The 140,843-nt window shown below is 42.3% G+C and overlaps 5 protein-coding genes across 8 annotated transcripts; 3 read left to right on the top strand and 2 right to left on the bottom strand.

The window, feature by feature from the left end:
• Positions 1–946: 946 nt before the first annotated feature.
• Positions 947–5,707, bottom strand: LOC310987085 (beta-1,3-galactosyltransferase 5-like; the record flags this gene model as incomplete). The annotated part of the gene is made up of 3 exons (XM_083973255.1): positions 947–2,789; positions 4,159–4,451; positions 5,600–5,707. The coding sequence occupies 3 exons, from the start codon at positions 5,705–5,707 to the stop codon at positions 1,628–1,630; spliced, it is 1,563 nt and encodes a 520-aa protein (XP_083829381.1). The 3' UTR covers positions 947–1,627.
• A 17,400-nt stretch (positions 5,708–23,107) lies between these two features.
• On the bottom strand, positions 23,108–51,784 carry LOC310995250 (zinc finger protein GLIS2-like). Its single transcript, XM_083984250.1, has 7 exons — positions 51,284–51,784; positions 34,602–34,790; positions 32,800–32,993; positions 29,666–29,851; positions 28,899–29,032; positions 27,263–27,381; positions 23,108–24,370 (listed from the first exon to the last, which is right to left on the bottom strand). The coding sequence occupies exons 2-7, from the start codon at positions 34,765–34,767 to the stop codon at positions 23,691–23,693; spliced, it is 1,479 nt and encodes a 492-aa protein (XP_083840376.1). The 5' UTR covers positions 34,768–34,790; positions 51,284–51,784; the 3' UTR covers positions 23,108–23,690.
• A 10,187-nt stretch (positions 51,785–61,971) lies between these two features.
• akap8l (A kinase (PRKA) anchor protein 8-like) lies at positions 61,972–71,731 on the top strand. Its single transcript, XM_083998520.1, has 13 exons — positions 61,972–62,122; positions 63,300–63,341; positions 63,648–63,900; positions 65,857–66,487; positions 67,067–67,184; positions 67,267–67,316; positions 67,503–67,533; positions 67,646–67,757; positions 68,054–68,195; positions 68,774–68,879; positions 68,985–69,115; positions 69,347–69,442; positions 70,305–71,731. Exons 1-13 carry the CDS (start codon positions 62,098–62,100, stop codon positions 70,815–70,817), a joined length of 2,250 nt encoding a protein of 749 aa, XP_083854646.1. The 5' UTR covers positions 61,972–62,097; the 3' UTR covers positions 70,818–71,731.
• A 1,158-nt stretch (positions 71,732–72,889) lies between these two features.
• On the top strand, positions 72,890–103,304 carry LOC310995207 (bromodomain-containing protein 4-like). 4 transcript variants are annotated; one of them, XM_083984187.1, is made up of 22 exons: positions 72,890–72,965; positions 74,928–75,119; positions 77,989–78,226; positions 79,160–79,252; positions 79,820–79,957; positions 80,135–80,267; positions 82,179–82,630; positions 82,721–83,113; positions 84,017–84,145; positions 85,283–85,504; positions 85,715–85,980; positions 86,897–86,997; positions 87,898–88,155; positions 89,150–89,248; positions 90,877–91,314; positions 93,524–94,258; positions 95,237–95,337; positions 95,441–95,561; positions 96,201–96,334; positions 96,462–96,667; positions 98,606–98,858; positions 100,483–103,304. In XM_083984187.1, exons 3-22 carry the CDS (start codon positions 78,098–78,100, stop codon positions 100,549–100,551), a joined length of 4,470 nt encoding a protein of 1,489 aa, XP_083840313.1. In that variant the 5' UTR covers positions 72,890–72,965; positions 74,928–75,119; positions 77,989–78,097; the 3' UTR covers positions 100,552–103,304. The 4 variants fall into 4 exon arrangements, with proteins under 4 accessions (XP_083840313.1, XP_083840312.1, XP_083840311.1 ...); XM_083984186.1 differs by having other exon boundaries at positions 96,201–96,340; XM_083984185.1 differs by having other exon boundaries at positions 86,897–87,036.
• Positions 103,305–116,831: 13,527 nt separating this feature from the next.
• On the top strand, positions 116,832–133,140 carry lpar2b (lysophosphatidic acid receptor 2b; the record flags this gene model as incomplete). The annotated part of the gene is made up of 4 exons (XM_083973135.1): positions 116,832–117,311; positions 126,588–127,058; positions 128,808–129,302; positions 132,818–133,140. The coding sequence occupies exons 2-4, from the start codon at positions 126,803–126,805 to the stop codon at positions 133,138–133,140; spliced, it is 1,074 nt and encodes a 357-aa protein (XP_083829261.1). The 5' UTR covers positions 116,832–117,311; positions 126,588–126,802.
• Between the last annotated feature and the right edge of the window lie 7,703 nt (positions 133,141–140,843).

Below are 140,843 nucleotides of genomic sequence, written 5' to 3'. Positions count from 1 at the left end.
TGGTTAACCTAGAATTAACTTTCCCTTGAAAATGTCACAATTGCGAATATGACCCCCAAAAAAAACAGAAGCACTGACAGGAATTTAGAGATACAGTATCAACACAACCACAAACCTTCCCAGGAGAGGAAGGCGATCTGGTTTTGTTTGTTCCTTTCCCATCATGCAGCTAAACAGAAGTGAGTATCTGGTCAAAACACAGTACGAGATCCTATCTCCTTACCAAGACAGTGAAGTTTTCTTCAACAGCTTTCTATAATGCATTGCCTGGTTCCTCATTGAGAAAGTAGATCACATGACGCACCTTCCTGTCAGTTTAACGTTTTGACAGTTTTTTGTTTTTTTTGCAGGAAATTTCATTTGTAGACTGTGTCAACAAGTTAATGTATTGTGTATAGTATACACAGGGCAGTGTCATCAGGGTGCTCTAACCTCTACAGAGTGAAACCAGTGACGAGTCGACCACAAGCAGATTTAACCAAGAATAGATGCATGATTCGAGTTTTTATACTAAATATAGTGACATCCCCTTGAAAGAGTCGATTTCAGCCTCATCTATCCAGGCCATGAAAGATCCCAAATTTATTCTGTGCAGAAAATGTAATTTCTTAAAATGATATGAGGCTTTAGTGTTAGAGTTACAGTCTCTGCAGTGTGAAATTCCTTCTGCGTGTGTGTGTCTTTCCTGAGCTGTAGCAAAGGGAAGTCTACACAACCAAAGGAAATTGCAAATCATAACCTGTGATAACAAACTTGGCTGCATGGTTTTTTTGGGGGGGGGTTTGTGCAGAGGAAACATCAGAGCACGTTTACAGTTTTGATCAGGAGTCTCATATGTGGTCAACGTTCAGGATCACGCTGTGCTGCAAACTGTTCAAACTGCAGACAAGACAATAAACTTAAATGAAGTAACAGTGGCTACGAATATTAAGTCTTCAATAGTTTGGCTTCTTTTATTATTTATAAATTCTTTAAATAAAAAAAATTGACATCTTCAAAATATACAGGAAAATAATATATTTTACATGTTCTTCCAGTGGTCAGTGACTTCTTACAGCCTTATACTTACAGTAAAACAGAGAGAGCCTTAGAAATATTATTGTAAACACAGCTGAATATAACATATCTCCATAAAATCTATCGAGCAAACGCACTGAAAGCTTTCCACAGTTATGAAGCCGTTTCTCTTTAGTTTAAACCTGCATTTGTTACACCGGCTTCAACTGCTCTTTGCCCTCTTTGTTTATTGCTTATCAAGGTTTTCTATTGCACAGCTCACACACATGTACAATGTGATGCAGAACCCAACTCTTAATTGATCTTTTAATTTCACTCACTCATATTTTCACTTTTGCTAAAAAAAAAAAAAAGAGAGAGAAAAAGCCAAAAAAAACAAAACAAAAAAAACATTTCCTTCATATTTTTTTCTTTGTTGCCAACCATGTTGGACTTTTAAATAACAACCAATTCAGAAAGTAGTGTGGTGAAGTTGTTCATAAATCTCTGAAATGGAAAACCATAAACAAATATATTAGAAATATTTATCCTATAAAAATAAGTTAACTTCCCGACGCCCCCGTCACCCAGACCCTTCCACCCTTGTGTGTGTTTTGTCACAGTCATTGCGCTAACAAGGCGCTCCAGGCTTCTTCAAGTCTGTCCAATAGTTTATCAGCTCCTGAGCAGAGCCCAGGATGTAGGTGATGATTTTGGAGTATTCGCAGCGATTGTATTTGGTGTTATAAGCTTTGAACTGCCACGGATCGGGCGGCGACGTCGGCGCCAGTCCGAGCTTTTTCATGCACATGCCGATATAAGCGTCCTCTATGTTGAAAGGTTTGATTGTTTTGGAGATTTCCACGTATTTCGCCGGCAGATCGTTGGAGAAGACGTAGCCCATGCCCAGGGTGTAGGTCGGGTAGCGGGGGTCCGGGTACAGATCCTCGCTCACGTACCACTTGGAGTCCTTGGAACGCACCACCGGCCGGTTCCACATCAGCATCCCCGTCAGGTACTTCTCCTTGGGCACGCCCGGCTTCTTCAGCATGATCACCAGGTTGTCCACGTTCAAGAACATGTCCGAGTCGATCTTCATGGCGTAGGCGGCCGCCGGGCAGCGCGTGGCCAGCCAGTCCATGATCACCATGGTTTTGATGGTCAGGTTGAGGTAGGTGTCCATGAAGTCGCTCTGGACCAGGTCGTGGTGCTGCAGATCCTCCTGCTGGAGCTTCTCCTGCTGCTCCTTGCTGTCTTCTCCTCCTCCTCGGAGGCCCAGCATGAACAGGGTGAGCACCGCCTCGCCCTGAACCTCGCTGCCGTTCCCCCACGTCTGCCGGATGGCGTCCCGGGCCGCCACGTCGTGCGGCGCCACGGGAACCATCAGGACCAGGAAAGGCTTGGTGGTTTTGCACGCCTCTGGCTTATCCACGATGAAGCGGTAGTTGCGTGCGTAGGCTTGGTGGTACTGACCCTCGGTGGTGGCCGGAGGAGGGTCTGCCACAGACGTTTCCGCCGGTGAAGTTTTGGCCGCTGACGTGAGGACGGGCCGCTGCTGCGTGGTGAAGTCGATTCCTCGCAGCTGGACTCTGTGTTTCGGGTGGACTTGGTAGGCGGGAGGTTGATAACGACGACTGTTGGAGCTGCGCAGCGGGAGGACGTCCTCCCACGACAGGGAGCTGTTGGACACGGCGTAACACAGGGCGCAGAGTCCCAGACAAAACAAGAAGATGACCTTGGTCCAGTACTGGAACAAAATCTTCCTCTGGAGGTAAAAGCTGTCGGCGATTTGCCTAAAAAACAAAACAAAAAGAAGATAGATGAGTTTATACTGTATATATCTCTTTAATTTTGTCAGCCAAGTAGACATCTGCACCATAAAGATACTGTTATCATGACACGGCACTTTTTATATGAATGTTCTGTTGAAGTCATAAGTATGTGATATCTGAAAGAACACACACACACACACACCATCAAGTGCCAAAAAGTGTGCACCAAACTGACCTTTTAGTGAGTTCATACCTTTAAGTGTGTGTGTGTGTGTGTGTGTGTGTGTGTGTGTGTGTGTGTGTGTGTGTGTGTGTGTGTGTGTGTGTGTTTCATTTACAAAAAGCGTCAAAAAAAAAAAAAATGAAAATGAAAATGAGCTGCTGCTGTGAGGCTGTGGAGGAAAAAACTTGTCACCAGCAACAGTTGCACTTTAGTAAAAGCAGCACAACAGGAAACATGAGTCTGAAACAGTGACACAGACGCGCTTTATCTCAATCTATGTGTTGCACAAATGCTGCACGTGCCGTTGCTTGATTTGATCATGAACTTGCGTCTCGCTGATATCTCTTCTTTAACAGACTGGTGGTGACACATTTGACACATTTTTGCACCACCAAAAAACCCTGTCCTGAAGTAGATCTGTTCAGATGGAAACGCTGACCTTCTGTTAATTAACTTTTTGGGAGCATTTACCAGTGTGCAAACATTTTTTTCCTCTTGTGGACTATCCATATATTAAAAAAACGCCACTTCCTCTCTAGTTGTTGTTGTTTTTCTTGCAATGCAAAGCTGTTACTTGACTTTTCACATCAAAATTTGAGTATCAGTTCCCTCATTGTGGGTCTGATTAACACAGGCCCAGATGTAAGCAACAGCGGACCATGGCTTATCCATGATACAGGACAGGTCAGGTGATCAGGCTATTCTATATTTTGGATCACCATCACCAAGTCAGAGAGCATCTTAAAGAATAAACGATGGGAAACAGTGCCTTAAAGTGTGAATGAAGACACTTGTCAATTGTTTCACTTCCTACTTCCTACTACTAATGTAGAAGCAGCCATAAAGAGCTCATGCAGCAGTGACTGTTAATTTGTGTCATAAACAAACGTGTGAATCTCAGCTCCAACATAACTGAAACAGGATTACGTATTGTATCTGCACTGAAAAAAAGACATTTAATCTGAATTTGTTGTAGCTCTGCAGAAAAACTCTCCTGATCCCACTCAAAGGAAAACTATAGACAACAAGAATAGGCTATACTGTATTTTGAATTTTAAACGAGGAGAGGACCACGACGTCTCTGCCTGGCTGCACCTGCAGCAAAAAAAAAAAAACACAAAAAAAACAACAACAAAAACTTTAAACCGCACACAGCGCCGAGCTTACTGATGTGAGAAGGAGAAGAGCCTGAGGAGGCGACGTGACACCGGCCGAGCCGCGTGCAGCACGGACAGGAGGAAGCCCAGAGACAGAGAGAGCACGAACGACCGACGCCGCCCGAGCCCCTGGACCCGGGCAGGAGGATGGAGAGGAGGGGGAGAGGGAGGAGGAGAAGGAGGAGACGCCATGAGTGGAGAAGTGGAGTTCTTGGTCGTGGAGTTCACAGAGCTGACAGAAGTTTCCGGTACATCCTCACTCTCCTCAGGGTGCCGCGCGGGGGGCACGCGGGTTTGTCTACTCTGCACGAGCTCAAAGAGCCAACCGCACGCGGAAGGGTGCGTTGGTTTTGAGTTACAGCGAGTGTCGAGGGGGCGCGGCAATTAAGGCTCATTTAAAAAAAAAAAAAGATTAAAGTATGATGATGATTTTAATTATAGGGGATTAAATGGCCTAATCTGGTTCTTCTTTACGAGTTTAAGTTTGCATCACTTGATTAATTCCTCTCTTAAAAAAAAAAAAAAGCATTAGTTTGTTTGCTTCTTTAACATTGTTTTTGTATTCAGTTGCAACACTTTTTACGTTTTTCTCAATTACTCAGAGACTGTTTGGACTAACACTCACCAAACTTTTACATATTAAACTTACATGTCTGCTAATTATACCATTTAAAGATCATATGACATATCCAATCACAATGTCTTATGGAAGAATTCAGATGTTGCAACTGACAGTTGGGGACAGTTGCAACATATTCAACACAATTTCACTGTTTAACTTTTTCTTGTTCATACAAAAGGCCAGGACAGTATGACAAAAAATACTGCTCATGAAAAAAGCTACTTTCATACCTATAAAACAACTTTGTGTCAATACAAGCAGCAGGAGCAGAAGCTGATATGTCTTCTCTATTCTGGGTCTAACGTGTGCGTGTGCAGTGTGAGTGTCATCACTCTAGCATGTTTCTGATTGGAGAAATAAGACTTGTTGCAACCGTCCCATGTTGCAACCGTCCCCAGTCGCCCCTATACTACACCATAAACTTCTTTAAAAGGGCTCTGGCCTGACTCCCATCATGTTGCTGTGCCTAGTTTTACAGCGGTTTACAGTTTGGTTCAAGGAAACACAGTTGATTTCCTCCTTCATGAGGACCGTATAGTGGGAGTGGGGGGTGGTGGGGGGGGGGGGGGGGGGGGGTTATACAGTGGCCTCCTCAGCATAATTTAGATCAGATATGGCCTTATGTCACAGACATGCAGGTTTCTAACCCCAGAGATTGCAGCGAGAACCACAGACCCGCTGTTCCTCTGTTGACGTGTTTATTAAGATGGTTGAGAAGATTCTAAAGAAAAAATGCAGTGGTTTTAATTTGGACGATTAAATCTTTTGCCTGTGTAAAAACTACTCAATCAAAGAAGTTTTGTTGATGGAGTACGGTACTTTTCTTTACTTTTCCATCCCTCTGTGGATTGTTTTCCCTCTGGTCTGTCTCTTTATCCCTGTGCGAGGAAGCCGATGGAAGGGTGTGGTCATCCCAGCTCATCCCCCACCGATCCATGTCGCCGCACACAGCTGAGTCTGATCATCAGCCCACAAGAGTAAATAAACTCTCACCAAACTCATCTCTGCATCTTTCGTCACATTGTTGTGTCACTTTGTGGTTAAAAAAGAAACAACACAAACAAACAACTGCCCTTCATTTTTTTTCTCACACGTCCTCTCTGGGTGATTTCCTTTAATGGTTTGGCTTGATTTCCTTGCGATTTCACTGGTCTGTCTCCATTCTGGGACAAAACACATCCTGCCAACTTTCCTCCAGTTCAGACTCAGCTCTGCCCCTTCACCCCAACCCTCCAGTAAACTGCCTTTAAAGGAATAGTTCACCAAAACATGAAATTCAGTCATTAGTGACTCACCCTCATGCTGATGAATACTTCTGAGTAGTTTTTTATTCCTCAAAGTGCTTCTGGAGACCCGGGAGGCCGGGTTCGTAGTCCAACAAAGTCCTTATATGAGAGTCAATAGGGCCCGACACAAAAACCGTTTTGTATTCCTCCTTACTGCTCGTCCGCTGCAATCCAAGTGTCCTGAAGGGACATAGTCCAGAGTTTACTCGAAACAACGTTTATTTTTAGGACATCATTTAGGACATTTTTACAGCCTAAACAGCCCTGTATTGAATTTGTTGTAAAAATGTCCTAAATTACGTTGTTTCAAGTAAACTCTGGACTATATCCCTTCAGGACACTTGGATTGCAGTGGACGAGCAGTATGGAGGAAGATTAAATGGTTTTTGTGTATAGTTTTATGGACATTTTTGTGTCTGTCCCTATTAATCTCATATAAAGTTTCCATTGGACTACGAACCCCCCTCCTTGGTCTCCAGATGCACTTTGGGGAATAAGAAACTACTCCAGAGTATTCATCAGCATGGAGGTGAGTCACTAATGGCTGAATTTCGTTTTTTGGTAAACTATTCCTTTAACCTTCCACCTGCCTATAGATGACTGTGAATCACACTGTCCACTTGTGTCAAGTTAGCATTCGGATCAACAGATCAACTTCACGCAAGAGGCTGTTGCTGTTCAAACCAAGGAACATGATAAATATTATACGGGTCTGGTCCGGGCTATTTTTGGCAAATTTAGGCAATTCTGAGCAACAAATAGGAAGATAGATTGGCAAGCAGTAGTTCTACAGTGGCTTCACAAATTGAGAAGTGGTTTCAAATTGAGATTTGAAACCACTGTAAAAAAAATAATAATAATAATTTTTGGAGGTAAAATTCTGATTTTTTTTTTGTACTTTTGTTTCACAAAGACTATCCAGTATATTGATGTACTATCATTATCACCCTTGCTGGGGCTTGAACCCACATAATCTTACACTAACCAGCTCGTGTGTGTGTGTGTCCGGACCGTAATAAGCGAACGAGGCAGATTTTTAAAAAAGTTTTGTGCATCTAAAACCTTCTGTCCTGGGACAAAAAAGTATCATGGGAAGAGGCATTCTCAAAATAACTTGAACATACAGTATGTGGTAATTAGAGGGCCAGGGAGCGCATGCAGACCTACGCCGTGCAGAGCCAAACAGCGTACACTAAACTTATAAGAGAAAAAAGAGACCATCTGGATTTGCATACAACATTGGATTTGCTTGTTCTCCGGCCCAAGGCCCCATCTTTTCCACCACCTTTAACAAACACGATCAATGATTTACCCATGTGAATTTTTAACTCTGGGTCCCATGGGAACGTGGAAAACCATGGTGATAGGTACCAGCTCTGCAGGGGAGTGAGTGACATGATCCAAATCTTTAGTTTCTCTTTTGCAAAGAAAGTACACAGCTGTTCCCATTAGAGTTAAATCATCAGTCATACAACTATTTGTTTCCTGGGATAAATCTTATTTAACGTGTTGTTGACGTCCACCATGTTGTTGAAGAGCAGAGATTTCTTTGTTTTCTTAACCTCTTCAACTCTGAATACCTGCAGATAAAATCAAGCTGGTTTCTCAGGTTCAGGCTGACTCAGATACATTCATATACCTTCAAGAAGTCCTCACTTGATCCACCAATACAACATCTATCTTTTCCCCTAAACGACTACAGTATCTAATTGAGTTGACAAAAAAAAACCTCCTGAACTCTCTCAGGTGCGAGGTTCTCGATCTGGACTTGTAACATCAACCCATTTTTTCTTGAAATTTAATTTAACAGCAGCACTGACTTATCTCTTAATGCTTAATGCCAATATTTTCTTTCTCTCTGTTAAGATACAGACAAAAGTTTATGGCACATTTAAAACAAAATGACAGTAAACTGATACTGATTATTTTCAATATATCTGATTCTTTCTTAAATTGGTGCTATTTCCCCTCAAGGGTCCTTTCTGAGATTTGAACCATCTTGACCCACTGGTAACTTTTTTTTTTTAAAACTCTTCCGTAGACACCAGTTCAAATACTTTCTGTCATAAAGTCGTTACTCATGTCCTCACACAGTAATAGGCCTATGTGTTCCCCTGTGGTCTAATGGAGTCAAGTTTCAGTCCCCTGCTATCATCACTATCACCATATATCACACCTTCTGCACACTGATGCGTTGGTATTTGATTGATTGATTGATTCATTGATTCATTCATTTATTGATTCATTCATTGATTCATTGATTGCCTTTATTGTCATTGAAAGAATTCAACTAAATTTACGTTGCTGCCCCACTGTGGTACTAATACAACTTATATAAGACAAGATAAATATAAAACGTGAAACTCATAAAAACATCACATGAGAACAAGGTAAGTGTAAAAAAAAAACATATAAAACATAAGCATTTGTATTTAAGTAAAGGATTTGAATTGTTGCTCCACCCTATAGATAAATGGAGGTGAAACCTGAGTGATTGGTCGGGCAACAAAGTGTCACACAAAGTATTTTCAAAGCAACTTTAGAAATCACTGCTATTTGTGCGTCCGTGCGTAAAATACGCACCAGAAGAAACGCGATGTAAAACGACCCCCCCTCTGTCTCTCTCTTTCCTGGTTGTTGGGGTTGGTAGGTAGACTACTTCTCTTTGTTGATGCGGAACAATAGCGCCTATCTCCTTTTTTAATTATCTGTCACCTGCATCCATCCGCACACAACCCACCTGTTGTTGCCCTACGGGTATAAAGCAGTCCGGCAAAGTAAATCCATAATGAGCACTTATTTTGGAGTTTCCATGAGTAGTTTGTGCGTCAGAACATGAATGTATAAATGAAATAAAATAAATAAACTAATAATAAAAAATATAGTATATAGATAAAAACTTCATGCGCTTTTTGAAAAGAGTATGGTGGTTTTAAATTCTTACCTTTTCTGCCCATTTACTTCTAAAGGATTGAGATCCCCCATGATGAGTGCAGCGAGTCTTCCTTACGTCCTTATTTCCGTGTTTCCTTCCTATTCTATGGATTTTTACATCTGTACAGTCATTAAAGCTCAGAGCGTCCACTTGCCACCGAGTCCTAACAAAGTATAACTAAGCGCACAACTCCCATGCGTGTCGAATAAGACATCCCAGGATGATGACGGTAAAATATTCTCTGGAAGCGCGAGGGAGGGAGGGAGAGAGGGAGGGAGGGAAGCAGGAAGAGAGAGAGAGAGACAGAGAGAAGAGAGAGAGAGGGGAAGAAGGGTGGGACACGGTGACATCTGAAGCTCTCCCACCTTTGTAGACAAAACTTGCGGAACAAGGTTCTCGTCATTTCTCTAGTGTTCACCTGGTTAGAGACACACACGCGCACGCACGCACACGCACGCACAGACGCACAAATCGAAAGCCTGGTTTGGAAATGTCCTTTAATCAAAACCAGCTCATTCTGCGGCTGAAGAATTATCTGAAAATGTATTACATGGGGTCATGAGAGATTTTTGTGTGTGTGTGTGTGTGTGTGTGTGTGTGTGTGTGTGTGTGTGTGTGTGTGTTAGGAGGGGACTTTACCACAGTAATTATGAAAAAGGGAAGGGAGGCATTCCTGTTGATGTGTCAGTGTACCAAAGTAAGACGTCAAGAGGCAAACAGAGCAACTATTGTTACAGACCCAGGTCGATGCAGCAGAAAGTTTGTCTTTTAAGTCATTTATTTAAAAAAAAAATTGATTAATGTTGTTTGACTGTCCAGTCCAAAGAAGACGACTCTGCATGCTGTCATCCAATGATTCACAGCTCTGCAGCTGCTGTCAGGGGCTGGATGGATCTCATTTAACGCAACAAAACAGAAATTATGAATCAGTTCTTAAAAGATACTAACCAAGCCTATTTTCTAGGCCTTCTCTCGAAAATTGCATATCCATTATAAAATGAGTATATCTCTGCAACCACAAGGTCTATTTGAATACTTTTGGTGTCATAGTAAAAGGAAAAAAAAAGAGAAATTTCTGAGATGTGTAAATTTCAGTATATGTGTTACTGGAGAAGCGTAAATGAAGATGGCACACAGAAAAAATAAAATAAAATAAATATTCGCCCCCCCCCAAAAAAAAAAAAAAAATCATATTTTGGATGAGTGTCCTTCAGAATGATGCTACAAAGCTCAAAACCTCCATCAAATGATTGTACAATGTATGAACATTGTCTCTGCAGTGGTTGATTCTGATAAAGTGAAGCAGTACAAAATTATTGAGATTTTACTACAAAATATTCAGGCGAGCTTTCCAAAATGTCCAGCTTGGAACCACCTGCCACTATAAACCATTGTTTAATCTTTATTTTCACACAATTTGCATAAAAGAATCAACCGGGACTAAATAGCAACTCCTTTCTAGGCCCTCTGTGTTGCTCTGCATAGATCTGCACTGAGAGCAGTTTATTTGGGTGCAGTTACGCCTGGCTCTATCTCTGCAGCGGATTGGTTGATTCGAGTGATTGACAGCTCATTCGAACCGTTAGAGCCAATAGAATGAGGCTATACCCACGTTGATGTGATTGACAGCACTGGCAGCCAATCAGAATCAGCAGAATCCTAAAATGTGTGACGTGCAGGCTGTTGTGTGTGCTCGTAAAGGTTCCCTGCTCCTAAAGGAAGCCCGTCCGGACCGATTTAGATGTAACACCGGTCAAAGTTCAAACTGAAATATTGTGGATTTACCCGGCGTAAAACAAACTTTTCAAGGCAAAACAGCAAAGGTAAGAGGAAATGTACAACCATGTTTTGGCCAAGCAGTGTCTGTTTGCTCGACTTTTCTGGTTGTTGTCTTCTCTCTCTGCCGTGCTTCTGTGTAGCAGCGGGTGCTACATGTATGTATCTTCCAATCTTTGTAGCCCTTTCATATGAGCCGTAGCTGATGTGCTTTGCATAATGTACAGTAGTATACGAGCCAGAAGGGTGACTGGGTCCACACAGAGGTGCTTCATGAAGTTTGATGTTTAGTTGTTTGAGTAGTGTTTGGGCTGTGTTTGGGTCATATAAACATGTTTTTTACACGTTGTAGCCCAGCTTCTGCTGTTTAATTTGACATATAATATGACTATATTCTTTCATAATTAGTGCTGTAGAGGCTCTGTGGTTGTTCTGTATGTCTGCCAGTCCCCCAAATGGAGGACTTTGGGGTATTAAAAGAGATCTCATTTAAGATCTCTAATAAAATAAGATGCATCTGAATAGTCAAGAGTGTGTGAAACGAGTGACGTATAAGACGTTCCAGTAAAGCAGAACAGGTTAAGGACTAAGAAATGACATGAGCATGAATAAATACATAAATAACAGTTGGCCGCAAAAGGAAATTAATGCATTCCCCCAAAAAGCTCAACTGCTCCTTTAACAGTAACTGTACAACATGGATGAGATGTTAACGCACAGTCTCATAGGAAAGGTAAAGAAGGATGCCGACTGAAATCTCTACCAGATTTTATTTTATTTTATTTATTTTGTTTACCAAATACCTGTATAATTAATGAGTCTAAACTAAAAATTATTAAAACCTGTCAGCACCTTGATGTTATTCTTCCCTGAACTTCAGCCTCTTGGACGTAAATGTTGCTGACTGACTGACTGATAAAGTTGCTCCATTCGTCACTCAGCTCAATGTTGTGTTGTTAAAAAAAAGAAAGCATCTGCAGTGTCAAGTTTGTTGACTTAGTTGGCAAACAACAGTTTTCTTTAGAAGGAGGAAGTGGTTTGACAAGTGAACGTTGAGCTTGTTTTATTACATCAGGTCTTTTTTATTTGGGCCCATCAAATATTAATAGTACAACATTGCCCAAAGCAATAGCAAAGACTACAAAGTTTGATGCACTGGCTAAAAAAAGGCGGTGACCAACAACAACAGCATTGCTCCCACTGAAACCGAATGTAATTTCAGTGCGAGTTTTCTTTTTTACTGCTAGGTAATCGGCGTTTACATGTAATTTACATATTAGTTCACGCAAACACTCTCCATCCATCTGATAGTGTCCATCAAATTCTTAAACTCAGTGTGGCCCCTGAGCCCCCAAAAATATTTTGCCCCCCCCTGGCCTGGGTTAGAGCGGAAATTGAACTGCATTTAAAAAAATATAGCACACGTGATCGCAGAGAGCAGGAAAAAGAGAAACAGACAAGTGACCGACACTGAATGCAAATGGTCTGGGACACAGTCCAGTTGATGCTGTCATGCTGAAACAGGGAAGCTTCCTTGTAAACACCACATGAACACACCCATCCAACAGAACTGGGGCCCGTTGTTCGAAAGTAGAATAAAGATATCCAGGATAAGTGGAAAAGCCAGGTTGGACAAAGTCTCATGAGTCCATCCTGGTTTAGTTGGTTGTTGGAATGCCGAGCCAGGCTGAGGAGGAGCAGCTTTGTCAAGCCAGGCGTAACTAATTCTCTCATCAGTAGACCACAGAGATTGATCACAGATTCACTGATGAGAGGACAGGTGTGGCTACTTTCCTCCAATCAACAGCGGAGCTTAATGCTGATGTCAGGGGACACACCTCTCTTAAAAAAAAAAAAAAAAAGCACCGCTGCTGTCGTAAAGCTCAGAGAGAGCGCAGCGGACAACTGCGGACTGATTTAATAATCCAAAATTATAATCACAACTCAAGTTCCTTTCACAAATCAACAGTTGTGCACTTTGCCTTAATGATGAGCAGTGGAAGTTGATTCATTGCACAAATCTGAAGTAAAGTTTACAGCACATGGCCAAATGTGCAACAGGTGAAAATTAATTAAATATTAGAACATTATGCTGTTTGGTTCTTCAATAAATTGCCGATAACAATGATGACGAGGTCTATAAATTATTTGGAAGGTGCTCACACTCACTCAATTTTATTCTTATTTTCTTACCTCAACCAATATTTAGGCCAATATAATTGTAACATATTTTATGAAAATAATTTTGAAGGCCTAATTATGAAAAAAAAAAAAGCCTAATAAATATTGTAAATGTTTCATGTTTTTTGATTATTGTTAATGCATTTTATTTGTTTATAATTCAGGCCAATATGTACATAAGAACATGTATGAAACACGTTGATTTCTGATCAGAGTGACTGCTGACTTGACAGATAAAGACAACAGAATCAACTTAGCCTGGCTGTTAGCCTGGTCTGGAGCAGGCTAGCTGCAGAGAATAAATCACCATAGTAACTTGACCAGGATAAAGGTATCCAGCTTTCGAACAACCGACTTGAGGCTAAATTAGGCCAGGATAACCAACATATCCCGGCTTAATCCCTTATCCAGGTTTCGAACAACAGGCCCCTGGTGCTTTATTCCAGAAATATGACGACGGGCAACTCCTTGATATGAGCTTTACCCAGTTTGAGATTTGAATGGGTATCAGGCTACAGCTGATACAGAGAACAGCTGAGCAGCTCTTGTGTTTAACGTCAGTGAACTTCATTTAAAGTCTAATTGTAGCCTGTATAGGTGCTGAAACTGCGGTCTGAGAGGTTAATTGCACACGGTTGTAACCCAGGGAGTCACACTGGTGTTGAGCTTTGAACTGCTTTAAATGATGAGTCGGAAACAAACCAAGTCATAATGTCATAATTTCACACTGTTGTGAAAACGGTGAGTTGTTTTATGAAGCTGCTCTGAGTTCAAAGTCCTGGGATTTAATGTGTGGCCATAACATCATAACACATCTCTGTATTTTATAACATAGATTAGACATTGAACAAGCCTTTTTAGAAACAGGATGTAACCTTTCATCTTAAAGTGGCAACTGTGTCTGGGATCGCTTCATTTGTGGTGTGTCAGTCCAACCACATCAGTCTGAGTGTCAGCACGCATGGAGGTTTCCTGCAGGAATGGAGAAATTATAATAATAATAATAATTCTTATATATAATTTCTATATAACAGTAAGCAAAACAAAACACCATACATATGAGCGACAGTCAAAGTAACAATAAAATACACTGCCAGTCCCAAAAAAAAGTCACACACTCTAATATTTCATTGGACTGCTTTTTGCTTTGATTACCGCACGCATTTGCAGTGGCATCGTTTCAGTAAGCTTTTGCAATGTCATAACATTTATTTCCGCCCATAGTAGCATTCATTTTTCCAAGATTCTCAGTGGGATTAAGGTCTGGTCACATTGGACCACATCTCTTCCTTGAAGATGATGGTTCCCCACTATCCTTCCAGTTTGTAATAATGTGTTGGACAGTTCTTAAACCAATGTTAGTAGTCTCAGCAATCTCCTTAGATGTTTTATTTGCTTGATGCCGATAATCTGACCCTTCTGAAGCAGATTAATATCTTCTCCACGACCACAGGATGTGTCTTCTGACATGGTTGTTTAAGAAATGAGACTGCATCAGTTAGGGTTAAATAAGTTGTTGCCAGCTGAAACATAATCATCCATGCAGTAATTATCCAATGAGAGGCTCTTACCTATTAGTTTATATAGTTCAATCCAAGTGGTGAATTTTTTTTTTTGGACAGGCAGTGTATCTCGCTATTCAAATGCAATCCGAAGATGTCCAAGGGTCAGGGGTCAGGGTTAGTTCAAGGACCTTAGGGACCGACTGGTGGTTTAAGGGCTGAAGAAGGCCAGAGATGCAATATGGGGGGTGCTGCCGGATGCAGGGCGCTGAAAGTGGTTATCAGGATGTTGAATTGGTGTCTGAAGGCTGCAGGGAGCGCAGGATGGGAGCGATGTGGCAGGACTTCCGTGACCGTGTAACAGCCTGGCAGCCGAGTGGCGGCCCAGAGATGGTTTATTAAGACAGGTGACTTACAATAAAGTGTTGTGGTCGTTGTAATCTTAATTGCAATTTGGATTTGGATTTTATTATCTTATATGATTCTCAAGAAGCAATGTTTAAATTGAGTTCCCTTTAGTGTGGAGCACTTTGAGTTCCCATGTGCCACAGTGTGCTGCTGTGAATGGGACGGTCAATAGGACGCACACATCCTGCTGAAGAGAAATGAGGCTTTCACTTCTTCGCTGACACTGAGCCAACAAAAGCATGTGAATGTGCAGGTCACAACTTGTCCACCAGAGCATTTTGGAGTTGTTGGATTGTGTATTTGATGAGTTTGATGAGGGAAACCAAGAAATCCCATGAGCCTCCGTAGCGTAGCTCTGAGCAGCTCGCGGCTCTGCTCCGTCGTTCTAAAAATAGCTTGCACTGACAAATAAAGGTAACAAACCTACTGCTATGACTATAGGGATTATGGCATTGAACCAATTTGCCAAAATGTTGAACTATCCCTTGGGAGGTACTTTTGCACACCCCAGGCCGGTGTAATAACCCTGCACCTATGACTTCAGCCAACCACACTTGATCACATATGCGTTCACACATTTAGACAAACAGTGTCGCTTGAGACGCAACAAACTCTCAGATCTCAACACTATTTTTTTTACATCAACATCTTGTGAGAAAATACAGACATATTGGAAATATTGAATAAAATGGTGATCAAAAGAAGAAGAAAAAAATCAACAAATCAAAAAATTAACATCTTTTCCACGACGACAGGAAGTGTCTTCTGACATGGTTGTTTATGAAATGAGTTAGGGTTAAATAAGTTGTTGCCAGCTGAAACATAATCATCCATGCAGTAATTATCCAATGGGAGGCTCTTACCTATTAGCTTATATAGTTCAATCCAAGTGGTGACTTTTTGTTTTTTGGACAGGCAGTGTATCTCGCTATTCAAATGCAATCCGAAACAGGTGGGGTTTGTAGGGTTGCAGATGTCCAAGGGTCAGGGGTCAGGGTTAGTTCAAGGACCTTAGGGACCAACTGGTGGTTTAAGGGCTGAAGAAGGCCAGAGATGCAATATGGGGGGTGCTGCCGGATGCAGGGCGCTGAAAGTGGTTATCAGGATGTTGAATTGGTGTCTGAAGGCTGCAGGGAGCGCAGGATGGGAGAGATGTGGCAGGACTTCCATGACGGTGTTAACAGCCTGGCAGCCGAGCGGCGGCCCAGAGATGGTTTATGGGTGACTTACAATAAAGTGTTGTAATCTTAATTGCAATTTGGATTTGGATTTTATGATCTTATATGATTCTCAGGAAGCAATGTTTAAATTGAGTTCCCTTTAGTGTGGAGCACTTTGAGTTCCCATGTGCCTCAGTGTGCTGCTGTGAATGGGACGGTCAATAGGACGCACACATCCTGCTGAAGAGAAATTAGGCTTTCACTTCTTCCGGCTATCGCTGACACTGAGCCAACAAAAGAGGGAGAAGTTACAAAAGAGTGTATGCATGCGTGTGTGTGTCTTCCATTTAGCCGAGTTACTGCGTCAGACTTTCAGGTATTAGTCAGAGGCTTTGGTTACTCAATGGTTAGTTGCTGACGTCAGTGTGAACAGCTGTTTTACCAGCGTCCTCGCCATGAGTCGTGACAACATGCTGTCCACAGCAGCCCAAGAAGCCCAGTCGTATGTTTAACAGCTTTTTACTGAATGTTTACGACAGTTAAACATTGACCCACACGCTGAAACACCGTCGGCCGGGAAGTTAAAGCTGGTGCATGAGGAAGGATGCGCCCACTTGACGTGTTCGTTACACCTCAGAAATGTACACAGGGGTGCATTTACAAAAGGACCTGTAAGAAGATTTTTAATGGTGAAAGCCAGTTTACATGATGGTGACTTTAAAGGTATAGTTCAACATTTTGGCAAATTGGTCCATTGCCATAATCCCTATAGTCATAGCAGTAGGTTCGTTACCTTTAATTGTCGGTGCAAGCTGTTTTTAGAACGGCGGAGCAGAGCCGTGAGCTGCTCAGAGCTACGCTACGGAGGCTAATGGGATTTCTTGGTTTCCCTCATCAAACTCATCAAATACACAATCCAACAACTCCAAAACGCTCTGGTGGACAAATTATGACCTGCACATTCACCACGCTATGAGATAATAACAGAACGTTACGAGACAGAGTTGTTTTAGAGGTAAATTCATTAAAAACTGATGATACACGTTCCCATCAGGCACAGAAAACAACTCTGTTATTCTGTTATTATCTCATAGTGTGGTGAATGTGCAGGTCACAACTTGTCCACCAGAGCGTTTTGGAGTTGTTGGATTGTGTATTTGATGAGTTTGATGAGGGAAACCAAGAAATCCCATTAGCCTCCGTAGCGTAGCTCTGAGCAGCTCGCGGCTCTGCTCCGCTGTTCTAAAAATAGCTTGCACCGACAAATAAAGGTAACGGACCTACTGCTATGACTATAGGGATTATGGCAATGGGCCAATTTGCCAAAATGTTGAACTATGCCTTGGGAGGTACTTTCGCACACCACAGGCCGGTGTAATAACCCTGCACCTCTGGCTTCACACTTGATCACAAATGCATTCACATATTTACACAAACAGTGTCACACAACAAACTCTCAGATCTCAACGCTATTTTTTTTTACATCAACAACTTGTGAGAAAATACAGACATATTGGAAATATTGAATAAAATGATGATCAAAAGAATAAGAAAAAAATCTTAGACCTGCCTTATCTTATCAGATTCACACAGTTTATGTGTTCTTCCCATGTCCAACGTCACTGAAAACCAAGTTAATCTGTTAATAATCTGTTTTAGGTGATGTGGCTCCACTTCCCCTCCCACACGGCCTCTGTTGTGAAAGGAGCCAGGTTACCGTAACTGCACGTGATAAAGCTGTCCAACTGATAAGACTACCCAGACCTAGCACGTTCAGTATTCTCTTTGTCACACCAGAAAAGATGTTCTTTAACTCACTGACCGGAAACGGTATCAAATGAATAGTTAAAATATGTTTAATCAGCTCCTTGCCCAGATTTTAGTGTTGATAACATTGTTAGTCCTCTTAATTGATACACAACTGAATCAACGGTCAAAATGCAATTTGACATAGTTCAAAAAAAGTTCATTCTTTGAAGTTATATATAGCCATGGTAAACACAGTGGACAATTAAACCAAATGAAAAGAAAAATCAATCATGGCCCATAACGTCACTCTGAATGCCATTCCAGTAAAAGCACGCTACAGTAGCAGGGAGGGACCTGTCTCTCTGTCACTCGCTCACTCGCTTTGGTTTACTGCATGTGATGTAATTCAATAACTGTCATATAATTGCAATTGTTCAACAAAAGTATCTGCTTGTGTAACCATCTGAAAAACTCGGTTGCACAAGTGTCAAAAGTGGGAGAGACGAAGAGTTCATTTGCAAAAGCAGATAACTCTGTTTAAAAAAAATTAAATAAAATAACATTTTTAATTACACCAGGTTATATCAGTCAAACCAAAGTTGAGTGGCTGACCAAGGAGATGAGGAAAAAAATAAAGCTTTATTGAAAACAACACTATTATAAAGAATAATTCAAAAGCATCAGCTCATTTTTTTCAAAATGGCACTTTGCAAATGAACTCTTCTGTTCTTCTGTTAAAACCATGTTTTATTTCAATTAAATACACTATAGATTTGATATAAAATAAATTATCTTTTCTTTTTAGCTGAGGGATAATGTAAATATCAAGCCACATGATTATTATGAGTACTGGCACTGAATAGAGTAATGGTCTTGAAAATGGTCTTGCATTGGTCTTGACTCGGTCTCGACCCCTCAAAGTCTGGGTCTTGTCTTGGTCTTGGTTTGCTCTGGTCTTGGTCTTGACTCGGCCTCGGTTTAGGTGGTCTTCACTACAACACTAGTGACTGCACATTTTGTAGAGCTGACTGAATGTTTAGTGAGAATTACTATATTCTATAGTGGACTCATAGCATCCCACAATGCAGTGCGAAAAGTAGTGTACAACTGATGGTCACTAAGCAAGTTATATATACCATAACGCATAATCTGCAATGTTCTAAATATGCAACAGTAAAAATGCAATTAACTGTGCGGCAGAGTAATGTCTGAAAGTGTTTTTTTCATTTTACCAGTGAGGTTCCTACAGTACACAGTCCTCTATGTAGATTGTAGATTGAAAATGTAGTTTTACAGGAAGAGAAAATACCGTACATAGTTTAGTATTTGGTAGATAGTATTTGGTTTAAATCGAGAGAGATATGAACAGTTTACATGAGGACATGATTAAAGCTGAAGAAATTACATTTTTTTATGGCTGTGGTGGTGAAAAATGTTCTGCTGCATCTTTGGCTAACGTAGCTTTGCCAAGTTCAATCTGAGCTTTCAAAACATGGCCGACAGTGAAGGAGTCATATATATATATATATATATATATATATATATATATATATATATATATATCATATTTTTCAAAATAAAATAAAATTCACTCTGCTGACTTTAACTTCTGCTTCAAACTGAGGGAATGTAGTGGATTCAAAAATACATAATTTTTCTTTGAGTAAAAGTCACAATTCACACAAAAAACAAAGTACAGATACTTGAAAAATACAAATAAAATACGTATATTATTCAAGTAAAAGTACTTATATTACAGCAGCTGTTGACTGACCCCCAATTCCAATCCGCCCCCTAAAGACTCAAGCCCTGAACCCTCACTGACTAAAGTGACGTCAGCTCTAAGTGACAGAGTGTGAGAGTCTGTGAGGGTCCAGATGCTGTAAACATGAATGGAACAGCACTTACACACTCTCACGACACGTTACCTTGACAACAACATGTTGTTGACTCCGGTCTTGGACCGATAATTTACCGTACTTTCAACGCGCACAAGGTGTGTGAGGGGGACGGACTCAAAACAAAATGTTCCCGGATCAGATCTGATCAAATCATCATCAATAATCACAAACTGCACGTTAATACTGACAGTAAACTTCTTCTTTTTTTTTTTTCTTTCTTTCTTTTGGTTGTTGCTCTTGTCCATTAACAATAAAGAGAGCGGCGGAGCTCTCTCTGTCCACGTGTGTTAATTTACTTCTTTTTTTTTTTTAACACTTGCGTTCCGACGGCATCCCATGTGTTTGACTTCACAACGCTATGAACTGTGGGTAATTTGCCTACCCAAAGTCAGCATCGGTGCTGACTTACGGTAAGGGGGCAGTAAGGGCTCATTCACTGACTCACTGACTTGATGATCTGACAACGGAACAGCCCTCACACACTCACGGACTTCCCGTGAACACGCCTCTAAGTCAGTGAGTCCGTGAGGGGTCGGATTGGAATTGGGCCTGAATCTTTTCAGCGTGGGGTCATAGATTTTATCTGTACATAGAAGAAGGCGAGGTTTCCTCTTGTTTCCATGTCATTGTGCTCACATTACACCTGTGACCTGCCTCCTATTTTTCTATTTTTTTTTTGTATCTATTTTTCCGTCTCTCTCTTTTTCTTTTTTTTTTGCTTTATTTTCAGTTTTCAGTCCAAAGCGATGAAAAAGACACAAACACACAAACACAACACGAGTTGGAGAAGGTAGATTTTTCTTTACATCTGTTTGTGTTTATTGACGTGGAGTCATTGTCATAGTCATCAACACTCGGCGGCATCCTTAGAAATTGTTGCAGTGGCCCTGATGTACAAATCACATCTGTTGTCAAGTTATTAAAATTCAGTTTTTTTTTCTAAAATGTAATGAAAAGTACATTTATACACTTTACATTTGTGTAAATATCTTTTTTTTTATATACTGTGTGATATATTTCAGTTGAAACACAAGGCACTTGGACACCTTTGAAATACTGATTAGGATTAAAAAAAAAAAAATCAATGTGCAAACAAGAGTAGCTACAAGATACAACAACACAGATACAGGCCACATGTGGCCATCGTCAAACCGTTACCCTCCGAAAATACTTGAGACTATTTGAAATTGTCGCTTGGCTTCTTCTCGTGTACCTTTATGTGTTTTAACATTCATCTAAAGCAAATGTGTACCCATTATTGCCCAATACACACCCTTGTCTATAGATCGCTCCTGGTTGAACGTGTTCCTCAGTCGGTCTTGTTTAAAAAGCAGGGCTGATCCTGTTCAGATCATTGTCTGATAAGCTGAGAAAGAAACTAGCGAAGATAAATTGCAAGCAAACGGAATTAAACTCAAACCTACATTCAGTTACGTCAACACGTCTTGAAAAAGATCACGTGGTCGTACAGGTAGCTCTGTGTGGATCGTTAAGTCTTTCGTCACACATCGTAGTGCTGTTAGTGTGATTGTCCCAAATCAAACTCTGTCTGCGTCACACAATGCCTCGGAGATCAAGACAAAGCCGCGCGCTGAGGTTCCCCCTCTAAGCCCAATGAGTCAGAGATAACCACGACTGAAAGGGTTTGATTTTCCTGCAATGGGCGTTATTAATCTGTTTGCTGTGGGATTGTAAATGACAGTCGGGTAAGGAGTCAGTATGTTTACATATTGCACACGTAAGTAAGCTGAGAAAAGTCAAACACAGTAAAACTTTGATCTCAGATTTCAACGAGCTGGTTTCCAAGGAACAGCGAATCCATTCTGTAAATGTTATCTTCTCTCACACACACAAACACCTTGTAAACAATAAGATTTAAACAACCTATAAAATGTTGGTGTAGGTATCAAATTTTCAAAAAGCTAGCGCTCTTATTTTGAAATTGAACTCCATAATTGCACAAATTCCTTATTTCATCTGAAATACATGAATGGAAGTAACATAAGTCGACTGTAATGAAGTCTATGACACATGCTCTTTTTTTTTTTTTACATTAAATTATTGTGTATGGACTCAGTTTCCTATCGCGCCCCGTTATCCTGCTTCTGTGTGTTTTTTTCTCTTGGAGAACACAACACTGGTGTGTGTGTGTGTGTGTGTGTGTGGGTCAGCAGTGAGTGGGGGTTGTCAAACTTGTCAACTGCAACGTTACTAGTGCACCTGCTCTGTTCTCATGACCTGGTTTTAGTTCGTCTAATCCAGGCGACTGTCCGCTAAGATGAAAGGGAAGATGTTGGGGAAATGGAGGAATATTAAAGGATCATGTCACCCTAAATCACATTACTCATACGTTCTCACTAGTGCGGCGTAAAAAAAAAAACTGTGTGGGAAGACGTTGTTTTGTTTTGTTTTTGTCTTGTGTTGTTGAGATATTTGCCTCTGGAGCATCTGCCACCACCACCACCACCCTGATCTGCTGCAGTTGAATGCAATTTGAGTGCAAAGGGTGGAAACACGGAGCTTGGATCTGAATGCTAACATCAGCATGCTGCCAAGATGACAATCAGTACGTTTACATGCACACAGACTTCTGTCCTTGTCCCAGTTTACACGCAACTGAGAAAATCGAATAACTGACGGGAACGTGTCCTCCTCCTCAACACCAGGTGGCGATATGCGTCGTTTCAGCTGGGTTAATACGGCGCCTTTTCTGGTTGACCTATTAGCCAGACGGCAGACCGGCATTTTCGAACAACAGCAAGATGGTTAATCGTACAGCTTTGTTCATCTCGTACGTAATGTGCGTGTTACTTATTGTGCAGATAAGTTGCACGCTATCCCGCACCGTAACGCTACAACAATAGCTTATGCGAGCGGCTTTCTTGGATGTTTTTGTTCCGGGGTCTTACGACAGTGCGGGGGGTGTGGAGCATGCGCACATGCGTTGTCCAGTTAAACTCCGACTAAGGCGTATACATGCCGGAGAAAGTTGACTTCCAATCGCATTATCTGGGTGTCTTAATCGGAGTTGGAGAACGGACTAACGCGTTTACATGCACTCAGTTGTCCAGTTGTAGTCGGATTAAACGGACACCGAGGAGTTTGCTTGTGGTTATAAAAGAGTCTCATATTAATGTGGATGAATCTACGTTACCCATTTGTTAATGGGTCCATTTTCGATAAATATATAGTTTTGTCTTTATAGTTGTTTTGATATTATTATTTAGTGGTCGACTCGCCCAGCATTTCCTGGTTTCGGTTTCGTGGACGCTGCCCGGCGGCTCATGGGAATAACGCCGAAACCGGATCGCTAGTTGGCATCGTTTATGGTCGGAACTACGACGGTATCTGATCGTCTTCGAACCTCCGACTTTCATTCTTGATCAATGAAAACATTCTTGGCAAATGTTTTCGCTTTCGTCTTGCATCTTGCGCCGGTCCAAGAATTTCACCGTGCGCGCGGAGGCTCATGGGAAATGTAGTGTGAAAACACTTTGCTTTCCAAAACTCCTCGTTGTCCCTTTAAGGCAATAATTCGGTTTTCTCAAGTGTCATGTAAACGTACTGAATGTTTACGTCTTTGGTCTTCATTTAGCATGCAAACACCGGGACAGAAGAAACCTGATCGTAGCAGTGAATTAAAAGTCAACAGATCAATATTCTCTGTGGATCCTGTCGGACTGGACTAAATTTCATGGTGATGCATCTGAAAGAGGGAATTGACACACTGAGAAAGATATCTCAATCTCTACCTCTGTGGTTTTAGTAGTTCAGGTGGGGTGAGGCGGCTCCAGGGTTTTGTGCACTCAACACAAAGGCTTCTCCACTTTACAGTTTTTTTTTTCTGAAATGCTTTTTTTTATGGCTCTGCAGGCGACGGGGACCTTTGACTTCTCACATGCACACAAACACACTCTCTCTGCTCTACGTTTCAAACACATACACCCCGACATGCACACAAACACAGACACAGAAAACCACAAACAAACACACACTCCCTGCTTGGTTTAGAGTGCATGCCCCTAGCTGACGACAGCTGGTTTGAGGAGCAGCGCCCTCGGGGGGACCACCACCCAGGACAGAGGGTCGCCGCGCCTCGGCCCCACCCCCGCAGACAGGTTCAGCACCTCCCCCTCCTCTCCTTCCTCCTCCTCCTCTAACTCGCCCTCCGTCTCCTTCCCGGGCATCCGGCCCAGAGCCCCCAGAGCCCCCAGCCCCAGCATCGACGCGGCCGAGAGTCCGAAGTGCAACAGGTGGGAGTCCGAGAGGCCGAGCGCGCCCATGCCGCCGCCCGCTCCCACGGAGAAGAGCGGCGCCCCGTGGTGGCTCAGGGCTCGGCCGTGGCAGAACGCAGAGAGGGGCAAAGAGGTCCCGAGACCCCCGAGGAGAGCCGCGGCCGCCCCGGGGATGATGATGTGGGCTCCGCCGACGGAGGGCAGCTCGGCGGCGCTCTGGTGACCCGGCAGGCCGAGCCCCGAGCCCAGCCGGCCCGGAGCGCCGCCCTGCTCCTGGGCGACGAAGTGGCCGTGGGCCTTGATGTGCTTGCGTAGCGAGCTGGGGTCCGTGTAGCGCTTCAGGCAGCCCGCCATCTTGCAGTAGTACGGCTTGTCCACGTAGTGGGTGCGGGTGTGTTTGAAGCGGTCGCTGGAGTTGGAGTAACGTTTGCTGCAGCCTTCGTAAGGGCAGATGTAGGGTTTCTCACCTGCAGGAGAGAGAGGAGAGAGAAACAGAGAGAGGACGTGACATGGTTGAAGTATTAAAGGGATAGGTCAACATTTTCGAGGCAAATGCAGACACTGCTTGCTGAAAAACTGGCGGTTTTGCATGAATTTACCTCTAAAACAACTCTGTCTCGTAACGTTCTGTTATTATCTCATAGCGTGGTGAATGTGCAGGTCACAACTTGTCCACCAGAGCATTTTGGAGTTGTTGGATTGTGTATTTGATGAGTTTGATGAGAGAAACCAAGAAATCCCATTAGCCTCCGTAGCGTAGCTCTGAGCAGCTCGCAGCTCTGCTCCGCCGTTCTAAAAATAGCTTGCACTGACAATTAAAGGTGACAAACCTACTGCTATGACTGGGCCAATTTGCCAAAATGTTGAACTATCCCTTTAATTGTTGGTGCAAGCTATTTTTATATTCACCACGCTATGAGATAACACGTCTTATCTCACATCTCATAAACATTTTTGAAATCCTAGAGAGCATGAGTCCTGTTACTCATTTATCCAATCAAATCCAATCCACTTTATTTATAAAGCACATTTTCAAAACAGGTCCAAAAATGGTAAGAAAACATACTGAGGATTAAAAATAAAGATAACATAATAATAATTTTAAAAGGATAAAATAACAATAAAAAAGGAATAAAATAAGAGCCATTAAAAGTAAACAGATTTTTAAAAAAAATACAATAAAATGATAATAAAAAGACAAACAATAACAGAGATCACACAACTCTCATTAAAAAAGAGTTCAAAGTCAAGGAATAAAATTAATAGTTAATCCATCCTGTGTCACTGCTCCAAAACAACTGGATCGTACACTTCCCATGGTCCTCTGCTTTGGGGCCACCGTACATGACGGTTATATTACAAGCACAAAGTCATCCTGCTGATAAAGATCACGATTTATGATCAAAAAAGACAGCTGCTGGTAAATGGGGCAACGAGATGACAATGAAAAGATAAGAAACAAACCAAAAGAAAAGACCAAAAGCAGCAAAAGGGAGGATTTTGAACTTCCTTTTAAATTCGGTTATCTGAGAGAAGGACAACAGAGGTTTCCCCTTTGCAGAAAAAAACTAACATACAAACAAAAAAAACCCTTATCAGCATGTGAAGGCGTAACATGTACCAGCACGACTTTAAACTACAAAATCACTGTGGAACGTGAGTTTGCTCAGTGTGTGGAAACTTCTTCCCACCAACTGGTCTTACACAACTTCTACAGAGTTCCCTCATTGTCTCGGGCTCACCCACCCAACTGAGTCATTTATTTGCCTTATAAGTGCGTAAACACACTGATGATCTGCTAGATAAGCTTTCACGAGGACGAGATCCTGTTCATGTTGCAACTCGGTGCCTTTTTACTTTTTATGGCACCAATAACTCCCTGCCTGCCCATTGGTCAGTGAAGACGCAATGTAGGGCAGAGATGGTAAGGACACATCTGTTTGTCCGTAAAACGACGTGTTGTGTAATGATTAATCCGTTATAAAGGAACCTGTTCCACTGCTCATCTCAGTTTTTCCTCCGCTGTCTCCATCTCCTCCCCTGCAGATATCGTGTCCCGCTCTACATTTCAACCCGTTGTTGTACAAACATACGTGTTTGCCTTCATTTGACAGTGACTGGTCGTGGTGGTTAAGAACAGGACATGATGCGCACAATTGCAGTCATGCAATAAAAAAAAAAAAAAGTTGTGGTGTGAGATCCTTGCACCTGCACCGTCCAATCTATCCAAACTAAAACATGTGAAATAACTTCAACACAAAACTACTGCAGCAAACCAGAGTGACAGTTCATGATAATATGCACTCTACATCTCAACACAAAGATGTTTTTTCAGGATGTTCTCAATTTATTTCATTATTATTATCATTATTAACATTAATCAATTTTTTCCTTCGCTGTAAAGGTCTATCATTATTATCAATACTGATTTTGTGGATCAAGATTGTGGTGAGCTCTGGGCTTTTCTGCTGCATCTTACTCATATAGTGTTTATTTGCAGAAATAAAGAAATATAAAGTCAATTCTAATGATATACTGTGTGTTTTTAGAGCTCAAAAACAGCATTGTTGCAGTGCTATTTTGACTTCCATTCAGTTTCAGTTGCCTACCACCTTTTTTTTTTCAGTTTTACAAAACCACAGTTTAACGACCACAGTTATCATGTTTCCTGTTATGTTCATCTAGAAGCCTAACAGTCCATATCGCTCATTCTCAATCCAGGTGATAGGAGGAAGAGACCTGGCTGGCTGCTTGGCCATAAATCTTTTTTTATTTTTTTATTTTACATACAGTATTTACTCTCGGTCTGGTTTTATTTACACTGTCCCTTGACCTTTTAACGCTGCACTGAGAGTGAACGATGAAATCACCGTAATAAAGTGCTAAAGTTAGATCATTCTGGCTGTCCCAAACACAGAAACACTGTCAGTTCCTCCAACACTTGAACTCACCACAGTACAAAGAAAACACAGGTCAGCCCTGCAGCGGCCTTTCTACACCCTATAGAGTGAGGAATTGTGTCATGGGACATGGGAATTAAAGACAAAACACAGTATCACACACTGTGTCGGTGTCAGGTTTTCCTTTGTATGGTTTCACTTAATGTCAAACTATGACTCCTAAAAAAAAAAAGGAAGGTCCATTGCTGGCACAAGAAAAGAAAAAAAAGATGTCATTGTGGAACTTTTTTGTTTTCAGGAAGTTTTACTCGAGGAGAAGCAAATCAAGGTTCAGGGCTAATATTCAGTCAGTGAGAACTGAAACCTGGTTTAATTGTGTGCGTCATGTGGGTCATGAGTATCAACTATCAGAGGTCACTCGACAGTTTCCTGGTTGGACTTTCATCGCCGTGAACTCACCCGTGTGTGAGCGAGTGTGGATCTTCAGGTTCTCCAGACGTGAGAAGCTCTTGTTGCAGGTGGGACAGTGGTGCGGCTTCTCGTTGGTGTGAGTGCGGATGTGGATCAGCATTTTGTATCTGTGAGACAAATCAACACACAATCAAAAAAAAGAAGAAGAAACGAACCCAAGTTGTCCCTGTTCTCACAGTTTTCAGTAATAGACATGATGCTATCTTTAAGTCTGGTTCTTCATGCCTTTGCCAATCATATGTCCTTAAAGGGATAGTTCAACATTTTGGCATAATCCCTATAGTTTTAGCAGTAGGTTTGTTACCTTTAATTGTCGGTGCAAGCTATTTTTAGAACGGTGGAGCAGAGCCGTGAGCTGCTCAGAGCTACGCTACGGAGGCTGATGGGATTTCTTGGTTTCCCTCATCAAACTCATCAAATACACAATCCAACAACTCCACAACGCTCTGGTGGACAAGTTGTGACCTGCACATTCACCACTCTATGAGATAATAACAGAACGCTATTGGACAGAGTTGTTATCGAGGGTTAGGGTTAGGGTCCGACTCGTAACGTTCTGTTATTATCATAGCATAATGAATGTGCAGGTCACAACTTGTCCACCAGCGCATTTTAGAGTTGTACAATTGTGTATTTGATGAGTTTGCAGCAAATATCAGACCTTTAACTTGCCTTGAAACCCATCTACAGATCACAAAATTTAAATTTAACCTCCCTTACAACCTCCTGACCAACTGGTGGGTCTGTCTATCACAGGATTTAGAGGGATCTGGAGGGATATAATATTCATAATTAATGTTTAAGTTTCTGTTAGTTCAGAATAAAACCTGTATATTGACTCAGGGAGCATGTCCTCCTCCACAAAGCTCACCATTGTTGCACCATCATGTTTCCACTGTAGCCCTGTATGTATAAACCAAACAAACCTACCTAAAGGCCATTGTATGGTCTCCTACAGTAAACTGCACATGCTTGGGAGAGGGGAGGGGTAGGCAGGTGTTCATTTGTTTGCAATATGCACTGCCACCACTAGATGTCGCTATTCCTGCACAGAGACTAAACAGTTCAGGGGGCCTTTGAGCAGAAAGTACATCAGACTATAAATGACATAGTCAGTCATCAGTCAAATTCAAGACATTTATTTCCCTTTTAATATAACTAGTAAAAATGATAAGCAAAATGTACAGTTATACCACATTGCAAGTGTGAAGTAAGATAATCTGAAGGACCTCAGAGCAGCTGGATGGGAAATATAACAAGAACATTTCAATGTTATGGATTTATTTTTGTTTACAAAACATTAATGGACTTCCAGAGAGGTATTCAATTCATTTTTAAATGTGAGCAAAGTAAGAAAAAAAACTCTGGTTAAACAGAAGGATGTTCCTGCTGTTCTACCTTATATGTGATTAGATGTTTGTGTTTTGACACTTTATGACCTGACACCAGATCTCCATACCTCTGAATAACTGTGTCTTTAATGTACCCAACTAGAAAGCATCAATGCAAACTTTGATTTAAAATCTTATTTTAATCTTATTGTATATACTATATTTATGTGTCTGTGGAGGTTGGAGTGTATAACTATTAGTAGTAGTTTCAGTTTCAATAGCGCTCAACACACCTGGCATTGAAGCCCCTTCCGTTGCGAGCGCAGCCCTCCCAGTGGCAGCAGTACCCAGAATCCTTTTCAGGTTTGACGTGGAAGTCGTTGATGTGATCCACCAGGTCCTGCAGCGAGTCGAACAGCAGGTGGCACTGCAGGACAGTGGAGGGGAGAGAAATTATCCAACACACACTAACTACAGTAACATCAAGTACACACATTTCTTACTGTAATATACAGTGAATGAAAACCTTGAGTTTCTTTATACTAAGGTTTTTTTTTTTTTTTTTTTTAAGTTTTACAACAAGTTTCAACATCTAATTTATCTTTAGTTTACAAAATCTCCTACAGTCATGAAAAATGACTTTGCAAGCTCCAAAAGACATGAAAAACCTACATGATACAAAAAGACACATGACTGTTTGCTATTTTCTTGACAGACATATGACTCAAATTATTAATAAAGTCTGATTATTGTTTTTAAACAATAACTTCAGCTCCAGTTTCTGGATCTTTAAACCTTCAGTGTTTGTGCTCAGCTCCCTCTCTCTTGTGTTGAGATCTCACCGACACCATCTGGGAGTCAGAGCTGTGTTCAAACCCTGCATAATATTCCTATGACAGACAGACATAGTGTGGGGGCTGGTGGTACAGTGGGTCATCCACTGAACAGAGGGTCAGCGGTTCAATTCCCAGCTCGTCCCGTCCACATGTTGAAGTGTCCTTGGGAAAAGAACACGTAAGCCTGTGTGGAATATTGATTACAGAGCATTGATTCTATTCACCTTCATCCATCTGCAGGCCAGCTGCCCGTCCAGTGAGGGCTCCGGCGAGAGCTGCTTCTCTCTGCTCTGGCCGATGAACATGGAGGAGGGGAAGCTGTAGCCCCTCGGCGGGCTCCCGATCGGCAGGTAGAACGGATAACCGTGCGGCGAAGCTCCGCCCTCCATACCTGGATGACGAGCCGCTTCCTGAAAAACAGGAGGAAGGAAACGGTGTCTCACAGCAGCCGAGAAATCAGCATCAGCACCGTATCAGTCAGACTGAATGTGGGGTAAAGAAGCACTGATACCAACGTCAAGTTAATGATATTGAGGATTTCCACCAAATTTATGGAAAAATTATGGAAAACCACTTAAAATCTTCTCAAACTCAACTTTTTAGATTCAGCAATAAAGAAATACTTGTTATTTTAGCCCAGAATCACCAAATCATTGTGGTGATTCTGTGTTCTTGCATTGTGTAGAGATTTGTTTCCTTCCTTCCTACTTTTTGATTTTTTTTAGCTATTTTTTTAAACCTACAATACACTGTTGATCAATGCATCTAATGTTAAGTTATCAGCCGCTGTAAATATGTAACTTATAGACTGTCGTTCTGGAAGAAAACAACCATGTCGGTCGTTTGTGCAGCAGGTTGTTATGTTATGGCCCTTCATTACATTTTGTTGCAAGGTGACACCTAGTGGTTGTTGTGCTTTTGACAGGAGCAGAGGTAGAAGTGCAGGGACAAATGGATGGATGGATTTTATGTCAGTAAAACACTGGACTTTGACACAGGAGACAAATACGTGCACATAGCATGTTTGTCCCACGCCGCATTTTGATTAGCTCTAGGTTTGTTTGTTTGCTTTTTGAAATTAGCTCCAGTTTTCAAAAGACAGTGACGTCATCATGTCAATCAATCAGCGCATGCATGCATACAGTTGAAGCACAGGTGAAGCCTCTTCGTTGGTGCCTCCTTGCTGTTTTTGGAAACCCGACAAATCTTAAATGACGGAGGCTACAACAGAGTTAAATTGATGCTACAGCTACATCGAAGAATGGGAACATAGTGAGAGCTAGGTGAAACCACAGGAAGAATACTCATAGATTTAAAAAAAAAAAAAAAAAGAGTTTGTTGTCATCTCTCCTGGGAGTATAACCTTAAACCTAGATCGACAATCTATCACCATTTTCGACTACCTCTCAACATTGGTAATGGTTGTCCCACATTGTGCCACATTTGTCAAATGGCATCAATAACAACCATAAAGATTGTCAAATCATAAGTGATTATTTTAACTGAAATCAACTGAGGCTCATGATGCTGTAGTAAAAGAAAACAGTTGTTTGGGTTAGACTATGTTAATAACTACATGAGTCATTGATAAGATATCATTCTTGAAATAAAGCATCAACAGTCCCAAGTCTGACTAACAGGAAGTTTTCCCCCTTTTTTCCCCCCGGAGACATGGAAAGAGAGAGAGATACGTCTGCATTACGCTGGTGATGACGATACATTAAGACGACATTTGTCCGAAGCACAAAGAGCCAGCCTCACCTACAGAGGCCTTGAAGCTCGTCAGACTCTATCAGTGGAGACAGACCCAAATCTCTTGTCTCTGAAACCTTGCCCTAGTTTGTTAATAGAAAGACACAAGGGCACAATGTGTCATGTGTTAGACCTTTTAAACAATTTGCTCAACTTGTTTTCAGTGTCTGGAAGTTTATTGGATAATATCTACTGCTACTATCCTTATTAACGGCCCATATAATCTATAACGACAGTTTTCAAGTATTGTTTTTTTTTTTTTTAGATTCAGTTAAAACTTGATTTTCGACTGCAGGAGAAGCTCTAACATTTCCAACACTGGCAGAGCAGATGTTAAAGTCGCAGGGCTGTTAAGTTCATTAGCTCTTAGCAGTAAAAATAGATTTTAACGTAAAAGTTGGAGGCTCCACCCTGACCAGAGAAGCGAGGGAGTGGGTCTTTTATTGAACCCTGTAGTGGTATCATATTGTATTAGACCTTTTGGATCTGATTAATATTGTTAAAAAACTGTTTAAATCCTGCAGAGCTATGAGCTAAACAACTGCTCTCTGTGGCTGGTCTGTATCTATTGATCAAATGGTGTTAAGGTGTTTTAAAAACGGGTGGAGACGGCGCTGTGTTTAAAATTAGACGGGGGAAATTCACACTGGTCCGGGCTAAGTGAGTTAATGTGGACAAGCAGCTGCTGCTACGGTATCAAAGACATCTTTGAGGAAGCCACTGAGTACATCTAAGGGGCATAATGACTGCTTCTCACAGTCCACCTTTAATGTATAAGACAATTTTAACTCTCTGGGTTAGAAGACGAGTCTGGGCCAAGAGGAAAGATTTTGATGCTCGTAACAAAGAGGCGTCTGTGTTTGATGTTTTACCATTCAATTAGGGCTCCGATTTGATTTAGACAGAGTCACTGGACTGGCTGTGTGCTGTGTGCAAACGTTGCACCAACAAATTAGATTCACTCCCAGCATCCCAATTCAATTAAACTCTGTTGAAGAAGAGTGGAGCACATTCAGTCACAATCAGTCCCTGACTGGATTATTCTGAGAGGGCCGCGGTCATGCCTGAACACAAGATTAACTGATTAGGTGAAGACGCGCACCTGTAGGCTACAGAGCCGCTTAACTGTGTGTCTCTGTGAAACGGCAGGTTTTGGGGTCTTACGATCATGTTTAACTCGAGTGAAACACACACTGGCTGTGTCTTTGTAATGAAGATAAAATAAGAAGGTTGTAAAGCGCAACCGTCGCAATGTACCCGCGGGAAATGTGATTAGGTTTCTATCTTTTTTTTTTGGTGAGTTGATGTGTGTTGTTGAAGTTGGGGACAGGACAGTGGCACGTCCCAACAAGTTGTCATGCATTACTGAAAATATGTTCATTTGCATTCTTGCTGAGAGTTTCATGAAAATATCAATACAACCACCGTCTGTCGTGTGAATAAGAAGCAATGGGATTCGTTTTGCTACGCTAAGCTAAGCTAAGCTAAGTTGTGCTAACTGGCCGATGGCTCCAGTTTTATAAATTATCTGTGACACATGTTTGACACGTTGAAGCACAAGAGTGTCGACGCCACGTCACTGTGCAAACGCTTTGGACCTACTCACCCGAGAGAATAGATGTGGCTGCGGGCTGCTGCTGCTGTGAGTGGACTCCAGGGGTGAGGAAGGGGAGGGGGAGGAGGGGGAGGAAGGCGATGGGGAGAGGGACGAGGCGTGGCGGGAGGATGGTGACAGGCTGAGGTCCATGGCTGGAGGAGTGAAGCAGGACCCGGGTCGTTCTTGAGGGGAGGACAGGGAATCTGTGGTGGAGGTTAAGAACAGAGTTACAGATACTGCAGTTTGTGTTGTTTTTACCTGAGTTATCTTAAAAACTTGGATGTCACATATTGTACTAAGTGAAATTTCCCATATATTTATAGATTATACGGCAGCTCTGGGTTCTATATATTAAAACTGTGATAGTATCAAAGCCTCAGTCCACAGAGAAATGCAAACAGCCTGCATTCAGAAACTGAGCTTTAAAGAGGAACTACGTAAGTCTGGTCACTTTTTTCACTGTTTTGCTAACCCTCCTCCTGGCCATGTGCATTTGTTTACAACAAAGCCTGCGATAAATCAATCAATAGAGCGGTAGATAACGTTATATATTATATGCGACGTGTACATTTGTGTAGCCTTATCTGTCATAAACAAGAGATTACGGCTTAGGGGGAACGTTTATGTCGCGGTGCCGCAGAGACAAGCTTGCAAAGTTGTTTTTCAGCCAAGAGACACAATAAGTGACACGCACATGGAAGGCAGAGAGCCTGCATTGTCCCTCGTAACAAGTTTAGCCATTTATTAAACCATCACAATTACTCCAAAGCTGTTTAATTGAGGTAAAAAATTTAGCATAGTTAAACTACAAATCCTGCATAGTTCCTCTTTAAAACACACCACAGTCAGGACTTCTGCAACTTTGTGATGTCACAACGATGCAGTCACTACCCACACTCAGCCACTCCCCCAAGCCCCACCCCCCAGACCCCCCCATAGCATGTTGCAGGATTTGGTTTCACTCTTAAGTGTTTTCTTAAAAATCTGCATAATTTAATTTTTTTCTGCCAATCAGAAGACAGACTCAGCCCTTCCTCTCTTCTGATTGGCTGACACTGACCTGTCGTTACTAGTTACTAGAGCTCCAGGGAGAAGCCTGAGAAACTACATGGAGAGGGTTTTTTTGGCTCCACCAATTTATCTTTGTATGGATCAACACTTTAAATAAACCACAGGGAAAAATGTAAAATGGGACCTTTAACCAACATTTTGTGGCTACGAGTGTTGGAGTATCGATTAATATTGATCAATATTGCTTCACATGAACACTGGTACAGCCCATGTTGCTGTTGGTGATGTTGGTGACCCTGAACCTCTATCAGGGAACATCAGTTCCAGTAAACAAAGGCAGAGAAGATCACAGGAGGTGCTCAAATGAGAGGGTGAAACCTTATTATCAAACGGCAAGAAAACACTTAGACTACAAAGCCACGCTGCACAATGTCAGGTATTTCAAGTATGGGTTGGTTAAACGGTCCCTTCGGACTGTCACGGAGGCCGTGCTGTGGTTTTTTTCTTTGAGGTCACGTCATGTCAGTGTCACACTCCTCTTGTTATGAGCCACACTCTCAAATCTGAGGACAATGTATGTCTATTTGAGGACACAAGAGAGGACCATTCATTGGATTTACAATATTAAATTACTGGGAAAGTGAGAACAGATAATCTGCTTATCATGCTATTGCATTATCACAGTGACGGTCTGCGCTTCAACATGACATTAGCAGAGGCATGTGCTTGTATATAAGAAGGTGGTGGTGTGTGTGAGGGGGGGGGGTAAGTTAAGTTAGAGAGCTTGCCAAGAATTTTACCTGGGGAGGAGGGTGGTGAAGGGAAAGTTGTACATAGCAGGCGTGGTCGTGTGGCGCTGAGTGGGGCGCAGATGGAGGAAGGACACGCCCTCTTCCCTAACCTCACTGGACCGTTTGTCCGTCCAGAGGGAAGCTTCAAGTCCAGCGGCTCGTCCAACGACAGCATGGCTGCTGGGTACTGCTGCCCACCTGAAGAGAGAGAGAAGCCAGGTTAATAAACTAAACATCCTTTTGCAAGTCTATATTATAAGTTACAGAAGTATTCAAAGCGTTATGAGCTCTTTTCTCGTCTTTCGAAACTTTGGCACAAAATACTTTCTTCTTCTTTTGCAGGCCATGTAACTTTAAGTTTTTCTTTTCATTTTCCACCTTTTGTTTGGATTGGATTCACGCTTAAACCAGTATTAATTTAGCTCTTGCACAACAGTGTAGGAACACACAACAGATACATTTTCACCATATAAAGCTGAGGGGTGAAAACTTGTGAACAAACTGCCGCCCATTCACAAATCTACCAGACACAAAGCAACATTAATAATTAATTTCATAATCATTCTTCATTCTCTTTTCCACTCTTGAATTTAATATCTATCTCTGTGGCTGCTGGTCGCTCACTTTGTCTCCATTATCTGAAGATAAAGGGACAATTATCCCGTTATCTCGAGAGAACAAAGCTGTGTTATCATGAGATAACGAGGTAAAATGTTTTCTTGATGCAAAAAGATAAGAAAATATTTGCTATTACAGCCTCTCTCAGCTTCTATGCTCCTCTGAATATCAATGCATTCGTCTTGCAGAGTGATTGTGTTTTGGAGGCATCTGATGCAATGGTGTGCAGGTTTTTAGGAGTTTGCATGCACCTTTTTTTTCTTTATGCTTCCCTAACACACTCTAGCTCTCTTTCTCTCCATGACAGAGATCCACAGGTGTTAACCGCTGGAGGAAGTGCCCTCTCCCCTCCTGCACTCACAGTGGACTGAGACAAGACACACGTCTGTGACCTGGCGACCAAAGCAACCGCACCAACAAGTCTCTCACAGTGAGACATTGACCAGTCAGGTAAACAAAGTGGTTTTTTACATCAAACTGCCACTGACATCAGTGCAAAGCAGCGGGAGGATCTGAGGTGATGGCAACTGAAAGAGTGAGCGAGTGTGTGAGGAAACACCACATTAAAATGTTGTCCATAAAAATGTCTGCTTTGCACTTTATAGACAGCTCGACTGTGATTTCAGTTGTCTGCTTTTCTGAAGATCAGTTTTGAATTATTGCAAAAATTGTTCCAGCAACATCAGTCACAGTTACAGTGGGATCTTTAGAGACACTGTAAAAGCACTAAAATCCTGTATTGTGGCTCCCAGTGAGTCAACTGTAGCAGGGAAACAGCCAGCGCAGTTTCAGCAGTAAACAAAACATAAATCAGTTAGAGTGGAGTGGCTGTTTAACATCAGTTTAAAGTGGACAGACTCTGATTCCCTTGAACCAGCGCATTTAGACCGATACAGCTCCCCAGTGTTTGGATTTAAACACTGTTAATGCTTTTTAATTTTAGCTGTGTTAAACTGACCTCTGAGTATTCTCCACTCAGTTATGACATGTTGTTGTTTACCACAATTAGATTCAATCCCAGCATTACACATAACTGTACTGCTATTAAATAGGAACTCAAATAACCACATAACCACAAGTCAAGATAATGATTGATGAAGCTCTACGTGATTACAATACTAACCACTTGCATAATAATAACATTATTATGCAAAAGTCCAAAATAATTGCCTATAAATACTGCGCTCCATTATCAAATTAAAATGAAATGAATTGCATTAATCCCATGTCTGTATACCAACCCACACCAAATGTGTCTTTATCACAATCCAACCTGAATTAATCATTCTCTACAGTATCTTAAACGTTTCTTCAAGGATTCTTGCTCATTACATGCTAAACTGGTGGTTTTTACCGACAACACTGTGAAATAATATGACACATCAATGAGTATGGTATTGCTATTTAAGTACTCAAAGTAAACTAAAATTTAACATGTACTGTAACTTTAATTTAAAGAATGTAAGTCACAGAGGGAAAATCCCAGGTGTAAATAATAAAAAATCCTTGACGGCTGAATTTTTTTAGTTTAGCTTCAGTTGCAGGGTCCTGGCATCGATCACGCTGGCTCCCTGTCACTAGGACCTTGAATGCAGCAGAGCGATCCTTCATATTATTAGTAACACATGTGCTTTTCCTGCTACGAAGAGTCAAAATGTCTGCTTTGACAAAGGCCTATCATGATGTATCAAATAATGGATCAGTAGCTGAGCTACTGAGCAGGGAATGGACAGATGAAAAAAGGAGATATGACCAAAGATCTGTTAACTTGTGCACGTGACCGGTGATGTGATGAACTTTCCTTAGTCTGTGCATTTTTACATTCATTCACAACTCTACACAAAGGCTCAGTAGTGTGTTTGCTTTCTGTTGACAATATAAGTTTACTCCTGTTTTGATTAAACCGTAGTTAAGTGTTAGTCCAGGTCAAAGTTTCGTTGTTTCTGTGTTCGTGACGGAGAAACCTCCTGGAAACATTATGATGTGGGTTTGTTATTGTGATCCTCTACATTTCTGTGGTTTGCCTTCACTGACGGGCTAAAGGCTTTTTTTTTTTTTGCAGTAGTTTTCCACCCGTGGCGGTATGATACACTGGATGAAGCATGAGACAAAAAGCTACTCTGGTCCATGACTCAACTCGTAAGGTCCTGTTAGACCAAGTGACTCAAGATCCAGATATCTGCTTCAAAGGAAAATTAAAGAAAAAATCTCACAGGAGGAAACCAAAAGGCGGAAAACTCTGCAGTGAAATGGACCAAACCTGCAGGGAAATGCTTGACAGCTGCTGGGAAAGTTGACACAGCACACGCACGTGTTTTTCAGTAACACCCTGCGTCGCACTCACACTGCGAGAGAAAGTTTTACACCTGAGAGCTGCCCAGGACATCTTCAGTCATCTGTTTGTTTTAAGAACATCTCTGCTAATATGCACGTCAGTTTACCATCATTACTCACTGACTTGATCTAAATCTAGATACTCAAAATAGCAGAAGCTACCAATAGATGATAGACTGACACAGCTGATAGGTTGATGTTGCAAGGTTGGTTTTCAGCCATGAGACGCCAGGTGGAAGGCAGAGAGCCTCCATTCTCACTCGTACAAGTCACAAGTCATGTAGTTAACTATCACAATTACTCTAGGTGAGCTTTTTAATTAAGGTAAAAATGTAGCATAGCCATGGGAAAAATCCTGCTTAGTTCCTCTTTAAATAGTTTGTCCGTCAGAAAGTGATCACAAGTTTATATTTCAGCTATAAAATGTTTTAATTTGTGCAGATCTTAGTCATAAGTGTTTAATTACCTAATTCAAAATATCCTTCAGGCCAACAATGAGAACCTGTGATGCTGAGTCTACTGCCAAAGAAATAGTGTGACAATCCTGGAAATGAGAAGAGTGATAATACGAGGAAATCACTTAGCATCTTATAATATTTAGCAACTTAACCTCTTGTGTACACTTGTTCATTTGTGAGTTTTAGAAATGCTGCAATCGTCTTTTAAAAATCTGGATGGCCGGTTGTTTCCCACAACTTCAAGTCGTTACATAACGATAAGGGTAAGCTAATATACGCTAGCTAGAAAGAAGCTTATATAAGCTAAGTCATTCGTCTTCTGCGTCCTGCCACAAACTGAGGGTGGCATCAATTTTATCACCTAACACTCGCCGAGCAAATAAACATATTTTTCAAATTACCAAACTGTCCAAGTATTCGTTTTACTGAAGTCTGGAAAAAATCAGCTTTACAGACTTTTAATTTGAAACCTTACACTCACGGCACACAGGCATGTTTTCAGGTGTCTGTTTTTCTAGACAGCACTTACACTGTATATTTAGCCGGGGTTTGCCTCCAGTGGACCTCCTAAACGGCGCCAGACGTGGGCTGCAAGTAGATTTGTGACACAACTGCAAAACCTCCATTGGGTGTCTCGCTATATGGCTCTTTAATGATGGCTGGCAGCGAGAGCGTTCTTGATTTACTTTCACCGACTGGATTCAAACCGGCAACTTTCCAGCTACATGTACACCTCTTTAACTTCTAAACTTGCTGTCACCACAAATTCTTCCACAATCACCGACAGGATCCCCCGACATAATATGAGGCAGAGGCTAAACCACAATGAAGTCAGTGTTTAGGTCCTCCTGCCGGCCTGCCAGCTACCTCACCACACTGGTTTCACATTCCACAGCAACCTCGCCGACTTCTCTCGCACATATACACGCACACGTATACACATGCACATACACACTCTTGCTATTTGGAGGTATTGTGAAGGCACGCACATACAGGACCATATGTATCCGGGCACGCATGCAGACTGAAGTCACACCAGACATGCGCTACAATCATAACCACACGTGAGCCCCCACTCTCTGCTTTCCTCTCTTACTCCCCCCACCCTCCACCTCCAGCAGCTCCTCCCTCTCTTTTCCCTCAATGACCTGCGTGTGGGCAGCATGCCCGGACCCTCTTATGGATCCCCTTCTGCCTAGCAAAACACATACTCTGACTGACTGTTCACACACTTTGCACACAGTCGCATATAGTGACACACACACTTTTTGTCTGCAAACCCTCAAATTGCACTCGCTAGCCCGCAACAATAACTACCTCAATTAAACACCTGGACCCGTTAACCCAAACCTGAGTCTTAAACATCCTTATGTCCTTTGAAATACTGAAGACCAGACAAAACGTCCTCGCCATCCACACCGTCCTCACTACGTCAGTACAAACTATAAGTCCCCATAAAGATAGCAAAACAAGAACACAAACAAAAACACAGGCTGCAGTAAGCACGTGCATGCGCATGTACAGTATATCTTTAAAGATACATGCACACACACACTTATGCACACAAATACAGACCAGTTTACACTTTAAACAACAACACAGTTCACACACATACTCTACAGACACTGCTCCCATGTCCTCACACAGCAGCAGCAGCAGCAGCAGCAGCAGTCCACATGCATACAGACACATTCATGCACTGAGGTATGTACAGTATACACACCCAATATCCAAATGCATACCAAACCACACTTATAAAGAATTAGCCTTTCTCATACAAACACACTAAAACATTTTTCACACAATTATCTATGAAACTGAACAGACACACACACACACAAAGTGGCCATCCCTGGGGTGTAATGTAAATACACTAACACACACATACACACAAGAGTTTTTCCTCCTCTCACAGGAAACCTTTGCTTCCACGGCGCCCTGGTCTGGCCTCTTCCTCCCTGTTTTTTTTTTCTTTTTCTTTTTTTTTTTTACTCCTGTCTCTCTTTACTTCCCTCCCTCTCACTCCTTCCTGTGGTTTTCCTCTCCCAGTCCTCCAGCAGAGCATACCTCTCCCGTTCTCCTCCCCTCTCCTCGGCCCTCTGCACCTCCCACTCCTTTTTCTTCTCTCTCATTTTTTATTCTCCAGTGCATTTTTGAACTCCCTTTTCCATTTTTCTTGTCCACTTCTTGCCATTCTGTCATAGGAGAGCTGTTCAAAAGAAGAAGGAGCAGACGTGGACGTCTGTGCTGTGACGCATACGGTCACATTTCCTCCACATTCTGTTGTTTTTCTTCTAAATGTAGAAAACATCTGATACATTAAAGAAAGAGTTAAAGCATTTAAAAAAGTTGGACCAAAATGTAAAGTTCCTCAAATCTAGAAAAGGATTTGACAAGGAAAAGTTGATTTTAAAAGTCGGTATTTCAGGGGATTTCAGTGTTTGATGTGCAGGCAGAGAAACTTCTGGAATAAGGGAGGAGCGACACAAGACAGTCCATCACTCCAGGAATGATGCCAGTCCTTGTTTTTTTTTTCTTTTTTGTGTGTGTTTTTTTTTAGGGGTTACATCCTTTGATCTTTCCATGCGACGTCCTTATAAGGCATTATGCAACGCTGCTGCAACAGCAACGATGGCAGGAGACTTTGTTTTTGTGACTGGGAGGCACAGACGCAGGAGGAGAGAGAGACTGTGACTGTGAAGGGCTGTGATGTGCATTCATGGGAAATGTCTGCAATTGGCTGAAAGTGGACACCTGCTGGAACAGCCGTGGACAAAAACAAAGGGTGGTTTTTGCGCTGAGATCAGAAAAAAGAGGGGGCTCTGAGGACACGGACATCATGGAGAAAACAGCGGGGGGTTCCTCTCACCGCACAGTCTGCGGTGAAATGGAGACGTCAAGAAAAACTCAAGAGGCAAAAAGTTTGTTATTGTAAAGTGGAAAACAAACAAGAGTTCGACTTTTCTCATTGAAATCCAATATATTTTTCCAAATGGCACAATACTGTATGTTTCTGATTGTTTTTACGAACCCCAGCCTATGAACGTCATCCAAAACGCTAATGGCCGTCTCATGTTTCAAACTCCCAAGTCCCAAAAAACACAAGCACTGCCACTGCACTTAGGTGGTTTCTGCCGCCACGGCAGCAAAAAGGAAATTTACTGTCAGTGTTCACAACTTGTGAATGTGTTGAACCACTGTTTTATGTGATGTCAGCTGTGATTCACTGCACGTTCTCAACGCCAGCAGTCGGGGAGAGCGGCTTTTCCTCAGGACGGGGAAAAGAAAAAGTGGCATCAAACAGGCGGCGACGACGGGTAACAGCAGGGAGGGAGGCTGTGGGAGTCAGATATGGGCGCCCACCTTTTCCTCTCCACACACTTTTCCCATTATTTTTCCTCAGTATTATTCCCTCCTCTCTCTCTCTCTCTCTCTGTCTCTCTGTCTGTCTCACTCTCTCTCTTTCTTTCTCTCTCTCTCTCTCTTGCATCTCGGCAGCGCTAAGTGATGCAACTCTGCAGAGCCAGTCTGCAATCGCCACCAGTAGAGTCTGTACTGTCTCTCGCACTGACACTGGCGTCTTCACCACTTAGGAGGGGAGTGGTGGCGGCTGTCAAGGGAGGAGGAGGAGGGGGAGGAGGAGTGGGGGGAGGAATCACTCAAAACAGGGATTATTCAGTTCTTCACTTAAAAAAAAGTAAAAGTAAAAAAGCTCTTTCCAGACTCTGCATCACTAAACTCAATTTGAATCACCACCAGCGACAGTTTAACAAAGTTTCTTTTAAATGGAGGATCAGCTTCATCGGAAATGGACCGGAGATGCTAAATTTTCTGAAATTAAACTCAACTCAAAGAAATAATAGGTGACAGAAAACTTGATCCACACGATATCAAGTGTCAGTGTTCAATTAGCTTGAGCTCTATGACAAAATGTGAGTAAGTGAACACATCTCACATCCTTCTTCACAGAAATCAACAGGAAACAAAACAAAATCCCGATGTGAATGCACCAAGACAAACATGAGTCCAGATTATTTTACAGCCTATATGCATAAAACCTCTTGGAGCTGAGGCAAACCCTCTCAAATCAACCTGAGCTCCAGCCACTGTGTAAAAAAAAGTCCAAACACCACAATTTCTACAAGAGGACTGACAAAACTCCCACAATTCATTAATAAAAACAAATGACAAATGTCCCTTAAAGTTCTTTTCATATAGTTACACATCTGAAATGTCTTTATGGCTGAATACAACTTGATTAGAGTGCATTATGAAATATTTCTCTTCTGCTTACAAATGCTAAATAGTTGGACTTCGGTGAAACATGGCAAATAAATCTTTTAGTGCTAAAACGAGAACTGAAATTATAAACAGGGAGAGTAATTCAGAAATTGGAATTAATGTTTTATTTATTTTGTAAGTGACACTGTTTAAATCTGCATAATATGTTCACACTGAATGAAAATGAGTGTCATTTTTTTCTACCCTGGCTCCATTAGACCAGAATGCATTGCAGCGTTGACACATGTTGCATTCCCCAGTAAGAGGCAGAGCTCCATTTTTCTTGACTGTTGTATTTCCTGTCCACAGCTACAGAGTGGAACAAGTTCAGACACAATCTCCAGAGTCGTTGAACACACCATGTTGGAAAATGTGGAAACTCTTAATAGTTCGCGGTGCAGGAGGCAAGGTCGGCAGAAAAAACTGTGAAACATTTCTTAAGTAGTGGTCACTCCACTGCAATTAAGTCAGTGCATGCAGATGTTGGAAAGAGACAGTGAGGATAATAGAAGGAAGTCAAGAGGAGTTCATTCTTGGACAAACAAGGGGGGACAGAAGACAAATATCTGGAGTCAGATGGGAGCTGGACGAATGGAAAGGAGATCATCTGGGCCTGTAATAAAGGATAAACCCTCCTCATCCCACTTCATCCCTCTGAAGCTCAGAGATGAACTTAACCATGTATAGTCATAACATATAAACTTCAAGATGATGGCGAGGTTTGTGTGAGGACCATGTTCCTCCCCGGGCCAAGATGGCGGCTCCTAAACAACTTTTTCTTTTCGGAATAAGAGCAAATTCTACGTATTTACATTTTTATATTATATATGAATAACAAAGGATCAAATGTGGGAAAAGGGTTGATAGAGTCGTGTTGAGCAGTTTAACATCTTGAATCATGGACGGTGTTGTAGGTTTGTGTTGTTTGTGGGGGTGCGTTCATCACCGCTCATATTGGTTGAATCCTCGATTTTCAAGCTGTTGTTGTTTGAGCGATTGAATTGAGACGTGTGTGTGTGTCTCGTTCTCTCCCACTGCGACTTTCTATCCCCCCCTTGGTCTTTTCTTCTTTCTTTTTCACTTGCATAATACTAGATCTCCCACACTCCTCTTTTGTCTTTCTCCCCTTATACCTTCTCTTCACTCATAAACCCCACCACCACCACCACCACCACTACCCCCACCCATAATCCCTTGCACCACCTCCATCCAACCGTTTGGCAGCGAGACAAAGTCAACACAGAAACCTCTTCACTTCTCTTCTCTGCTTTCCCTCCCTGTAATTCCTCACCATCAGCCAACGGAGCAACAGAAACCCCCCCCTTACCCCCCACCCCCTCCGTGATCCTTTCATCCGCCGCCGCCCTCTGAGGACTGAAGGGAAAGAGAAGGACTAAAGATGGAGAGGAGGATGAGGGAGAGGTCCAGGGTCTGTCCATTTAAAAAAGAACGAGCGCAGATATTCTGGGTTATGTTGAAAGTATGAAGATGGAGTGGAAGAAAGAGGGAGGATGGGAGGGTGGGAGGGGAACATGAGGAAATGAAAGACAGAAAAAGGAAAAGAGGGGAGCTGGTGAAGAGATACAGAAAGACCGAGGGAGGAGAAAAAAAAAGTGTTTTTAACCTTCGATGACAGACGAGGCCAAGATTAGCCCCAAAAAACTATCAAACTCTTCTCCTCTCTCACTCATTTTCCTTCTCCCTCTCTCTCTCTCTTTCTGTTTTGTCTTTCTCCTTCTTTACGTCTTTCTTTTTCCTTTTACTTTCTTTCTCTGCATCCCTCCTTCATTCCCTCAGCTCTGTCATCCAGACCTAAAACACACAAACACATGCGCCTCACATTCCTACGTGCAGAGCAGATTCACCCAATTTGTTTCCACTGTGTGTGTGCATGCATGTGTGTGTGTGTGTGAGTGTGTGTGTGTGTGAGAGTGTGTGTGTGTGCGTGTGCCAAGTCAGTAAATAATAACCAATCCCAGCTGTACTGTATAGGCCGTTCCTCTCGTTCTCAGTGGGGAAACAAAGAGGGAGAGAAAGGGAAAAGAGCTCCATCAAATAACAGAGTAATGAGCCGGAAAAAAGTCAGCAGAGAGTTAAGCAGGAAGAATCAATGACGTTTTAATGCTAACAGGCATTATGAGCCCTGTACCACTGCTATTCAATGGTCTCTGTGTATAGGAGCTACCAAAAAAAAAAAAAAAAAAAATCCAATTTGTACTCGTTTCTGCTGCGGTTTCAGGGTCAAACCACCTTAAAGCTTTTCCATCCTGCCAGCGATCGCTGGTGAGGGCGTGGACAAGCTGCAGCACAGGTAAATAAACTAAACGCTGCCGTTTCCTTCACAAGTCTTCAAATAACAATGAATCACTCTAGTTGGTTACTCTGCCGACCTGGCGATTTCATCCTGATTTTTTGCGGATTTGCGTGAAGTGGTGCAGCCGTGTGCGTGCGTGGGGCTGAATCTCAACAAGAAAATAAATTATAGATTTTCCACCTGAAGGGTAAAAGACAGAGCCGATAAGAAGAAGAGGATTATAGGAGTCAAGAGTGAACAGCACAGTTTTACGAAGCAGGAGAGACACACGGACAGAAAGGGAGAAGGTTTAAACTGCTGGAAAATGAACTTGAATGCATCATTTACGATAATATTAAAGGGATAGTTCAACATTTTGGCAAATTGGCCCATTGCCATAATCCCCTTAGCAGTAGGTTTGTTACCTTTAATTGTCGGTGCAAGATGTTTTTAGAACGGTGGAGCAGAGCCGTGAGCTGCTCAGAGCTACGCTACGGAGGCTAATGGGATTTCTTGGTTTCCCTCATCAAACTCATCAAATACACAATCCAACAACTCCAAAACGCTCTGGTGGACAAGTTGTGACCTGCACATTCACCACGCTATGAGGTTACGAGACAGAGTTGTTTTAGAGGCAAATTCATGCAAAACAGCTGAACTGGTTCCCGTTGGGGGCAGTTTTTCGCGAAGCAGTCTCTGCATTTGCCTTGAAAACAAAACATTTAGAGACTGCTGAGATGTGCAGGTCACAACTTGTCCACAAGAGCGTTTTGGAGTTGTTGGATTGTGAATTTGATGAATTTGATGAGGGAAACCAAGAAATCCCATGAGCCTCCGTAGCGTAGCTCTGAGCAGCTCGCGGCTCTGCTCCGCCATTCTAAAAATATCTTGCACCGACAATTAAAGGTAACGAACCTACTGCTATGACTATAGGGATTATGGCAATGGGCCAATTTGCCAAAATGTTGAACTATCCCTTTAAGATATCCTAATACTGCCCATTTCTACCCAGAGAAACAACACCAGCTTTGACCTTGACCATTTCACAACCGTCTGCCTGCATGACAACAGTGTTTCCCAAAACCATGTGGCTGATGTTACAAAGGGAAACATTTCAAAAACGTGGGCAGTGGGGGATATTTAAAAAAAAAACTCAACCATGGTCATCCAGTGTAAGTCAGGGTTTTCCAGAGTTGCCTAATATTGACTTTATTGTCTGCAATGATGTTGCAATCAAACTCAACAGGCTGCCACGCCAACAACCTACCAGCACCACCTACAGTCCTATTATTACTGTCACCATCTTACACAGCCATTATTCACATTAATACAGTTGTTTATGCCAATGAATCTCCCATTTCTGTCCATTATGTCATTAAATAGCGCTGAAAAAATGCAACGGGAGATGATATATGTGCTTCATTGACCAAGCAAAGCTGTTAGAAATACACCGATTCAAGTTTCTGGAGCGATGAAGCAGGTTTCATGATCTGATTAATTGATTATTTATGATTACATTTGATCCATCAGCTGCAGCTATAACGGAGCTAAAAAACCCATCACCAGAGCTCACACTCTGTCCATTGTACGCTCCACGTTTCTGATCCTACGCCCGTCTGCCGTGCCACTTGATCCCTCTTTACAATCATTATTCCCAACTTTGCCAAGACATTTTTTTTTTCTTTGCTTCCCGATTCGCTCCCTCTCTCCCTCTCCCTCTCTCTTTCTCTCCCTGTGTGTGTGTGTGTGTGTCAGGCCTTTTTTCATTTGCCTCTTTCCTTAAACGTAGACCAGAAAGAAAGACAAGAAAGAGAGGGGGAGAAAGAGAGAGAGAGGGAGAGAGGCAGCGAGTGTGGGAGGGAGAGGAGAGGAGAATAAGAAGGGGGGAGAGAAAGGGGGTGAGTGGAAGGGGGGAGTGATGGAGGGAGGGAGGGAGGGAGGGAGGGGGGGTGCCGGGGTGGGGTTTGCGGAATTTGATCTATGTTTGGTTTGGAAGTGAAGGCCCCGGCGCTGGGCTCTCAGGAGGATAACGGAAAAGAGAGGGAGAAGAAAGGGAGGTTTATGGATGTGTGTGTGTGTATGTGTGTGTGTGTGTGTGTGTGTGTGTGTGTGTGTGTGTGTACCCTCACAGGTGGTCGGCACATACTGATGGGGAGGTGGGGGGGGGCTTTTTGTGTGTGTGTGTATGCATGTCTGTGTATTTACTGAACTGTGTCGGCATGTTGGCGAAGTCAATGCTATCTGTGCTCAAAGCATGTGTGTGTGTGTGTGTGTGTGTGTGTGTGTGTGTGTGTGTGTGTGTGTGCGTCCACTCGTCTGTTTATTTGCAGATGTTGGCACAGATGCATGTGAGCTTTTGGCATGTAGCAACCAGAGGAGGAGGAGAAGGAGAAGGAGGAGGAGGAAGACAGAGAGAGGAGGTGAATAAGACATTCCTCAGATGGAAGAGGAGGAGGAAGAGGAGGAGGAGGGGGGAGGAGGGGGGGGAGATGCAGGGAGCCAGTGGTTAGTTAGTGGTTAGAGACTAAGAGGAGAAAAATGAATGTCTGGTCCAGGGCTGGGCCCAAAAACGATACCACAGCCAGCCAACGAGCCAGAGGAGAGAGGGAGAGAGGGAGAGAGGGAGAGAGGGAGAGAGGGGAGAGGAGAAGAGAAGAGAAGAGAGGAAAGGGGAGGAGAGGAGAGGAGAGGAGAGGAGAGGAGAGGAGAGGAGAGGAGAGGAGAGGAGAGGAGAGGAGAGGAGAGGAGAGGAGAGGAGAAAAAAAAATGGAAGTCCAAAGAAGTTCTGTGGAAGAGGAGAACCAGGGTAGGCCTCCTCCTCCTCCTCCTCCTCCTCCTCCCATATGAGGCCTGCTAACTCTAACTCCTGCCTGTGCCGCAGGGGAGAGAAGAGGGGGAGTGGAGCTTTTATAGCTGGGCTGAACCCGCTGAACCCATCATGTACAAACAGCAGGGAGAGCAGGGAGACAACAGAGGGCCGAGCCCAGCGGCCACACGGGGGGCAGAGGCAGCAGCACCGGGGGGGAGGAGGGGGGGGGAGGAGGGCAAGGGTCATCACAGGTCTCCCTCCTCAGATGGACACCAGCTCTTTCTTTCTTTCTTTCTTTCTTTCTTTCTTTCTTTCTTTCTTTCTTTCTTTCTTTCTTTCTTTCTTTCTTTCTTCCTTTCTTTCTTTCTTTCTCTATGTGTATGTGTGCATGTATGCATACTGTATGTGTTGCATGGTATGTTTGTGTACATGTGTGCACGCAATTATGTACTTGGATGTTTTTTTATTTGAAGAATTAGTTTTTTAGAAAACAAACACAAAGTGGAATAAAGTTGTGTTTGAAAAATCAAAATCTTTCTTTCTTTCTTCCTTTCTTTCCTTCCATATCTTCTCACTTATCACCCCTTCTTGATACCTCACCTTCTCTTTTGCCACTTCTTCTTTCTTCTCCCACTTCACTCAGTTTCTTATTTCACTCCACTTTGTCCTCCTCTACTTCATCTTTCCCTCTTTCTTTCACATTATTCCTACTTTCTTTCTTTCTTTCTTTCTTTCTTTCTTTCTTTCTTTCCACATCTTGTCACTTATCATCTCTTCTTCTTTCTGTGGATACCTCACCTTCTCTTTTCCCACTTCTTCTTTCTTCTCCCACTTCACCCATTTCTTTATTTCACTCGACTTTGTGTCCTCCTCTTCTTCACCTTTCCCTCTTTCTTTCACAATATTCTTTCTTTCTTTCTTTCTTTCTTTCTTTCTTTCTTTCTTTCTTTCCATATCTTGTCACTTATCATCTCTTCTTCTTTCTGTGGATACCTCACCTTCTCTTTTGCCACTAATTTTCCTCTCCCACTTTTTTACTGTAAGTCACTCCACTTTGTGTCCTCCTCTTCTTCACCTTTCCCTCTTTCTTTCACAATATTCTTTCTTTCTTTCTTTCTTTCTTTCTTTCTTTCTTTCTTTCCATATCTTGTCACTTATCATCTCTTCTTCTTTCTGCGGATACCTCACCTTCTCTTTTGCCACTTCTTCTTTCCTCTCCCACTTTCTTAAGTCACTCCACTTTGTGTCCTCCTCTTCTTCACCTTTCCCTCTTTCCATCACAATATTCCTACTTTCTTTCTTTTTTCCTTCACATTTCTATTTTCTTCTGATATTATTCTCCCTCTTTACATGATCTTTGCTTTTCTCTTTCTTCCCATGACCTCTTCTTTCTTCTATTGTTTACTGCCTTTGCTTTTTTTCTCTCTCTTAACTTATTTTTCTTAACTCCTCCACTTTGTTTTTCTTTTTTTCATCTTGCGCTTGTTCATGTATTTACAGTAGAAACCACAATCTGGAGCTGTTTGTCATCATGAACCTCTCAGCCACCAGGTCAACACTCATTTTTCTTCTTTCGTCCACCCTTTACTTTCTTTTTTACTTTGTTTTACGGCCACATCGTCTTCACTCCTTTCTTCCTTATACTTTAACACATGTCTTTTCATTCCTTCACTTTATTCCGTCTCTCATTTCTATCGTTCTTCGTTCCTTTCCTCCCTTCTTTCCACGTGCACACTATTTTAACACTCGCGCACGCACACACACTTGCACTTACAGTATGCCATATGTATGAGCAGCCTCCCACCCTGCAGCAGACAGTGTGGGTGGAAGGGGGCTGCAGAGCAGACGCGCCCAACAACAACAGGAAAGGAGTTTGCTTGGCTCTGGGCCTTTTCTAAAATCCATCCATGAGCGTCTGTCCAACCTTTAGAGAACAGCATGATGCAACGAGCCTGCAACCTGCAGCACATCACCGTCATCGCATTAAAAACCTCACATTCTCAAAATCTCCCTCGCCCTTGACCACCACCGTCGTGCATCACAGTTTAATCAGCGAGGAGTTTCGACGGTGCTATAGTGCGCTCATGGGGTGACTCCCCAAAAACCTGCCCTGCCTCCTGGGACCTCGTGGAGTTACAACAGTTTAGTAAGTGAAGGCATGAAAATCAGTGCAGCTGGAGTCAGGAAGCTGCTCTAATGCAGAGGCGTATCATCATCCTATAGGGAGGATGAGAAGTCGTGATTGGTGTCATGGAGGTGGAGGAGCTCTGGGATGCGATGGCCCAGACTATTAGGAGGAAATCGGGGGAAACAAAGGGTCTTGTCTCCACCCTTCTCATCTTGGTTGGTCCATGTGGTCAGAAGGACCTTGTCCCACTCAAATGTCCAACTATGGATCAGAGCAACATCACAAACTAATCCCTATAACAAAATAAATAGCTATCCCAATTTCAGAACTGAACAACATCTGAAACCCTGTCTCCACACACCTTTATCATTTTGGGGTTTGCCTCGCACCATTTTGTTTTAAAACCAACAATCCCAACAAAAACTTAACCCAGAAACTGTCCAGGTGCACTAACTTCAGCAAGATTTTAAATTTCCTCTCATTTTTACCATTTCTTACTATTATTTTTCTACTAGCTAATTGACTACGATGCCATACATCAATGTACCATTATTCCTATTGGGCTCTATTTGTTTGCATCTCCTCTCTCTCTCTGTAACAACAGGCCTTTCTAGTTTACCTGAAGCATACAAAAAACCCATCTGACAGACAGATATCTGAGCTTAACGTAGAAGTTTGTGAAGAAGAAGCTGTACATCAGTCAAAATTAACAAGATGATTTTTACCAAGCATAAATATATTTAAAGAGAATAATCGAGGGGCCCAGGATGGAGCCCTGAGGAACTCCACACCTGAGGTGAGCTGGAGGAAGAGGAGAAAAGAACGAGGGCTGCAAATGATTGTTTTCTTTTTCTTTCTTCTTTTATCAATTAAAAAGTTTTCAGTTCCTCATTTGATTCTTTTGGCCATAAAATGTCACAGAATAAATTCTCCAAAATCCAAGGTGACATCTTCGAAACATCAAATCCAAATCTATTTAAACAGATTTTTTGTTTACTCTAGTAGTAGCTGCTGCACATTATCTTTCTTTTAATCTAATGACAATAATACCTCACTTATTATAGTTGAAACAACACAAATCAAATGAGAATTATACAATACTATTATTAGGAAAAATACACTTTCCTTACATCATCATCATCATCATCATCCAGGTCATAAAAGCCATTGAAAATCCAGTGTGTTCAGCAGTCTATATACCTCAACATTACCAAGGCCTTGTACCAGAAAACCAGAGAGACGCTACTCTTTTGAGTACTCGGTTTTTGCAATTCCCATAACAGATACATAATGGGGCAATACCAATAGGGAGTATCAGAGGACCGAGGAGAGACCATTGCAAACTCTATATGCAGACACTTTAAATAGTTTAGATTGTTTAAATAATGCAATTTACACTTCCTTCAAATACCTGCCATTGACACTGGGATATGTTCAATACTTTAGTATAGCCGTTGTCAAGCATTAATAAAGATCCAGTCCAGTATAAACCAGCTGTTGTATGGGCCTGTTTTAAAAAGCCTGGCATCTTTTAACCCCCACTTTTGCATTAATTTGATAAAGTCAGAGTGTGTAATTGGGTTTTTACTGTATATAGGATGAAGGTTAAAGTCATTAACTCCCCAAAATGATATCTGAGCTGGTCTAGTTATGTCATAGCTACCAGGTATAAGAAAACATCACACACACACCTGAACACCACACACACATTATGAGTTAGTTAGTGTAATGAGTAGCAATAGAGGAACATGATGGATGATCAGTATTTACCTCACAACAGCCTGTAGACAGTCAATCAGCCTCCTCTGCTTCCTGTAGCCTGAAGATGCTCGCAAGCCTCCAATAGACACGACTGAGGACACAGTTCAACAAAAATCAAGCGAGTTGGTCCGATGTTTCCTGAACCATCTTCGATAACATAATCAGTAAACACGGGTTGATTTTTAAAAAAAAGAAATAAAAAATAAAACTAGTCGGTGTTTTGAAAAGCGAATCCTCCCACTGGGGATCGTTCAAGAGGAAAAAGTTGCTGCCTGTTGCGAAAGGTCAGTTTTTTTAAGACGTGCAATCAAAAAAAAACCTTGTCCTGTTTAGAGTTTTCTCTCAAAAATTTTTTTTTTTTTTTTTAGACAGGCGTAAGCTACAAAAAAGGAAAACCGACTGACGAGGTTTGGGTTAGAAGGTCACACGTGGAGGATGTATGGCTGCGATGTGAGTGTCAAACCCGCCGCGTAAAGGTGTGGAGCTTCTCCTGGAGGCGCATCGCTCGGTTGCGACGCTGGTCAACTGAGCTCCAGCAGCGACGGAGAGAGGGAAGAGGCTGTCTGAGAGGGAGAGAGAGAGAGGGGTGGAGAGACACTGGGAAAGAGAGGGGGGAGGTGGAGAGACCCAGGGAGAGTGCAGCAAAAGGGAGAGAGAGAGAGAGAGAGAGCTAGTGCCAGAATAGAGATCCAACCTCCAGCTGTTGACTCTCACGACAGTCTGAACCTTTCCTGCTGCATGCGTGGTGCACTGCGAGTTTAAAGAGAAGCTGTTGGTTCACATTTTCCTCAAGTTTTACTTTGACACATCCACTGAAGTTTAGTTACTGTGATAAAAAAAAGCCTCCTTTTATTCATTTTTTAAAAGCTCTACTGAAGGGTTATAGTTATAGTTATAGGCTACCTGCTATAACACAGTTAGAGCCGCTGATAAATCTTAAGCAGGTGAAGATTACTTTAGGACAGACTTGATAAAAGTTCTCTGAGGGAGCCACACAGGTGTTTTCACTTCTCCCATGGATGATTAGCCAACAGGTGAAGGTCTGATGGAGCAATGCTGGGGATTATGTAAGGTGGACAATGGGCTTTAACAAATAAAAGTATAAATCTATAAGTTAAAGCTGAAAAGTCATATTATCAGTGACATGTGCCAAAAATATCAAAAGTAAAGTTACTTGTTGATAAATTATCTATTACTAGATTGTGAATGTGTAACTATTTAGTTAAGTTTAGTTTAGTTTCTTTCTTTCTTTCTTTCTTTCTTTCTTTGTGTGAAAGGTGTTTAGCTCTTCAATTGTTTTTTAAGCCATTTAGAAAGTTTAAAGAGTAAATCTCTCCTTGGTGGAGTTGCAACTCATGTGACAGTTTAATGCAGGGGTGTCAAACGTGCGGCCCGTGTGCCAGAACTGGCGCGCCAGTCAGAGGGTCGAATCAACCCCTGGGATGAATTTGCGAAGTGTGAAAACTACATAGAAGACAGAAGAGGCATAATATTGTTGAAATTGCACAATTTTCTCTCATGAAATTTCAGGACTCATAATGTTTTGTAATAGTAGGATAGTTCACTAACTCTAAACATCCTAATAAATGTATTTCTTTGCACTCGATACAACAAACAAAGCAAAGTTTAGAGTTCTCAATATTTATAGGTGATGATGCCGTTATTTTACTCGTCCGGCCCATTTGAGATCAAATTGCGCCGCTGTATATGTGGCCCCTGAACCAAAATGAGTTTGACCCCCGGTTTAATGGACTAAATAAATTCAAACGATTCCCACTTACAGCCACTAGAGGGAGGTAATGAGCATCATCAGACAGCAGCAGAGCCCAGTGTAAGAGGTTTAGGACCATCACTTGTACACTATAGCGTGTGTATAGTGAAACATTGTAAGAACATATATACATTATAGCCCAAAGATTAATTTGTTGTTTTGCTTTTTTAATTACTTTATTTATCATCATTATACAATTTCACACGTGTACTGTTCTGTGTCTTCCTCTATTGATTTGTCTGTTTACTCTGCAGGTCCTGGGCCTGAGTCCTGTACCTGCAGCACAGAGACAGTCAGAACAGCAGAGGACAGGTTGTGATGGCTGTTTTTTGTTATTATTATTATTAATCACCCCTCTTAACAATGTTCCCTTTTGTCAAATTAATGTGTCCCTCACATAGATATTCTTTCATGCATGTATGAGATAGATGAAGATAGACCTTTGAACTGATATAATTTTGTGTATCTATCTGTTAACTCTCTGACTTAGACTGTATTTGTTCAGATAGATTATCATAACAGTTTTTTGAAGGCAATATGAGGTCTTCTCTTCTGCCTCCAAGTGGCCAGAAAAAGCAACACAGCTTGTAATAAACGTCATATAAATCCGCCTCCATCGCTGTTTTGAATTTAAGTGAGTTATTCAATCTGAGCAAAAAAAAGAGGTCACAATGCAAGTCAAGAAGGTAATAATGAAGCCCCGCCCACCCATCCAGCATCCACCAAGCCAAAAAAAAAAAAAGATAATTAGTTTGCCAAACTCAACAGCACGGACACACACAGAAAAGAAAATCCATCTAAATGACAAACAGATCTTGCGGATGAGCAATAAAATCATTTGCCTGGTGGAGGAAAAGGCCTGTTTACGACTGCACAGAGAGTCGGCACTGCTCTCCAGGATGTGGGGCGGACATGTTTCCTTGACAAGGATAATGAGAAGATTTCATGACCATAATTGCAGAGGATTCACCACAAGATGCAAAACCCCTGGTATACGCTTGACAAAAACTGAAAGGCCAGCAGAATACAAACATACAAAGACAAACCAGTGGAGCTGTACATGTATGGACCATGAGATATGTTCTTGTTTCTCTATTTTTTTTTTAAATAAATACATTTGAGGTTGTTTTCCTCTTCTCATCATCTTGTTTGTTCCATCGTTTTAAAGGTTTCATATAAATCTTAAAGGATACATTATTATAATATGATTACTATGGTGGTTGCACAGGCCATAAAGTGTAAAGGTCACAGTGTCACCTTATCATAGTAACTGTGAGTAACTCAAAACTGAACTCGGTAGCCTACATATTTGAAGGAAATTAACTTTGCTGATATCCATCCACCCACATACACTGTGAGTGCTAACTATTGCACCACACCACAATGATGTGTGTGTTCAGTGGATGTAAAATAGCTGCAAACAGTTGCAAGGAAGCGAAAGATATCTATCTATATCTATATATTTATGGCTGTGATGATGACACAAGGAGATCAAGTACGAGCATCTTTTCTTAGAACTGTAGCCATGGTATTATAATGCTGATTGTATTGGCTGCTCATATAGGCTGTGTTATACATATTCAATTCAACATTTATTGGCATATACATTAAAGGTGCAGTGTACAGCTAATGCAATGAATTGCATTCAGCCCTCAGTTATAATAAATAAGTATGAGAAAAATTCCATAACACAAAAATTAACAAATAAATAAGTAAAATAAGAAAAACTTTGCAATAAAAATATCTCCATAGTAGTAAAATCCATACATACATTCATATACACAGCCACTAAGTGCGACTGTTCAATAATATGACAGTCTGCGGATGAAAACTGTTGTAATTTATACACTTTCAAGGTTTTTAAATAGTGGGTTTAGTTGGGTTTACAGTTTCAGTTAAGTGTATCCTCTAACCTGTGTTGTTTATAGGTTAATGGTTTTCTGACTTTTTTATTTATTTATTTTAAAATCTATGTTTTTTTTTTCTTTTGCTGTTAAAATTCAGCTTTTTGGTGAAAATATTTCAAGTATTCTTGCTCTGTCTGGTTGATTTAACCAACATCACTGAGATGCTGTGGTCTGAGAACCAACAGGACGTTAAACAGATCAGTGAGATGTCCTTCACTGACCACAAACCAACGGGTGATAACACTTTGCTATACATATCTGCTCTGTTTTCACACGTTTCACACTTGTGCAGGAAACAACAAAGAGCAAAAACAATTAATAAAATAAATGAAATGCAATCAAAAAGCAAGTGCCAGTCGGTGGTGTCTCAGTGCAGGAGCAATGATTCTCGATTCTCGATCATTAGTTTATCACTGGAGGAGGAAGGAAATGATGTCACAGCTGCATGTTGAAATGTATGTTTCCCCACCCCTGCTCTATTCTGTCCATCAACTTATCGAGTTCTTTCAAGAGTCCGACTGGTGAGTTACATTTTTTGCTGTTGGTTATTATGCAGCTCTTCTGATTCATCAATTACAAATCCTGATATTAAATCAATTTTCTGATTAAAAACTGAAAGACTCCAGCCATGCTGTGGACACAAGCTGGATGTGTGTTCATGGGTTTCATCCTGTGCATCTCAGGTACGATTGTTAATCGTTTATTCATTGTAATACACTGTAATGTAATATGTATTATAGATTAGGTACAGTATGCTGTGTAATTATTAACTGTGCTAATGCAATAAACTTTTTAAAATGTCACATCATCATATAACTGTGATAAGTTAACAGTCAGTCTGTCCAGATGTTTGCTAATAAAATCTTCTATTCAAGAGGTTCAGGGCCAAAAAGAAAGCATCTGTGCTTTAAGAGGCTCAACGTTGCATCTGAACTGCTCGGCTGAACATCTCACCTCCAGCACAAAGTGGTTCACTGGGTACTTGAACCACTCTGAGTTAGTCCTGAACGAGCTGGCTGCAGATGGAAGAGTAATGTACAACATGACTGGAGAGGAAAATACAGCACTAACAGTCAAAGAGCTGAGAGAAAGTGATGCAAAGTCATACAGCTGTGGAGAAAACGCTGAACGTTCAGAGCTCTGGAAACAAAGGACTGAGCTCCATGTCGCAGGTAGAGTACAGCTGGTGTTATTTATCACTTTACAACTGCTACATCAAGTTTTAATTTTATTAATCATGGTTTCAGACCTGCAGGTGAAGGTGATTCCTACCACAGAGGAAAACAAAGTGACACTGATGTGTAGCACCAGCTGTCCTCTGACTGAAAACCCTGTAACCTACATCTGGTACAAGAACAGAGAGTATCTCTATAGCGACTGGTCTCCCTGGTACCAAGAGCTGGTCAGCAGTGATGACACAGTCAGATACTCCTGTGCTGTCAAAGGCTACGAGGATCTCAGAGCCCCTGAAGTTTCAGTGGGTGGGTGATACTAAAAACGTCAACTCAACAACATGCAAATCTCTGTTTAATATATTCATCAATTGTCATTTCTGCTTAATTAGACAACGTCACATCGACCTGCTTCAGTGTGACCTATGCTAAAGGAAAGATGTGTTCTTATCAGCATCAATCGGAGGATGAGCCCTGCTCCATCACATATCCCACAGGTTTCAGCCTCACCAAACCTACAGACAACCAATATACTGTAGCCAACACTGATAATGACAAAACTTGTGTTTTTTTTTTGTTTTTTTTCCATGTCTCAACAGAATTACAGGTTAAAAAGACTGCGGTGAAGAGCTATCTCAAAATGACCTGTGACAGCAGCTGTACTGAACTTCACCCTCAGACCTCCTATGTGTGGTACTGGGACAAGAAGTTATACAATGACTGTGAGAGTCAACACCTAACAGTGATGGAGTCCACTTTTGAGATTGTGTCTTGTGCTCTCAAAGGCCACGATGATCTGTACTCTGACAGCTTCTGTGAGTATGAAGAACCAACTTATCCAATTTATGAGCCTTTTTTAAGTATATTTTTTGGTCTTTTTGCCTTTATTTGACATTAGATACAGTTGACAGAGACGGTGATCATCTAATCGATTGCCGACTGTGCCGATCGGTGTCAATCCCCCAGTCTCTCTCTCCACTATCCTATCAATTACAGGCAAAAATGCCCCAAAAATATCTTAAACACTTGCTTTATACTTTTAAAAGAAGGAATGGTTCTTTTAAGTTTTACGTTGTGGAGTGGCCAGGTTTAATAGTGGTTGTGAATGTGCATGTGAAAAACTTTTAGTCTATAGCCTAATCATTTTTTTCAAATCATTTTATGATTTATAAGTTACACTCATGTATGCACACTCATAGTAGTACTTCTAGTGTCAGAGCAAGTTTAATGATTGATTTATTGATTTAGAAAATAGGCCTTGTATAAAGAAGACGGGACTGCTTCAATCAAACTGTCGATAAAAGTCTTTCATCTCTTCTCCAGGCCCTCAGGACAGGTGGTGTACGGTCAGTAATTATATCAGCAGAAGAATCTGTGTCCTGGAAGGACTCTCTGTGAACATTTCAAGTAAATACATTGAATACGAGACAGGTTATGGCAAATTGTGGTATAAATCAACAAGAACCAATGAGAAGAATTTGCTAAGTGAGCTGAAGGAAGATGGTCATGTGGAGTTTGATAACAGCATGAAAAATATCCACACGTTGAGAATCAACAACGTGGAGAGGAACGATTCTGGGCTCTATGTGTTCAAAGTCAAAGATCTTCTGGGCGATTGGAAAAAGTCTGAACGGTCTGGAGTGACTTTGGTGGTCACAGGTAATACTTCATTTTTAAAAAAATTATAACATCACATCTGTAATTCTGTTATTGCTTAACCATGGTCCAGCAGCAGTTTGAAGTTTACACTCAATAATACATAGTAACTACACAACTGAAGTTGGTGTCCTTTTTCTACATCTCGTCCTCGCCTACTTTAAGTCTTGAATCATACAGGTTATGTTCACTTTCAAATATTTTAAAAGGATAGTTCAACATTTTGGCAAATTGGCCCATTGCCATAATCCCTATAGTTTTAGGAGTAGGTTTGTTACCTTTAATTGTCGGTGCAAGCTATTTTTAGAACAGCGGAGCAGAGCCGCGAGCTGCTCAGAGCTACGCTACGGAGACTAATGGGATTTCTTGGTTTCCCTCATCAAACTCATCAAATACACAATCCAACAACTCCAAAACGCTCTGGTGGACAAGTTGTGACCTGCACATTCACCACGCTGTGAGATAATAACAGAACGTTACGAGACTGAGTTGTTTTAGAGGCAAATGTAGAGACTGCTTGCTGAAAAACTGTACCTGAAGGGAACACGCATCAGCGGTTTTACATGAATTTACCTCTAAAACAACTCTGTCTCGTAACGTTCTGTTATTATCTTATAGCGTGATGAATGTGCAGGTCACAACTTATCCACCAGAGCGTTTTGGAGTTGTTGGATTGTGTATTTGATGAGTTTGATGAGGGAAACCAAGAAATCCCATGAGCCTCCGTAGCGTAGCTCTGAGCAGCTCGCGGCTCTGCTCCGCCGTTCTAAAAATAGCTTGCACCGACAATTAAAGGACAAAACCTACTGCTGTGACTATAGGGATTATGGCAATGGGCCAATTTGACAAAATGTTGAACTATCTACATTTTTTTAACTGATAAACTATTTGAGCAAGAAATCAGGTCGACACAAGTACACAATCTGATCCATGGTCCAGTTTTTCATCTAGCCAGTTTTTTTGTTGTTGTTTTATTAAATTTGTATGTTATATATGTCATCTGAGATAAATGTTATGCACAAAAGTGTTCACACAGTATCTCTTTTATGTAATTTAGTGACCCATCTAATCATCTTTCAGGCCTGAAAGTGACAATGATTCCCTCTGCGGTGGTGACAGAGGGCCAGAGAGTCACACTGACCTGCACCACCAGCTGCCCTCTCCCCGAGGACACGGCCTACACTTGGTACCTGAACGGTCAACGCCTGGGGAACCAAAGCAAACACCTGCTTCTGGAGCCGGTCGGCAGTGAGCATGCAGGAAATTACTCCTGTGCTGTCGTCGCTGCCCACAACATCAGCTCATCCGATGAGGCCCTCATCGTCAACCGTGAGCATGACTCTCAGTACTTTCACAGACATAAATTATAGGCGACATCATTCACTCAACATCAGAACATTTTTAAAAACATTTAAAAACAACCAGTTGACCAAAGTGCTGTACATGATCAATCAACAGTTCAAACACCCAAATCAACATTCATGCTTCAACTCCACACATACACTAATGAAATGTCCAGATTCAACCCGAGTTAAAGCGATAGTTCAAAATTTTTCGACAAATTCGCCTATCACCATAATCCCTATAGTCATAGCAGTAGGTTCATTACCTTTAATTATTGGTGCATGTTGTTTTGAGATCGGCGGGGCAGAGACGTGAGCTGCTCAGTGAACATAATGGAAGTGAGCGGTACAGGTCCCCTGACCCTCATCAAACTCATCAAATACACAATCCAACAACTCCAAAACGCTCTGGTGGACAAGTTGTGACCTGCACATTCACCACGCTATGAAATAATAATGTAACATTACGACACATGAAGCAAATATTCAGAACTACTGTACTTGCGCTGTTGAAATCACGCAGCAGCCGTGTCTGAAATGTAGTTCCAGCTGCATTTGCCTCCAAAACAACTCCGCCTCGTAATGTTACATTATTATCTCATAGCATGGTGAATGTGCAGGTCACAACTTGTCCACCAGAGCGTTGTGGAGTTGTTGGATTGTGTATTTGATGAGTTTGATGAGGGACAGGGGACCTGTACCGTTCACCTCCATTGTGTTCGCTGAGCAGCTCATGTCTCTGCCCCGCTGATCTCAAAACAACATGCACCGATAATTAATAATGAACCTACTTCTATGACTATAGGGATTATGGCAGAGATGAATTTGCCAAAATGTTGAACTATCCCTTCAAAGGTCAAGGAGAAGAGGTGTGTCTTTAGCAATGACTTGAACTGTTGGATGTTTTCATCAGTTTTTATGAAGGAAGGAAGTTTGCTCCAGAGCCTGGGTGCAGCCACCGCGAAGCCTCAGTTGCCTTTACATTTGAATTTGAATCTTGGATTATCCAGAAGAAGCTGGTTAGAAGACCTTGTCATTCTGACTGGGTCTTGAAGGCTTAAAAGGTTACATAAATATGGTGGCACTAGTCCAGTTAAAATCTTAAAAACAAACAATGAAATCGGGAGGCCAAAACTACTGTTAGGTGATCACAGCTTCTCTTAAAAGGCATGTAAACCCAGATATGGTTCAGAAAAGGGACACAACATACAATTATATGTCTTACTTGTTAATGTATATGAAATAAACCTACAACTATCTCTCTCCAGCCCGTGAGATATCGGTGAAAGTACTGAATGTGATAAAACTGATTCTAATATCAGTCGTCGTGCCTGCTGTGTTTGTGCTCTACATTTGGACGAGGTAAAAAAAGAAAAGAAAAAGAAAATCTTCTTGTTGACTAAATAAGTCTGTTTTTAACATTAATAATCTGAAAAAAAAAAAAAAAACAGGAAGAAAACTCGTGCCTTCAATGCTGGAGGAAGTGGCAAATCACAAACTGGACAGGTGAGAGCAAAACATGAGCCCTAGTATACTGTACATCCATGTGTGTGTGTGTGTGTGTATGTGTGTGTTGTCTCCCAAGTCACCTGCTGTCTCTGTCCTTTGGTAGAACCCGGTGTACGAGAGCATCCCACTCGGGCCCATTAGTCCTGCAGCACCAATGGACGCAGCAGCGCAGTCGGACGGCACTATCGAACACAGGGGATATACTACTGTATACTATATTTAGTTTCCTTAGCAACCACTTTGGGTCCGGAGGCGAGCCTCTTATCTCCAGCTGATTCAAAGAGCTCGTGATGATAAAGTCCTTTTGCATGTCAATATCAGACATGCTTGTTAACTTCCTGTGGAACGAGCAGTGAAATGTATGACACTGCTGCCATAATTTACTTTTCTTTTTCCCTTCTGCTTCTGCTTTTTTGTTGTTGTTGTTTTTTTTCAAAATATTACTTATTTACTATGATGTTTATAACAGACAACACTGTCTGGTGACAACTGCTAGGCAGCAGTATCTTTGATGTTAGAGATGGTTGTGATGTTAAAGATTTTTATTTTATTTTATTTTTTTAATAAAACTTAGTTTGAACCTAATATATTGCTGTGGGCTTATGGCAGTATCATTGCAAGTATTCAACATTGCGCTGTTTGAATAAAGTGTTCCTCCACATTCATGTTTTGATTGAGACTTTTAATTTTGAAATTATGCTCTTTTATATATTATATTATATTATATTGTGGAGGAGGAGGAAGTGGGGGTCTTTGATGTTAGAGATGGGGACATTTTTTCTAAATAAAACTTGGTTTTAACCTAATATGAGGCTGCGGACATATATAAATATAAAATGTTTATAGGGCATATTGATTTGTCGGGTCCATGCCTATGTTCCCACAGCCTTAAGTTCCCACAGCCCTATGTTCCCACAGTTCTAAGATTTTTCTCAAAATTAGGCCCTATGTTCCCACTGGACTCTCTCTACCTATCTGGACTCTATCTATATGGCCTGTCTAGCCTCTACTGGCTCTTTTTACTAAACTTAACCAACTCTTTTCTTCATTGCCTAAACCCAACCAATGGTGGGACCAAAGGGCTGTGGGAACATAGGGCCTAATTTTCAGTGACAACAAAAGTTAGAAATGTGGGAACATAAGGCTATGGGAACATAGGAATGACCCCGATTTTTGTCATTTCATTCAAATTTCAAGATAATGTCTTTGGGTCTTGGACTGTCCAGTTTTATTGTAGATACATTTTTCCATCGCTCTGGTTCTCTTGTAACAATATTATACGTCACCAAGTACGTATGACGTAGCGAGGCCTTTGCGTCGGTCGGTACGTAAGGTCGCAGTTCTTCGGAGGAGCGTCACTGCACTGGCGGTGGCTCGACTCTCCACTGCTGTTCCAACCACGACCGGAGCTGCTGCAGCCTGAGTGTGTGTCGCATTGTGTGTGTGAACAGCTCGCTGAATAATCATGGACGGCCGAAGCTACGGTTCTGGTGAGCACACGACCGGTTACTACACACCGCACTGCTGGTGTGATAACGACTAATCTCCGGTGCCGACAGCGTTGCTGTGACGACCGTTACTAATGGATTTTTTTTTTTTCGGTTAGCCCCATTATCATTGTGTTAGCTACTAGCATCTGCTCGCCGGCAGCACCAGTGAGTCAACCTATAGCCTTGTGTTGCAGAAACAAAGAAGCGTTGGCTAAGCGATAAGAAATAACAACAGCCTGCTGTTGTATTATTTTCTAAAATGACTTTAAATGAGAGGAAACGGAAAAGAAAAAAAAATAGGCCCGACGAAACACAGCTAGCTGTTAGCCACTTCGACAACAGAGAGGGGTTGTGCGGCCCGGCCCATTGTTGGGTTGATGTAAGGGCGTGTTAGTTAGGTGCTTGGTGATAACATAAGCAGGGTAATTCTGTTAAAATGAAGGCTAAGTGGGATATTTAAGAAAAGGGGGAAAAAAAACTTCCTAAGGCTTGTTATTAAAATGGCCGCCTCATCAGAAATGCCCTCAAAGCTTGATCTATTTTTACATTAACTTACACAAATACTGCTGTGGCAAATCAACGATTTGTTGCAAACCAAGAAAACGGACTGAAATTAGATGAATTGTTTATTCATAGAAACAAATAACAGGGCTCCAGACTAACTTTTTTTTTGTTTTACCAGGAGCACAGTGGCCCCTAACTTAAAATTTTGGGAGTGCAAGCAGAACATTTATGGCCGCATGCTGTAGATGGATTTGCAAAGCAAATATTTAGGCTACATTTCCTTCTCATTTATGATCCTCACATACATTGGCCTGACACCTGTTAAGAGAGATTACAGATTTTTTGAGTCGCCCCTTACACGTTTCACCAAAAAACGGCAAATTTTCTGGTTGCACATGCGTAAAAGTAGAGTAGAGTAAACTTGCATCTCAAATTTTAGGGGCAAAATGCCTCCATTTAGGGGCAAGTCTGGAGCTCTGAATGACTTGTGGTTGATGAATCCTGGGAAATTTGCATTGTAATTTATCAGATCGACAATTCAGTTCTTGGATTTGCCGAAAATAATTTATATAACTGAGTTAGTGACCAAATGTCTTCTTTATAAGTTAAGTTTTCAGTATATCATACACTAATTCACATTTTGCTAATTCAAACCCATTATCCTCTTTTCTAGGTTACTCCAGTTGGGGAGGTGGAGGCGGGTCAGGCAGCAGAGGTAAGGGAACGAGTGGAACATAAATAGACACTCAACACTTGAGCTGTGGCCAATATGATGTTTTTTTTGTTATCTTAGAGCTAGAATATTGAGAAAACCATGCAATTATGTGTAACTGCTATTGGTATTGCAACTGTAATGTCTAGGAAAGGGGGGGGGGGGGGGGGGGGGGGGTCATTTGTTTAGTAGCATCTGCACATGTCATATCCATCAGTTGAATCCTAAGTAAATCACAGCTGAGCTATAATTATGGTAAGGGAGGTGATGGCGGTCACATTACTGTATTTTTAATCTTGACTATTTCAGGTTCTGGTGGCTTCGACCTGTATGGGGGAGGTTATAAGGACTCCATGTCTGGGCTCGGGGGCTATGGAGGTGGTGGAGGAGGAGGAGGAGGAGGTGGGGGCGGGGGTGGCGGCCACATGAAGAGAGGTCTCTCGGGCGCATCCCTGCTCTCATCCTCAAGCAACCATGCAGATGCAGTGATTGCCAAGATCAACCAGCGCCTGGACATGCTCACTCAGTTGGAGGGGGGGTTGAAAGGTTCCCGGGGGGACAGGTAAAACACTTTCTCTTCGTATTGATCCATACCATCTCCATCTGTTAGACACTACTACCACACATCCATGCCAGCAGTCGTATTGTATAAGCTCCGCCACAAGTGCCTCTCATTGCTTGAAGTTAAATGACATAACACATGTCATAATGTGGCATCTTGTTGGTTGAAAACGTTGTTTCTGAATGTTACTTCATGCCTGGACAGTATCCAACCAGTTACATGTTGCTTGCATTTAGATCCATTTGATAGGAGTTCTCAGCAAATACCTTGATTCACATTTTGCTGTGATGCAAAAGATGATTAGGCCTTCTGATGCTATTGATCGTTTGATTCTATTACTAGTGGTGTGCATCTTCACTGGCCTCAAGATTCGATTGTTTGATGCATCACATCTTCAATTTTCTATGTTGCCACACATGGCTTTTTCATTATTTAACATAAATAACATACTTTTTATTTATTTACATAAAATAAGATATACATTTTCATTTAAATGCATTTCCACAATACAACAGAGTCTGAACACACAAAGAAAAAGAAAAGGCCTAGCCTACTTAAAAGTGCAAGTGTTAATTTCTCAAAGACAAAACGTAAACCTAAGCATTGTGCCTTAAAATGAAATAAATCACTGTCTCTGTTTGTGAACAACATCATCAAACTTGAATGAATTATTTGAATTTAAAATCGATTATGTGACACAACTGCATCTATTCAGAATCTCGATGCATCTTTGAAACGATTATTTTCGGCGCCCCCTAGTCTTGTCCTAGTTTGGTTCCTGTGGTAGAGCAGAGTTCTGTAAAATCTATGGGGAAAAAAACAAAACAAAGACCCATCAATGTGGTTGGAAAGTTTGTTGTTATAGTTTCAGAGTGGTGAGGCTGTCCTGTAAATCTGGGTAGGTTTTTTTTAGGTTTTTACTCACATTTCACACTCATAGTCTTGGTGAAACTCTTGGTGTATGCCTCAGTTCCTGTTTGGGATGAAAAGGGTGTGAGTTGCTCACCGCCTGCATTTGAATGCCTCAGCATCTGAGGAGGCTTTGTTTTGCTCCCCATTTGCTGTGTCGTCGTTGTTTGTCTTGTTTGCTGGGAAAGAAATGTTGTGACCCCTCTAAACCGTTAGCTGTTGTGAACATGCATGGCCTCTCATCGGAGGCGCAGTTACAGACCCACTTTTTCCGATTTTTCTGCCAGCGCAGACATCCTTGCACATGAAGCCAGTCCATCTCTACGTAGCACTCCTTCAACATTGCTTTTGTCTTGACTTTGTGTTTGTGTCCATACACTCTGTTTCTCTCATCCTCCACGTGACCTAACCCTCTGCTCTGGCTTTAGGTTGCACTAGAGTGATGAGTTTTCAGAAATTAGCTTGATATTACCCCGTCAAGCTGAAGTATGTATTGAAGGTTGCCTGCTGTATTTAAAAAAATAAATAAATAAATAAAAAAAAATCGTTAATCCTGGGGAAAAAGCCTTTTTCAGTTTATAGTTCCCTCCCCCCTCCCTGTGTAATCACTATAAACCAGTCACTTTCCAGGATGTTGCACTTGTCTCAGGGCATTGCTGGTTCTGACGGACCACGTTCGTGCCTATTCAAGGATTCAGTGCCGATCCTTTCAACAAGGAATTGGGTTAAAGAAACTGCATTTCCCTAATCTGCAGGATACTCCCAACAGAAAAAGTGGTTGGAAGAAAGTAGGCCAAATCATAAGAGAAATGTCATTTCTATATAACGAAAGACCACAAGCAGAGTATTAACTTGTTTTGGATCATTCATTTCTGATCTAATGGAGTTGAAAATGAAATAAAGCTGGGAGTGACAAGAAAACCAAACAGAGAAAGCGAGAGACCACGGAGGAAAAGGAAAAGCAGGTGGAGAAATCCAAACCTGACTGCCCTCCCTGCCTCCCTTGCTCTCTGCTTTTCTCTATCAACCCTCTCCTCCCTCCCGCAGGTTTGACCAGTACGAGTCATTCGACTCGCGCGTCTCCAGTCTTACCTCCTCCCGAGATCTCTACAGATCCGGCGGCGGTAGCTATGGTTATGGTGACGGCCGCGGGGACAACCTGCTGCTGGGTCAGCGAGGAGGCTCGGGCTTCGGAGGGGGAATGGGGCTAGGGGGAGGAGGAGGCTTTGACAGCCCCTCCTCTTCCTATGGAGTCGCTAAAATGCGACAGAATATGAGGGAGTCCTTCAACAGTGGCCAGGGAGGAGGCTCTGGAGGTGGAGGAGGAGGAGGAGGAGGAGGAGGAGGATGGGCTGGAGCAGCTGGCCGACGGTCCCCTAGAAGGGGCGGAAGTGCCGGGGGTCGAGGAGGAGCTGGAGGAGGGTTCGGAAGCCGCAGGTCTGACCCCGCTCCGTTAGGCGGTGGAAGGGGAAGTGGCGGTGGTGGCCAGTCCCACCACGGCCACTCTCCAGGAGGTGGTAGAGGCAAGCTCCCATCCCTCCTGTCCAACCGCATGTACCCCGACAGTGGGGGCTTCCATCAGGGATCCGCCCAGGGGCCTCACGACTTCCCTGGGAGGCACTTTGGAGGGGGCCCACGGGCCGGCCGCCAGCGAGTCCGCAAGAGACCCCTCAACAAAGTAAGTACCTCCAGCAAAATAAGACCTCCTCAGACACCGGGAAAAGGTTAAGCAGCCCCTTTCTGATTCCCTCCTGTTTGTATCCTCAACCTACCGGCAGCTCAGCCTAAAGTGCAAGTACCTGCTATGTGCAATCTAAAACAATCTGCCACAAACAACCCCACCCCCCACCCCCCCCGACACATTTGACACATTACCTGCTCATAAAACTCTGCCCAGCTCTTATTTAATGTGGTCAGAACAGAAGTGCCTCATGGCATGTTAACGGCAAGTGACCCTTCTCTCTGCCCAGTTCTCTGTCTTGTTTACCTGTGGGGATGTTGATTTCAGTTCCTTTTCTTTCTTTTTTCTTTCTTTTTTTTTGGTACTTTTAAGGATAACGTCACTGATGAGCAACGCCCAGAGAACAAAGTCATATCAAGTCTGCTAATTGGCTTTCAGTAGCGCTGAGTCTAGAATTCATTGATGTACTGATGATGATGAGTTCTGGTTGTATTGTTTACAACCTTTTTTTTTTTGTTTTGTGTTTTGGGCCACAAGTTGTAATTGTGAGTGCAAATTGATGTTTGTCAACTGTAGCAGGTGAAGCCACAACGTGAGGTCCAGAAGAAGAGAAAACAGATGCTCTCTCCCGCCGATGAGCCCGAGTCCAAGATAAACAAGACAGACAGTGCAGAGCCGGAAGTTAAACAACAAGGTAGCAACTGAAACTATTAGTGCTAATAAGTAATAACCATCATGTTGTCGGTCTGGGTCTAACGTTTGTTCTGTTTCTACAGAGCAAGTTGAGAAACATAGTGATGACAGTGAACCGAAGGCTGCAGCTGAGGTGAGCACATTGATGCTATTAGACCGGAGCTCTGGTCCAATCTGGTTTCTTGGTGGTGGTTTTGCATATATTCATGCATCAAATATCTACACCACTTGATTTAATTGAACAAGACTGTTTCTTCAAATGTAATTAATTGATGTCATCGGAGCCTTTTTCTAAACTGCGCAACATCTTTCTTTTCAGGAGACAAAACCGGCAGAAGAAGGAGATAAAGGTAAGATCACATGTTACTTTTGTTTTTTTAAATTCCTTTCTTTGTCTTGTGCTATAAGCCTTTTCCTGGATATCTCAGTACATCTAACATCAACCCTTGTGCTGTCGATTAGCTGCACCCAAACAGGACGAGAAGAAAAAGCCTCAGGGCAAGCAGCCGCAGACCCCGGTCCAAAGCCAGGACAAACACCCCAAAATGAGAAAGAGAAGGGGCTTCCTGGAAAGGTGAGAGGACCTGTGTTTTGATACATTTTCCTTTCCCTTCCTTCTCATCTTTTCTTTGTTTTTATGTATCAATTCACTTGAAAAAACATTTATTTTACCCTTAAAACACGTATCTGGAATTAAGCTTTTTTATTTTCATTCTGTAATTGATCCATTTTCACATGATAACGGCTGATCATTTAGATTTTTGTCCAATTAACTTTCTTCTACATCTCATCTCGACTGTCTGTCCCCTTTTCCAATGGGTTTTTGGACTAAGACTTTAAATTAATTGTTTTTTTGTTTGGTTTTCACAGGGTGATGTTTGCCTGCTCTGTGTGCAAGTTCCGTTCTTTCTACAAGGAGGAAATGGAAACTCATCTAGAGAGTCGCTTCCACAAGGACCACTTCAAGTTCCTTTCCGGCCAACTGTCCAAGCCCACAACAGACTTCTTACAGGTGACTTAGATCCGTCGGACACTGAAGCATCATGGCTTCAATTTCACCAGATGTGCACCATGTAAATGTCAACATTCAGATGTATACATAGCTCCTTACATGCTGTGTAATTATACACATGAATGTTGTCTAACAAATTGCACTACAGTGTATTTCTAGTTGTGGCTGTTTTTCTCTCTCTCTCTCTGTGGGATTTGTCATCAAAGCCTCTACTTAAGGAAGGAACTCCCACAGTTTCTCGTTATAATTATTGGAAGATTTACAAATTCTCTAAAGCAAAAACAATCTCACCACAAGATCCACCGTCATGTAAAAGTGTGTTGTTTTGTGGTGAGGTTCACCAGTTGCAGTTTCTAAATTTAAGAAGAACTTTCACTCTCAGGATGTAAGAGGAATGGAACCACACATGTGGAAACCCCCCGCTTAATGCTGCTAATGCTTTGTAGGTTTAGGATTTGTGGTTCAATTTACAAGGGAAGGTTAGCTTGACAGGGGCGACTGATGCTGCATTTTCCTGACTCACTTGGAGAATACGAAAAGTGGTGATGTGACTAAACTGTGCTGCTGTGTTTCTGTAGGAGTACCTGCAGAATAAGTTTAAGAAGACAGACCAGAGGGTCAGCCAACTGGAAAACCACAGTGCTGCCATCTGTCAGGTGTACAAAGAGCAGGACCTCACGAGGGGTAAGCAGTGTGTGCGTGTGTGCGCCCTTGTGTTTGTGTTAATTCACCCAACACAGAACAGACAAACTGCTTTGCTGATCATGACTGTTTGCAACACGTCTGTAGATCTTGGGATGGAGCACTTCATGAGGAAGGTGGAAGCTGCTCACTGCGCAGCGTGTGACCTCTTCATCCCCATGCAGCCTCATCTGATACAGAAACACATCAAGTCTGCTGACCACAACTACAACAGGAAGGTATGGCACATTATCCCACCTCTGGATCATTCAGCCCAACTAATTGAAGAAAATGTAAAAAAAAAACAAAAAAAAAAACAACCACAGTTTTTGTTCAGTCTGTTGCTCTTGGTGGTGTTGTGTTAGATTAAAAGTCCTGTACTGACTGATACTGTACTATAATGATGGTTTTCCTTTCAATGTTTTCGCTGGGTCCTGTCTGATGTGTGTCTGTCCTCTGTTTTATCCAAGGGGATGATGGAGCACTCCAAGAGGGCCAGTCTGTCAGTGGCTCGTAGCATCCTCAACCACAAGCTCATTGGCAAGAAGCTGGAGAGTTACCTCAAGGTGTGTACAGTGTCATGTGTCTGGTTCAGGGGCCGGTGAGCTCAACACACTGCATGAGCACTAGATTTACTCTAATGTGCCTTCTGTTATTTGCTTTGCAAATAGGAATAAGGAAACCAGCTTTTGGCCACAGTGTTATTTCACATGTTAAACCACAGAAAGCTGTTTTACTAGAGAACAGCCCGGTGCAGTATCATGAAAATATGGGGTGATTTAAAATGATAGCAAAGTCTTTGTTTTTGGTTATGCATAACATCAAATAGGTTAAATAGCTACGATGATGTCAATGCATTTACCTGTTGGCACTGCAACAAATCAAACTACCCATGTAGAAGTGTAGGTTAATCTGCTGTAGGAGCTCCCTGCACGCTCAGATTAAACCAAGTCGATGTTTTTCCTGTGTGTGTGGATCGTATAGCTGCAGGAGAAAGACGAGCCTTTGTGCTCTCCTCTGATATTAGACACTGGAGTAATAATACTCTGTGTATATTCTCCTGGATGCACCTCAGCACACACTTAATGATTGAGTTACATAGGAACGTCACAACAGACGGTACAGGCTGAGCGAGTTTAACTTTGAACATGGGCAGAAGGTGTTAAGTCATTTTTTGTTCCACTTTATTTATATAACACGTTTTTAAAAACAACAAGGTCACCAAAGTGCTGCACAACAGATACAAAACAGTAAAATAAATAAAGTTAAAATGCAGTAAATTAAAAGCATATGTGTAGTTAGAGAGCAACACTTGAAAATCTGGAGATCAGCTCACTGCAGAGCACATTGTTGCCATAACCATAATAACAATAAACGCACATGCACAGAGACAAACACATATACTTACAAGCTTTCTTTCATTGACAGGGTGAAAACCCGTTCACCGGGAACCAGGACGACCAGGACCCTGAAGACTGCATGGCGATGGACGTGTCGGAGATGGATTTAACCGGCGAGGCGGCGGACGGTCAGACCGAGGAGGCAGCGGACGGTCAGACCGAGGAGGCCGACGGTGAGACCGAGGCGGTGGCAGTCAAAGAAGAGCCAGCGGAGGAGGAGGAGGAGGGAGAGAAAGACCAAGAGGCGGCGGCGGGCGACGAGGCGGCGGAGGACGCAGCAGAAGCAGCAGAAGCAGCGGAGGTGAAGACAGAGGTGAAGATGGAGGAGGGGCTAGAAACGGAGGGAGACGAGGACCAGGGGAACCAGGACCAGGAGGAAGGCTTCGAGGTGGGAGAGGAGGAGGAGGAGGAGGAGGGCTTCGTCGTGTACGAAGAGATTGACCGGGATAGAGTGGAGGATGAGGAGGAGGATGAAGGAGTGGAGGCAGAGGATGAAGGAGTGGAGGCAGAGGTTGGAGAGGAAGAGAAGACGGATGAATGACTCTTACACCCAGATGTGTGACCTCTCAACTTCTAACATCTGTCAGGACCAGTCAGTGACTCCCACTGTCCCATCAACCCAACTTCATTGCCAGGCATATTAAGACATGCATACCTGTTTCCATTGTCTAATGACTATGAGCTTGTGTGTTAGTTTTTTTTTTTTTGTTTGTTTTTTAAAGGAACAGTTCCACATTTTGGGAAATACTACTGTTCACTTTCTTGCAGAGATTTAGATGATAAGATACGTCACACTACTTTGCTCTCTCACATCTGCCAACCTGCTGTATCCTCAGGTGTTGGTCGACTTATTGTGCTTTTGAGAGCCAGACTCCAAACAACACTATCAGCTTCAAACTCAACGCACACGAACCTCTATCAATCTTCTCGTCGGACACTTGCAAAGAAAGACAAAGTGTATTTCCAAGAATGTCGGACTATTTCTCTAATACTTTTTTTTTTGTTGTGCCTTTTTGTCAAAAATGTTTTTACTTTAGATTTGTTTAGAGTCCGTTAAGAAACATGAGTATTGTACATTTGGGATATTGTGTTCTTTTTTTCTCAGAGTGGACACAACCTAATTAACATCTAGTCTGTTGCTGTTCATTCATGATGACTGGATGGTTTTCTCCCCACCTTTTGGTAAATTCTACAACAGGATGTTTTTTTTTCCTCTACAGCTGCAGTGACTGAGATAATTGAGACTGTGGACTGTCTGTAGAATAAGTATTGGAGAGTATGGGATGTGCAGTACGGATGTCTGTCATGTCTTCAACAGTTTTGTTTCGCTCTGAGTAAGAAATAAACTTGTTGAATAAATCTCTGCTTCACTGTTTTGTATCAAAGGTTTTAACGCCGTGTTATTTGAGCGACTGACTTCACCTACGTTGATTCAAAACCAGATTGTCGACAAACAACAAAAGCAGAAGTAGGTCTGATCATCTGAATACAAATGTAACTCCTGGTTCAACTGGGTCGTCGGGTTCTTTACAAACTATAAATCACACCTTTCATAACCATTCAGCAGTTTGCGGCTTCTATTCATCTTGTTTACTCTTTTGGGGTTGCAATTGTAAAGCTAGTCCTTTGAAGAAGCAGTTCAACGTGACCGGTTTGTCTGTTTCTTTCTTTTCACTGATTCTTGGATTTAATATCACTCCTTCCTCCTTTAGTCTGAACACATTTTTTGTTAGTTACTAATGATCATAAAGTAAAGAGGCTGTTTATTTACTCTTTGCTACAGGTGTAGTATTTACCTCTTTGCATACAATCAACAAAACACAGAGCTTAGGGATTTGCATGTTTTTACAACTGTCTTAAATTCCATTTGTCAGTATTTTTAGAAAGCTGCAGAGATTACACTATTTTATGATGCTTTTTGTCTTTTATGATAATTGATCTTTCTTGCACTTTGTCCTCTCTACTGATTCCTGCTCAGGAGGTCTGGGGGTCGCTGGACTAGAGCCTGTTTTATGTGACGGCTGACATCTCTTTTCAGAACGGCAAATGCCTGCAAAGACACCCAGAACACTATTAGACAAATTATTATGACAAAAAAGATCACAAAGATTCACAATATAACTTATAAAGAGACACAAAATGAGCACAGTGACATATAACACTACCACAGAGACACAAACGACTACAAATAGACTCAAAATGTCCAATACAGGACACATTACAACAGCAAAGAGATCTAAAGGGGCTTCATATAGAGACAGGGAACCAAAAATCATCCATGATAAAAATAAAAAAAAAAGTCCCTTTAATTCTTATCAAAGAATCAGAGACACATCCACTTTTTTTTTAGAGAGAGAACTGGAATAAATAACACGTCTTAATGGTTGTAGTTTGCTTGCGCAGTTTATTTACCGCATCTTTATTGAAAAAAAAAAGTATAAAATACATGATTTGTATGAGAGACTCTGACCTGTTGTGTGGAGTTGAAATGATTGCATGATGTTGCGCGATGTTGCCCGGGGAGATGTGTGTGTGTGGGGAGAGGAGGCGGAGTCTCGCGGTGACATTTCGGCTGACAAACGACCAGCGCCGCCCCCTGTGCGTCTGACGTCACCGACGTCAAACGGGACTGTTTGTTCTGGATTTGGGGCGAGGAAGGTCTGCGAGCGCTGACAACCGACTGAAGAAGGTAAAAAAAATACCATTTAATGTCTGTGTAGGTGACATTGGTACATCATACGAGAGCATACAACCCCGGGGATGCGGTTACGCGGTCACAACGGGCATTGGTGGCGTATTTCGCGCGCTGTCAGTGACTGCTTCGGCAAAGCGGAGCCATGAGCTGTCTTCGCAGGCCTTGCACCGGTTCGGGGCACACGAGATAGATGGATTTTTTGTCTTTTAAATCAGCCGGATTTGGCGTTTTTTGTGTATATTCAGCGTCGTGTCGCTCTCCTCTCAGTTCTCGCGTTGAGGTCGTTTTCCTGGCGTAGGACACTGCGCGCTGTCAGTGCTGTGTGTGTGTGCACGTTAGCTGCAGGTCGGGTTCAATGCTAGTAGCCAGTTAGCTGCTATGCTAGGCTGTTTGTTTGTAGCCCCCGTAGGCCGTATTCGTGACATAAGTTACGTGCTTTTCGGCAGCGCAGTTTACGCACGATGGCGCAGAACGCTGTGTGTGAAGCGCGACGTACGTCAAAGTTGTATTCTGAAAGGCCGTTTACGTGCGGAGCTGTCACTTTGCTGCTGTCACACGGCGAGGAGGAGTAGACATGGCGAAGTACGTACCGACCTATAACACACGGTTATTAAAGCGAGGAGAAGTTAATAAGTATATATTTTGGGGGGTATTTGCCTTTTAATTTGACCGTTGGTGATCAATAACGTCACGGGTGATGATGACATCCCGTGAGCTTCTCCTCGGTTAACGTTACCGGCAGCAGGACAAACCTACGTGATGCGATATAGTGGCAAAATGGCTGATAAATTTAGTGGAGTAATTAATTAAAGAGTGAAATTACTTAACCGCGAAGACATTTTGTCTTTTACCTTCGACATTGGTAACCTAATACATAATAATAATACTGATAATAATATAAAATGTAATAAATAGCTCTGCTTCACCCATCCCCATTTCAGACCATGTTACTGTATTTATATTGGTATTATTTTTATTTTCCTTATTTGTTTGTTCTTGTTCCTGTTAGTTTGGTTATACAGTTATATAACATAACATAATGTGAGTGCTGGTATTTAATTATAATACATGAAAGACTGTGTTTTAATGTAGATATTCAGGGTGTGGTTGGATTTAAACAAAACAAAAACAAGAATTAAACACAAACCAAGGTAGTTAGAAATGATATTTTAATGGCTGTGTGACACCTCAGTTTCATCAATCACAATATTGGACATTCATAAATTATTATGTTACTCTAGAAGTTTGTTGAATACAAACTACTAATAGTCAGTGTTTGTTTTGGTGCCTTTAACAGAGGAAGGGTTATCATTTATTTATCATTTTATTTAATTTACAGTGCGGTCCAATGGTCTGACTTTCAGATCCCACTGGGCGTAAGTTTGAGTAAATAAATACATTTTTAATATTCAGAGTCCAAGTAAAATGCAGCGGTCATTGAGGAATACCATTTTCTGTTCAGGGCAGACAGAAGAAAAAAAGTTGTTTGGACAAATTGTCATTCAGACGGACTCTATTAAAAGTCACCTATCTACCCACCTGTCAGTGTTCAAGGTCAAGGTTCGGTGTTTTCAACCAATAAATCATGGAAATCGCAGTAGTTGCATTGTCCTCAGCCTGCTTGACTTGAAGTCACACTAGATAAGCTAAAACACAAAAAGGCTGTAAAGTGGCAACACGCGATTTACTCACACATCCTGAGACTAACGCACATATCAGCAGCAGAAAGAAACACACATTCGTCTGTTTTGGTGTGAAATCTTGTCCTGCACATGTTGTTGTGTAACTGAACAGTTTTAGATATTAAAAACCACAAATGCTCTGGTTTTACAGAGATATGCAGAAGTGGCATCACATTTTCAACACCTGTTGTTCAAATCAAACCCGGCTGTTTGTTTCAATGTCGTCTTAAGAAATAAACCACATGTTTTTTTCTTTTTTCCGTGTCTCTCACAGGTGTGACACTGCACCGTCGTTCAGTGTGTTGTGGTTTCCTTGCCCCCACCCCCACCACCACCACCCACCGCCGCCGCCGCCTCAGCGTGTCACTGACCAACCTCCCGCCTTAGCTCAGGAAATCGCCGCCTCACCAACTGAGATATGATCACTCAATTTGATTAGGCTGCACAGCTGCACGGCAACAAACATGTAAGTCCCCAGAAAATAATTGGCCTTCTTCTTGAAACTGGTGTGAAAAGCAGGTGTGAGGTCAGTGGCAGTGATTTGGAAAACACCTGTGGGCGCTGGTTCGGTCGGTCGGTGTAATGCAACAGGTCAAGAAGCAAATTATTGTCATTTTTAATGAAGAAATCAGTTGGTAAATGGGGAATCCAATAGATTTCTTTACTGTTCTGATAATTTGGGTACATTTAAAGCCATCATTTTTTGTGAAGGTTGCTTCTGATGAGTACAGCTGATAGAATAACTTAAAGGGATAGTTCACTCAAAATTGAAATTTCAAAATTACTCATTATCTACTCACCCTCATGTCGAGTCGACTAAGGGCTGGGAGAAGTTTCAGAGTCCTCCGTGGCTTCTCTGAGTTACAGCGGGGCTCCGTGCAGCACTGCATGTTCATATGACGGTTGTGAATGGTGCTCACTTTTCTTCGTCCAAAAAGACACACAAAAACACATCCAAATACCTCCATACTGCTCGTCTGTAATGTCCCTCTTGTATTGAAGCCCCAACATGAGAAATTGTTCCGAAAAAAATTAAATAAGTCTATATTTTAAGCTTGTTTGTAGCTGAAGCTCCCAGTGTTGCTCTGCCAGAATCTTGCGCGATTTGCGGAGCCGTGAACTGGGTGTCAATGCAGTGAACTGAGACACTGGGAGCTTCCGCTACAAACAAGCTTAAAACATAGACTTATTTAATTTTTTTCGGAACAATTTCTCATGTTGGGGCTTCAATACAAGAGGGACATTACATGGAGGTATTTGGATGTTTTTTGGTGTGTCTTTTTGGACGAAGAAAAGTTAGGCCCGTTCACTACCGTCATATGGACATGCAGTGCTGCACGGAGCCCCGCTGTAACTCAGGGAAGGCACGGAGGACTCTGAAACTTCTCCCAGCCCTCAGTCGACATGAGGGCGAGTAGATAATGAGTGAAATTTCAATTTTGAGTGAACTATCCCTTTAAATTCATGATTAATTTTGATTAATCAAATCAGTTGGTAATTAGCCTTTTCCATCATGCTGTGAGTAACTGGGATCTGATGGCACAGGGAGAGGAGGAGAAACTAGGTGGTTGTGCAGCTTGTTGTTTCCCTCAGACCTTCACCCAGTAGCTGCTGCTGCTTCTCTCACTGCTTCCTGAAATATTTCAAGCTGATCTGTTGTTTAGAAAATGCCAAAAAATTGACCTTTGTCTTGATTGGAGATAGATGCACTTCAATGTGTTTAATGTGAGTCGGCAGTGTTAGGAAACAATACAATATGTTAGCAGCATCTTAATATCAGTATTTGGCCAGGAATCACTACTTTGTCACTTGTTTAATTAAAATCTTTGAGACTCCCAACATTAAGACAATAAATTGTGTCTTCTCAGTGCTTCATTATCACATTTCAAAATGTAAAATGTTGTAATAGTCATTATTATGTACCTGCTTACATCACACAAGGCAAAAATAAGTCGTATTTGAAGGGAAATAACAGTTTGTCAGATTCACTGCTCCTGTTAATCATGCTTAATATTTTTTTTTTCCTTTTCTGTAATTAAAATAATTCCCAGACTTTGTACAAATACAGACACAAAAGCTTAATATTAACTGTAAATTGTAAGAAACCCCCCCCCCAGCAGAGCTATATTTAATAGCTTCGCCTTGCTGCTTGTATGATTATAACTGACCTGTGTAATAATAAAGATCAAAGGTTTCATCCAGCACAGTAATTGCACAACGTGTATTTAATGACTTGAAGCGTCATGCTGCAGACGTTCCACCGCAGCGCTGTGGCGTGGCGTGGTACCGTTACCGTGCCCGCGGCCCCCGGGGTCGGGACATAAAACTGGATCCAACTTTTTGATCAGAAACAGCGAAATTCCAAACAGGGAATGAGCTGTGAAAGCCAGATGGACCGCTCGCCAAAACTACCGACATCGTACGGCCTAGTCAAGAAGATGGGCTGTTATTTATTTATTTATTTTTTAATGCATGTGTTGAGCTGCCTACTAGAAGCTGTAAAAGCGTTTCAGCGGCTCGTAGCTAACGACAGGTGATCATCTACTAAAGAGAGACGGACACAGTTATTTCCCCTCTACTTTTTTACTAATTTGGTCATATTTCCATGACAAATAACAACATCTGAGTTTTAGTTATTATATGAATATGAAGTTGCACCTCATAACCTTTTCAGTTTTTCAATTAGTTTGATCAGTTTTTGAGCATTTTGATTTCTGGTCAGCGTTTATATCCAGTTACGTTGCTACTTGAGTCACTGAGCTGCTGCAACACAATACGATGAAAGTCTTACTGCACTGATGAAAGTGCTGCTGCTACGACTAGTCACCGATGATTTAGCGTTTTCCAGTTCACCCACCACCTGATCGATTAGATAGATCCGCTGCAGAAGGGAACTTCTTTAATTCCATGTTGAACCACAAGTAAAATATCTATTGTTTGCATTTGAAATCCAGCTGCTGAATTTAAAGAGACGTGTATTTGATCCAGCTACGTAATAATAAAGAGGCGAATGTGGACAGTCTACATGACAATATGTCAGTGTTATGGAGGAGATTGTGTGTGTTAATCTGCCTCCGCAAGTTCCCTCCGTTTCTGATAGCGCTGCCGTTGTGCAGCTGAAGGCGTAGTAGCGTAGTGGAGCGGCGTGCAGGTTGAACTGCTCGACCTGCACCGCAGTCGGTCGTAGTGATAGAGTCTGTGGTTTCCAGCCCTGAGAACAGTTGAGTCAGAGTTGGTTTCAATACGAAGCTGAGGAGGAGGAGGAGGAGTAGTGATGATGATGATGGTGATGATGGTGATGGTGATGATGATGACGGTGATGTGGTCTGTTGCAGAGCGTCGAGACAGGAGTGTAATGGCCTGAGGGGGGCCGTCCCCCCAGCCCCGGCCAGGTCCAGTCTGCCTAAACTGTCCGCTCCGCCGCTGCGACCCGCCGCCGCCGCCATGGGAGACGGCCTGGAGGCGGGCAGCAGCCACAACCCCCCCTCGGCCCCCCCGCCGCTCGCCTTCAACCCCCCGCCGCCCGAAACATGGAACTCCTCCAAACCCAAACGACAGACCAACCAGCTACAGGTGAGAGAGAGAGAGGAGGAGGAGGAGAGGTGGTGTCTGTCTGTTTGTCCTTCTTGAATATTGAATTTGAATTTGAATTTATTTATTCAGGATAGTCTCATTTTCAAGGGGGTCCTTCCACAAAATTAAGGAAAACACATTACAGGACTTATACACATACACTCACACAGACACAGATGAGGCTCTCCTAACGCCAGCTCACAACAGACAACCAAATCTCAATTTCCTAATCAACTTAGTGATCGATCAATCAATCATTCAGGCTTTATTTGTATAGAACTTTTCATGCCCACATGATAAAAACAAGGAACATAGGGGACACGTTTGGGAGACACAAATACATTGACATTCACATACACATACGCATTCACACAATGGACTTTAGAGACATCGAGGAAACGCTATCTTACACGGGGAAAACACCAGATAAAATGAAGTAAAATAGATGGGTCTAATAGGATCAAATAGAATAAAAATGAATTAATTAAAATAGAATATAAAAGATAATAATAATAAATAAATAAATAATAAAATAAATTAAATTGAATGTTTTATAACGATAAAAATAATGAGATTCAGTTAAAAGCCAGGCTAAAAAGGTAGGTCTTTATAGTTTGCTTTTAAAAATGACTAAAAATGATATCCATGCTTACATGGGAGGAAAGAGAGTCACAAAAATGTCAGTTTATACGATAAATGTATAAGAAGCAACAAAGATATGAATGAGAAATAAAAATAAGACAAGAACAAAAAAAAAAAAATGAAAATGAGAAACAAGAACAGGGAGTTTGCAAATGGATTAGAAGTGATGCTTTGAAACCATGAAGAGCAGTAGTAGACCTAAGCTGTAATGGGAGATTGTTCCATCTGTTGTATCTGTGCTGCGTAACCAATGACTTTTTTTTGTGCTTGTTTTTGTTTTTTTTTCCACAGTACCTGCTAAAAGTGGTGTTGAAGACGTTATGGAAGCACCACTTTGCATGGCCCTTCCAAGCTCCCGTAGATGCCATCAAACTCAATTTGCCTGTGAGTCTTTGTGTTGATGTGTGAGGTTGCGTGCTTGCGGTGCAGTCGAAGGGGCGCACAATAGCAGTGTAGCAGCCGCCTACCGGTAATGCATTTTATATGCAAAGCATGAGCCACACGGCAGCAGAGGGAGTGTTTACTTTCTTTTTTTTATTCTAACAACATTTCAACTACTGTATGACAGCTCACTTTCCTTCTCTTGGGTTGAACACACTTCTTCTTTTGTGGTTTTCTAGCTGTCGACAAGAGGAAATTGTTGCTGATTATAATATCTGCAAGTGATACACGGTCACAAAAAAAATATATGTACACAAAGCAAAGTGGATATCTGATCATTTGTCCCATAAAACATGAAAAAAATGAAAAAATAAAGGATAAATGTAAATGATATTCAATTTTTTAGCTCAGATTCTAGTTTATCTATCTGTCTATAAGCTCATATGGGATGAAAGTTGAGAATTAGCATTAGCTATAATTTGCAGCGCATCAGTTTTGTTGCCGTATATTGATTTACTTACATTCAGGTTAAGATGCTGATTTAACAGTCTCCACCTGCTCTGCTTCAAGGACTACTACAAGATCATCAAGATTCCTATGGACATGGGCACGATAAAGAAACGGCTGGAGAACAACTACTACTGGAACGCCCAGGATTGCATCCAAGACTTCAACACAATGTTCACAAACTGCTACATCTACAACAAGGTCAGGAGAAGCCAGATATGTCATGAGGTCATCATGAAGTCACGATGCCGTCCTCGTCAGCCAGGCAGATAAAAAAATAAAAGAGCGTATGCAAAGAGCCGGTGCCTTCTTAACAACATGTTTGTCTGTTTGTTTGTTTGTTTGTTTGTTTGTTTGTTTGTTTGTTTGTTTGTTCAGACTGGTGACGACATCGTCCTCATGGCGGAGTCCTTGGAAAAGGTCTTTCTACAGAAAATCTCAGAGATGCCGCAGGACGAGGCGGAGATCGCGGTGGTCTCGAAAGGACGGCGTGGCGGCAGGCGGGAGGCAGGTGAGAACTCGGGGAGTTACAGGGATAGAGAAGTGTGTGTGTGTGTGTGTGTGTGTGTGGCAGTGTAATGGGATCATAATGACATGTTTGTGATGGGTGGGTGTTGTTTTGTTTTGTTTTTTTTATATATAAATGCAGCAGCCTCCGTTGCAGTGACATGCAAACTGACCCAACCAGCCCAGCCTGTGTACAGTCTGTGTGATGTCTGTACCGGTTCCTCCTCTTCTCTAACCACACCCACATCTAGACTTCAGCAGTTAAATCCAGCTCTGGCTGACTGACGCATGTTCATAACCCTGTGTTTTTCAACCTGGGGGTCGGGACCCCACGTGGGGTCGCCTGAAAAAACTTTCGGATAAAAATGTTTTTTAAGCTAATTATGATTCGTTTTAAAATTATGATTAAAAACACCTCACACAATCGTAAACAACTGTATTCTATACTTTCACTTTCTCAAATATAAATCGAGTTCAAATAAAATGCAGCATATAAAAATAACTGAGCTGGCACATCTTGATTGACGGTCGCCAGAAATTTGTAATGTCAAACCATCGTCATAATCTGTCTTTAAACAAGTTTGTAACTGGTACAGGGAGATCTTTAATATCCTCCCTCATGAAAGGTTACAAGCTGGTGTAAAGGGTAAAGAGGAGTTATTTGTAAAAGTTTGGACACCCTTCCTAGATTATTTACCTGCGGATCTGAAAAATCTGCTATTGATGATCAGACAGTTTTGTGAATGGAATCAGGCCTCCCCTTGCACAGAGTATAACAGGCAGCTGATGAGAGGTTACCCTCAACTCATGATTACATACTGCTGACTGGAAACAAACTAGAACTGTTTTTTTTTTTTAATCAATATTTTATTTTTATTTTTTTAAATCATTGTGTCATTATGACATGACGAGTATTAGGGCCACATTGAGAAAAACATTTTTTTCACAGACTTCAAGAATAAAGTCGTAAATTTACGAGAATTAAGTGGCAATTTTATGAAAAAAAAATAGGGAATAGATGCAGTTTCTTGCATATTCTTTTCAAAGTCCTGATACTGATGACAATGTGGTGCTGATGTGCCAAGCGCCAGTATGTAGGATTTGTGGTACTGGTAGTACCACTTCATTGAGTTTAGAAACATTATTTTAAGGTTGAAAAACTACATAGTGGAGCTCTCCTTGTTTGTGAAACCTATACTGAAGTAGACAACTTCACGAAATGCTCCACGGCCCACATTTTAACAACTTTCCTCCTCTAAAACAACAGGTTAAAATATTATGACTTTATTCTCATAATATTAGCCTACTACGACTTTATTCTCGTAATTTACGACTTTATTCTCGTAATATGTTGACTTTATTTTCGTAAATTTATGACTTTATTCTTGTAATTTTATGACTTTATTCTCGTAAATTTATGACTTTATTCTCACAATATGTTGACTTAATGCTCGTAAATGTATGACTTCATGCTCGCAAATTTACAACTTTATGCTTGTAAATTTATGACTTTATTCTCATAAACTTGCGGCTTTATTCTCGTAATTTTATGACTTTATTCTCGTAAATGTACAACTTTATTCTCGTAAATTTATTACTTTATTCTCGTAATATGTTGACTTTATTCTCGTAAATTTATGACTTCATGCTCGTAAATTTACAACTTTATTCTCGTAAATTTACAACTTTATTCTCGAAGTCTGTTTTTCTCAATGTGGCCCTAATATTCCGTCGTATTATTATTATTGTCTTGCTTGATTTGACTGTTTTGCACCTCTTCTTGTCTGATGGGTCGGGGTGGGTGGATTATGTTTCTGTGTTTAGAAACAATTAAATGTGTTTAAAAACAAACATGTTTTTTGAAGTCGTCCTTGGACAAAATTAATCCTCTCATTCTTTGTCATCTCCCCTCCAGGTCTGATCTCAAAGTCGGACTCGGGCCAGGACTCGTCGTCCCCGTCCTCCACGCCGCACACGCGAGGCTTTTCGTCCCCGTCGACCACGCCGCAGCCCCGCCCCTCCCCGGCCCCCCAGCTCCCCCCTGTCCTCCCCCTCGTCCAGCCGCATCCTCATCTTCATCCTCATCCTCACCCTCAGCCTCCTCCTCCTCCTCCTCCTCCGCCACCGCTGCCGCAGCCTCCGCTCCAGCTCCAACCTCAGCTTCAGCTCCAGCTCCAGCTTCAGCCGCAGCCTCAGCTTCCCCCACGTGTGCCTCCCACGCCCCCCTCCCACGCCCATCTGGCTCCCCCGTTCGCGCTCTCCACGCCGGACGTCCTGGCCCAGGGCCTGACCTTGGTCCCCCCCACCACGACGCACCCGGGCCTCCACCCCGCCCCGATGCTGCAGAGCTCCCCCGCCCCCATCAAGGTAAGGAGAGGGAGGAGAGTGAAGCCTTGTCTTGTAATGCAACCAGCAGGTCTGATGATCTCTGACCTCTGACCCCTGATGCTCCAACAGCAGCGGAAGAGCCAGAAGAGGAAAGCCGACACCACCACGCCCACGGCCAACGACCAGCTCAGCGAGTCGTCGCCCGTCTCCGCGGAGGCTCGGCCGCGCCGGGACAGCGGCCGTCCGTCGAAGCAGCCCAAACGAGACCCGTCGCAGCCGGACTCGCAGCACCACCTGGGCGCCGGCCTGGAGACGGGAGGCGGCGGCGGCGGCACGGGAACGGGAACGCCGGGGAAGTGCCAGGACCAGCTGCGGTTCTGCGCGCGCCTCGCCAGAGAGATGCTGTCCAAGAAACACGTGTCGTACGCCTGGCCGTTCTACAAGCCGGTCGACGTGAAGGCTCTCGGCCTCCACGACTACCACGACATCATCAAGCATCCCATGGACCTCAGCTCCATCAAGGTGATTTTAGTTCGACTGATGCAGCGTTTCCCCTTTTTATATCTTAAAGGGATAGTTCAACATTTTGGCAAATATAGTCATAGCAGTAGGTTCATTACCTTTAATTATCGGTGCATGTTGTTTTGAGATCGGCGGGGCAGAGACGTGAGCTGCTCAGTGAACACAATGAAGGTGAACGGTGCAGGTCCCATTTCCCTCATCAAACTCATAAAATACACAATCTAACAACTCCAAAACGCTCTGGTGGACAAGTTGTGACCTGCACATTCACCACGCTATGAGATAATTATGTAACATTAAGACACATGAAGCAAATACTCTGAACTACTTTTGAAAACACGTCTCCTAATTAGTTACCTTTATTTAAACTCGTTCTTATATACTGGTATGTCACCAACCTGTAATATACATATACAACAATACATTTTGAAAATGTAGAGAAACACAACCCATGTCATTTATATTTGAAAACCAGATATCAGAGATGCACAATATATCAGTTGTTAATTTGTTATGGTCTGGTAACCGAGAGTCAGGCTGGAAAACAGCTGACCGGTTTCTACTCAGGGGAAATGAAAGGAAAAGTAAAAATGTCCTGGAAAATTATTTTAACATTTTCCTGTTACGTATGTTCAGTGTCATGTTCACCTTCACATGGTGGGTCAGTGTATAGATGACAGTGGATATAGGTTTGGGCAAAACTGTGAATGCACCTCAGAATCACATCTAATAGCTGCAGATTAGATGATTTCCAACTCAAGAAATGTGGGGGAAAATGTCGTAGACTAGTGTACTTCATATATGTATGAAGCACTTATTTTAAATCACCCTCCACAGATCATATAGGAACATGTTGGTGTACGACTCTTTAACACCTTTGTTTGTTTTTTGTCTCCGTTGTAGAAAAAGCTGGACAACAGACAGTACAGAGAGGCCCAGGAGTTCGCGGCAGACGTCAGGTTGATGTTCTCCAATTGTTACAAGTACAATCCTCCAGACCACGACGTGGTTGGCATGGCGCGCAAATTACAGGTAAGCAGCAGCGCATCTCGCGTCACATCGGTGTGGCGTCGGGACGGCCACGTGAACCTGTACATGTACATGCTGGTCAGGTGTCCACATTCTTCTGGCCATAATGTGATTGATCTCTGTTACTGATTGGTTGTAACTAGATTAGTTTAGTTTAGTATGTTTATTTCGGTCTCATAAAAACAAATACAATAGACAAATATAAAGGTATAAATACAAAACAAAACAAATCAGAACAAAAACACAACAAGCAAAACAATTTACTTTGACCGAAAAGGTGTAGGCTGAAGCATCAGCTTATTTTGCCTACCCTTCTTAAATTAACATTTTCCGTTCACTCAATTTAAAATTTTTTTACAGAGCAACAACAAAAAGAAAAAGAAAAAACCCCTGCATATTCTACGTACAGCTAGAGCTGCAACAACTGATCAATTAATCGAACAATTATCAATTATTAATTCGTTTTTTAAAGAAAAAAAGTCAAAATTCTCTGATTCCAGCTTCTTAAATGGGAATATTTCTGGTTTATTTGTTCCTTTATGACAATAAACTGAATCTCTCTTTGGTTTGTGGACAAAACAAGACATTTGAGGACGTCACCTTGTGGTTTTAGAAACACTGATTGACAGATTAATCAATAATGAAAATTATCGTTAGTTGCAGCTAGGGTTGCAAAATTCCGAGAATTTTCAAAGTTGGAAACTTTCCATGGGAATTAACGGGAATATATGGGAATAATATAATAATAATAATAATAATAATATGATATACTGTATATGTTTATATATAATTTTATTATTTTGCATGGATGTCTACTTATGACAAAACAAAATATTTACATTTATGTTTGGATATGATACAGTTTGTTTAAATTACTGCCAATTTCCAGTTAATTCCCATAAATTCCCATAGAAAGTTTCCAATTTGGAATATTTCAGCTTAACTTCCCATGGAAACTTTCTGGAAATTTGCCGAAAATTTACTGGAAATGTTCCGCCCCTTTGCAACCCGAGTTGCAGCCCTAAACTAAATCCAGTTGTTTTGTGGTTCTATAGCAGAACATATGGGCCATATATGCGCCACCTGTAAAGACGCACACATCCAGTAATCGTTGACTCCTCCCTGTTTCCCCGGCAACAGGACGTGTTTGAGATGCGTTACGCCAAAATGCCTGATGAGCCAGAGGAGCCCACCCCTGTTCCCACCCCGTCGTCGGCCCTCCACCCTGCCCCCTCCACTCGACAAGCCCTGCCTCCTTCCGCTGTCTCGGACGACGACAGCTCCAGTTCCTCCGAGTCGGAGTCCTCGGGCGGAGACTCGGAGCACGAAAGGCAACAGCGATTGGCTGAGTTGCAGGAACAGGTTAGAGGATGGAAAATGAAGGGGGAGGGAGGCTTATGAGACACAACAGGTGGGTGGGCCACGCAGAACAGCTTTACCGAACGTGGGTAACCGCTGAAACACGGAGAAAACAAAAAAAAAAGAAAAGAAAAAGATGGAGCCAGTCTGCTTTGTCTGCTGTTTTATCTCTCTAAGACCACAACTGTGTGTGTTTTTGTTTGTGTCGTCTAGCTGAAAGCTGTCCACGAGCAGCTGGCGGCGCTCTCCCAGCCGCAGACCCTCAAGCCCAAGAAGAAAGAGAGGGAGAAGAAGGAGAAGGAGAAGGAGAAGGAAAAGGAGAAGGAAAAGGAGAAGGAGAAGAAGAAAGAGAAGCACAAGAAGAAGACGGGGCCGGAGGAAACCGTGGACGTCCCTCCGCCGGTGATGCTGCAGCCGCCCAAGAAGAGCAAGAGCAGCAAGGAGCCGATCGTCGTGAAGAAGGAGAGGAAGAAGCCCGGGTAGGTTTTACTAGAGGTGAAAATTAGGGCTGTCAAACGATTAAAAGAAAAAGTTAACTCGATTAATCGCGATTGAAATACTAAATATTAGTATTTACACTAATATTACTTCTATTTACTTCTATTCTTCCTTACAGAGTATTGACAATAACTTTGACCAACAAAAATATCGATTTTTTTTTTCTTCATGAGCCCTTGCCTTCAGTCATAGCAAAAAGTTACACTGGGGCGGTGTTTAGCTCATTTGGTAGAGCACCCGCCCCATGTGTTGAGGCTATAGTCCTCACTGCAGGTGGCCCCGGTTCAAATCCCGCATCGAGCGGCCCTGTCCTGCGTGTCATTCCCCCCTCTCTGCCTCACATTTCCTGTCTCTCTCTCGACTGTCCTGTACAAAAAAAAGCCTCAAAAAATATACTTTAAACATGTTTTTAAGGGGCGGTGTTTAGCTCACTGGGTAGAGCTGCCGCCCCATGTTGAGGCTCAGTCCTCGGTGCAGGCGGCCCCGGTTCGAGTTGCGCGTCGGACGGCCCTTTCCTGCATGTCATTCCCCCTCTCTCTGCCTCCCCCTTTCCTGTCTCTCTCTCGAGTGCACTATCAATTTAAGGCAATAAAAGCCCAAAAAATATACTTAAAATAAAAAAAAAAATTTAAAATTTTTTTTTAACGCACACGCAGATGACGGCCATCTGCTTGTGGATCACCTGTAAGGACGGTGCCGCTAAAAAAAAAAAGGAAAAGGACGGCGCTGCGCTCTCCAGCCAAAAGTCACGATCGGAATAAGTGTTTACATGGACGTGGTTCGGAATAAGCATCGGCGTAAACCAGCCCTCTTGATGGGAACAGAGTTTCTTTGACAGCCCGAGTGAAAACATGAATTATGACAACTGAAGCTGATCGATTTCTTTGTCAATCACAGTAAGAAGGAAGGAGGTAAAAACAGCCGGCCAGCTGTGCTCCCTCCTCCCGGGCCGACGCCGCTCGTCCCCTCGGCCTCTCTGGAAGCGGAGGACGACCTGGGTAAGAGCACGACACATCCAGATGTTCAGCACGACGTTTGTTAGTTAGTTAGTTTGTGAACTTTATTGTCAATCACACTATGTAACTGTCAATTACACAGGGGATCGAAATTACGATTCCCCAAACTCTAAATGTGCAATTAACATTCAACATAGATTTACCACACACATATAACATAAAAATGAACACATACATCAACGATATTTAGAAATAAGCACAGATAAGATAAGAGACAAGTGTTTGTGTCCTAAACCAGTGGTTCCCAACCTGGGGGGCGCCAAAGATCCAGGGGGGGTCGCGAAGCCCTCTTGATTTTAAGGGGTTTAATAATTTTAATGTAATTAAAATGTTAAATAAATGAGTAGGCTAAGCATTTAATTCATATATGTGACAAAATCAACTAAATTCAAGGGCCACATTAAACATGTATTCGTATATTTAAATAGATAAACAAATAAATGATAGGCCTATATCAATAGATGATTGAATATCAACAGTTTTAAAACATTAAATACACAATATACAGCAGGGCAATATCAGTCACAATGAATTTGAAAAGCAGCATGGAACAATGAGAAAAAACCTGTGTAAAATTACACAAAACATATTAAAAACACAATTATGTTTTTAAAAGTACAAGTTCTGCAGAAATATGTTGTAATCATACACAGGTTCGCCTGATTGTTTGTTCCATGCTGTTATTAAATTAATGAACTATAATAAAGTATTTCATGTAAAAGAAGTTATGATGTTCCTTATTTTATTTTATTTTACATTGGGGGGGGGGGGGGGGGGGGGGTCACCAACGTTTTCAATGGTAAAAATATGGGTCCCTTAAGAAAAAGGTTGGGAACCACTGTCCTAAACAACAACCTGCTACACCCCCCCCCCCCCCTGCAGATCTGTTTGGGAGCGTGTCCTCCGAGCGGTGCAAGCCGATGTCGTACGAGGAGAAGCGCCAGCTGAGCCTGGACATCAACAAGTTGCCCGGCGACAAGCTGGGCCGCGTCGTGCACATCATCCAGACGCGGGAGCCCTCGCTGAAGAACTCCAACCCGGACGAGATCGAGATCGACTTCGAGACGCTGAAGCCTTCCACGCTGAGAGAGCTGGAGAAGTACGTCTCCAGCTGCCTCCGGAAGAAGAAGAAACCGTCAGGTAGGTCGACGGACGGCGTGACGGCTCCTTCACAATAAAAGCCTGTTCTACCGCTCGTCATCAAACGCTGCTTAACTGCTGCATTTATTAACCCATGTGTGTTACATAAAGTCTAGTTACTCCTGTCTGACAGCTTCTAGACAGTCACAGGCAACAAACATGAACTATATTTAAAACTAGAGAAAGCATTTCCAAGAATGGAAATGGTGTGAATGCTGAAAGCAGCTGAACGCTATTGCTGAATGAGCTGAAGAAAATGTTGAAGCAATGGTGAAAAAGGCTGACGCTAAAGCTGAAACAAAGAACTTGTAAGATGAGAGATTAATGCCTTTTAAAGGGAGAAAAGCAGTAGGAATGTTAAAAAGGTAGAAGAAAATGCAGAAATCCTGCATATTTAAGTGGAACAGTTGAAAACACACATGAACTACTATTTTCTGCCCAAAATAAGTGACTCAAAATGTATTTTAAGAGCAGCTCATACTGTAATCTGTGTATGATGTCATCTCATGAGTGAGTCACTGCTGATTTAACAGCATGAGTGTGATAACATTGACAGTAATGTAACATTTATATTGTATTTATTTAATGCTTTTTCTCACAGTCAAAAACACAACAAACATGAAAAATGGTATTGATTATGAACGTATTATTATTATTTATCATGTGTTGATGAAATAGAAAGTGAAAGTCAGCAGCCAGTTCCCTCAGTCTTGTGTGTAACGGACACACAGACACAGAGTGTGTGACATCTGACTGTGATTGAGTCACAGGTCTGTTGTACGGCAGCGTAACTCACTGAACCGACTGAGTAATCACTGTGTGTTTACCTAACCCTCCCACACAGGACCGTTGGACTGTTGTTGTGTAAACACGAGACAATCAGCTGGTGTGACGACAAAAGAAAAACAAACGTCAGACAGAAGCTGTCGGTCTGTCATATCTGAACCCTTTGTGTGTTTTTGTGTGTGTGTGTGTGTGTGTGTGTGTGTTGCAGTAGAGAAGCCTCTGGAAATGGCAAATGTGACAAAGATGAAGACGGGATCTTCATCATCAGGCAGCAGCGACTCCTCTGATAGTGAAGACTCTGAGAATGGTAACGGGCACTCACACTTTTATACACAACATCAGGGCTGGGTTTCAATAAAATCGATCTTCATTTGAAATTGAATATAGATTCATTTTCTTTTTCATTCATTTTCTATACCGCTTATCCTGCACTAGGGTCACGGGTGAGCTGGAGCCTATCTCAGCTGACTTCGGGCGAGAATATAGATATTGAATATAAATAATAATATAATATATAATATAAAATCGATATTGATTCATAAAATCCTTAAATCGATCTATTAATGCAACCGTTGCACTGTTTACTTATGGTTTGGGGTCATGTTAAATAAATGTGCATTAATGTTTCTGCTTTTCCAGCAATTTAAAGAGGAACTATTCAGGTTTTGTAGCTTAACTCAACATTTTTACCTTAATTAAACAGCTGTGGAGTAATTATGATGGTTTCATAAATGGCTTAACTTGTTACAGGGAGAACGGAGGCTCTCTGTCTTTCACGTGCGTGTCACTTATTGCGTCTCTTGGCTGAAAAATAGCTTTGTAAGATCGGGGCCCCGGTGTCCCAGCTCTCGTCTCTGCGGCACCGCGACACAAATGCACCCAGTAATCAGTAATCTCTTATTTATGACAAATTAAACTACACAAATATACACATATTAACATCGTATATGATAAATAACGTTATCTACAGCTCTATTGATTGATTTCTCACCGGCTTCGTTGTAGACAGATGCACATGGCCGAGAGGAGGGTTAGCAAAACAGTGGAAAAGCGATTGGATTTGCACAGTTCCTCTTAAATGTAAGGGTTAGGGTTATGAGTATTTTTAATAATACACCAGGTTAGAGAGTTCTCTCTTTGTATAATTTGCACATTAGTTTTTTAAAAATCTCTTTTATAACCAAGCAAATTGGGTTATTAAAACTGAAGTATCTCTAAATGAATTAATATCAAATTGAATCAGGACCTTGTGAATCAGAATCAAATCAATTCAGTAAAAAGTGATACCCAGCTCTCTCAGTTTTTTTTTTTTTTTTTTTTTTTTATTAAGACGAGACACTACTCGCAAAAACATTGTTTTTTCCTGCACCGATCAATTTTGAGATTTTGACGTTTTTTCGAAATGAGCTTTTCCTCAAACTCTGAGCTACAAATCTTCACTTCAGCAGCACTTACAGACACCAAACCTTCCAGTTTCATTCCTGTCCTGTCTTCTGAAGGTTTTTACCGAGGGAATTGTTGATATATCATTCAAAGACTGATTTATATAACATTTTATTCCTAAAAACATGGTGAAATTGGATTTTCTAGGGCTGGTGACAGTATTTTCTCATTTACAAAGTGATAAAAACAGATATCCAAAATCCCCTCTGTAAAAACTTCTGACTCTAATATGTCAACAAAATAAAACAAGACTTTTGGAAGGGGCTTTATCCATTTTTCAGATTTCGGTTCTGGAAATGTATGCAAATTAGCGCATATTTAATGAGATATTGCCTCATTTACATATTTAAACATAAAATTTGACAAAACTTGTAATACAAAAAATATTTGTCTTAATGTAAGTGATAAACTTGGGAAGTTTCATGGTGATATCTGTTAGTTAAATTTTTTACCCTATTCACCTGTAGTGTCTCATTCATGTTTTTCCACCAGGGCTGGTTCCCAAGCAGCAGAAAAAGACCTCGACTAACAAAGACACCAAGAGACCACACCACCACCACCAGTCCCTCAGCAGCGGAGTCGGCCCCGTCCCTCCGCCGCCACAGACTCAGCCTCTCGTCCTCCAGTCCAAGCCGCAGTTTGTCCCCATGCCCCCCATGCCCCCCGTCCCCGTGCCCGTGCCCGTCCCCGTGCCCGTCTCCGTCTCTGTCCCGTCTCTGGACACGCAGATGTTGACCTCAGGATTTGATCCTCTGGCCCACTTCATGAACCCACACCTGACGCAGTCCAACACGGAGCCCCACCCCCACCCCGCCGCCGCCGGACCCCCCGTCACATCTGCTCTGCTCAACACAAACACGCCGAGCAGCCAGACCACGCCCACCGAGACGCACCCCTTCCTCAACCAACATCACATCATACCCTCACCAGGTACGTGCTCTTCACTCACAAGGTTCATTTTCAGTATAGCAGGGTTCTTACAGATCATTAAAAAGTCTTAAAAGGCATTGAGTTCATTAATCTAAAAACAAGGCCTTAATTGGCATTAAAATGTCTTAAATCAATTTTTTAAAGGTCTTAAAAATGTTAACACATGGTAAGTGGGATTTTATGGTTGTAATTAGTCTCAGATCTCAAAATAATTGGTAAGATTCTGACATAGAGAAGTTAGTGGCGGCCGTCAACGCCTCCAGCTCCCAAATCATTTTTTTTTTTTTTTTTTTCTGACTTTTTATGCATTTATTTTGAAAGGACAGCTGGAAAGAGACACAATCCAATGTTCATGTAGCAGTCACTTTACCTTGGATCACATAGGAAAGTGGGTAAAATTGTCCCTAACCCTGTGTAATTGATGTGGTGTTTTTTTTTTTTTTTTTTTTTTTCTGCATTTGTGTTTATTATGAAGTCGGTCCTAAATTTCGTTTCAAGTGGCTTTAAGAAAGTCTTAAAAAGTCTTAAATTTAACTTGGCTTAAGCTGTAAGAACCCTGGTATAGTCACAGCAATTATTATGACTTTGAATAGTTTGTTTAATAGGCCTGTCACAATTATGACATCATCGCCATTATTTCAATCATTAAAATCGTTTCCATTCATCTGTATAAAAACAGCTGGATGAAACTAACAGAAATGTCATATTTCCATCACTATTTCCCCGTCTTGTCCTCTTTTGATGACATCATCACGTTGTGCCACCTTCTTCCGCTACGGTTTAATGACACATGAGTGGAGGAGCTTAAAGGGATAGTTCAACATTTTGGCAAATTGGCCCATTGCCATAATCCCTATAGTCATAGCAGTAGGTTCGCTACCTTTAATTGTCGGTGCAAGCTATTTTTAGAACGGCGGAGCAGAGCCGTGAGCTGCTCAGAGCTACGCTACAGAGGCTAATGGGATTTATTGGTTTCGTTCATCAAACTCATCAAATACACAATCCAACAACTCCAAAACGCTCTGCTGGACAAGTTGTGACCTGCACATTCACCACGCTATGAGATAATAACAGAACGTTACCAGACAGAGTTGTTTTAGAGTAAAATGACTAGAAAGAGACAATCAAATCGCTAATTGCAATTATTTGTTTGGCGATTAATCTGCAACAAAACTTTCATGATTGTGACAGCCCTATTGTTTGATAAGAATTTCATATTTTTGCTCCATGACAGTAGTAAAAGTAGTAAATACTTTGCATTTCTTTTTGATAAATTACAATTTTTATCATATTAATCTAGTTTCTGATACTTCATGGCCGGGGTTTATTCTGCTGTAGCCATGAAATGCATTTGTTCACTCTGTAGAGTAGGTTTCATGATCAGTGGTGGGGGAGTACACATTTCTCTGGGCTCCTAGCGTGAACACTTGGGGGAAAGAAGTGATGCATTTACATGCTGGACAGAATTCAAAAGACAAAAGCCAGTTTGCATTCTGCATGTAATTTGTGTTCATTTCCAATAATTAAACAATACAAGAGTTGTATCTGTAGTTGCCTGGGGGATTTTTAATGGAAACATATTTGTGGTGTTGTAAATGTTTTACAAGGACTTGTGTAATTTGCATCATGGCCAAAGCATTTGTCAGGGGGCGGTTGGTGGGGGGCAGGAACTAAACAGAGCAGCTGTTCAAAATGTGTTTCTGTCCCCTGGGTTCAATAAATTTGATGTTTAGTGCAGAACTTTGGGACTTTTATTGTGAAAATATCCTTAAAGGGACAGTTGACAGGGTTCCTACACAAGTATGGAAAGTATGGAAAAGTATTGAATTTGATTTTATACATTTACAGGTCTGGAAAAGTATGGAAAATTGAAACTATTGTATGGAAATATATTTATTTGATTTATCTTATCTTGGTTTGGTCTTATCTGAAGTTATTTGAGTTAACTATTTTGTATGTGCTATTGTACCTAGCTACTAAACTATTTGGTTGCATAATGGCATACACATTCAGAATAATGAAAACAAGATAAATTGCATGCTTTTTTTTAATATTATGCACATCTATTTACTTAAATATCACAAATTATTTAATTTCTTTTACCGAGAAGTCTGGAAATTAGTGTCTGGAAAAAGTATGGAATTTGGAAATGTCAAATGTGTAGGAACCCTGTCTTCTCTCATCGTTCTCTTCTCTTCCTGCTTCACAGCCATCCACAGCGCGCTTCCCCAGCAACCATCGAGACCTAGCAACCGCGCGGCGCCGCTTCCTCCCAAACCTCCGCAGCAGCCTCCCCCGTCCTCGCTGCCCTCCCTGCCTCCCTCCTCCCCCTCCCCCTCCCCGCAGCTGCAGCCGTCGCTCCCCCTCAGCCTCCCCCCGCAGCAGCAGCAGCAGCAGCAGCAGCCGGTCCCTCGCCCCCGCGTCCCCTCGCCGCCATCGCACGGCATCCTGGGAACGCTGTCGGCGCAGCCCCCGCAAGCGCTGCTGGAGGACGACGAGGAGCCGACGCCCACCAGCTCGGAGACGCCGCCGCCCCTCAGCCAGGTGCACACCTTCCTGCAGTCGCTGCAGCCGCGGCCCGCCGCCGCACAGACGCAGCCGATGCACCACGGCCACAACACGCATTCGCCCGTGCGGCCGCCGGCTCCTCAGCTGGTGCCGTCGCTGCACGCGCAGGTCATGACGGCGGCGGCGGCGGTGGCGGTGACGACGACGCCGGCGCCCGCCCTGACGCAGCAGAGACACAGCTCGGCCCACGCAGCAGCGCACATGCAGCAGCCGTTCCCGCACACGCACACGTCGACGTCGCAGCAGCAGCAGCAGCAGCAGCAGCAGCAGCAGCACCAGCAGAAGGGCGTGGCGCTGCAGCAGAAGGTACAACAGATGCAGCAACATCAGCAGCAGCAGCCGTCGCCACGGAGCAAAGCAGAGCCGTTCTCTACAGGTGAGACACACGGCGGCTCCCACACTGAAAAAGGAAAAATGGCGGGTCATAAGGTATCTCAATAATCACAAAAACAGGCAAAAAAAAAGAGTCAACAAATCATAAATACCAAGATCAATATTTTAATACTTTAAACACACAAATCTTTTTTTTTTTATCTTTGTTTGGTTTTGCTTGAACTGAAGGAAAGTTTAAACTGTATGTGACCGTGTAGACGCTTTCTAATAATGCTGGGTTTTGAAAATGCTGTTTCAATCGTCACATAATAACATATTTACTGTATCTCTCCACTTTTCATACATCTTGTCTTTTACTGTCTTATTCTCTTTTAGTTTAGTTAGTTTAGTTCATTTATTTAAAAGAAGAGACTGACAAAATGCATAGATTGGTCAGTAATACATGCAACCAAAAGGTGCGGGCTGAAGCAATAGCTTATTGTGCTCATAGTGAAAATAAGGAGCATTGAGATAAAAACTAACAACAAATCAAAACCAAAACAAATCAGGACAGAGTTCGTATTATAACTTGTATTTGTCGGCCAGGCAAGCAGATTCTACAATACATCATGGAATGTATCAATAATATTAGGTTTATGAATTTTTTATCTGGCCGTGTAGATGTTTTTTTTTTTTATAATAATGCTGGGTTTTAAAATATGCCACTTATTTTGGGACTGACTGTTGGCATATGACCAATCAGGACAGAGTTAGCCTCAAGCTCAAGTTTTTCGGGGCCGTTCTGAGTACCAACCCCACAGCAGGGACTCGTTTGTCCCTGTAAAAGTTGGAGGTCGTCCTTCAGGGGTGGCTCCTGCTATAGAGACACTGACCAACGGCCCCGGCCCCGTAAAATTAGCAGTGGAAACGCCCCTTTAAGATGTTGCTTCAGATTCAGTAGACGACATTTGGACTACACACATCAGTTTTGTGGGTGTCGCTGCCCAGTTGGTTGAATTCAGCCTTGTGTGTCTGTGTGCAGGCTGCCTGCGCGAGAGCCCGTCTCCCCTGATGATGCACTCTCCTCAGATGCCTCAGTTCCATCCAATGGGACACCAGTCGCCACCACAGACCAAGAAACATGTGAGTGAAACGTCCCCAAAGAGAAAAATGAGACATTTTAAAGCAGAAAATGTTTTGTAACAGCCTTTTTTCTTTTTTCTTTTTTTTTAAAATCTTTGTGCAGGAGCAGAGGTCCAACCTGGTGGGGGTGAAAGAAGAGAAGCCTTCCCATTCACCAGTTCTTCCCCCCTCGCCCTTCAGCCCCGCCATGCGCCAGGACTCACACAAACCCGACAACAAACACAGTGAGAAGACGACACCTCGCACTCCACAACACATCTGAAGCTAAAGAAGCAGTAGAAATAGATTTCCCAGATTGTATCTAATTAAATTCAATCCACTTTATTTATATAGCACATTTTCAAAACATAAAAGTTTACACTGCTGCACAGTGATTTACATAAAAGACATAGAGCCCAAAATCGTAAGAAAACGTAATGAGGATTAGAAATAAAGATGAAATAATAATAATTTAAAAAGAATAAAAAAGGAATGAATAAATTTAATATAAATAACAATAAAAAAGGAATAAAATAAGAGCCATTAAAAGCAAACAGATTAAAAATACAATAAAATTATATTAAAAAAGACAAACAAGAACAGAGATCACACAACTCTCATGCTGAGTTAAAAGCCAAGGAATAAAAGTAAGTTTTATTTCTAATGGTAGCTCATTCCGCAGTTTAGGAGCCGCCACAGAAAATGCTTGATCACCTCGTGTTTTTAATTATTAATTAAAAAACAATAACTGTATTTCCTTCTATTACTTGAGAGCTGAGAGGGTTTTGTTTGTTTCCTTTACAGAAGCATTACTGTCCGCTGTCCGCTGTCCGCTGCGTTAAGATGGATATCTCTGGTTAATCACTGTGTAATGTTTCCCTCAGGATTAGATCTGAAGTCGTTGGACGGCTCTCGCCCCGGTTCTCGCCACCTGGACTCCCCAGCGCCGCCCTCCTCCCAGCAGGACAACAAAATCAAGCAAGAACCCAAAACTCCCATCGCTCCGAAGAAGACACAGGTGCGTGTGAGTGTAAGAGATGAGAAAATAAAGAAGGAGCCTCGTTTGCTGCCTCCCGTTCCATCTAACCCTCTCGTTTCTCCTCCTCCTCCTCCTCCTCCTCCTCCTCCTCCTCCTCTTCTCTCAGGACGTGAAGTTAAAGAACATGGGCTCCTGGGCCAGTCTGGCTCAGAGGTCCACGTCCACGCCGGCCTCCTCCGTTCGCTCCTCCAGCGACAGCTTCGAGCAGTTCAGACGGGTGGCGAGGGAGAAGGAGGCGCGGGAGAAGGAGGAGAGGGAGCGACAGCTGAAAGCACAGGCGGAGCAGGCCAGGAGGGAGCAGGAGAAGCTACGGTAGGAGAGAGGGGGGAGAGCGTCTGACGAGGAATGATCCAAGATTATGAAATAACACCAGTGGTGTGACACGTATCGGCCGCTGTTTTTCTTATTTAAAGGGATAGTTCAACATTTTAGCAAACTGGCCCATTGCCATAATCCCTATAGTCATAGCAGTAGGTTCGTTACCTTTAAAGCAGAAGTAAGTGATCCGGTTGTTTTGGTTAACTTCCTGTCAGCCGATGGAGTTAGCAGTCCCCGCCCTCGTCCCTACGTCACCACATGCACGCGCATCCCTTGGCTGCACACACAGAGAGGACCGCCCCTTTATGCCGTTCTCTCTCCTCATTGGATAAAGGTTGTACGATACAAGAAAAGTTTTCTCCTCGGCTTACAGCAGAGCAGAGTGACTGACAGACCCGTGTTTCAGACCAAACACTCTATATAAGTGATTGCTGTCGTAAGATATAACTATTTAAGACTTATATTAACACAAACATTCCGCTTACTTCTGCTTTAATTGTCAGTGTAAGCTATTTTTAGAACGGCGGAGCAGAGCCGTGAGCTGCTCAGAGCTACACTACGGAGGCTAATGGGATTCAAATACACAATCCAACAACTCCAAAACGCTCTGGAGGACAAGTTGTGACCTGCACATTCACCACGCTATGAGACAATAACAGAACGTTATGAGACAGGGTTGTTTTAGAGGCAAAAGCAGAGACTGTTTGCTGAAAAACTGCCTCCGACGGCAACGCACATCAGCGGTTTTGCATGAATTTACCTCGAAAACAACTCTGTCGCGTAACGTTCTGTTATTATTATTACAACTTGTCCACCAGAGCGTTTTGGAGTTGTTGGATTGTGTATTTGATGAGTTTGCTGAGGGAAACCAAGAAATCCCATGAGCCTCTGTAGCGTAGCTCTGAGCAGCTCGCGGCTCTGCTCCGCCGTTCTAAAAATAGCTTGCACCGACAATTAAAGGTAATTGTTTTCAGTCTATATTCAGTCTGCCATCTTGTCAAGTGTTACTGCAGTCACTCCTTTAATAATCTCCGTCTCGTCATCATTTGCACCGGTGGGTTGTTTTGATTTTTTTCATGACGACTGTGGTTTTTCAGATGTGGAGAGATTTCGCAAAAATGACTGAGCTCACCACAAGATATCACACCTTTGATCTGCAACTTTCAGATCAAGTGTCTCAGAGGTTCAATTTTTTTTTAATGCTGTAGTGAACTGGTTCTCTCACTTTTTTCTTTTTTTTTCTTTCTTTTTTTTAATGTAATTGGCTTAATTGTATTTTAAATGTGGAGGGACTGACTGGCCGGTCTAGCAGCTACTTTATCTTGTCTTAGTGTAGCTTCACTGACTGCACCCATCTCTATAGACGTCTTAAACTCGGCTCGGTGGTTCACACACACACACACGGGTTTCAGTGATGTATGTTCATGTGAAACAACCTTCAATCTTCTGCCTCTGCTAGGAAATGTCAAAATGTCACAGTAAAGCAGCGTTGGGATTAGTAACGCCTCTGTAATTACTCTAATTGCCGTTATTTTAGTCACATGACTGCAGCAGACTTGTTCATGGGAGAATCTAAATGTCAAGTTTAGCTCAGTGTTGTTTATAAAATAAAAATGTTTTATTTTCAGTTTTTACTCTCTGATAAAATCAGTATCAATCTTAAAAAAAAAAAAAAAAGCCTGTAGTTTTTTTGTGATTATTTTTCTTTATTGAATTTTCCATTAAATCTTTTAGAAAAACAAAACAGAGATATAACAAAAATGACATAAAACAGAAAAAATCTAACAAACACCAAAACAAAAAGCAAAACGTACAAAAAAACACACAGTTAATACAATTATAAGAACAGCAGCAAAACAAATATAAATTCGATACGTGACGTCCAAATATTCATCCTGTATTTACCGGGTTGTCTCTTTTTTTTTTATGCAGGAGCCGTGACGACGACGACACAATGGAGCAAACTCGCCGAGTGCCAGAGGACACCCGCCGTCGCCAGGAGCAGCAGCAGCAGTCGCCGCTCGCTCCCACGCCTCCAGCTTCGACCCCGCCCACTCACTCTCCGCAGGCCCCGCCCACGCAGCCCCCAGCCCCGCCCCCGACGTCCGCGGCTGCACAGAACGCCCTCGACCAGCAGAGGGAGATGGCGCGACGCCGCGAGCAGGAGAGGCGCAGGAGAGAGGCGGTACGAACCGAACTGTTGTTAAAGGTTGAATATGGAGAATCTTTATTAAAAGCTTCAAAAATAATACATCCACAGGGCGTTTAGAGCGGTGCACAATACGAGTAGCCTATTGCTTTTCCATTAAAAATTATATTTAGTCTGAATAAAATAATTCAAGAAATTTTGGGGGGTTCGACAGTGACTTCCTGTTTATATTGTAGCAGCCAGTAGACACAATCGGGGATCACTTCTCCGCTGTTTTGCTAACCCTCCTCCCGTCGTGTGCTTTTTTTTTCACCGAAGCCTTTTATAACCAATGAGTGGATCGATGGATTATCATATAGATGTTACGATGTGTATAGGCCTGTTTGTGTAGTCGTATCTGTCATAAACAAGAGGTTACGGTTACGGTTAAGGGGCGCGTTTGTGTCGCGGACTCGCTGTGACACCGGGTCCGAGGCTCTGATCGCAGGTTTGGTTTTCAGCCACAATGCGAAAGCGAGCCTTTACTCTCTCTGTAACAAGCTACGTCATTTATCTAACATCACAATTAGTCCGAAGCTGTTTAATGACGGTAAAAATGAAACACAAGGTAAATATCACACATTTCCCGCATGGTTCGGTAACACTTTATAATGAGTACACACTATTAAGCATTAGTTAAGCATTAAATACTGAATTCATCATTTATAACACACGGATACTCATTAGTATGTAGTTTATAAACACAGTTAAAAATGTTTTACTCATCATTGATAAACACTAACTGTATTTATAAACTACATACTAATGAGTATTCATGCGTTATAAATGAAGAATTCAGTATTTTATTTATGTCAGAGAGAGTCAGAGTCAGTTTATTTGCCATTTGTGGAAGGAGACCACATTGGAAAAGGATTTGCAAGAACTCAAACAGGAACACTTAGGACAATAAAACAGTAGACAACATTGTTAATAAAACAATCAATAAACAGATACAATAGATAGATAATAAATAGAAACAGGGTTGCAGACAGAAAACCAAGGCACTCGTGAGGGTACGACCAATTAAAATGCCTTTATTGGTACATGGCTAATCTATTTAAAAGCGAGTCAACGCGTTTCAGCCAAACTGGCCTTCGTCAGGACAAAAGTGAAACTTTTCACTTTTCAAGGCACCCTCACGAGTGCCTTGGTTTTCTGTCTGCAACCCTTTATGGATCTCCCCAACTGAAGAGCACCTGAGGGATACACTTTTCTACAACACCCAAGAAGCACTCCATGCACTGCGTTCCTGTCTGAATAAATAGAAACAGTAAGATAAAAAAGGACAATTTGCCCCCATGGATAGGCTGACGGTCACCAAGAAAAAGTACAGTACATATAAAAAATGCATACTTTGTAAAGTGCAAAGTGCCTGCAGGAACATAATTTAACATGAGGAAAAAAAATTAAATGTTACACTTTGCAACCAACTGCTGTAGTTATTTTTCTGTTGTTGTAATTCCTATCTTGACCAATAGACGGCGGTGTTCTGCTTATTCTCCATATTCAACCTTTTAAAATCTAAATCTAAATAATAAAATCAATAAAACGGTGATGAATGATTTTTTTTCAACCAGTCCATTAACGTGTCGTCATGTCGTCTCCTCTCTCCCCCCTGCAGATGGCCGACACCATCGATATCAACTTCCAGAGCGACCTGATGGCCATTTTTGAGGAGAACTTGTTCTGAGAGAAAGAAGAAAGAGAGAGAGAGAGAGTGAGAGAACGGACCTAGAGACACGTATAAGAAGATTTACAAAAAAAATGCATATAGACCACGAAGCTCTGACACACACACACACACACACACACACACACACACACACACGGTCGCTGCTCATACAACCCGCAAACACACACACACACACACACACACACACATATATACACATAAATTAATAGTAACTGTCCCTTTCTCTCAGTAGCAGCTGGCTGACGTCATGTGAACGAGAGGAGGGAGGGATAATAGTGAAAGTGAAAGAAGTAACCGTCTTTTCCTCCAACCTCAGATACGTTTTGGTGTCTGCTTGGTGTTTATGGTTGTCATGGTTCTGTGTCTGCGATCAAAACAGGCACTGCAACAACAACAACAACAACAAAAAAAACATAAATTATAGAAAAAAAAAATCATAGTCCGCTTCCCTCGAGGAAAAAATGGATGACAGAAAAAGAAAAAGAGGGGACTTGAACTTTTTTTTTTTTTTTTTTTTTTCAAAGGAAAAAAAAAACCGATGGCGACAACGATGATGATGATGATGATGATGATGATGATGATGATGAGTAGGATTTAATTTAAGTGAAAATTACGGGAACCTCGCTCTCTGTGTGAGAGAAGACCAGAGAACGGGGTGAAAAAGGAACGGACAGATCACTTTGACCTGTTTTCTTTTCTTTTTTTTCCTTTTTTTTTCTTTCTTCTCTCCTAATCTTGCCTCTATAATTGTTGTTTTCAGTTTGAATTGAATTGAGGGGGTTTCGCGGTTGATGAGGTGGGGAAAGAGGGAGGGGGAGAGGAGGGAGGGAGGGTGTAGGTCGTCTGAGAGTCGGTTCGGTTGTTATCTCAGGACACGGCAGAAGATTAAATAAAAAAAAAAAAAGATTTAAAAACAAACGAAAAGAAAACACACCCCGGCCACATTCACACACACACACACACTTTTCTAAGACATCCTTCCTCCCTTCACTTCCTGCCGCTCCTCCCTCCTCCTTCTCCTCCTCTTCCTCCTCCTCCTCCTCAGCCGTAGAGTGGAAGTTGAAGAGTCGTCGGAGGTTTTTTTTCGGTGACGCTCGAGGTCGCATATATAAATTGAAAGGAGAGAGAGAGAGAGAGAGGGTGTTGAGAAAAGGGACGATGGCGTTTTAAAAAGCTTCAGAGTGTGTCCTTTGCCTTAGCGCTCTGGCCTGTAAACTACCGATCACACCCTACAAATTATACATATTATATATAAATAGATACATGAATATATATTATATACAAAGGAAAAGTCAAGGTAAAAAAAAAAAAAAAAAGAACATGAGAGGGATTTGGATTGCGGGGAGCTAAGCTCGTCTCGGTGTTCATCTCTAAGCTCTGGTTTTGATTTTGTAGAATTTACTGTAAAGAAGAAGAAAAAACTTTTTTATGATTCTATTGAGAGGATTGTTTCGTCTGTCTTTTTCTCTCTCCTTCCTTTAATGTTTCTGTTTTTTGACTTCTCGACTCTATGCCAAAACCAATCTATTGAGTGCTGAAAGTTCATTCACTTCTTTTTTTTTTTTCTTTTTTTTTGTACATGTAAAATGCATCTTCGTTTCACTTTATATTAAAGGCTACATTTTTATTGCTATTTAATTTTCCTTTATCCCCTTTTTAAATCCGAAGTTATGCAGCAGTTTGCTCTGCAATAGATTTGTTTGAGGAAGCGGTTCCAAAATCATCGATTATGCCCCATCGTTCTGTAGTTGTCCGATAAATCTGCACTTAAATGTTTCATTACTTACATCTTCTTTTTTTTCTTTTTTTTCATTATTTCTTCTCATCATGTACGTGTTTTTTTTTCTCTGTCTTTTCTTAGCCGTCTCGTCCACCACTATCTCCTTCACAGCTCCTGCAGTCTGTATAATAGGTTCTCCGTCTGTCATTCTGTCTTTTTTTTAGATTTTATTTTATTTTATGAAATGTTTTTATCGTCCATGGTAACAGTTTTGGGATGTCGTGTGCCATCGTGTTTTTCTGGAGGCGGGGGGCTCTTCCCGTCTTCTTTAGGTTGGCTCAGAGATCTGTGAGTGTTTTCAACTCTATAATCACTTTTTTTTTTCTTTTTTTTTTAATGTTTCATTCATTTCTTTTCCCTTTTCATATTTGATTGTTTTGAGTTTATTTTGTTTTTCGTTTTTTTTTTCCTTTTTGCTATCTTATTATGATTTATTTTACCCAGGACAACCTTGTTGGTATGTCGGTGAGTGAGGCATTGAGGTCAATAGATTCATCTTGTTCAGAGTACAACATCTTTTTTTAAAAAAAGTATTAAAAAATAATATTTTAAAAAAAACTTTATTTTGGTGCTTAGGTTTTTTTTTCGTTTGGGTCTTTTCTCCTCTGTGAGACTTACAGTAATTCACACATGGTACTGTATTGATGTGCTACTACATACAGTGAACTCTGCTTTAATTAACCCAGCGTCAGCCAGCAGGGGGAGCTAGAGAGACATCTGCAGCAGCTACAGTCTGGTTTCTCATTCACAGGCTCCTCATGGTCAAAAGTATGTGGACACCGCAGGCCACCGTAGCTACACTGGTCCAGGGAAGGTCGAATTTATACTTCAGTAGTGAGGAGGAAGTTTCCACACAGAAACGCTGTCCCCAGGTTGGTTTTCATGTGAAACCTCTGACCTCACTGATGCTGCTGTGGCTCAGAGGGAACAAACAAGACGATCGGATCTAATCTGATGTGGTTTTGTTGTTGTCCACATACTTCTGGTCTGAGAAAGCCAGTTCCTTTCAGTCCGACACGTTTGGAGAAACTTGATCTGCAAATTGAGATGTAAGTAGAGCTCAGCTGATGCTGGATTTTTAAGCCTGATGCTGATGTAAATATTTGAGAGTAATAAAAAAAAGAAAAAAATGGAAACGATGAATAATAAGTTTTATTTGTAAAGGAGTTTTTCTAACATAAGGTGCTTTACCGGATTAAAATAAGACTGAACAGTCAATTAAAATACACACAATAATGTCAGTAACAGTATATCAATAACAAGTATGATTTAATAATGATGATAAATATATATAAAAGACAAGAACTTTACTTAAAGCAAGAGTTGAGCAGGTATCTTTACTTTATTTTCCTCACAATATGATCAAAAGTGAGTACCTATTAATAAAATCACACACAGACACATTAAACTATTTATATGTTTGGTGAATTTTGAAAACTGTGAATTTAATAGAAAAGAAACAAATTGTTTGGTTCGGTTTGGGTCTGGAAGTGAAGAAAGATGAAAGTTGCTGAGTAAGAATTTCAAATTAAAAGACTTTTCCATGACTAATCAATAGCTGAAGGTCAAGCAGAAGTTGCATTCGTTATGAAATCATTGTGCTGCCAACTGCTCGTCAAATCTTGGCGACTGTTTCACATTCACACGATTAAAAAAAGACGTGTTCCTGGTGGTGGCATCCGTTTACAGTAGAGGAAGTGTGTGGTGATGGTGTCTGTTGGTCATTCACGCTTTTCTCAAGAACTTGTTGAACGTAGTAACTGTGGTGGAAACATTTCACAACTTCTTCATCCCCCCTTTAACAGAAATAATAAAACCATGACATTGCACAGCTCTCAGTCGTACCAGAGTTAGCTACAAGCTCATTCTTCATCTGTATATATATAGGCCCTGGGGCGGGAAACGGAGAACATACAGCGTTGCACTGCAAAAACTCAAAATCATACCAAGAATATTTGTCTTTTTTCTAGTCAAAATGTCATTTCTAGTCAAAACAAATCTAATTGTACTTAAAATAAGACTCATCACATTAAAAAGTAGCTTGTTTTTATACACTTTTTACTTCTCTCAAACATATTTTCACTTGAAATAAGTAGAAAAATCAAGTTTTTCTTTCTTATTACAAACACAAAACAACTTGCTTTCACTGGCAGATTTTTCTACTCATTTCAGTTGAAAATTTGTTTGAAACAAGTGAAAATTATCTAAAAAAGAGTTAATTTTTAAGTGATTAGTCTTATTTTAAGTGGAAAGAGATTCATTTTGACTAGAAATGAGACATTTTGACAAGAAAGATTTAGAGTTTTTGCAATGTGCTTCAAAGTTTGTGAACCCTCCAAACATGGCGCCTGTGATTGTGTCCAGGGAATGGACATACAGGACGCCTCTGGTTTGTCCAAATGACCTCTGGCAACAGGCAACTTTGTTCTTTCTTGAGAGCAGAGGTTTTCCTTCTGCCAACTTTCCCATGCATAACATGTCTTTTCATTTTTCTCTTACATGTGTAGATCAGTGCTTCCCAACCTTTTTTGGCTCGTGACCCCATTTTGACATCACAAATTTCCGCAATCACGTGATTTACCATCAATCAAGATGCGCCAGCTCAGATATCTTTATATGCTGCATTTTATTTGAACTCGATTTATATTCAAGAAAGTTAGAAAAGTATAGAATACAATTCTTTAAGATTTTAATTTTAAAAAGAATAATAATTAGTTAGTTAGTCAATTACTAGACATTTCAGGCGACCCCATTTGAATTCCAGGCGACCCCACGTGGGGCCCAGACCCCAAGGTTGAAAAACACTGGTGCAGACTCATGTACATTTATCCCAAACGCTGCCAGAGAGGTCTGAGACTCTCTGCAGGTGATGTGTGGATGGACCTTCACCTGATCTAGTCTTCTTCTGGTGCTTCTTGGTGTCTTCCACCAGAACCGGCTCATGGCATAAGCAAACTAAGCACTTGCTTAGGGCCCGTGACCACTGGGGGGCCCCCAAGAGCATTTAACTTTTTTAAAACTATAGTGCATGACTTCTGTCGACTCCTACAGGAGTTCTGCATAATAAGGAAAAACCCTAGCGGTGCTTCCACTTCGTGTCTGGTGGTATCCGTGGCCACACAAAAATGCACACATGCAGGCACTGGCAGGTGAAATAACGCAAATAACACACTCCAACAAATCCACAAACTACAACAAAAAGTTCTCACACAATGCTCATCCTAATGACAGGTTGGAAAATTAAATAAGTTTATAGTAGGTGTGTATATGAATGATCAATAGTCAGTATTATTGGCAAAAATAAAAGACCCCAAAATCATTTTTTTTGCTTGTAGGGCCCCCCATCACCTACTGGACTTCACCAGTGCAGCTGTGGTTCACTTACTTTTACACATACTCTGATTCCATGTTTCACGTACTCTGCTGGCTCCTCAAAACAAGGACATGGAATTGATAAACATTAACCTGATATTTAATTTATAAAAACCTGGCGATAATAAAATAAGAGAATCATTATTATTATATTAAAAGTCTAAACTACTCAAGAGGTTCACAGATTTTCAAGCAGCACTGTTTCTGCTAACACTATAATATGAAACAAACACACATGCACACAGGCAAAACAAAAAAACAAATATAAAACAGATCTAAAACCGCATCTTCAACAACAACAACAAGATTTCACAATATTGAAAGTTGCAGTTTCACACTATTAAGACACAACAGCAACAATTAGATCAAAATGTTAAGACACAACAATAACGCTTGAAATAAAACAGGATCAACGTGTAAATAAATCGACTTTATTCTGTAAATTAAACATTTAACTGGTATCATGACTTTGATGCTCACTGAAAAGTTTGATACAGTGTACTCTTTATTATTCTTAGTAATTATAAATGATGATATATGTAAACAGAGGGTTGAATGTTTGACCCCTCACCCCCTCCAGTCATAGATCACAGTGTAATAACAAGAGGAAATGTACAAACAGAGGGGGAAGAGAGAAGAATGGAAGGACACATGGGTTCACGAGGCTTCAAGGTGTTAAAAGGACTGAGCTCTGAAACTGGATCACGGTGCAGGATGTACTTTTACAACAGAGGATGTTGTGGTTGAGACCAGTTCAAACCAGATGCAGGTCGGAGAGACGACGCAGCAGCAGCAGCGGAGTAGAGCAGCGATCCAGCCAGACGCCGTCAAGTCAGGTCACATGACTCCAACACATTCAAATCACTGCTGAATCACAGCTGTGGGGTTTTTAAAGACGAGGCCTTGACCCCCCCCTCTCCTCTCCCCCTCTTTGAAGAACTACATGTCTGGTCTGATGCCTCGGTGCTGTGCCACACACACTTACACACACACACACACACTTGTTGTTTACACTGTATCATACACTGCGTCTCCTCCGGCGGCCTTGAGCAGACCGACTGATAAGGCGCTTTGTGTGCATGAGAAGAATCTGCTCTGTTCGACATTTTCTTCATCCCGGCGAGCAGGAAGCTTCGTCTTTGACTTTCAAATGAGTGCCTTTGTGGTTTTTGCATAGTGTTTAACTTAAAATCAGATCCAGGGCGTGACAGAAACCATTCTGTGTCTCCAAAAAAAAAAGAAAAAGAAGAGAAAAATCCCCATTTGGAGGGGAGGTCAGCAGTGAAATTCAATGTTATAGGGAGAAACTGCCAAAGCAGGACACTGGATTTATCAGGTGAGAGGATGAGAAGAGGCCGCCATTAAGATAAGAGCTGCCGGTAATAATCCGCTCTCTCGTCATCCTTCTCCTGATAAGAAAGTCTTCAAATATACAGAGGGAAAGAAAGCAAAGAAAAGGCTAAATACTCTGGAAATATGAGAGCAGTTCAGCAAGAATTTGTGGCAAAGACTTTGGCAGCTGCACCTGGAAGTGAGATTTTAGAAATGTAGATGTGAGGCAGAAGAGAAACTGGTTGGGAGTATTAAGTGGTTTTAATGAATGAAGAAGTGAGAGTGTGAGACACAGCGGAGGGATGACGGGAGGTGAATCAACAGCAGAGAAGGAATGAGAAACATGAAGCTGCTGCTGCTGTGTATGTGTGTGTGTGTTGGTGTGTGTGGCGGCAACAGGTCGGACAGACAGAGTGGAGTCATCGGGGGCTGTCGGTCGGTGCTGATGTGAGCTGAGCGAGTTCAGCCAGCAGTCATGTGATCCACTTACAGGAGCAGAGAGATTGTTTGTTCATCTGTTTGTGGTGTTGTTGACCTCTAGTGTTCAGGTGGGTCAGGTCCATCGTTACATTCACTCGTCTCTATGTGTTAAAGGAGACATATTATGGAAATATCACTTTCTGAAGGCTCTTATATTTGCGTGTTTTACTTGCCTTCCAGCCCCCAAAATATGAGATTTGACGAAAAAAAATTGTAATTTGCAGCCTCCCAAGGTTTAAATCCATGTGGTTTTACGAGCTGTTCCTTCAGTTGTCATCCAATTATCTCAATTGTTTGCAAATTTGCATAATACCACCCCTACTTGTGAGTACCAATGGAGGGGGCGGGGCAAACAGTGGCTCATTTGCATTTAAAGGGACAGGCACTGAAACCAGCCGTTCTGAACAGGACTGTTTTGAGCGGATAATTAGACAGCTGTGATGTTTGATCCTTGGGGTATTTGGACCGAAGCATGACACAGACACATCTTTAAGACACCTGGGATCTATTTTAATTTGTGGAAAATTATCATAGTATGTCTCCTTTAAAGGGATACTTCACCCAAAATCAATAATTCACCAATTTTCTACTCACTGCCATGCCAAGGAAGGGTTCGGAGTAGTATGGAGCAGTATGGTGGTCTTTGGATGTTTCATAGTGTGTGTTTTGGATGATTCAAAAGTAAACTCTATCCGCCGCCATTAGGCTATATGAAGAGAAGAACTAGAACTCCAAAAGCGTTTTGATAACTCCGAATGTTCTCCGAACCCTTCCTTGGCATGACGGTGAGTAAAAAATTGTTGAATTATTGATTTTGGGTGAAGTATCCATCCCTTTAAAGCACAGTCTACTTTGGTTCTTCAACATTTGAGAAGAGGCCTGTTATTGTTATTGTCTGCATGATGTGTCCACCAGTTCAACCAGTCTGCATTGTCTATTTTAGATGTTTTTCTGAGGCCCTGGAGATGTTAAAGTGTGTCTGTGCAGATTCATCTTGTGACCTCGCTCTCCTGGGTTGGGAACGGTAGTAAAATGCAAAGGAGCGTTGCGTTGTGCAAGAGACGCTGCAGCAGCTGTTAACGTCCCATGTCCAACCACAGTCTGTTGGACACTGTGGTTAACTGTCTTACTCAATGGCAAGTCTGCCATCCACTTCTCTAACCTTAAAGCCACTGTTTCCCATGAGGTGAGTTTTTCTTAACTATTAAAGGAGAATTCCGGTCATTTTTGACCCCTAAATCGTTGTCCTGATGGTCACCAGTGTTGGGGGGAGCAAAAAACGCGACTAAAATTGATGCAGGCAAACCAGAGTTTCACCATGGCTAGACAGCGTTAGCGATAGCGACAACGCTTAAGTATGGGGGCAATTTTTTCAACCACAACAAACACTCAAAAAACAATCAAATATCTATAGTACATGACTCGAATCCTTATGACACACCACTGAACTCATAAACTGTACGGTTATACTGAGTATAAACAGTATAAACTTTGTGTTTTTGCATGTAATCACTCACCTCAGACAGCCGAACTCTGGAACATCCTGGAAAGACATTACTAAGCGATCGCAGAGCGCCTTCTCCCCACCACAGAAACAAACACTTTTTCCTTGTTGTGATGATTTCTTTACAAAAATAAACGGTCGAGCAGTGCAGTGGTAATGTCCAAAATATCTCCGACCGTTTATTTTTGTAAAGAAATCATCGCAGCAAGGAAAAAGTGTTTGTTTCTGTGGCGGGGAGAGCAGGCGCTCTGCGATACTCAGTATAGGCCTAACCGTACAGTGTATGAGTTCAGTGGTGTGTCATAAGGATTCGAGTCATGTACCATAGATATTTGATTGTTTTTTGAGTGTTTGTTGTGGTTGAAAAAATTGCCCCCATACTTTAGCATTGTCGCTAGCGCTAGCGCCATCTAGCCATGGTGTAACTCCGGTTTGCCTGCATCAATTTTAGTCGCGTTTTTTGCTCCCCCCAACACTGGGTGACCATCAGGACAACGATTTAGGGGTAAAAAATGACCGGAATTCTCCTTTAAAACACTGACAGGAGAATCTTCTGGGGTCAGAACATGGTGTTTAATATCATATCTTTAGATCAGTGGCCCCTGACCTTCGTAGCCCCGTTGAATCACTCATCATCACTCATCACAGGCTGCATCATGTTTGATCTCGTATTGAGTATTCAGGCAGACATATTGTCGGCAGAGGAAGGTCTGTAATCTTTCCTATCAATCATCTCTTGAGCTTTTAGAGACATAAACATCTGGAGAAGCCTGAAACAAAAAGACCTCATGGGACACCTGGAAAAACAAACATGGCCCCTCAGATTGGCACATTTCACAATGACTCTAAACCTGTTTAAACCTCCTACAGAGACACTACAGAGTGATGTAGTGATGATGTGCGCTGTGGCTACGGTTTACTCATTACCTGCATGTGAGGCGTTCAGGAAACATCTGAAAATTGTCACATCTATCGTCTGTATTTAGCACCGTCGCCAAGGAGAGGGTCTGGGTTCAGATAAATGGATGATGGATGGATGGAGGGATAAATGGATAAATGGATGGAAGGATAATCTGTATGTGAGGCATTCAGGGAACACCTGAAAATTGCAACATCTAATATCTGTATTTAGCAATGTTGCCAGAGAGAAGGGTCTGGGTTCAAATAACTGGATGGATGGATGGATGGATAAATTGATGATGGATGGATGGATGGATGGATGGATGGATGGATGGATGGATGGATGGATGGATGGATGGATGGATGGATGATATATGGATAGATTGATGAATGGATGATAAATGGATGGAAAGATAGAAAGATTGATAAATGGATGGATAGATGGATGGATAAATTGATGGTAAATGGATGGATGGATGATAAATGGATGGAAAGATAGATAGATGGATAATAGGATGATGAATGGATGCATTGATGGGCAGATGGATGGATGGATGGATGGATGGATGGATGGATGGATGGATGGATGGATGGATGGATGGATGAATGAATGGATGATAAATGGATGGAAAGATAGATAGATGGATAAATGGATGGATGGATGGATGGATGGATGGATGGATGGATGGATGGATGGATGATAAATGGATGGAAAGATAGATAGATGGATAATAGGATGATGAATGGATGGATGGATGGATGGGCAGATGGATGGATGGATGGATGAATGAATGGATGATAAATGGATGGAAAGATAGATAGATGGATGGATGGATGATGGATGGATGATGGATGGATGGATGGATGGATGGATGGATGGATGGATGGATGGATGGATGGATGGATGGATGGATGGATGGATGGATGGATGACCTGTTTGTGAGGCATTCAGGGAACATCTGACACTTGTATATCAATCTATGTGAATATGTTTGTTGTTGTTGTTTTTTCTCTTTGTTCGGCCACTTTAGGTCAACTTTATCAGCATTAACTTGGAGTTTTAAGTGTTTTGTTTTGTTGGGTTTTTTTTTTAGCTCTGTTTTAGTCTCTGTGAGGTGAACACATGCTAACTGCTAACTGCTCCACTGGTGCTCATCATCTGGTCCCCGACTGTTTCTGTCTGTTGTTTTATTTTCGTCTGTAAAAACCAATACGAGACGCCGAAAGATGCTAAACTGCTGGATTCCTCTGCTCTGAGCTACATGGCCACACTGCGGGCGGCATCTCCTCATCTTTGGAGCACGTTTTCTTGGGTGGTGCCGATGGGATTTACCAGCAGTGTGAAGCGGCTTATAATTGTGAGTCCACATGTTTTGGGATGGGGGGTTTCCTCTGTGGACTTCGGATTGAGTAAGAGAGCTGCTGCATTCTTCCCGTTAATGGCATTAAGAGCGGTGAGGGGTGGGAGCCGGTGATGATGGCAGTCATTGGGACATCAAGGCCCTCCCAAAAATCGATGCCAGATGACAATAAGCAGCTCCATGTGGGATTTACGCTCACGCAAATGCATGCAGTCACAATTCAGAGTTGAGCACGTTGCACAAGACCCCTATGTAATTCTGATGAGAACACACAATCACTGACACACACACACACACACATACACACACAAGCGTGCTCTGGACCCTGCTGTTTTATGGTGCACATCATGGCCGCCTGCTGGGAAGCGACCTGGCTGTCATTCAGCTGTTGACTCGGCCTCGTAGTCTCCGCTGTTTCCCCACACGGCACGAAAAAACGCTCACGCCCTCCTCGATAAATCACTCCGAAGCACTTCTGCTTTTCCTCCGCTGTTGTCTTGGGATTCACACCACTTTTCCTCTCCCCCACCCCCACCTCATGTTCTTCCACTTCCTGTTCTAAAATAAAACTTCCCTTTGTCTGCTTTTGACGTTTTTAGCAACAGAAGACCCCCTTTTTTTTCCTTTTTTAAATAACCTTGTATTTGCCCATTGTTATTTTATTGCTGCTTTATGAATCCTTGAATACAGAAATAGCAGCAGCAGCAGCAGCATGTTATTGAGCAGCTGAGGACCTCCCACAATGCACAGCAGGTTAAATTTACCATGAAAAAAGGTAGTTGACAAAACAATCTCACTTCAAGGTTCATTTAGTATCTGCTCTGGGGACTTTACAGTCTTAAGCAGCAGATAAAGTTTGACACAAACAGACGTTGGTCTTATCTTTTCTTATAGTTTCACATCATTATTCAACATTTACGGTAAGACGAGGACTAGGACGTGAATAAAATAGATAAGATCAGGCGATACATTGACATTTGCCAGTCTCACAGCTACACACTCACAGATATGGTGATTAATTCTACAAATTACAGGAACCGAAAGCAAACATGAGGAGATGCACATGATACCAAAGATAAACACAGGAGCTGAGCTTCCTGGGCCATAAAGCCAACAGAAACTATAGCACAGATAGAGACAGTGTCAACAGCATCAGACAGACTCATTATTAAAAAACAAAAGCTCTTCTTCACTGTGACTGCATGCGCACCTCTTTTTCTTTTCTTTAGACGTCGATAGTTGATGTTTTAGGCTTTTAAAGCTATCGACATGGAACAGGCTGAGAGGGGAAACTGAAGAGCTCATCATCATCCAACCAAAGTCGACTTAACTTCGCTTCAGTGGGTCACGAACCACCGATGCAGACTGAAGTGGGATTTCACATCCAGCTCCTGTGGGATGTTTTTTCTCGCTGAGAGTCTCGATGAGAAGTCTTTACGGTAATTAAACCCCTCAGTTTTGGCTGATGTGCCTCTAAGCTGGAAATTCAAAAAATGCCTTGACTATGGGCGGGGCTCCAGGAGCAGTTAAGACACGCCCAGTCACTCTGCAACATTGGCTGGTGCTGAGGGGGCGGGGCTAACAGTGGCGGTTCGTGACGAAAGCTGCCTCCAAAAACGTCATCGTCCTCCATCTCAGCCAAGAGCAAAATTCGATTGTAATAGCCGAGTTTCAACCCATAGAGTTTCAACCCAACCCGGCGTTATTCCTATGATCCGCCGTGCAGCGTCCGGGAAACTGAAACTAGGAAATGCTGGGCGAGTCGACCACTAAATAATAGGCTAATATCAAAATAACTATAAAGCCAAAACAATATATTTATCGAATATGGGCCCATTAACAAGTGTGGGTAACGTAGATTCATCCACATTAATATGAAACTCCTTTATAACCAAAAGCAAACTCCTCTGGGTCTCTTTAATTATCTAGATCACTGACAAACAGCATCCGGCTCCAGTCGTGTTGCACATTTTCAAAGTTTTGCAACATCTTATTCAAATTCAAACTCCGGAGAATTTTGCACAGACTTGATTATTGCATCGTCATGAAGGGTGGGAACCAACTGAAAAAGAGAGAACATGAAACTTGTGTAAGTGGAGCGCACAGCGACAGCCTAGTACAGAAAGAGGATGTTAGTGTAGGTATGGGATAGGAATGAACGGAGAGACCTTTGAGTGAATCATTGCATCTCTCTTTAGGAAGAAACTCGACCACCTTGATCATTAGAATTAAACATTTTTTTATCAGAATATGTCACACGGATTAAAACCACACCATTAGTCGTTGAAGACATATTTATCATCTTAAGAACCGAAAAACATCTCAGTGGTGTTTTTCATCTTCTCTCTGGAACTCTGTGAGCCAATCAGAAGAGAGGAGGTTGTGATCAAACAGAAAACCGTAGCAGATTTCCGGTAAAACACACAGAGAGAAACTAAATCCTGCAAAAAGTTGGGTGGTGAGGTCTAGGTGGGCGGGGCTTGGCTTGGCGTTGTTGTGACATCACAAGGTTACATGACAGCTCATTATGAGTCTCAGTTTCTAAATACAGTTCATGGCGTTCATTTCTCAATCGAGTAAGGTTTTGATACTTTCACAGTATTCATATTTAACCTAAACCTGAACTAAACTCCTCATAAAAAGTTTGGAAACATTATTTCAGTCAATCATTTCTCTCCTTTAATAATATCAATTGATGTTGTATTTTAGCAGGGGATTTTGGCACATTTTTTTGGGGGGGAGTTCCCCACACGTTTAGCCGAGTGTTGCTCATTCCACAAATGCATGATCCTTACAAGTTGTACATAGTTGTAAAGGTGACTAATCAGGGTTTCCAACAAAAAAAAGTGTAGACATGTAGAAATCTCGCCTTATACAACAGGGGACCTTTAAAGGGGAAGCATTAAATTACAAATGAAATTAAAAGATTCAATCATATAACACGATCAACCTTCCACATGTCCATGACCTAAAGCAGCTTAAACTGTGTATATCAATGCTCACATATAGAATAAATGTGGAGTATTTACTCTGGGTAAGGTTAAAACAGGTTTTAATAAGTAAACAGCTTCATTATTTCCCTTCACTGACTCTCAGCTTTAATTTCTCTTTGACGAAACCAGTCTTGTGTTTAATTTATGACACGTTTGCTCAGCCGTGATGAACTGGTGGTGACGTGACGCAGCTTTTACCCGAAAACATCCACATGCAAATCCACTGATCGTGTCTCTGATACTGGTTCATTGCACAGTTTAAAAAAGCAGGTGTGACTGACTGGGTCTTAATATCATCGGTCTCAAAGACATAAAGTCAAACCTCAGCTGCTGCCTATAAAAAACCCTGCAGGGTTATTTTCTTTGTGTGTGTGTGTGTGTGTGTTGCATATGTTCCTAATCTACTCTGAAACGGATCCTATTGCTCGAGGTGTAAGACGAACCCTGAAGCACATGTTGCACAGAGGAAACTGGATAAAATATCATTATTGCTGCAATAATATCACATTTCAGACCTTAAATGTAATAGTCCGCCGCCCTGGCCTGCTGCTCACCCCCCGTCTGGTCACTGTTAAAGCTGTGACATGTGTGTGTGTGTGTGTGAGAGAGAGAGATGTATTTGGTCATGTACAATGTTAAAAAAAAAAACCCCAAAAAAACAGGTGTGGAAGGCATGGAGGGGCAATCAGCATCCCCGTCGCCGTGGCAACGCCTCCAGGCCCCAGCTGTCTGTGACGAGTCAGTAGAGGAAATAAGAGAATGGAGCGACTCTCCGATAAGACAAAACTGGAAAGTATGAGCGCTGGAAGGACTCACATGGAGCCCACACACACACACACACACACACACACACACACACACACACACACACACACACACACACACACAGAGACACTGCGACCTAATAAGGAAAGCAGATTGTACATGTTGAACAAACATGGCTGTCACATCTCTCACACGCTAAAGTCTGCACGCTCGCCGCTTCATGTAAACAGGAAAGCGTGTGCACTTTTTCCTCACACTGGCTCCTTCACATCTTCTCATGTTATTTCCTCCTTATCCTCCCTTATCCCCCTCCTTCCCCTTCTCCTCCTCCTCCTCCTCCCTTCTTCACTCTTTTCTTTATAAGACAGTCCTTTCTTGCAACGTCTCATCCCAAACTACAGGTTCATCCAACGCCGTCCTCTCCTGAACAACGGAGGGAAAACAAAGAGAAGCATCCTGGTTTTGTGTCTGACGTGTCCTTGTTTCAGTCTCTCCCTCCTTCTCCCTCTGTCTCTCTCTCAGTCGTCGACCTCGTGTCCTCAGCTCGTGAATAAAAGATGAGCCTGACAGCCCATTGTTGCTTCTGTGGTTGTCACTGTCATTGTTGTACTGAACCGATCTGGTTGTGATCATGATGTCGGCACGAAGAGGTGACGTTTTGGGGTGAAACATGTTTTTATTTGCTGTAAATTTGTGCAGCAGAACCAACAACCAGGTGTGAGTGTTTCTACAGGATCTGAGGTAACAACATCTGTATCAGGGTGTCGTGGTTCTGTCCAACTTATTGTATGTAATCCTATAGTATATAATTATTAATACGGTTTCTGGAACAGTTCCCAGATCAGTGACAACAGGCCCCCAGATACAAACAAAATGAAAGGCTCCTGACACAAAGAGGGAAAGAGAGACCGACTCAAAGAGACAACTTTGTAATTTCACATCTCTTTTTTGTTGTTTTGCATTTCTTTGTGGGAACTTGAGTGTCTGTGCTTGATTTGTGCCACTTTGTGGTTGTTTCATGTCTCTTTGTGGTTGTTTTTTGTCTTTTTGTCGTTGTTTTTTTCTATTTCTCTCTCTTTAGGGTCGATGTCTGTCTCTTTGTGGTCATTTTTGCATCTTCTTGTGGGTTGTTTTCTGCACCTTTGTATGGGTTTCTTCTTTCTTTTTTCTTGTTTTTAGTGTCTTTGCAATTTCTTCTTCATGATCTCTTGGGAAAGTGTGGAAATTTGTGGTCACTTTCATTGACTTCCTGTCAAAAACTAGGTCACTTTCACTTGACAACATGGACAAATAGAAACGTGTTTGATCACTTCTATTTTGTCTTTTCAGAGAGTGGTTTGATGAGTCCATTCAACAGCCTTTATATGAGTTTCATTACATCTTCAATTCAATATTAATTCAGCATGATTTGCCACTGTGCAATAATGTATATACTGTCTATAGCTCCAGTTTGTTGCTGATGTGAGTCATTCACCTAAACTTCTTTCAGTGGAAAGTCAATCTAAGGTCATTTTAGTCTATTTTCTGTCACAACACTCCTCTGACCTCCCACACACAGGAAGACATGACCTCCGCCTAACCTTGATTCACCACCGTCCCTCACTACTACAATCAAAACCACGCAAACCTGTCGGGGACTAGGCTACAACATCCTGTCAATCACTCCTCAGCTCCGCCGTGATTGGTCGCCCCGCCTCCTCCTTTTTTCTGTCAGAGGAGGAGGAGGAGGAGGAGGTGGGGTACGGACTCGCAGGTTGGCAGCAGCAGCAGAGGCAGAGGCAGCACCGAGCAGCTCCGAGTCCGACCGAGAGAGAGCCGCTCCTCCTTTGTGACTGAAACTGACTGACTGACTGAGAGGCGGCGGAGGAGCACAGCATAGAGCCGCACCCTGCCTTCACACCTCACACACACACCTCACACACGGTGCAAATCACTGCGCACAGGTAACAACCGCTCAAACTACCGGAAGAAAGGCGAGGGAGGGAGCCCCACACAGGTGAAGAAGGAGTAGTCTCCCTGCAGAGACACTCACACAGTTCACCGGACGGAGAGAAGAAGGAGAAGAGAGAAAAAGAAGCAGGAATAGACCCACAGAAAGAAAACATTAGATTTTTTTCTTTTTAATTGGTCCCCACTTCCTTTGTTGCGTTGGGAGTGAGAGAGCGCAGGTACGAGGAGAGCAGAGCAGCAGCACATTGTTGGGAGAAGTCGACGACGACGCGAGCTGGATATTCTGGATAAACGAGTTCACACACAGTTCACAAGGAAAGGTGAGTTCATGACATGTTCATGCTTTTTTCTCTCCGTTTGTGTTTTTGTGGAAGGAATTTAAGTTTGAATCCAGAGCCGGAGCTGGAGCTGTTGGTTTTTTTTTGTTTTTTTTTCTTTATTCAGTTTTGAGCTGCTGGAGTCTATTGTTTCTTCTCCAGCGGGGAGGTCGCAGCACCGTCAGGCTGCTGCAGAGGCATCTGTGTCTGTGTCAGGGATCTGGACCTGATTATTATTACAGCCCCAACATCTCCAGCTCTTCTCAGAAATGATCCCATGTAGTCGCTGTTGACCTCCTCCTGTCTTCACCCATCCTTCATCCTCCACTAGATTCAACAAGTCAGTTTTATGTGCCCTGTTTTTGCGTAAATTAATCCTACAGGGAGCATCCATCCAGATATATGCAAATGTATAGGACAAAACAAGCCTGTGTAGTCCACACCAGTGTAGGTATTTGTTACCTACCTGTACTTGAACGCAGCCCTGCAATAAATTCCGTCATTGTGAAGATTAGTTCGGTTTGTTTAAGCTCTGTTGACACTGTCACGCAGTGTTGACTCAGCCCCTGTGGCACCGACTGAGTGTCAAACTGCACTAAATTATAAAGTATCAAATGTTTCTCATCCTGTTGCAACTCGTGTAGATGATCAAATATCAGCTTCAGACATAGTTTATAGAGTAAACTGCACAACTTGAGTCTGTAGTGTCATTTTTCTGTGTTAAGGAGAGAAAAGCTGCATGTTCTTATAGATTTCAGGAGCTATAATCAGTGATTCTGTGGCATTAAATGAATTAATGCATCTTTTCTCCTTTTGGTCCATCTCTGAAGTCTGATTTAAAGTCACCACTGAGGCTGAGTATAGATTAAACCATTGATATCTTCATTTTGAACCACTAATAACACCTGTTTTTAATATCGATGACTCTGGTTTGTTTGTGTTTACACCAGCGCTTACAAAAAACATGCTCATTTTCCTTATTCCTTTAGTTTTTTGTTGGTATTTTACCGACACGCTTGAACCGAACCACACGATTTAATAAATGATGCATGTTTAGGCTCGAATCAAACTCTCAATGAGTTCCTGTCGCCCTGAGGGGAAAACGCGTGTTTAGTCCAAACGGATATGCCTGAAGATATGATGAGCAGTAAATCAGAGCGCTGGACTGGAGGATGTTTGACTTTTTTCTTATTTTTTTTAATCAGAAAACCAACTCTACACAAACTGAGGACTCAGCTGAGTTACTGTCAGCCAGATGCAGGTCGTCATGAAGTGGGTAGATGAGTAATTAAGTCAGAAAGATGCAAATGTGCAGCGATAAGTCTGCAGGGAAATGTTGACTTAAACCCCCTGAAACCATCAGGTGAATAAATGACAGATACAATAACACAGGTCAGTGTAGAGATTAGTTTCCTTAGCGACGGAGTTTCCCACATTGTTTTAATAATAAGACGCTTTAGGTTTAAACACACGACTAGGCAGCAGTTTCTTCCTCCTTCAGATTATATTTAGCTTCTTTTTTTTTCTTCTTTTCGTCCGTGACAATGTCTCCACTGGCTCTGGTATGAGGTAATTCATTTAAAACTGTCTCTAATTACAGTATTTCTGATGCATAGCAACAAACTTCATATTGTGTATTCATCAGATTCTCTTTGGCTAAAAAAACAAAACAACAAAAAAGAAAAACAGCCTCTGCAGGAAATGTGTATTTTGTGGGTTTTTGTCTCGGTGCAGCAGAGAGAGAGAGAGAGAGAGAGAGAGAGAGAGAGAGAGAGAGAGAGAGAGAGAGAGAGAGAGAGAGAGAGAGAGAGAGAGAGAGAGAGAGAGAGAGAAAACAAAAAGCTCCAGTTGATCGTTCAAGACATTGGTTTTTCTTTTTAATCCAATCAGAGAGAAGTGTCTAGTGCGTGCGTCTCAGTGATTACATGTTGAATGCGGGTGGTGGTGTGTGTGTGGGGGGGTCATTATGCAGATGACACACAGTCGTCGGCTCCAGTTGGGGGGTTTTTTTTGTCCAGATTTCACAGCTGGAAGGAAACGCGGTTAATTGAAACCAATCTACCCAGAGAGGGAGGGGTGGGGTGGAGGTGGGGGTGGGGGTGGGGGTGAGCAGAATTTACTCTTTTTACCTGGAATGAGAAATCACAAACACTATCGACTGTTTCCCACCGCCGCCGCTTGAGCTGCAGTGTGTGTTTTGTAGACTCAGTGTGTGTGTGTGTGTTGAAGTGCTGCAGCTCGTCCTTCAGAGGGAAAGAAAGAAAGAAAAAGAGAAGAGAAGAGAGTCGGGTGTGGCTGCTCTGGTAATGACCGGTTTGCATTCAAACTGGTGTTTACTGATTCAGCCCGGTCCATTCACACACACACACACACACACACAGGAACACATACAGGGACACACAGGAACACACAAACATGTGCGCATGATGCACTGAAACGCACAGTCATGCAAAAACCCCGAGCCACTGGAGTTGTGAGCGGAGCCAGATGTTGCTCAGATGTTTAGAAGCAGGATCTCTTCTCTCTGGTTTGAATCTATATGTTTTCCTCTCGGTGGTGTCAAACAACCGGGTCACATCGCTCCGTCGTTAATCGCTGCTTCCGATCGTCTTCTCTGCGTGACGGCTTCGTTTCAAGCTCCTCACGGTGGCGTTATTATGATGTTGTGTTATGTAGGAGATGGATGTGGTGGAGGCTGTGGTTGCACATCTGCTGCTGCTGCTGCTGCTGCTGCTGCTTCAGTGTCTCTGTTGCTTATGAAGCAGCAGGTGAGTCCTGACTGGTGTTGTTGTTGTTGTAGAGTTCAGACTTTAATCTTTACAAAGCTGCCAAACTGTTTTACCATCTACATAAAAGACCTCAAAGTAAACCCAAACAACAAATAAATCTAATCTACTGATGAGCCGGCAGCACATCCAGCTCTGACTGACTCTGAAACTGTAAATTATGAAGCTTAACAGGCCTTTTCCCCCTATTGTGATAAAGATTAAAAGCCTTAATGCACATAAAACAATTAGACATTGGGTTAATTTGTGATGTTGACATAAAACTGAGTGTTAAAAGAGAGAAAAGAGGTCAACGGTGACGTGAATCAAGCAAAGAGACTTATAACTGTCTCTTTTAATGTGATTTCTGTGTTGTTATAAGTATGAATCCGTCACTTCCTGGAGTGTAAATCCTGTTAACACCTACGTTTTTGTGCAGATTAAATTGTGCAGACACATAATGTTGTGAGTTGTTTTTCCAGTTTTGATGCTAAGCTAAGCTAATAGCTTTATAGTTCATTCATGGACAGATAAACGTTTGCACCTTGTTTTCTAACTCTGCACCAGAAAGTGATGAAGTGATTGAACCAAACTGTTATTTTGGTTAAATGACCCTGGATGGTTTATTCATTGATCCTCTCTAATTTAAAAGAAGGAGAAAAGAGGTTGAACCTTCACTAGGACCAATCAACATTTTATTATCACCTCTAAGTTGTGGTCACATGTTGGTTAACTCCCACTGATCTACATGTCCATGAACACACACTGAAACACTTAAAATGTTCAACAACCTGTGAGAGAAGAAGCTCTAGTGACCTCAGAGCTCAGGTCAGCCTCGTTTAACATTTCCAACGTATCCAGTTGTGTATTAGATATGTTCGGATCAGACATTAAGTGAGTCACCAACCTGATATCCATTGTGTTTTAATAGTGGCCGACATGTTTCTGTATCTGAGTCTTGATCTTTAAACTCTGGCAGGTAGAAGGTTGTTTGTGATCTTTGACTCAGAGATTAACCAGATCAGATTCACTGGACTTGATTTCCTTGTTTGCAAAATTCACTGTAACAGTTGATTAGGTTGTGTTATAGCTGTGTTATCTGTTACGCATGGCGGCTTTTTTTTATCAGTATTGAAGACCAAACAAACCTCCTCCTGGTTTTTTCTTTGCATATCTTAAAAAGACATTTCTTTAGTTTGTTTTTCATGTTTTTAGATGCAAACAATGCTGATAACTATCCAGTTAAAGAAGCCAAAGTTCCTCAATGATCAATATTGTTCCAACAAGACGAATCAAATAGGTCGTGTAACGCTGCTTCTGTATAAGTCAGGAGCGATGTAGTTTTAAGTTTACACAATAACAAATCTGAGCAGACGTCGGTCAAACTGAGATTAAATCAAAGCGAGCTCAGACCACAGACCTCACACAGACATAATAAAGTGCAGCTGCAGCCGCCGAGGTGATTAAAGTGACACTGACGGGTTCAACGCGATGCGACACATCATCACAGACCCAGTAGGTTATTATGGATGCAGGTGAAGAAGCAAGACAGGAGGAAAGACAGTTTAGTTTTCATTTTCTTCTTTGCATTCCTCCTCTTCCTTGTTGAAACTTGCTGCCTACATTACCCATAATACAGCCTGACAGCCACCCTGTTGCAGAGGCTCCGATCAGTCGGACTTAATGCAGGTGCAGGTGTGTGTGTGTGTGTGTGTGTGTGTGTGTGTGTGTGTGTGTGTGTGTGTGTGTGTGTGTGTGTGTGTGTGTGTGTGTGTGTGTGTGTGTGTGTGTGTGTGTGTGTGTTTACTAGACTGTTGAGCCCGGGGCTTCGTGTCCTGTGGTGGTTTCAGTCACAGCACACTGAGCTCAGCAGGATGATGACGTGTCTGCAGAGACTCACACATGCAAATCGGCACCAGAATCACTGAACATTTGCAAAGGCGGGAAACTGCTCCGTGTTAAAGGGATAGTTCAACATTTTGGCAAATTGACCCATTGCCATAATCCCTAAAAAAAAAACTAAAAAAAAACAACAACTCTGTCTCGTAACGTTCTGTTATTATCTCATAGCGTGGTGAATGTGCAGGTCACAACTTGTCCACCAGAGCGTTTTGGAGTTGTTGGATTGTGTATTTGATGAGTTTGATGAGGGAAACCAAGAAACCCCATTAGCCTCCGTAGCGTAGCTCTGAGCAGCTCACGGCTCTGCTCCGCTGTTCTAAAAATAGCTTGCACCAACAAATAAAGGTAACAAACCTACTCCTAAGACTATAGGGATTATGGCAATAGGCCAATTTGCCAAAATGTTGAACTATCCCTTTAAGGACGTAAGCTTGTTCTCTCTGGAGTCTGTTGTTCGCTGTGTGAGGAGCAGGAAATCCTCCACCTGCAGGAAATTCAAAGTGTCATATCGATGCAAAGACAGATGCTACGGTGTGATCTGTAATAACTGCAGCATTGGAAGTGTAAAGACAAAGACCGATTCTACTGCAGATCAGCAAAGATAATGGTGCACGAACACACACACACACACACACACACACACACACACAGGAAGGTCAGAGAAGTCACTGTGACCCTGTGAGAAGACGTCATGGCTGAGTTTTACTCAGAAAACCTCGTCACAGACTCTTGTCATCTCTCACTCTCACTCTTTCTCAGTTAATCTGTAACATCAACAGGTGGAAAACCCTGTGCCCACACATTTAAATCCACAAACACCTACTTCATCATTATCATATTTCCTTTCACATAAGATTTCCTCTCGTTTTGACTTTTGTGGCTTTTTTCTCTTTCACTTCCCCCCCTCAGTGCCTCCACTTGATTTGTGGAAAGCTAATGCAGATCAGTGAGTAAAAGTGTTTCTGGGACATGACTCACTCGATCAATGTGTCGCCTCTAATAAAATAATATGAGTTTCTTTCCCTTTGTTCCGTCGTTGTTGCTTTAATCAAAGTCTTTTCCTGCGAATGTTTCTCATCCATCACTTCGTCCTCCAGCCTCTAAAGTTTCTCCCTCTCTCTGCAAATCTTTTCTGTTTTTGATTTGGAGTTTCTCTTCACACACACACCCTCGGTAAGACAGTGGGTCACTGAGGTTCCCTCCCTGTGTGTGTGTGTGTGTGTGTGTGTGTTGTGCGTGTTTGGATTGAGATTGAGTTACATAGCTGGATTGTGTAATTGTGAGGTGTGTCTCTGCTGTAGGGAGCCGCTCTGCTGTTTCCATTGTTGAGAGAGTTTAGCAGGGAGTGGATGGTTGTGTGTGTGCGTTAGTGTGTGTTAGTGTGTGTGCTCGTCGTTGTCTCACAGGGAAATGCAGAATGTGTGAGCGGCCGTTGTTGACTCAAAACACTGTGCACAAGTTTACCGTAAACAGAGGATTGAAACCCGTTGTTGTCGTCGTCCTTCACATTTCTGTGTGTGTGTCTGTGTGTGTGTTGAGGTGACGTGCTGAGCTCTGGTTGGTTTTAATAACGCCGCCATAAACCCCTGGCTCGCTCCTCCTCGTCCCTGTTGTGACTTGTCGGGTCCTGTCGGTGTTTGTCGTTAAGCTCGGCGGTAACACGATGATCACAGACGTGGCTGCTCATCAAGATTTTCTAGTTTATGTGGATTCAGATTCAGATTCAGCTCAGTGTTGTGTTTTATTTCTTCCTCCGCCGTCACACTGTGGTTTTTTAATATACAACCGTTAAATTAAAATAATAGTTTTATTGATTAGTGATGATAATTTCTATCAGCTGTGATCAACGTTTTGTATCCTAACTTGATGTTGTGTCATTTATTGTTGTGATGAGAAAACTGGGACTTGGAAAAATGTTCTGCACAGTTTCCTGGGGCCCATGATGTCAGCGATGATGTCATTTCTGCAACTCCAGATGTGCGAGCCGCCGGACCTTCGGGTCGGTGTCGGGGTCAAGTCCATCGCAGCACGGCGCCGTGTCTCCCATGCAGATGAGGGTATTTTGTAGTGTTGTGACGTTCACGAACGAACCGATTCTATTGAACGGCTCGTTAACATGAACGATGGGAACCGAGTCACAGCTGGGAACCGTTCTTTTCTTATTTAACATCTCTGTGTGTTCATAACAGTCAATTGAAGCTGCTCCATTGTCTACGTAAGTGGCGTGCAAACTCAGATATTAGTGGGATATCCAATTTTGTATTATTTTGTTCCAAATCTCACCCCATTATTTCCAAGATAAAATGAGTTACCACCAGGCTGGCTTCTTAAAACTTAATAAATATTTAAAAAATCAGTCAAATGAGCCAGTTTTTTGAACGGCTCTTTGAAAGGAACGGCTCACCAAGATCCGGCTCCCCTCAAAGAGCCATAAATCCCATCTCTAGTGTTTTGCGAAGGGGGGTTTTGTTTGTTCTGATTAACGAGTTTCGATGAATATTAAGCGGTTGCCATGACAGACAGCTGCAGGCCACATCAGCTGATGTTCATTAACTTGGTCGCTGACACGCTCAGGTAGTTTCACTTGTGGTTTCAGGCAAATCACATTCTTACAGGTTATTATTATGGGATGGGCTCCAGGAAAAACATTTATTTTTAACTTTTCATTTATTCCCCCCCCCCGCTGTGACATTAACCACAACAACAGTGAAGTGCCCGTCGGTGTTTCTTCCTTGTTGTACTTGTATGTTTGACGTCTTTGTGTGAAGGTGACATCTAATTTAAATACTTTGAATTCCAGTTCCAGCTCAACGCACCTCACTTTCCATTGGTGGCAGTTTATTTACATGACTGTGAACTATTATTAGACAATTAAAGCAGAAGTAAGCGATCCGGTCGTTTTGGCTAACTTCCTGTCAGCCGATGGAGTTAGCAGTCCCCGCCCTCGTCCCTACGTCACCACATTCACGCACATCCCTTGGCTGCACACACAGAGAGGACCGCCCCTTTATGCCGTTCTCTCTCCACATTGGATAAAGGTTGTAGGATACAAGGAAAGTTTTCTCCTCGGCTTACAGCAGAGCAGAGTGACTGACAGACCCGTGTTTCACACCAAACACTCTATAGAAGTGATTGCTGTCGGAAGATTTAACTATTTAAGACTTATATTAACACAAATATTCCACTTACTTCTGCTTGAATGTTCTCTGGGTCGAAGAGGTTTGTCTCCGACTGGAAACACAAACTTAAATCTCCAGATGTGTTCATTTAATCTCTTTCATCTTTTATGTATTTATGTATGTATGTATAGGCCTATAATTTGTGAGTAATCAAGTAGTTTTCATTACGTAATGAGATAATTTCAATATTGAAGCTCTTAAAGCAGATATCAGTGGAATGTTTTTGTTAATATAAGTCCTAAATAGTCCTATTTTCCGTCAGCAATCACTTACATGAAGTATTTCAGCCTAAACACGAGTCTCTCCGTCACTCTGCTCTGCTGTAACCCGAGGAGAAAATTAAGAAGATAAGTGTTATCCAATGAGGAGAGAGAACGGCATGAAGGGCTGTGTGTGCAGCCAAGGGATGCGCGTGAATGTGGTGACGTAGCACGAGGACCAATTGATGCCTGACAAGGGCGGGGGCTGCTAACTCATGGTGCGTTCAAAGAAACTCGTACTTTGTGTTTTTCCTTCCTGTGAAGTCATACCAGTTCGATCTGGTACGAGTTCACGGGTCGGAAGTTACGAGTGGCCGTTATAGGGAACTTTCACAGACAACAGGATGGTAAAAACACGAGCTACGGGTTACCTGGAACGCTACCAAGTCGTAGTTGTGACTTGAAGCTGTAACTTACGGTTTCAAAAGCCTGCCTTGAACGCAGCATTAGCCGAAACGGCCGTGAAGCTGATATCTGCTTTAAAAAGTGCTCATCCTTAGTTTCAATGATGTTCACTTATTGATTATAGATGTATGATAGATTTGAACTTATTGTATTCACCACGCTATGAGATAATAACAAAACGCTATGAGATGGAGTTGTTTTAGAGGTAAATACAGAGACTGCTTGCCGAAAAACATGAATTTGCCTCTAAAACAACTCTGTCTGGTATCGTTCTGTTATTATCTCATAGCGTGGTGAATGTGCAGGTCACAACTTGTCCACCAGAGCGTTGTGGAGTTGTTGGATTGTGTATTTGATGAGTTTGATGAGGGAAACCAAGAAATCCCATTAGCCTCCGTAGCGTAGCTCTGAGCAGCTCACAGCTCTGCTCCGCCGTTCTAAAAATAGCTTGCACCAACAATTAAAGGTAACGAACCTACTGCTAAAATTATAGGGATTATGGCAATGGGCCAATTTGCCAAAATGTTGAGCTATCCCTTTAAGGATTCTGGCATCTGGTTGGTCAAATATCATGAGTTGTTGAAGCTCAGTTCAGACTAAATCTACAGTTTGTTCAGTTTACCTGCTTAAAATAATAATCTGCATTCGTGTAGTTCTGTGATTGTGATTTAATGAGTTTGATTCATCATTGATTTTGTATTGAGGTCATGTCTGATGCTTTGGTTCAATAAAACTAATAGAAAATCTCTCTCTCTTTCTCTCTCTCAGGCTGAAGACTCCAGTTTCCCGTGGTGTCGGCCCCCCTTCCCCTTCACCTGTCCAGCTGATGGCATGCCGATCTCCAGCCCAGCAGACAGGGCGAGTCTGAATGACGCCCTCGTCCTTCCTCTCTGTTTCCTGACTGCAGCTTCCTCCTCCTCCTCCTCCTCCTCCTCCTCGTCTCTTCTCTGATCGCCCCCGGCGTCCACCACACTCGTCTCGTCATGGATACGCTGACGGACGACACAGTGGGATGCTACTACAACCGCTCTGTCAAGTTTTTCTACGAGGAGAGCGGCAAAAACATAAGCGCTCACTGGCGCAACCGCGACTACGTGATCGTCACGCTGGGCATGGGGGTCTGCTTCATCGTCATCTTCTCCAACCTCCTGGTCATCGGGGCCATCTTGAAAAACCGACGATTTCACTTTCCCATCTACTACCTGTTGGGTAACCTGGCCTTGGCCGACCTCTTCTCAGGTATCCGTCCGTCCATCCATTATTATTCTAACTCACTACTTCCGTATAAACTGCATCACATCTGGTTTTCATGTTGCTGCAGCTCAGTCAGAAAGCACAGCACTGGGTCTGAGGTCTACCTGCAGAGCTTTTAGGATGTTTCTGGTCTTTTTTTTTTACCTTAAATCAGAGAGTTAGAGATGCAGAAAGTCAGAGAGAGAGTGGGGATGGCGTGCCGTGCAGCAAAAGGCCTTGCTTTTAGGACTAAAGCTTGATAATGTAGTTGCAGCTTCTAACAATTAAAAAATGTGTCACTGACCTCCTGTCTGCACTCTGGACCTTTATACTGTTTGTTATAAAACTTTACAACCTGTGAAATAATCAGGCTGTCTCCTTATGAGACCTCGGAGCTCTCAGGGTTAGTGACAACACTCACGTATCTCTGCTCTGAGCTTCACTACAGGCCAAATGTTTGGATTTTGGGGATGTATTTTTACTGCATGATCAGACTTTGCTTCCATTGATATGCACCATTTTCCTCACTTTACTCAGAATGCCTCGTATAAACCGTGCAGTTGTTAAAGCCAGAGGAGGTTAGTTAGAAGAAAGCAAAGTCAAATACCTGATAATTATAGTAAAATGATAAGTAACTCTTTATAATTATGACTATTTTGTTGCAAAGTATACCAATGAAACTATCATCTTCTTTTTGGTCCATATTTGTTCTTGCTTCCAAACTTTTGGCCTGCAGCGTTTCATCATATTAAAATGCTGTTTTAATGATTTCCAAATAATAATTTCAAGCCGTTGTTCCAGAGAAGTCAGGTTACTTTGTTGTCTTTGACGTCAGCTGCTGCATGAGTTGAAACCTGCAGTCATGCACAGCTGCTTCTCTTTGTCACGACGACGCAGGTAAAAATCTGCCGTGATGTCAGCGGAGATGCTGCTGATATGTGGGTTTATAAAACAGCGCTGACGGGTGTTTTGACTCGTCGTTGTGCGCCGCCGGCATGCGTTGACCTCAAAGGGCAGAGACCTGCTTCTCTCATGATTCAGGAATTACACCTTTTGATTCAGAGGGGTTAAATGCTCCGGCCCTGCCGCCTGCCGCCCCCGCCGTCACTGAGATTTTCCTGAATACTTTCAAAGCCAGTTGTCACAAGGAATCAGTGTTAGTGCAGCCGCAGCTGTGGGCTCACACTGATACAGGACCTTCAAAAACCTGATGTTTCCTAATAGTGGAACTAATACAAACCATGAGTGGAGGGTTAAGTGCAGTTGGATAGTCTGTCCATCTGCATGAAAACTGTTTACCTCCTTCTTCAGCTTGAGTTAGTGCAGGTTTCAGAGTTTAAAGGAGACGTATTCTGCCTCTTTTCCACAAATTAAAATAGTTCCCAGGTGTCTTAAAGACATGTCTGTGACATGCTTCGGTCAAAATACCCCAAGGATCAAACATCACAGCTCTTTTCATCCAATCAAAACAGCCCTGTTCAGAACGGCTGGTTTCAGTGCCTGTCCCTTTAAATGCAAATGAGCCACTGTTCGCCCCAGGAACAGCTGGTAAAACCACATGGATTTCGACCTAGGGAGGCTGCAAATTACAGATTTTTTTTTGTCAATTCTCACATTTTGGGGGCCGAAAGGCAAGACAAACACCCAAATACATGATGAAGAGCCTCCAAAACATGATATTTTCGTAATATGTCCCCTTTAAAGACCGACTCTGTAATAAAACCCCGTCTCTCCTCCTCCTCCTCCTCCTCCCAGGTGTCTCCTACCTCCACATGATGTTTCACACCGGTCCCTGGACCATCAAGCTGTCCAAGCACCAGTGGTTTGTGCGTCAGGGCCTGATCGACACCAGTCTGACGGCGTCCGTCCTCAACCTCCTGGCCGTGGCGGTGGAGCGCCACCAGACCATCTTCAACATGCAGCTGCACAGCAAGATGAGCACGCGGCGGGTCTTCGTCATCATCGTCTTCATCTGGCTGGTGGCCATCATCATGGGCCTGGTCCCCACCATGGGCTGGCACTGCCTGTGCGACCTGCCCAACTGCTCCACCATGGCGCCCATGTACAGCCGCAGCTACCTGGTGTTCTGGGCGCTGCTCAACCTGCTCACCTTCTCCGTCATGCTGGCCGTCTACACCCGGATATTCATCTACGTCCGGCACAAGAGCAAGCAGATGTCGCAGCACACGTCGCAGATGAGATACAAAGAGACGGTGCTGAACCTGATGAAGACCGTCTCCATGATCCTGGGTGAGGACACACGCACACACACACACACACACACAAGGAGTGGTCAACATGAAGACTCTTAATTCGTCTAACCGTTGGGTGTTGAGTCATCAGTGCTGCTCCTCTGAAGTGGCGTCATCAGCATGAGCGCCTCCTTAATGTGGACTAACAGCTCTTTGTTCAGTTTGTTTTATGGGATAGTTCAACATTTTGGTAAATTGGGCCCATTGCCATAATCCCTATAGTTTTAGCAGTAGGTTCGTTACCTTTAATTGTCGGTGCAAACTATTTTTAGAACGGCGGAGCAGAACCGCAAGCTGCTCAGAGCTACGCTACGGAGGCTCATGGGATTTCCTGGTTTCCCTCATCAAACTCATCAAATACACAATCCAACAACTACAAAACACTCTGGTGGACAAGTTGTGACCTGCACATTCACCACGCTATGAGATAAAAACGGAACATTACCAGATAGAGTTGTTTTAGAGGTAAATTCATGCAAAACCGCTGATGTGCGTTCCCGTCGAGGGCAGTTTTTCGTCAAGCAGTCTCTGTATTTACCTCTAAAACAACTCTGTCTGGTAACGTTCTGTTATTATCTCATAGCGTGGTGAATGTGCAGGTCACAACTTGTCCACCGGAGCATTTTGGAGATGTTGGATTGTGTATTTGATGAGTTTGGTGAGGGAAACCAAGAAATCCCATTAGCCTCCGTAGCGTAGCTCTGAGCAGCTCTCGGCTCTGCTCCGCCGTTCTAAAAATAGCTTGCACTGATAATTAAAGGTAACGAATCTACTGCTATGACTGTAGGGATTATGGTAATGAGCCAATTTGCCAAAATGTTGAACTATCCCTTTAATAATGGTATGAAAATAAAAGTAACTTAATATTTTCCAGCTTTTTCTGCAGCAGTGTCCATCAGTGGTGGGACAGACTCTGTAATATCACTTCTACTGATTCTGTCCCTTATGGAGGGTTAGGGTTAGCAGATTGTTTTACATGGATTTGTTATTTTAGCAAACAGCTGCTGAGTGAGTTCATAAAAACTCTAGATTTTATTCTTTTTCCTGTGTTTTTATTTAAAGTGTTGATGCAGAAGAAGATATATCTGTGGTTTTTAAGAGCCCAAAACCATCTCAGTGTAGTTTTACATCCCCTCTTTCGTTTCCTCTCTGGAGATCGAGTAACAACAGGTCGGTGTCAGCCAATCAGAAGACAGGAGGCTCTGATCCTCGTTTCTGAGTTGTTTTTACTTTATATTTTTATTCAAGCACTCAGAAAACAGAAACAAACTTAAGGTTAGATGAGAGGTGTGGGTGGGCACCTAGCGTAGCTCCGAGCAGCTTGCGTCTCTGCTCAGCTGTACTAAAAACAGCTTGCACCGACAATTAAAGGTAACAAACCTACTGCTAAGACTATAGGGATTATGGCAATGGGCCAATTTGCCAAAATGTTGAACCATACCTTTTAAGTTTTTAATTAAAACTTATGTATTTATCTCGAACTGAGGAATATAGAGTATATGTCGGTGACTGAATTAAAAGAAAAACATCTTCAGTAACTGACAGTTGTCTCAGTTTTGCATGGAAATACCGACCTCTAAGTCAAACCTGCAAGAAAAGCAAAGATGAAACACAGAGATCAGAATCGAACTGGAACTGATTATGACGATTGTAACTCTTTGTTTCGGGGCCGTTCAGTCGTCATTCTGTGAGCTTTTGAATCTCTGCAGAATGAAAAGACAAACATCCAGCGCTGCTCCACCTCTCTCTTCTCTCTCTCTCTCTCTCTCAGCTTGTCTGTACTTGTTAACTAAACCAAACTCCCCTCAACACACATCCACTCCTTTCCCTCCTTGTTTTTAAAGCTGAACTGACCCTGCTGCTCTCCTCCCTGCTCTGCCCTCATGTTATGTTTTTTTTTTTTTTTTTTTTACCCAGCCTCCTTTTGCTCTGCTGCTGCTGCTGCTCCTGCCCTTGCGTTATGAACTTTCAATTAAATTCCTCCAGGTTTTCTTTTTTTTTTTTAATTCTTTTTTTTTTTTGGAAGAAATATTAGGCGTCTTTCTCCCGTCACTCAGCAGCCGCGATCCAGCACCTCTGGCATGTGAGGAGGGTGAGGAAACCCTGAGCTGCATGCCCTGACAGGGAGCCGCATAGTTCAGTTACTGTGACAAAAAACAGCTCCTCTCCTCCTCCTCCTCCTCCTCCTCCTCCTCCTCCTCCTGCTGCCCGTACGACACCAACACCGACCGCAGAACGAGTGTGTGTGTGTCTGTGTGTTCGTGGGTTTCTGTGCTTGTGAGGACCGACTGCAGCTTTTTGACCTTGAGACGTTCAGAGCTGTGACGGTTGTGAGGCTTATTAACAAACTGTGACTGCGGTCATGGGCGGGCGGGTGAATGAATGCGCTGCAACATTGTGCGATCGTGTAGAGGCTTGTGTGTCGTTTTTTTTTTCTTTTCTTTTTTTTTAACTTTTTGCGTATGTGTGCATTTATTTATTAGCAGCGTGTGTGTGTTTCATGTGTACATAATGAATTCCTCAGCTGCCTCATCCATCGAGTGTTATGATAATGAAACGTGATCATACAGACTAAACCCAGTCCACATGCTGACATGTTATGCATCTGTGTGTGTGTGTGTGTGTGTGTGTGTGTGTGTGTGTGTCCGTGTGTGTGTCCGTGTGTGTGTGTGTGTGTCCGTGTGTGTGTGTGTATTGTCTACAGAGGAATTTACAGTACATTCCCTCGCTCCCCTTCGCTGCCCCCTACTCGTACTTCTTCACATTCTTTACAGCTCCGTCTGTTCAGTCTCTCTCCTCCTCTGAAGAAGAAGAAGAAGAAGAACTCCTTCTTTATCTCTGATTGTTCGTGTTGATTTGAAGTTTTGAAGTGTTATTGCAACTCCTCTAATGACCTCCTGCACCCTTCACCTCCCTCTCTCCTCTCCTCTCCTCTCCTCTCCTCTCCTCTCCTCTCCTCTCCTCTCCTCTCCCTTCGTCTCCTCCTTTTCCCCTTGTCTTGTCTTCTTTCCTCTCCTCCTTCTTCCTCTCCTCCTCTTCCTTTCTACCTCCTCTCCTCTCCTCCTTCTTCCTCTCCACTCATCTCCTCCTTCTTCCTCTCTCCTTGCCTCCTTCTTCCTCTCTATCTTCTCCTCTCCTCTCCTCCCCTCTCCTCTCCTCTTTCTTCCTCTCTATCTCCTCTCCTCTCTTTGCCTCCTTCCTCCTCTCCTCTCTTCCTCCCCCCTTGTCTCCTTTCCCCTCGTCTTCTCTCCTCTCCTCCTTTCCCCTTGTCTCCTCTCCTCTCCATCTCCTTGCCTCCTTCTTCCTCTCCTCTCCTCTCCCCTCCTCTCCCCTCCTCCTCTCTCCTCTCTCCTCCTCTCCTCTCCCCTCCTCCTCTCCTCTCCTCTCCTCTCCTCTCCTCTCCTCTCCTCTCCTCTCCTCTCCTCTCCTCTCCTCTCCTCTCCTCTCCTCTCCTCTCCTCCCCTCTCCTCTCCTGTCTCCTCCCCTCCTCTCTCCTCCTCTCCTCTCCTGCAGGCTGCTTCGTGGTCTGCTGGACGCCCGGCCTCGTCGTGCTGCTGCTCGACGGCCTCGGCTGCGAAGCCTGCCACGTGCTGAAGTACGAGAAGTACTGCCTGGTGCTGGCCGAGTGCAACTCCTTCGTCAACCCCATCATCTACTCCTTCAGGGACAAAGACATGAGGAGGACCTTCAAGGAGATCCTGTGCTGCCTGTTCCGGCGGAGGGGCAGCAAACACGAGGGCAACTCCACAGCTCACTTTAACACGCTGGAGCACGAGGTACTGTCCGAGAGCAACGGAGTCGAAGACAGCAATCACAAAGAAAGCAACTCACACTAAGGACTCTTAGCAGTATAATAATGATAAAACCCCTAGAGAGCAAACTGACTGTAGATGAATGACAGAGATGAGCTATTCTACACATAGTACGACCACTACATGCCTCCAGTCACAGTGCAGTAAATACATGTAGATATAAAACGACAAAACTTATCTTTTTTTTTAAGTTTAGTTCAGTTACAGCAGCTTTATTAGTTCATATCTTTTGTACATTGACAGTGTATCAAAGGAAGTGTGACAGGGTGAGAGAGGGCACTCGCAGTGGCAGCTACAGAGTTTCACTTCACTGTGGCTCTGCCAGGCCGCAGCCGTGCGTCATTCTCACCGTCATTCAGCAGCCGCCACCACACGCTGGGGTTTTTTTGTTTTTTGTTTTAAGGGAAAAAGCTAAAGCTAAACCACCGTGCACACCTGCTCAGCACCCAACAACACAGACCTCCGCCCTCAGGGTCAAAAGACGATGACGTGGCCCAGAGAAATCCAGTTTCAGTGTAGAAAAAACAGCAATAATCAATAGTTAATGTATTTTTCTCAAGCTGCGTCGAGTTCGTCCTTGTCCCTCTGTGTCTGTAAAAGCCAGAGGAGCCGGACGCATCATGTCTCCAGCTCAAAGGTCAAATAACATATCAGAAAAGAGACTTTTAGGGCCGTAACTCAAGATAAAACCATGAAGTGAGGGCGTTTTATACCCAAAAAGGTCAAAGGTCAGCTTCACTGTGACGTCATAATGTTCTGTAAAACATACATGGTCATTATTCATCGGGAAGGAAGGAGAGATTGTGGTTGTGTTCTGCAGTGAAGAAGAGCCAGCAGGGGTTGATACAAGTGTGAAGTTGCAGTGATAAAATTGTCCTTTTTTTTTCATGAACGAACCAGCTGAGAAAATGCAAAAGTTTTTTGTTTTTTTTAATAGTTCTAACACTAATTATTATATGTGGATGTCAAACGCTGCAAACCTGTATGAGTCACTTCAGTTAAAATGTAAATTTCCCCTTTTGATTCTCTGCTTGAGTCGATGTACGACGTTAACACGCTTCTGCTTGGTCTGTGCCAACAGTGACGCCATGTTGAATGTAAAACCTCACACCTGAAACCTGCAGCTATTGCTTTTTTTTTTCTTTTTTTTTCCTTTACCATCTACTCTACCAACACTTTCTGGAAGGTGTTGCACATTCATCCATTCTCTGAAAAGCCACATGCATGTGAACCGCTGGGGCAGAGAATAGATGTAGCAGTTCAACACAATGAGCCTGTGGTTGACTTGTTAGAAACTAGCTGATCTGTGGTAAATGCCCCTCACACTTTGCTCCGTTCGGTTTAATGGTGAGTTTCATGTCTATTTCAATCTCTTAGTGTGAAACGCTCACTTTATATCAAACTAAACTTCTGCATGAGAACAGACATGAGGCCTGCGATGGGTCACACCATCAAAAACCACAAACACCTGGTCAGTTTGAACCAGTTGTAACCGTTACAGTCCTCTGAGTTCACACTGGGCCAGAGATCACACCCACATATACAGTACACACCTGGCAGAAACTCAGTAACATCCAACGGCCACAGCTTTTCCTTATTGACCCTTTTTATGGTCTGTTTTGCATGAGCAGCTGCTGCTCTCGTGTTTCTGTACACCATCTCAGTGAGCTGCCATGTTGGTGAGCTGTAAAAAGTTCAGACGCCTCCTCCTGCTGGTCCGCTCGCTCGCTCTCATTGGTTATTATTGCAGATATTCAATCAGAGGCAGCCTCACCTGGAATCAAACATGTTGTAATAATAATAATATTAACTGTACCGGACTAAAACACTTCGGGGTTATTTGGATTTGTTATAGTTTTTGTGACAAGCCTTGAACCATATAGTGTGTAGTTAGTCTCATGCAGCTGCAGACTCATCAGTCTTCAGTCAAATGTGTCATTTTGAGTGAAAAATAATGTCCATCTTCAACATTTAGACACTGAAGCAACAGAACTGATCTACGTTAACTCTATAGCTGACCAACAGTTAGTTGCGTGTATTTCCTCATTTATTATTCAGCATGAAATAGTCAAGACTTCCATGATTGAGCGTTTTCTTCACACATGCCGTTATGTTTTGTTGAGACATTATCTATCATCGTTCAGCTATTTTGACACCAAACTAGAGTCACTTACTGTCTTTGCCAGGAACAGTAAGTACAAGATGAACCACCACCACCACCACCTTATTATACCCCCCCACCGCGGTCTGTGGTCTCTTGATGTTTCCTGTTCAGCCGATACGTGTGAAGTCTCTTTGTGCCACGATGATAATGTTTCTCCATGAAACATGTTTTAAAATCCCGTGCACTGCACACATGTACATTCATGCAACGCAGGCAGGCAGGCCGGATGTCCAAGTTTCCATGAGGCAGACGTTGAGCTGGACATGAAGGATCAGTCACATCTAATAAAACGAGGCCTTAACATCGTCGTCAGCTGAAATCATCCCGTTGTTGACTCACACACACCATCGTTTTCATGTTGTCTGCCGATGTGTGCACGTGTGTGTTCGTGTTGTACAGTTTTAAACCGGTCCAGATGTGCGCTGGCGGTTAGAGTGGGTCATCGCGCCTCGCCACATTTCCTCTGACTTGTTACTCTGGCATGTTGGAGGCATGGACTCTGTCATTCTGCCTCTCTCATACACACACACACGCACACATGCACACACGCACACACAGCCTGTTTATTGCTGTCATGATTGTGTTGTTCCATGTGTGTGTGTGTGTGCTTGTGTGTGTGTCTGTGTGTGTACAATCATTCACAGAAACTCACTCACTGTGTGTTGAAAGTAAAATATGCAGTGACTCATGATCAAAAGGAGGATGAGAAAACTGTTAATTATTAACTGTAATGCTCTGTAGAGGGAAGTGAAGGCCATTTCAATTTCAAAAGGGATAAAACACTATATTATATTCCAACTTTTATTTTATTATTATTCTTTTTTCTGATACTTATTTTTGACTTTGTATTGTTTTGGCAGTTCAGAAACGTTTTTCTTATTATTCTGGGTTTATTTTTGTACACACACTTTGTTCAACCTAACATGAATAAATGCATAAATCCGCCTCCTCCGTCATGTGATTCGTGTGGTCGTCGCCGTCTGTCCCGCTTCGTCTGCTCCTCTGGCTGCTCTGTCATAACAAACCTGGTGAAGCTTAACATCTGGATTTGTGTCAAACGCTGTCGGGGGTTAAATCTGTTTTTCATATCTCAGCTGGTTTTAGCTCTTTTTTTTTTTTCTTTGTTTTGTTTTTGCATCATCTACCCATAACTAACCCAATCTCTCTCTTTTTTCTTCTCCACTTCCTGCACCTTTTTTTTTACCTGGTTTCAACCCTGTTCCTCTTCCCCTCCTCCTCCTCCTCCTCTGTCTCTCCACCTCTTGTCTGTAGAACTTTAAGTCTCGCACTGCCACGGTACAGAAGAGCAACGGGACGCTACTCAACGGCGACGGCTCGGATGAAAAACCTGCCTCTTCAGAAAACTGGAGTTAACTTTAAGCAACGATAAAAAAAAATACAACAACAACTTTTCAGCAGCTGCAGAGAGAGAGAGAGAAAGAGGAGGAGGACGTGCGTGCACACAGTCTGGAGTGTGTGTGTAAACGAGCCCCGAGGCCTGTTTCTCCTCAGCAGGCAGACTGTTGTGACAGGATCACAAACTGTTGATTTTATACCTCTGCGCCGGTGATAAAGCTACGTTCAAGATGAGTCGACCAACATCTGGCATCAGCTGGAGCTGCTGGGCAACGTGACGGATGCTGCACGTAGATACAGTATACATCGTCTTGTTCAAATGGAACCAAGTGGCTTGTTTGCCCTCAGCAGGCTACATGGAGGTAAACTGGGCTGTTTGCACATCATGAGGGGAGGAGAGGAGGGATACTGACATTTCCTGTTTGGACATAAACAACCTGTCAGCTTCCCTCCTCCCCAAAAAAAACAGACGGTGGTAGAAGAAGAGGCGACTGAACAACTGGAACATGTCGACAACATGACTGAAAGTGTGTGGAGTGACCGGCAGAACAGAAACAATGTGACACAGGTGATTTAAAGTGTCAATTTATAAGGTACACAAAGGTTATGGATGTTGCAGGTCGTGGTGCTGCGTCACACACAGAGGGATGTTTGACAGAAGAATAGAAACACCTGTCGGATAGATGCAGTAAATGAGTTTCAGCCTCCAACGCCTCTTGTAAAATCAAGTCGTCCCTAATGAACTGGCAACCAGACTCACTGGAAATGTACCTTTAACCAGGATTCATGAGCACAAACTCCTCTGAACCTCATGGAGGAGACAAGCTTCCACATCTCACATTGTTTGTTTTTTAAGTGCTTTGTTGGTTTGCAGTGGAGAACAGCATTCGGGTTGCCAGGTTGTGGAAAAACACAAAATTTGCTCAGTGTTTTAACGAGCGCCTTAATTAATGCAGGAATTAAAAAAAGATAGATAGAAAGAAAGAAAGTTTGAACAAAGCAACTCAGCCAAAACCATATTTACTGTTGCTGCTTTTTTCCTCAATGATATCGTCCAATCACCTTTTTACGCCTCTTCAGCCGCCGCCGTCGTTGTCATGCCCACCTGGTTGCCTTCAGTTACCGGTTTATAAGTCTAGTTTAATTATTATTACTTTGATTTTTTTTTTAACTTCCTGCCACATTATTGAACTATTCTTTATCAATAATGGCACGAAGGTGGTTCTCAATTTTTTTTTTAATTTTTTTTTTTAATTATCTGACTTTATTGTTAGAATGATAAACTGAAGACCTGATGGATCGTTTGCTACTTTCCTTCTATGAACAAACTTGGTTCACATGTTGGTAAATCATCATCAATGTGACAAATATTAATATATTGCAGAATTTAAACACCAGCCACATTCATTCGTCACATCCGAGCAACAAAAGCTTTAAATATTAATGGATTATTATGATCCAGTGAATCGTTAAGTAGTGTATTACCATTTTCCTTCATTAGGATTCATAACCCAGTTTTAAGAAACGGTCCAGTAAAGGGTTAAGTTGTAATCAAACCCTCTTCAGGTCTAAACTTGTAACATCTTAAATACAGATTATTATCAGTTTTTACGCTAAATTTAAATAAATAATTTTATTTTATTATTTGGTTAGGAGTGGTATCCAGTGTGGTTGTTTTTATAAAGGTTATATGCTATAAACAGCTCCTTCCTCCAGGTTTTGTTGTTGAATTGTAATATTTTTTTGCCACTGTGCTGCTAACACTGTGGTATTTGCGTCATGTGAGTCGACTCGTCCATATGCCGGAGAGAAATTATCATTTGCCTTTTTTTTTTTTCCATAAATTGTTTGTGAGACAAACCTTTTTATTATTTATGATCACATCATTGTGGTAGTATATATATTAATGTACAGTATTTTAGTGCACTTAAAGAGAGGCAATGCCATAGCAACCATAAAGGGAAGTGAAGCTCGTCATGTTTCATCAGCATCAAACCAAGAATTTTTTTTTTTTTGTGAAGAGTGTCGTGATGAAGCTTTTCTGGTAAACGTACTGCAGCTAATTAATGTTACATCTGTGTAAAACTGACATCAAGGTGTTTCAGTCTCGTCCATGATCATCTGACACTGACACTGAATGTGACATTAAAAACTCACAATGCAACAATTACTCTGACTCTCCATATTCTCCTTTTTTCTTTTTCTTTTTTATGTCTTTCAACCTTATTCAGTCTTTTTTCAGTCTGATTCGTCCCATTTGTTTTGGATTTCAGGAGCTCATTGACTTTCATTTTGGAACCAGTTTGCTTCATTTTCTTCCTTTGTTTCCTCCAGATTCGCTGAGGGAGGAACGTTTGCCTGTTTTTGCATGTGAAGCTCTTCTTATCTGATCACCTATTATTTTCCCCAGCCCTCCTCCGTCCCTCTCCCTCTTTGTGATCTGAATCGACTCCTTCCTCACGTTGTTGTTACCCAGGGAGAATCTCTTCAGTGATATCGGCTCTTTCTCTTTCTTGTCCGTTGGCAGCGAGAACCTCTGCTGGGAGTTCGGTTTCTCCTTCCCCAGGTTATCCAGGTTCAGTTTGTCCAGGGAGAAAACGCTCTTCTTCCTCCTCCTGCTCCTGCTGCTGCGTTTCTTGTGAGGCAGCGCCCCCTTCAGTTGACTCCAGGCTTTCTTCACAGGTGACTTCTTCTTCTTTTGCCAGAGAAAGGTTTTCTTAGAGGAGGAGCCACCCATCGTCAGCCGGCCGACCTGCAGGAGGAATGACAACGTGAAATGCCTCGATTGACAGATTGGTCTGGAATCCAGTTTGGACGGCAAAATAGTTTCCAGCAGGTCACACAGTCCAGTTCAACATTCAGAAACCTGCGTATATGCATTGTTTTTCACATTCCCAAACATGAAGTAATTCATTTATTATGTTTAAGAAATGGATGACTTGAGGTCAAGTTCATGTTTTTTCTCTCAAGTTAATTCAGTGGAATTTAAATTTGAACATTGCACCTTGAATTTCATTTTTCTGTTAGATACAGATCAATACGTAAACATTCAACAGAAACCAAATAAACAAAGAGTTTACTCGCAGCACTATTGGGAAACATGAAAATATTTTACCACAAAATTAGAAATTATAACCAACAAGAACTTTCATGTCCTCAATCATGTGGTTGGCTCACGGCTTAGTGTTTGCATAATATTCATACAATACTCACAAAAAGTTAGGAATATTTGACAAGAATATCCCTATAAACAGTTCCTGCTACAGTGATATTCTATCATGAAAGTCTTTTAAGTAGAAGGATGCAATGGTAATGTCTTTATCTCAAACAAAAGCTACTGTAACAACGTTCAGAAAAGGTTAAATTAAATTCACCTGTAAATGTTATAATGCATTTTAGGTGCATTCTGAAATTTAATCCAAAAGCCAAACATCATAACTTTTTGTGAGTAGTGTATCACATTTCATGCTAATAGGTGCAATACACCGTGATAGAGATAGATTCAATAGGCTATATAAGATATCTAAAAACATATATAATGATTGTTGTAGTTGTTTGATTCAATATTGTATCACACACACACACAGGTAGCCTACATAAAGACAAGTGAACATACACACCTTGTTTCCTCTCAGCAGGAGTCGGTTCGCTCTTCACTGAGCTCCAGTCTAAAAGTGATGAGCTTGTTTTTTACCTGTGACATCATGTGATGGATCTGATTGAACTGATCAGATTGGAGTCGACTCAGTCGCCGCCAACAACAACGATGATCTGTAAATCACAACTTATCTTCCTCCGTCTCCGTGAGTCTCTTCACCTGCAGTCGGACACAAACAGGAAGAGACAAAACTGGTTCTGTCACATTCTCAGTGGTTGACCGTTCCTCCTCAAAGCCCCAACAGGGTTTTATATTCTGCATCGTGGACACTGGAGATTTATTTATTATGTGTCTGTTTAACACACAGGAAGTTCAATACTATGGAGGTTTTTCACAGTAAAAGCTTAGATTGATTCTGTGGTTCATGATTCTGGGCTGACTGAAACATTTCTTGGTGGCTGCTGCTTTGTCAAAGCAGGAGGTTTAAGTACGGTGGCCCAGAGTGGCAAACCCTGCATGTTACAAAAAAGAAGAGTCTCCAGCAGACACAACTTCTATGTTTAACCATTATTTTTGCTGCTGAAAACATTTAATGAAAGGTTCAGATAG

Source organism: Trachurus trachurus (genome assembly GCF_905171665.1).
Source record: "Trachurus trachurus genome assembly, chromosome: 1".
NCBI lineage: Eukaryota > Metazoa > Chordata > Actinopteri > Carangiformes > Carangidae > Trachurus > Trachurus trachurus.
This window is presented reverse-complemented; position numbering and strand designations above follow the sequence as displayed.

Bases quoted from the DNA above. Each gene is read 5' to 3' on its own strand.
- LOC310995207 (XM_083984184.1), top strand. From the start codon at position 78,098: ATGGGAGACGGCCTGGAGGCGGGCAGCAGCCACAACCCCCCCTCGGCC. The intron at 79,253-79,819 runs GTGAGTCTTTGT...CTCTGCTTCAAG, and splicing joins CCATCAAACTCAATTTGCCT to GACTACTACAAGATCATCAA. The intron at 96,341-96,461 runs GTGAGTGTAAGA...CTCTTCTCTCAG, and splicing joins CGAAGAAGACACAGGTGCGT to GACGTGAAGTTAAAGAACAT.
- akap8l (XM_083998520.1), top strand. From the start codon at position 62,098: ATGGACGGCCGAAGCTACGGTTCTG. The intron at 67,758-68,053 runs GTGAGAGGACCT...TGGTTTTCACAG, and splicing joins AGAAGGGGCTTCCTGGAAAG to GGTGATGTTTGCCTGCTCTG. The intron at 69,116-69,346 runs GTATGGCACATT...GTTTTATCCAAG, and splicing joins ACCACAACTACAACAGGAAG to GGGATGATGGAGCACTCCAA.
- LOC310995250 (XM_083984250.1), bottom strand. From the start codon at position 34,767: ATGCTGTCGTTGGACGAGCCGCTGGACTTGAAGCTTCCCTCTGGACGG. The intron at 32,994-34,601 runs GTAAAATTCTTG...CCTCCACCACAG, and splicing joins TTCACCACCCTCCTCCCCAG to ATTCCCTGTCCTCCCCTCAA. The intron at 24,371-27,262 runs GTGAGTTCACGG...TCTCTCCTGCAG, and splicing joins CCACACTCGCTCACACACGG to GTGAGAAACCCTACATCTGC.